This window comes from Chaetodon trifascialis, chromosome 23 (genome assembly GCF_039877785.1).
Source record: "Chaetodon trifascialis isolate fChaTrf1 chromosome 23, fChaTrf1.hap1, whole genome shotgun sequence".
NCBI classification, from domain to species: Eukaryota; Metazoa; Chordata; class Actinopteri; order Chaetodontiformes; family Chaetodontidae; genus Chaetodon; species Chaetodon trifascialis.
The window spans coordinates 5,141,727-5,283,914 of record NC_092078.1 but is presented as its reverse complement, the minus strand read 5'-3'; the positions used below and the strand labels follow the sequence as shown (position 1 = coordinate 5,283,914).

Below are 142,188 nucleotides of genomic sequence, written 5' to 3'. Positions count from 1 at the left end.
TCCTGTCTGGCTGTCGTGGATGGAGGAAGTGATTAATGAGCTTTTAGCGGAGAGGCATCATTTTCACTGAACTCCTCCGTTATGGGCGGCCTCGCAGAACTCTGCAGATGGGCTGTTCAGAGAAATTTCATGTTAAAGTCAAGAAACAGTCCCCCATGAAGCTGCAGCTTGTTGCTTTTGTACAGATTGAGCAAAAATTCTGTCATCTTTAGAGGGCTGGCAGGCGGATTTTGGACTGCTGTTTCCCCCCTGCCTCCAGTCTTTATGCTAAGCTAAGCTAACATCTCCAGACAAGAACGCAAATTTGCCAAGCTAACTTTTAACCATGCAAATATCCGTTTACTGCATCAAACAGGTATTACGACTTCAGCTAAAACTCTCCACACCTACACTTGGTAAGAAAATGGTTCCAGGTGCTTGGTCGACATGTCCTCTTCTTTGCTGTGATACTGCAGATCTGTCCAATTTTGGGCATTAAGACATTAATATTGTTATTAAAGGCAAAACTACAAGCTAATATTTCATTTGGGTCATAAGAATCTCAGTCTGTCACAGGACATTTCTTGTACCTTCTCGTGACATTTTGACCCTCCAGTTATTCATTGCTGACTGAGCACAGGTGCAGCAGTGCTTCCTGTTTCATCTGTCCACGTCCTTGTTTATAGGACTCATATATGATGGTGCTGACTTATAAAAAAAAGCTCAGCAGATCTCAGGCAGGGCTGCACATCACTGTGCTGTGCACATAAAACCGCCGTAGCGGTACCCAGGTGTGACAGCCGCGAAGCCCCTCAGACTAAGATGATTTGCCTGAGGACTCTCTGTCCTGAGAGTGTTTACGTCCTCAACACCTGCGTCTCTCCACAGTGTGTGTTTGTGTGTCAGCAGGGTCATATGTTTGTCTGATGGGAGCGAATGCACGTGTCCACATTTCACTGTTGTCAAGTGAAAACTGGAAGTGCAAACTAAAAACTGCCTGACGTCCCCATCCGAACTTTCAGGTTGAATTTCAGAGTGACAGGCCAGTGAGCTGTTAATCTTGACCACTGCATCAAGCATCAAAAGCTAAAATATCCAAAGTTTCCATTGAATGCTTGCTCAGATTCTTATTGTTGCTCACTTTCTCACAACTGTTTCGGTCCAGTCTCCCTGTTGTCATCGAGCTACAGCTGGCAGCTGTTTGTAGCGATAAACCAGCTGTGCACCACAGCACCACCACTGCTACCAGCACCAGACAGCAGACAGACAAAGTTAGCGACTAGCTGGCGAACGCCGAACTGCATTTAGCAGCTAAACAAACAGACAAATATTTTTCTCAGGAGGTGGTGGAGACCACAACAGAGCTAAAAGCAATATACTGAATTGCAGATAAATATAATAAATACAGTGTTTTGTACAAAAAATATGGTGAAAAATGTGTAATATTGCACATTTTATAGGTGATAATATGTCCAGGCTGTGTTCATAGCTTGCTGCACTTCCCCCATGTGGCCAAAATCTTAATGACTGCAGGCTTAAAAGAAGAAAAGAAGGTTTGCAGAGATGTTTTTAAATCACAGTTTGCCTTCAAAGATCATTTTTGACAGCAGGATTTCAAAGACACACTTGATGATAGATGATAATGCCGTTCTGGGTCAGACTGTAACTGAAGACGTGGCATCTGCATGACATGAAGCCCACTAAGCCCCTAACAACTGTCCTCTCTTGGTTTAAAGAAGGAAACCCCCCCCCCCCATCACCACCCTCCGAAGCTATGCAGCCTTAAACACCTCGACATCAGTGCCTTCACCCGAATGCCTCCAGTTTAACCTCCTGCCTACATTCTCAATATAGGTGACCTTAATGCTCAGTGCCCTACTTCAGCTCCCAGTATGTCTGTGTGTTTATCTCACTGTCTGGAAGCATCTCTTTGTTCAGAGCTGCAAATACCGATGGCAGCAGAGACAGCGAGAGAGAGCAAACGAAAGAGTCTGCCAGCACAAGTGTTTGCCCATTTTTTTTCCCTTTTCACTCGCTGCTGGGGCACAGAAAAGGAAAGAGCGAGAGACGGAAAGAAGAGGGACGAGGCAAAGAACGAGGAGCGATGACGAGGCGAGCGAAAAGTCAACGGCGTGACAAAAGATGGACAGAGAGAGAGACGAGGAAGAGTGCGAGAGAGAGATTAAGAGGAAGAGGGCAGATGGCGACAGAGGGAGGGAAAGTTCATCTGCTCGACAGCGGCTGCTGATATCAGCTCTGCGAACAACCATTTCCTGGTTAATTAAAGAAACACAATTTGAAGCCTTTTAGTTCTGGAGCAGGAACACGAGCGCTGGTGTCTCAAACACAACTGGCAGCAGAGGCTGTGAAGGAGGGTCAACACCATCGAGAAGCACAACTACATTATTTTTATATCATTATCTTAAATTGCAGCAAGTTCATCGCATTGATGCAAAAATCAGCTGTGAGTCAAACACGTCGTTTTGGGTATTGTGCAAGTCGGCAGCACAGATTGATTTTAGCATCCTAGGAAAGCAAAGATGTGCAAGTCAGTCACCTGCTGCACCTTAAAACAAGCTTCACACGATGCTCAAATGAGAGCGTGCTGCTGTTTAACGTTAGAATTCTGTTGGGCCGTGGGGGGTGGCTATTTCCTGGAAAGTATAAGCGCATAAGCGTTAGCAGAAAGATTCTTTCATTAATTTTGTTTAATATCACTAAATTGAATCTCGTGTAATAACTCTGTTATAAAAGCGACATCTTACTATTGCTCAATTATATTTGAAGTCATAAAAACATAAAAATACTCCAAATCCACAGCAAAAGCTTGCTGCTTGGTTAATTTCCAGATAAATAGTGTTTTTGTTGTGATTTCTGTATCATGAAGGCTTTTTTTTTTTTTTTGCCAATTTTGTCAGTTTTTTGGCAATAAGGTGTTATTTATAAGAGGTTTTCCTCATCAGTGGTCTGTTCCTGATCTGTAATTAAACATCAAAACACCATTCGCTGCAGCTCATAAACAGATAAAGTATGCTTCAGTCTTGAAAGATGAATTTTGGCTGTTATTCTGTGTGGTGTAAGGCGCAGCACTGACTCTCACTTTCAACATCCACAACCTCATCAGCAGCATGAAACCATCAGCTTGAGTCAAACGCTGGAGCATCATCATCATCATCATCACCACCATCATCATCATCGTCATCGTCCAGCAGCAGCAGCGAACCTGCAGCTCTCACTCTCACGCAGCCCAAATCAGCTTGTGGAGAGTTCAGAGTGGCCTTTGGCAGCCTGAATCCAGAGTCATGGCGTGGTGACACTGCGTCACATCAGAGGATGAAGAGAGTCAGCGTGACAGAGCAGGAGAGGAGGATGAGGAGGGAAAAGCACGAGGGGGGGAGGGAGGAAGAATGACGGGAAGGATTGACGAAAACAGACTCTGACATGTCGGAGTGAGACGTCCCGCTAACAGCGGACGGCTGGAATGCCATCGCTTGTGCGCCGTCATGAATGCGCAGAATTACTTTAGCTGGAGCGATTATCCGATGCAGGCCGATATTTGAGACGTAGAACCTGTTCGCTGCAACAGATGAGCCCAACAACTGTTGTCTGACAGCCAAAATGTGGAAGCAGCAGCAGTTTTCCTCTCAGTCTCCCTGCCTTCTTGCTCTCCGTGCAAATCTGTCTTTTTCCTTCCATCTCTACGCGCCTCTCTCCTGTAGTGACAGACGGTGCCTCCTGTGCAGTTTAACAGTGATTACACGCTTGGAAACACACCGACTCACGGAGAGGCAGAGATGGAGAAAGATGGATGGAGGGCGTTAGGCCGATTAAAACGGTGCAGCATCAGGAAACTGTGCATGTGTGCGTCAGGCTGAGAGGGCAGAGTGGAGTGGAAAGGGTGAATTACGTGGGATCAACGCTGCTTCGTGCACAAAATTTAATCATGTGACAAAAATGAGAAAAGAGTGAAAGAGTTGATTTAACTCATGAGCAAATTCAATAGTTTCCCGCCGCTATTTTCCGCTGTCGACCAGCTCATCTCGTGGTCTTCATCTGTGGCGGGAGTTTGCTCAGTTGTCATGGAAATTACCCAAACATGGAACTTTGGTCATGTGATCGGGGCGGCAACTAACGGTTACCTTCGCTGTCAATCTTCTCAATTAATCAATTTGTTATCTAAAATGGCAGAAAATGAAAAAAGTCAGGTATCAGTGTTCCCCAAAGCCAAAGATCGAAAAGATTCAGTTTACTGTCAGAAAGTGTGAAGAAACTGGAAAATATTCACATTTAAGAAGCTGGAATCAGAACATTTTGGCAGCCGCGTCGTCCGGGGCTGACTCTCCCTGTGGATGCAGCATTCAGTCCCGATAATGAAACTCTCTCTTTGGCGTCCAAAGCCTGTTGACGACATGCCGAGCAATAACATTATCTGGCTGTAAGCCAATCAATCAACAATCATGGACTCCCCATTGGCCTGTGTGTCCTCCCATTGAAAGATTAGCAAAAGTTGAGATAAGTTTTGTTTAAAGTGACTGTAATGTCAAAGATGATGCCCATCGTGACAAACCCACAGACGAACGCAGCGCCACCCAACTCTGGACTTGATTCACTGAAAAATAAAAGGATGCTGGTGAAAGTAATGGCGGCTTCCAGCGCCGCTGCTGGATCACACCATGATACTCAGAAACGCTGCAGAGATCCTGTTGCAGCAGAACTTGCCCTTCATAACATCCACATGAAGAGAGCTTTTAATACACACAGAGTATAAACACGGTTACTCTGCAGTCAAGTCAGGACACACCAGACCTGTGAAAGCAGTGCGGGAGGGGCCGCGGCACAGCAATCTACAGTATCAGAGCGCGGGCCAGCAAACAGCTGCCCGGCCAAGTGTCTTTGAGGGAGATACACCAGCTGTAGATGAGCTGTCCTGAACACAGGAATCAGGCTCACTCATAGGTCACATAGAGCGATATCAGAGCGAAGAGGAAGTGACATCAAACATTCTCACGCTGAATTTACGTTCATTTCTTCTGCAGCTCGTTTAATAACAGCCAGTGAAGTCAAGTGTTTGAGGCGTGGGTATCCGTCGCTGCGTTTGCATCGGTGTGAATGCGCGTCATGCTGAAGGCGTATTGACTGCAGCAGAGCCACCAAAGTCTTCGGCAAAGCCGCAGTCCAGAAACAGACGCGATAAGTCGCTATTTGGCCAATGAAATGTCAGGATCAGCCAAGTTCATGCTCAAGTGACTCGTTTTGTTCTGTCGCAAATTCAGTTTATTTATACTAAGAAATACCAACAAATGGTGGCAGAGTGGAACAGGGGTAACACTGTGGCCTCACAGCTAGAAGGTCCCGCGTTCGATTCCCACCTGGGGTGCTGTGGTCCATTCAGCAGACTCATCGATAGTGAAACAGCTGCAGCACTAAAAAAGATTTGATCGGCAGCAGCCTGAACAGGAAAACCTGGAGCTGCAGCAGCTTTGAGATTTGAAGTCAGTGGCGGGGGAGGCGTTTGAGTTTTATTTTGAGTGGAAAAAAAGAGAAAAGGATGGAGACCAATGAAAAATACAAGGCAGTGGGAGGGCAGGAGAGACGGAACAATGGAAGCAATGTGCGTATGTGTGCTCCGGTGACTCATCATTTCCGTTTGAGACCCGGAGAGACACGGGCCCCCCGGGGCAGCAGTTCATTTTCTGATGAGTGCACACACACACACACACACACACACACACACACACACACACACACACACACACACACACACACACACACACACATCATCTCGCCTCGCTCCCCCCGCTGATGTAATCCTCTGATGCCAAATCTGCAGATAGAAACAGTCATCGGTTCATGAGAGCATGAATCGTGCGCGTTCACACACACACACACACGAGTGAGGTCCCACATTTGAGCTTTAAATGTCAGCCGGACACAACAACAACCTGCGCTCGCTCACTTTTATTCCCTTTCCGCTGCAGAAGCTGCTGCATGACAAGTGGGATTCTCAGTGTGGCAGATTTTAGACAACAGCGCTTTGACCGGACGCGGGCTCACATCTGATGTCTCTTCTTTGTGCGTATCGCACACGACATGAATGGAAAAGGCTGAAGATGGGAAGCGACAGCATGAAGCGGCCGAGGAGTGCATGCAAAACAGGAGGAGGGAGGGTGGACGGCTGTTTTATGCGGGCCTTCTGTCTGCAGATAGAATTTGTTATGTGGGCAGAAATTTGCAGCTGCAACCTGTTACAACACAATTCAGGGCACAAGTGAAAAAAATGGCTTCACATGCAGGTAACAAAGGATGACTGTTGGTTTCATTCAGGTCGGACTGTGCGTGAAAAGTCGGAGGACATGGTTCCATGCAACCTTAAAGCTTCGGATGCTTCAAAGGGGAACTCAGGGGAGTACTGGTGCACTTGTGGAAAAAGTTGCACCAAGCTTTTTGTGGCTCCAGAGGGAGCAAAACCTGATCAAAGTTGGTTGTTTTGAAGTTTGGAAATGGGGGTGTGGAGGCAGAAAGCCCCTCGTCTCTGCTGGAGGTGAGCGGTTTGAGGCTATGTTAGCTGCTACTCGCATAGCATACCTGAATCTTCAACAGCTGGCGGAGGGTTGTGGGTATTTTGGTGTCAGATTTCTTTAGATGGATGTGAAACTGAATAACAACACAACCAATCAATGGTTATTTATGGCACAGTTAGCTTTTACTCAGCTTTTAATCTGCGATGCGCTAAACATCCGACGAGCTGAGGACTGGCACATCTGCAGGCTCCGGTTTGAATTCCCAGACCACCTCTGCGACGCCTCAGGGTGCAGGATTTAATTCCCAGCTACTCCGGTGGAAACACATAACACACAAAGGCGTCGAAAATAAGCAGCATGCTCCACTAACCCTGCTCAGATAAAGTCGTGTAATACAAAGGCCTGTTTTCCTTCGCTGCATCCTGATTAGCTGCGTGTCTGTGGAGGTCCGCCCTCCTCTCAGGTGCTTGTAGCGTTCCTGTTTCACCCGCTGTCGTCTTTCAGCGCTTTCGTTCCTCTTTCCTCACACTTTCGTCATCACACCGGCCTTCATCCATCCCTCTTCATCTTTCCTCTCTCACTTTCTGTCATACTTTACGAATAATTTATGACATACTCTGCAAACTTCTTTTTACCATCTGGCCAGGCACTGACATTCTCTTCAAGCTCTGTCTTTTTCTGTCCCACAATCCTTTTCTGCTCATCTCTGCTGGCACTAATTACTAATTAACTTTCATAATGCCCCACAGCTCAAACACAGTCCCAGAGGAAAACATACAGTATTTAATCACTTGATGTGTGTGTGTGGACGGATACACACGTGTCCGCCTGTGTGCGTGTGTGTGTGGCGCATTCTTACCTACGCCACGGGGTCAAGCATCTCGCGTCAGGATGATGGTAAAAATTAAGCGTATTCATTGTTACAGTTCAGAGAACGACAGATGTTCATGCTCTGGTCTCTCTTTCCTGTGCAGGAGGTGACACCATGACGACAGAAATGCAGGAGATCGCCATCACAGAGGACAAGCCTTTACTCACGGGTCAGGCTGACACCAAGGTCAGAGTGCCAGCCACCCCCCCACCCCCCACTCCCCCCCCCCACACAAAATATCTATCTAATATCTAAATGCAGTCCAAGCATGCAGAACCAGACATGAGCACGCATAAATACATTCATTGCATGGTTGTCAGTGTGTGATGTGCATAATCTGAAACCACTGATAAAGGGTGTGTGTGTGTGTGTGTGTGTGTGTGTGCGCGCGCGCGCGCGCGCGCCCTAGGTTGCTAAAAAACAAGGTTTGGTTTCTGTGGAAGTGTGTGTCCTTGCCGTGCATGCGCGCATGAGCGCGTGTGTGCGCCTTTGAGCCTGAGCGAAGCCTACATGTGACAACACGCGTCTCCAACACATGTGTGCATGCGTGTGTGCGTGCATGTGTGTGTCGGTGCACAGCTGCAGCGCTGGCTCAGATCTGCCGGGTTGACGTCAAAGCCCTGAGGGAGCGCGAGCAGCTCCTCTGCTCGGCTTCGCTCATGTTGCCGTGCAGATGCGGCGCTGCAGAGCAGAGCCGTGTGTGTCTCAGTGGTGACACCCGGTGGCCAAACAGGGAAATACAGCACTCAAACAATCCCTTAGACAGAAAACAGAGAGAAGACAAACGACTGTCTCTGCTGTGAACTATCAAACAGAGGCAAGAGATACTTCAACTAAAACTATTATATCACAAATTGTTAGAACACTCTGGGAAAATGAGGGGACACTGACAAACCCAAATATTGTGATCTTCTAAAAGAAATACCTCAAAATCAGTATATGACAAAAAAGGAAAGGAAAGGAAAAACTTAATTTAAAAAACTTGCAAACAAGATACTAGAAAATAGATACAAACTAGTTATTAATTAAAAATGAAGGCCAACTGTAATTTAAAAGCAGTAATTATACAGTAGTTGAAAATACACTGATAATACTCTAAATGAAAATACAGGAATGATATTGAGATAAAACTGTAACTGGATACACACCAATAATACTCAAAATGACAACACAGTAATTATACTGTAATTGAAAATATAGCAATAATACTGTAAATGGAAATTGAGATTATACTGTAATTGAATAGTACTTCAAGTAAAAACACAGTAATGATACAGTAAATGATAATTCAGTAACCTGTGGACACTAGTTCTTAATGTGATTGTAAGTATTGTTATGAATGCATTTGTTGTAAATCTTAGATCATGTACTTTTAGCCCTTCAGTGTTCAGATGTGAAAACCTTAAAACTCATTTTTTTTCTCATGTATGTAAATAAAAAATGGGAAAGAAGAAAGCTTGCGATGGTCATTACTCTCGTCTGCAGCCGCTGCCACAACATGCCCGGGGGGATGAAGGATGATTGTATCAAGATTGGACATTTCTATCTTCTATTCAAACCTCCATCGTTCACTGTCACTCTGTGACCTCCAGCCTCGACCCACATGCACTTCACATCCGTCCTCTGCCAGCAAACATATACTAAACACCACAAACTAGTGACCTTTAATCCAGCTGGGGGCCAATCACAACCTCCAGGACTCGCCTCGGTGATGACGCCCACCTCCACTTCAACCTCCCAGAGTGCTAATTTTCCTAAGAGCGTGTGATGCTGGTAATTCATTAGTGGGGTGAATGGATCCAAGGGTGCAAATGAACATCCCATTTAAGAGCTCCCACTGCCAGACTCGCTCCATACAGTCCTCAGCAGCCGTAACCACCTGCTCCTCTGAGGAGCTTCTCCGCTGCTTTATCGGCAGTGTAATGACGCCCATCGCCTGTGTGGCTGTTAATTAAGGAAGGAGGCGACTTAACATGATGACGAGAGAAGAAGAAAAGGCTGGAGTTTTCTCTCATGTGTGCTTTGTGTTTTTCATGGATATAAAGAAGAAAATAAAGAAAATTCGCAGCACAGAGTGACAAAATTGGAACAATTTCTGAAGGTTTTTACAGGTTTCGTAGCTGTTGGTTACTAATGTAACTCCTACTCCTCCTGTTATCTGTTCAGTCGTTTATTTTTCACACAATTTTTTTGTTTTCAGTCAAGATGCTGAAAATGTTGAATAAATGAATGAAGCACTTGACAACAACGGCAACATGTTTTCATCTTGATGTGCTGCTGGTTAGACAGATGCTTATGTACTCTGGGAAACTGTGATGAGCTTTTTCTGACCGAGTTGCTGTTGTTACCTGAACGCCTCGTTCTAATCACGCTTCATTCCTTCCTTTCTCGCAGGATGCTGAACTGGCTGCCAGGATACTCCTGGACCAGGGACAGGTAAGATGGTTTCCTGTCAGGTTTCAGACGCAGACACTAAAGAGGTCCTTGGTCAAACTGTTTCTCTCTCCAGGAGCACAGTATCGAGACCCCGCATGGCGTTCTGCACGTGACCCTCCACGGCACGCGAACCACCCGCAGGCCTGCCATCCTCACCTTCCACGACGTGGGTCTGGACAGTGAGTAGCTCTCTCTGCTCTCCGCCTTTCACTTCTTTGCCTGCGCCTCCCCTGTTTGATTCAGCCTCTCTCTCTGACAGGTAAGAGCTGCTTCTCCCCTCTGTTTAAGTTCGAGGAGATGCAGGAGATCGTCAAGAATTTCACCCTGATTCACATCGACGCTCCGGGGCAGGAGGAGGGGGCTGCTGCCTACCCTACAGGGTACGACAGCCGTCCTGCTTTAACCCTCTTTTTTTTTTCTCAGAAATGGAAACAATCCTCTGTGGTAGGCTTAAACCTAATCTCCTCCAAAAATACTTAACATTCCCATCTCTCACGTCTCCCTCCTTTCCGGCCTCTAATACACTCTTGTCTGCGGTTTAAAGAAAATCCGTCCTTTTCTTTTCTTTACGAGCTTCTCATTTCTTCCCCGCCACTTCTCCTCCTTGCGTGATTATTTTTGGGGGCTCAGGAGGATTTCGCAGCAGGTATTGTCACAGCATCTCCACTGTGACCCTTGACTCCTGCTGGTGATTCTGGAAATTGGAGCTTATTCTCTTTTTGATCTCTTATTAAATCCCTGTGGATGAAAGTGTGAGCCGGTGTGCTTAAGATGAAATAATAAGTAAGAGTGAACATCATTTCTGTGATTTCCAATCATTACAAACAGGTTTGGTGAGACTTCAAGGTTAGAGAAGACTCAGGGTTTTGCCCTCACTGGACGTTCGGGTCATTAGATTGAGATCATTCATGCTTTCTGTTGCAGTTACCAGTATCCCTCCATGGACACTGTAGCAGAGATGATCCCTGCCGTCCTGCAGTTTTTCAAGTAAGTTATCAGTTAATTTCCACATGAACACAACACGTACACAGAAGGTGGTTTCACTGCAGTCATATTACATATCTTCACTGCTGGTGCAGCTCTGGTTTTTAAGAATCATGCAGAATCGTCACATTTGACAGGATACTGTTTACAATAACTTAAATTTCACTCAGTTCAGGCTCATGCAGACTCCAGATTATGTAACGATGCAGTTATGTTAACTTAAAGGTGCAAGCAGCCGAACACCAGAATTCACAGCCATCAAGTCCACAGGTTTTCAGTAACACCTCCAGTAATATTTGGGGAAAACGAGCCCCTCCTCAGAGAAAAGCCAAAGTAAAACAAGCTTTTAAAGTGTGCCATATGTCCTGTTATTAAGAGTAATTCTGTCCTTCTGTCAGCTTCCGTACTGTAATCGGAGTGGGCGTGGGAGCGGGGGCGTACATCCTCTCCAAGTTCTCAGTGAGTGCACACATTGTACTACACATTGTTTTGTTGGTCAAGACGTGGTAACACCACCGCAGCACTCAAAGGCCTTCAGTCAGTCCGTGATCTCCACTGATGCCCAGGCTTCTCTTTCACACTCTAACATCTGCCTCTGCTTCCTTCCTCTCTTCAGCTTGCAAACCCAGACTCGGTGGAAGGTCTGGTTCTGGTCAACATCGACACTAATGCTCGAGGATGGATCGACTGGGCTGCTCAGAAGGTCTGTTTGTCTTCTTTCCTTCCCCTTCAGTGCTGCATTGTCTTGTTCTCAGAGACATGGTATTTGAATCTTGTTAGTCCTAATGGCGGCTCTCCATCAGCTCTGGATATGAAATTATGTGACCATAAGCATAGTAGTATCGATTGTGTCTGCGTTTATCATATTAAACTCACTAAATGATGAACAATCCTATTGATTTCTCTCTCTGTAGCTCAGCTCTGTGACCTCCTCCCTCACTGAGCAGATCCTGTCCCACCTTTTCAGCCAGGTATTGATGTGTCAATCATGTTTTTTTTAAGTGCATGTGCAATAATTTCCAAAAGACATGCTGCAAAGAAATCCTTCCTGATCACTCATTTTGCATCATTTCGTGAGTGTTTTGGGTTGCAAATAAAGTGCATTTCTGTGTCTTTCCTGTAGGAGGAGCTGTCAGCAAACACAGATCTCGTGCAGTCTCACAGAGAGCGCATCTCCAAAGCCTCCAATCTGATCAACATAGAGCTCTTCTGGAAGACTTACAACAGGTGAGCACACCTGCACACATCATGGCATGAACACGTTCACTCCCCATCAAATTACAACCAACATGCTCTTCTTCTCCATTTGCCTCCAGTCGCAGAGACTTGAATATTGACCGCAACAGCACCTTCAAGTAAATATCGTCTAAACTTCAACCTTCACACTTTCTATCTTTTAAAACTCTAAAATACCTAAACGCCAGCCTTTTTATCTCTGCCTCTGTCGACCTCAGGTGTCCAGTAATGCTGGTTGTGGGCGATCAGGCTCCGTATGAGGACGCTGCCGTAAGTCTCAGCTGATAGACCAAATGCTCATTGCTGTTTGATTGTTTGAGTGTCTCGCTGTGAGCAGAGGTTCACTGTTTTCCCTCCTGTGGCCACTAGGTGGAGTGCAACAGCAAAATGGACCCAACAACAACCTCATTCCTCAAGGTAACCAACCCTCGAGTGTGCTTTAATTTCTGGTCCTACTCTCATTTTATTATTTCATGCACACTCCTTCTCTGCCTCTTCCACAGATGGCTGATGCTGGTGGTCTTCCTCAGCTGACCCAGGTAATGACAAATGAACAGCCTCGTCCTGCCGCTTCAAACATGGATGTTAAAGCTGCAACAAGCAAGATCATTGTGCTAAAACGTGTCCTGCAAATGAGGCGTCACGAGAGGGAATTGTGCTATCAAAGCACCCCGTTTATGTGCTGAAACATAAGACTTCACCTGCTATTGAAGTTATATTTTCAGTTCCCAGGATCCACAAAACCACAGTGTTGGTTTGACTAATTTAGCAGAAATTCTGGGTGTTTTAAGTCCTTTCATCTAAAAATGGCTGTCACGTGTTACCTAGTTCAGGTAATAATGAGTGATTGTGCTGATTTCACTGTTTCTTTTGTCTGTTTGCAGCCTGCTAAACTGACTGAGGCTTTCAAGTATTTCATCCAGGGAATGGGCTACAGTAAGTTCACTTAATAGCAAGATTTCTGTGCACACGCTACATGCACAGTTAGCACATGCAGAGGATTTTATTGCATTTACTGTAATTATTGTTAACCATGTATTCACACTTTTTGTGTGCACTGATGCTCAAAACCATATTTCCTGTATCGCCAACAATACTGAATGTCAAGAAAAGACCAACAATGAATTAATCCTAAATTAATTCATTGTTGTTCAATGTTTTCTTAAATTGCACCATAGTCAACATTAAGGGAAACGCTGCAAACATTTCCATTGATTTGTAATTCGTGATTTCTTTCTATCCATTTCCTCCACAGTGGCTTCATCTTGCATGACTCGCCTGTCCCGCTCCCGCACCACCTCCCTATCCTCCTCCTACTCCATGGATGGGTCCCGCTCGCGCTCCCGCACCCTGTCCCAGGGCTCGCAGGGCGGCCAGATGCCGCCCAGCCCCTCCCAAACGATGGAGGTGTCTTGCTGAAGGGAGGGTGGGGCAGAAAAATGATAGAGAGACAGAGAGCGAGTGAGAAAGGGAAGAGGGCGAAGGCAAAAGGAAGGGAAAGATGAAGCACGACGATAATGCAGGAAAGGAGATGAATGGGTTACTTATTTGTCACTAAACAACTCCCATCATTCCCCAGCAGAGCAGAACAGAGACAGGGAGAGGGAGGGAGAAAGAGGAAGATTAAACCTCCACATTTTGCACCACATTCAAAGTCCAGTCCGTCTCCTCACATCCCCCTTCAGCTGAGAAGTGGATTGGGCTGCTCTCCAGTGAAGTATAGGCGAGAAGAGATTCATAAAAGGGGGGATGCGGGGAAAGACTGGCAACCAGTCCTCTCTCCCTCCCTCTATTGGAGCCTGTCTTAGCCAATAGAGCCCTTTAATTTAGATGAGGAGGCCTGTAGAGAGCGTACACCTCGCTTTAACCATTAGTAATAATTCTGGAAACGGTCTTGTTGTTGATGCTGATGATTATGTTGTTGATGGAGCTAATAATGATGATAATGTCATAGAAAAAAAAAAACAGTAACACTTTTCTCTTTATTACGCAATGAGTTTAAAATGACATAGATTAAAAAAAAAAAAATACTATAGCAGAGATACTTATAACAATGTGTGTCTACTACTTTTTAAGCTAGTTTTTATTGTGTTACTTTGACTTCTTTTCATCGGATTTTATTTTCTTATTTGAAACCTGCCTCAGCAAGGGGCGGGAGCTACTGATTGGTTGACCCGTCATGTGACCACAGCCAATGAGAGCCATTATAGTGACTACTTCCTCCTTGATGTTGCCAGGTTGTTTATGTCTTCCATTTGCCCGTCTACGAGTGACTGTTCTGTTTTCCCATTGGACTGGAGGAGGTGGGCGGGAAGCTTTTGGTTTCTTTCTTCTTCTTCTGGACTGTTAGGAAGTTGCATGCCTGGTGAATATTGACTGGATAATAATTTTCTTTTATATTCTGCTAATAAGTTGTGTGTGTGTGTGTGTGTGTGTGTGTGTGTGTGTGTGTCTGTGTGTGTGTGTGTGTGTGCTGTTTCGTTTGCTTGGAGTGTTCGGTGAAGGCGAGGGTTGACGGTAAGAATAGGCGTTTCTGCGTGTTAGCTAGCTATCGTTAACACTATTCGCACACTAAATAGTGCTTCCAATATTGCTGGCAGTCTCTCACTGTGTGTCCTAATATCCACGCTCGTCTGCTGCTCACCAGGGAGTGCTTCGTCACTCATAGCACGCTACTTTGGACAGTGCATTGAAGTGTGAGGCGTGGCCAGAAGGGATCACTGTGTCTATCACCTGGGTTGTAAGCTCTTAGCCTTGCCCGTGCATGGATACCTCCTAACAAACCCAGCTAGCATACTTGAGTTTCTGTGTGACGTGGGGCAAAATGAACACACGCTCCGTCTCAAGGAGAAGAGACACTTGTGTTTGCATGCGATTGTTGCGATGTGTGTCTGAGGAAGTAAATGTGAAGTGTATGGATGCGATCCTGTAAGCACAATTAACGAAGCGAGGAGGGTCCTGCGGAAGAGTTTAGAAATCAGTTTTGAGACCAGCGAAACTCCCTGTGACTTACCGATGACAATGTACCAGCCCCGTCACTGCCAACACACTCGGAAAAAGAGGTAGACAGACTTTGCCACCATGGCTGCACCTTTTGGAACAGTTAGTGTGAGTTAAGGCTGAAGATTCAGCCTTTCTTGTAGTTTTGAGAGTGAAAAATGATGAGCCAGTATCTGCACCTCAAAACAACCAATCTGCAACCAATAAGCATTCCTACTGCCAAAACTAAGACCCCCAAAGTCCGGGGTATTTTTTGTCAGAATTCTGCCATCAGCAATGCTAATACTAATAAATCTAAATTCACATACTTGTTAATATTTCAGCAGCAGATCAAAGCTTGCCACTGCCCTGTGACGCGCAGCCATTGGACTGAGCGTACTTTCAAAGGACCCGTATTTGGACCCAGTCCGAAATCCTTGGAGTGCATGTGCATTTGTAAGCGTGCCACAAGCGTGTGCACGCATTTGTGTTTCCAATTCGGCCTCGCATCTGATTTTTTTTTTATTCATAAGCAGTATCATTTTTAGGAGTCAGCTGGAGGTCGCATGATTCTTTCCTGAGCCTGTGCAATGACGATGGAGCGATGAGCTTGATGACAGTGACAGGAAGTCAGTGAAGGGTCTTGGGTTTGAGCTTTGAGTAGACTGGCTGTTTGGGAAATGTTAATGATGAATCTGGCCCCGTCACAACCAGCCTTATAACAACTGTTGCATCAAATAAGGCAATATTGACGGTTGTGATGACATCAAACCAGGATGCTGCCATGTTTTAGGCACGTGGGTCGCTGTGCAAGTGTAGAATGTAAATGTTTGGCTCGTCCCAGACTTAGATTTAAACAATCGGGAACGTCTACCAAATAAGGGATCAGGGGTGGAGCCAGGAAAAAGAAATTGCCAAATAAGGAAAACGGAGCGGTACTTCTGTGAGAGATGAGCAGGGCTGTGCGATTGTAAATGCTTGTCCATTTTGTCTTTTGTTCGTCTCTTTATTTTTACTTCGATCATATTTTTCTTTCCCCTCCTTTTGATTTTGTTTGTTTGTTTGTTTTATCTCTGTGAAGTGTTAGTTTACCGTCCCAATGTGCTCACAAGTTAGTTAACCGTGTGATAGTTCTTGTGTAACTTTTTTAGCATTAGTGCTGATAAGGGAGAATAATATAATTAACAATAAAAAAAAAAAAGATTATTGGTAAAGAGAATACAATCAAATTTACTTGTGTGGCTAATTTCTCTGTGTAAAACAATGAACATCCTAAAAAAAAGCAAACTTAAATATTAATAAAAGCTTAAGGGAAATATTCTGTCTCCTGTCTTGCCTTTTCAACAATCACAATTTCACAAAGAACAGATAAAAACTACTATATCCACAAACTTTCATCTCGGTCCACATTTTCCTCTGAACGTTCATCCGCTTCTCAACTCAAAAAAAAAGTATTAGAAGTGAATTTTAGAAATCTCCTGGTGGCTTTTAATTCTACTGGTGTCAAACTTGAATTTAAAGACCCTCTGTTGGGTTTTTAACCTTGGCCTACATCTTACAAAACTGTGTGATACAGCGCTGAATGGATGACTGTGACAAGCCTACAAAACATTACCCTAAACGATAATGCTCCTGTCATGAGAGAGCTGTGTTGTCTTGCTATGTATTTGTCACATATGTAAATGTTATGTAGTGTAGTCACAAAGAACTGAACAACCACAAGGTTTCTCTGAGGAGATCGTAACTTGCACTTTATTTTGTAGAATTAAAATGACTCAAAAATATCATTTGTGATTTAAAGTCAAAATAAAAGCCTTCAGTGAATAAATAACCTGTGAATCAGTGATTATTTTGCAATCAAGACACATTTTAGACATTATTTTCATGGTTACTCAAACCTGAAACATATCAAACACAACATTAGTAAAGTTTTTACTAATGTTTTTACTACTTTGTTATTGTCATTTGAGCACATAAAACAAAACCAATAGCAAGTAAGAAACATCAAAGGAAAAAAAAATCAGAACAAAATTAAGATCTTTGACTTCACACACTGTACCAAAATATAAAAGTACTTCCAAAAATAAAAATGAAATACATCTAGAAATACATTAAGACTTTTTTGGTTGGCAATTGTTCATTCCACGTGAAAACAATGAAAAAATATATGCACACCCTAACAACAGAAAAGGAACCTGCAATGATTAGCGTCAAAAACTGAAACTTTTTCTTTCATCTACACTTTAAAGTTATTCTTGTTTATTTTTTTTGTTTTGTTTTTCAGTGCGGTTCATTTGGTTTTCTGTAAGCTGAGAAACTCTTTCAAAAGTGATGAATCAACACAAAAATAAGGACTTAAGGATGAACTTCTGGTTCGTGAAGGTTTGTGGTTAACACAGTCACACCACTCCTTTTGCTGCACGAGTCCATGCTGCAGGTTGCTTATGCTCGAGGGCGTTACCTAAATCATTTGCAAGACCTCTCACGACTTCTAAACACCGAAGCAAATAGTCGATGCAAGCTACTGCGTATCATCCATAAATATTTACGAAAAGGGGACAATGTGTCTAAGGTGTAGACATGAGTCAGCCCCAGAGATTTCAGGAACTCTAGCTCAATGGCGATGTCAACAGTGGGATGACTGATGAGCTGGAGGTTCTTTAGAGGGTCTCGGGACAAGATATGAGTCAGTGATTTAAAAGCAAACACTGCCATGGGAAGAAAATCCTGAAGTGAAATGAGAAAGTAAACTGGCTTCTTATTTAGTTGAACAGCCCCACCAGTGGCTCTGGTCATTGTGAGCTTCTTTATGGCCTTGTTAATGTTTTCCTTGAAACACAGCAACACATCGTATCTGGTTTTCATGTGAATGTCAAATCTGCTGATGGAATCTCTGTGGGGGACTTTGATGTGTTGGTTGGAGTATCTGTGAGTGACCTCAGTTTGTTCACAGTAGAGCTCAACAGACTCGAGTGCATTTTGCAAATCTTGCAGAGCTTGACTGATGCAGTTTGGATCCTGATGCCGGTCTTGTTGGGTTAAAGATGCAAAAGCACGGTTGTAATATGCAATCGCTGCCCAACATGGGTCCTTCTGGATGGCTTTAGAGTACATCTTGATACTCTCTGCAAGATGTTCCTGTTTACGCAGCTCATTGCCAAATGCAGTGTAGTGATGCAGGTTTGATAAGGGTGATTCTCTCTGTCTGAGTTTTTGCCTGGCGGTTTTCAGGTCCTCAGTTAGTTTGTTTTTTAAGTCCTCAGTAGAATCATTTGCAGTGAGGTCGGTGAGAAGCCACATACCCCAGAATTCATTCAGTGCAGACAAATCTGAATCTGCTGGCTTGTTGTTACTTCTTTTGTACTCTTCATCCAGTACAGACAGATAATGACTGAAGAGCTCCTCTTTTTTCTTTATCTGTGGAATGTCACACTCCAAGAAGCTTGCTAGTCCTTCAACTACTGAGTCATCTCTGATCTCTTTAACTGTCTTTAATGCTGAATCAGGCATTTTAGTCAAAATATGCCTCACTGTCAGAGCCAAAGATTCAGACACTTCATCTCTGTGGTTTATGTGATACAACCGAAATTGCTTCAGAAAGACATGTTTATAAACTGGCATGAGATTACTCATATTTTCCAATAAAGATGCCACTGGGCCAATTGAAGCCAGCAATTTGAGTGATCCTGACAGATGGGTGGTGCAGACAATCAGCTGGGCAGATCCAGGAGATCCTTGTCTTGCAGTGCGGCCAAATGCCTGCGCCTCCACACGAGCATTCTTCGGCAGGAAGGTCTGCACGACAAACAAACCTCCAGCACTCTTTACTGGATCAGAAACCTGAATGTCTGTTCCACGACCTGCAAGGTTTGTTGCTATGATGACCTCTGCTGCTTCAAGCCTCTGGGCAAAGATTGCAGTGTTGTCCATGTTGTTGTTTATGTAAAATTTTTTGCTGGGGACTTTATCTCCGAGAGCATGGTGGAGAACCTTTGCTCGACCGATGGTCTCACAGATGACCAACACAGCTCTTTGATCCCTATATGAGGTAGGGATGGTTTGTGCAGTGACAACATCACAGATTTTCTTGATCCACTTTTTTTCATCATCCACAATCACTCCTTCAACTTCAAACAACTTTCTGCGTTTGAATGAAGGTATTTGACAGGTCTTGACACCCTTATAGATTTTCTGCAAGGTCTCAGTCTCTGCTTGTTGGCCAAGAGTCCCAGTGATTCCAAAGACCTGACCTCCATACTTTTGAAGCAAGCCAGCATTGGACATATAGTTTGTGATGGCTGTCATGTCACTCAGCTTGGACCCGTGTTTCATTTCAAGAAACTGCTGTAGTCCATCTGTCCATTTCATGCAGTTTTCAACAACGCCCGTGCAGCTGTAGTCAACAGGCACTATCCCATGACTCTCGAGGACGTACTCATGATCCATTGTCATGGCTTGTGCGTAGAAGGCATTTTTAATCCAAACCTTTAGTTTAGATTTGACCAGATCTGAGAGGAAGCCTGGGATGTAGCAGCTACATTTGTCTTGGCTCAGCTCACATGGTGTAAAATGCAAAGCACGATTTATTTGTGCTTCTACAGCTCTGTGTACACTGTTTTCATCAGAATACATGTACTGACAGAAGCCCCCGTTGCTTAAAAGCAGTGGAACTCTCTGTATTTCAGCCATCGCTCTTTGTGATCCTCTGTTCAGTTCCTCTATTGATCCATCATTATCCATACAGTGCAGAGCAAACTGGCAAGATGGGAATCTCTTCTCCACTGTCTTGAAGAACTTTGCCAACTGATCAGCAGTAACACTTGCAGTTTTTTCAGTTAAAAGGCTCAAGTTCTTTCTAAGGTCCTTGACCGAACCTTTTGCCAACACACCTGTGTCCTCAGCCATTTGCAGGATGGTGAACTGATCTATGTCTTTGGTTATGTTTTCAAGCACAACTTGATGAAAGGGGTGTTTCTGCCCCACAGTTGTGTGTGTGCCAATCTTTTTGTATTGATTAGCAGTGGCCCATATGAATGCCAGGAGTGGGTTAAGATGTTGCAAAGCAGGCATATCGTTACTTAAATAGACCACATGGAGACCCTTATCTAGCATCAAGGAATCCACTTCATCCACAATGGCACACTGGAATTTTCTTTGTCCAAACATGTCCACTCTATGAAAGTGGTGGCAAAGCCAGTCTCCAGCAAACTGTTCCACAGTGCCATAAACAACCTGACTCTTATAGCACTTCTTTTCTTTCCCTTGGCTGTTGGTGTTGCAGTTTACACTTATTTTCAAGATGTCATAAAATTTGCGCCATTCTTTCAAATCTCTCTCTGCAAGAACTGATGAACTGGACATAATGTCTACATTTTCTCCTCTCTTAGCTCGAAAAGCTGCAAACATTGCCACGATGCACGACTTCCCCTCTCCAGTCCCGACCTGAATTAACCTCCCCGTTTCAGAAAGAGCCATGATGCACCAGCTTACCATCTGTGTCAGTCGTGGTCTGAAGTGAGTTTTCTCTGCTGCCTTACAGAGTGTCAGCAAGTCTTTTTTCAAGCCACTCCGCTGTGATCCGTCATTGTGTGAATTAAGGTCTTCAGAAACTGATGATACAATGTCTCTCACGTCATCTAAAAGCTTTTCATCAATTTGATTTAACTGTTGTTGCCGGATTTCATCAAGAATTGCATCCAGTTGTTTTTCTGTGTCATCAGCTATACGTTCCTTTAGATTTTCATCCGTAACAGTCTTGTCTTGAACCAGTTCAATAAGTTTCATTCCTTTATATCTCCAGCTGGGATTGATGAAATTGATTTCTATACAGTGCAACATTTCCAAAATCCATGAGAGGAGGTGTGATCTGTCATTTGTTGTTGAATCAAATCGCTTCAGCAGAGCATCAAACAAGTCAGCAGCATCCGTTGGACTCCATTTGATATTGGTAACCAGTCCTCGCAGCTTGTCGAGAAGAACCTCTTCATTGTTGATACGAGTCAACAAACTGTGAGCAGTTTGTAAAGTTCTCAATATGTCAGCCATTTCTTCCAGGCTGGTATTGACATCAGATTCATCCATTTTGCAGAAAAACTGTCAAATCTGGTCAAAACAGAAATGGATTTTTTTTTATTATTATATATTTTGACATTCTTTGTTTAAAACAACATATAGTTTCTACATATTGTAGAAAGCTTTATTAATTTGAATTATATATTCAGTTGTAATGTTATTGGTGTGCTAGTCAAATATAGTCTGAAGCACACGTGTAGTAATTTACACTATATTCAACAAATTTCACAGAAAATCTATATGTAAAAGTTTTTTTTTTTAAATCATCACTCCAACATGCAAATATTCACAAACGTGCATTGAAACACAGGTACTTTAGCTATTATAGAACTTGACTGTTGTTATTATTAATGCATTAAATTTGCTGTAGTTGTAGTCTGACTCACCTGAGAGAAGTGATGTCTGTCGTCGGTGCACCGGAGATGATCTGCTGACTGTGCGCCTGACTGACTGACTAAATATTTGGTTTTTTGTTTCATTTTCACTAGGTTTGGTCAGGCAACACCCTGCGGGACTTTCCAGCCATCCTTTCGATTTAAGTTTTGGGCTCATTGTAAATAATGTTATTCACTGTACGTGCTGCAGCCTGTCCAGTTTCATAATACCACTTATGCTTGTATGTTTTGGGGGTAAAATAATCAGCCTAAAAAGGCAGAGAATCAAAGCTTTACAACCTATCTATCTGCAATAATATACTGGGTTTGGCTAAAACCTTTAACCTGTTCACTCTGTGTGGGTATGGTTGGCTGCCTCTCTATGGCAGGACAATTCTGCATGACAGCCATAAATAGAAATGGCGTGCAATAGACTGTGTGGTTAAAGTCATAACACACTCTGGCTCTTTGTTTGCACACGGAATTCCCCCACATTCACCAATGGTTCCAACATGGTTTTTCTTTCACTTCTTAACAATTATGTGACATCTTGGTAACTATCTAACAGAGCAGCAGATACATCAGTTCAAGTGCTCTTACATCACTGTCCCTGGTGCTTTGTGTGTCACGATACTAAATATATGGCAATGCAATAGATCACACTGTGTTGTTGAGCTTGAGCCTTCAACTGCTTTGCTTGTAACAGTTATCATGAGATACTGTAACCACTAATTGTAAAAGATACATTTTAAAAGTAACTTCTGAGTTTGAGATTTTCGGTCTTTAAAGAGCTTCTGTCGTCTGCTGGACAAATAATGGTACAACACCGTCTATATGCTCTGTCAGCAGGTATGAGAAACATTTAAAGACAGTCTCATGTAAAATTTTGAAAATTAAAAGAAAGAACTTAAAGAATTTAAAAATTCAAAGAAAACTTGATAAATGTTGCTGGCCTGTGGGCTAGGCTGATAATATATCAGTTCAAGATTATTTTAATTTTTGAATCTAAGTTTTGAGAAGTCACACCGACAATATTACCATATTGAATATCAGTAAAAGCCTCTTGGGACAATATAAAGTTAGAGACACAGAGGTGCCTAATGGATGAATTTGGATACAGTGTGTTTAATGGAGACATGATTTTTCTCAGCATGTTGAAAAGATGTTTAAAGAGTGAAGGCTAGTAATTAAAAAACCGCAGTTTCCTCATCTGTCAGCGCAGAACATCAACACTTCAACACACCTGGACCACACCGCCCGGTTCTGCTGGGCGAGCACAACCGGTCGGTTTGCATTGAGATGAAGGCGTTCCGTAGGGACGACAATGAAAATGCTGTCAGAAAAGGGGCCGGAAGTAGTGTTGATTTGCCTTCAAAATAATAGTGCAAAAATAAATAAATAAATAACCCAAATGGCTTCAGTGAAATGAGCCCTTTAAAGTTTGCACATCTATAATCCAAGTTCTACTCGTCCCTGGGTTTATCAAGCTCTGAATTTGACTAGTGGTGCAACTTTTGTAAATCACTACTTTGTAGATCACTTTCATATCAAATAAATTAAATAAACTGCAAATAAATGCTGATTGCATGCAAGGTTTTCTTAATGAATAAGCACAAGGTGTGGTTAATAAAAAACAATGGAGCATGACTCAAAATAGGTCTGTGTCTCAGCAGCGTCTCAATCCAGACTGAAATGGTCAGATCGAGACTGAGCATGAGCAACTGAAGCCTTTTATTTTGAAAATTATAACGATGTTCGAGTATTCCTCGCGGCTGGCTTGACACAGGTGCGTGAAACTGGGAGATAATTTGCAACGTGAGTGCCGTCGACCCTGAGACGCACTGAGGCGGTTCAATGCAGAAGAAACATTATCACCCAGAAATCTGACAGCAGGAGAAATAATCTGCTTTTCTTCATAACTTCACATTAAAGCGTCTTCACGGAGCATGAGAGGGGACACAGCTGCGGTAAGAGGACTTCTACCTCGAGTGAACAGAGCGTGATTGATGCAAACTCATTCTAATGTTTGAGAAGAGGGTTTAAACATGTCTGGAAAAGTGTTTACAACATATCAGTTGGGTTAGTTTTTCCTCATATTAACATTTATTAGGAGAACGAGGTGGAGGCGGGCGGTCATGGAGAGGGTGCAGCAACAGCAGCCGCACACACCGCATCTTTGGAAAGACGACCTGTGAGTAGCTCTGGTTTTACACCGGCTCTGTCACTGGTGGGACAGTGTGTCTCAGGCAAAGCCAGAGAGTCAGCTGTTTATGTTGGCACTGCCATGACTCTTTGTACACAACAGAAGGAATCTGGCGCATTAAGGGTTGACTTCACGTGGCAGATGTGTGTAAGATGTGCACGCTGCCACAAACAGACTTCAAGAAATTAACTTTTTTTTTTAATAGAACAACGTCAGAAGTACTAACAGGGATGATCTCTTCATGCACTGTAAGGTGGAGTAGTTTGAACTGCAACTAGTCGGTCGAAAGAAAATCAATTGGAAACTACTTTGATCAATCCTTTCAGTCATATTTTAAGTCACAATGCTGGTTCTAGTTTCTTAAATGGAGGGATTTGCTGCTTTTCATTGCAGGATTTCCCTAAAATTAAATGTACAGACTCATACAACAGTAATCTCTCTCAGTCATGATTTATGACCCAGAAGTGTGTGGTTGTGTATTAATCTGCAGAGATCTGCCCGTGTGTGTCTGTGTTTTCTTATTTTCTTATGCACTGAGCATCCAAGAGGACACTATGAAAGCGGAGGACACAGCGCCGAAAACTTTACAATTCGTACATAGTATACCTTTAAATTCATCTATGTGTAATTTAACTTTAATTAGAGCTTTGTTTAGCCTTTTCAGTGCTGTTTCAACCCAACACAGGTCTTATCCAAGCGGGCATGTTGATAATTTTGGTATCCAGCACATCCTACTGAGGTTTTGTGGATTTTAACGTATAAGTTCTGTCACTTGTCATCAGGCATAAAAACAGCCTCGATTTTATACCTGTTTTAAGAGCAAAACCTGCAGTTTGGTCAGTTTTTGACAGGTTTCTGGTGTGAATTTCATCACAATCCATAAATATGTGTACGGCTTCAACACTATGGACTGTTCTGCTTTCTTTGTGTATTTTTGTTAGAGTGTTATGAAGCTGCACAGTATGCTGAAGAAAGTTTCCCAAAGCCCTTTTCATAGTCAATACAAAGTGAGTGGCTACACACACACACACACACACACACACACACACACACACACACACACACACACACACACACACACACACACACACTCTCTCTCTCTCTTACATTATGAAATTAGAAGCTGTCACATACATCCACTTTGTTTTTACATTACACACCCTCAAAAACTCACTCAGCAACAGTCATTCGACTTCTTACCCTCCACTCGTTTGTGGATGAATACAAAAAAGGGAATATATAGTTTAGCCTCCTTCATCTTAATATAATTTATTCCTTCCTCACGTCTCTCCTCTTAGACTCTTGTTTCATCAACTTCTGACTCCAGTGGATCATCTGCCAACGAGTCTCAAAACAAACAGGTTAGAAACGGTTGATAACAGCAGCTTTCACCTCTCCACAAACGCTGAAGTGCAGGCTGGGGATCTTTGCTGAAAGCAATCCTTCACCTGTGTAGTTGTAAGACACTCCCATTTAAATCAGCTTTGTTTAAAAGCAGAGATAACAGCAAAAACATCAGCAAGTGTGGACGTGCACGCTGCATTGTTTCAACAGATGGAAGTGTCGTCCGAATTTGTGTTTACATTTCTGATGACTGACGCATGACTTGCATATCACAGTGTTTCTGAAGCATGACGCGTGACTTCCCACGCTTCCCCTCATAAATATGTCTTCACTGAGCCTCATTAACTTTTACATGGCCCACAGGATGGTGACTTCCTCAAAGATGTCTCAGCTACTGCTGCAGATGTGACAGACAGCCACCAGCCCCTCTTTGAACAGGTGAGAAGAAACATCTGCAGAGCACTCAGGAATGACATGTGGTACAACTCAGAAAGATTCACACCCAAGATTTAGCTGCATGAAATGGATCATTTATAAGCAAGAGGCTGAGACATTTTCATAAACACAGATCTCACTTGTCCTTAAAACGATCTGAAGACGGAGGATAATCATCTTCTTCCTGCTGTGGCGAAGGTTAAATCCACACCCTCTCTCTTGTTTTGTTCTCTGGAGTACTGTGCGGTCAACGTGTAGGTGTGTTTGTGTAAGCAGTCTGACGAGACTTTTTCTCCTGAGTCAGAAATTAACAAATGAGGCGCTAAAAGCAGCATCACCTGTCAGATGTGCTGGTAGCTTTTTAAAAAGTTGCTATCAGAGAGCTTTGTAATGAATTTTATGGTCCCTACAGTGCACCTACACTGTTTTGTAGCCAAATAAATCTAAATATAAAGTTGTAATCAGCATTCAGTCATCTGCAAATGTTACCATATTATGAAAAATCATTCCATTAATGATTGTAACATTTTGCCTCGAGCAGTTCTTGAGACAAAAACTCCATAAATTTCACACTTTCATGCATGTTTTGAGTAAATGTGCTGCCTCTTTGCCATAGTCATTCACCATTACATTTTTGTCGAATTCTTTCAGAATGGAGTGCAGGAACAGCTCCCTTTGAGTCCTCAGGTATGTTTTTAGATGCCAGCTTAACTCTGTTTGAGGTTGCTGTCCTGAGTCTAAGTAGTAACACCTCTTTGTCTGTTTAACAGAATGGAATTGATGGCGGTTTGGCCAGAAGTAACCCTTTTTACACGTATTACTTGGTACATACAAGGATTTCTGTTTTTAAAACAATATCAGGATACTCAATACCCTAAGTTCTATTGTTTCCCCAGTGACCTTGTGTTCTGTTGTTTCTGTTCTCAGGAATCGGGCAGCAAAGATCACGCCTCCAGGAAAACCTCAGAAATAAACCCTGATACCATTTTTGTCCCTCCTCCTGAGTTTCAGAGTTCACCTCTGGATCTTCATACTGAAATGAACACTGTGGGAAATGGAGCCAAACTTTCAAAGGACCTATTCCAGGCCCTTACCCCCAACCATACGCAGGGCCACTTCCAGGCATCAACACTGGCCCAAAATACATCTGCCAATGGCCATTTTCGTGATGGGACGCTGAAATCCTCCGACTTACTCAAGCCAGTTCCCACTCCAAGACATAACTTCTCGAAAAGCTTGCAGTCCAATAGCTCTGACCTGTTTAAAGATGGAGGGGTCAGTAATTTACCGGATATTCACCAGGCTGAACACACTAAGGAGGTGAATCTCTTTGATCAATCTCCCAGCGTTTCTGTTGACCCATTCACATTTCCTTCAAACAAGGAGGATGATCTGTTCCAGTCTCCACAGCCCAAGCTGCCAAACCCATTTGATACTCCTGCAACCGATGAAGCAGATTTGTTTAAAGCAGGACCAACTAAAAGTGGAGACCTCTTCCACATCAGGGAAAACAAACACGATCCGTCGGTGAGTGAGGACCTTTTTGGCATGTCCTGCAAGAAAGATCTGGATGTGTTTTCACCGTCATCCACAAGTACAGTCGACCCATTCCCAAGCCCAATTACGAGGGATTTGTTCCAAGACCTTTCCAGCTTGGATAACCCATTTCGTGCTACTCCCTCAAAACAATACAACCCTTTCCAAGATGTTTCAAATGGTACTCCAGACATCTTCCAGCCGCTTCCCTCAAAGACTAATGGGGGGGATATATTTGAGATAACCCCCAGTAGTGGGTCAGAAAAGTTGGACATGGTATCTTCATCAGATCTCTTCAAGGCAGCGCCACCAGAATCTCTTCCAACCATCCAAACAAGGTCCTCCGACAAGCCACATGATATTTTCTTGACGACTCCTCAGGGAACTAAACATGATATTCTTCAGCCGACTCCCTTCACTCGGGCCAGGAATCTGTGCGTGTCATCAAGCCAATCTCCAGCTGGAATGACTCATGTATGTCACAAGTTCCTATTGATATTTTATACAACCACAAACTCTGTATTTAATTATAATGCATTGCACTTGCATATCTTTCTTTTATACTTAAACTTGCAGGCGTCGACTTTCAAGCGTCCGCCAAAGCCAGTTCCACGAACCAGACCACCAAAACCAGAGAAGCCACCCACACCAGCAAACCTTGTATGCAAAGAACATAATTTAGCATCTCTGCTGGTTGAACTCACTAATTTTTGTGCCCTTGTAACCTCTGTGCTGTTAATTCACTTCTTTGTCTCTTTTTGACTCTGTTTAGATTGAAGCTGAACAAACTGTGCCCAAAACACTTCCTAAACCAGCCCTCAGACCACTCCCAAAACCAGTTATTCGTCACAAACCACAAACTCCGGTACGCAGTACACTGTTAAAATGTGACCTAATTAGCTGCCTTAATTACCTTGGGCAACGGTATGTTTGTGGAGGAACAAAGTAACAGGTCATGTGTGGATACTTTGTGTAGCTATTAGGGTACACTGAAGACAGAACATCATCTCTCTGTGGGCATGTTTGAAGTATTTCTCTTTTTTCCAGGAAAATAAACCGATTAACCCTGAGAACTACGTTGTCTTTGAGGACATCCTGCTTATTGGACAGGTGTGTTTTAATTTTGCCCAGTATTAAATACAATATGTATAAAAGAAATGTATAACAATTATTTACAAATATATTAGGGGAAAAAGACTCTAAAGCAAATGTGAAGTTTGCTTGAGAGACAATGCAGTCCAAGGATTTATCCCATTGGGTGCATGAATGTCAAACGTTATGCTTAGAAACTTTAGTGGCAATCTGAATTTGATGTATGTGTCTTACAAGAGGAAATTTGGATGGTGGCAGTTGAGGGGAAAAATGTAGGTGAGAAATGGAAATCAAGCAAAGAAGAGTCAATGTGGGTCCTTTGGAGAAAAGTTCCGGATGAATGAACAAACTAGTAAACCAACCATGAAGGCCCTGCTGCTACTGAACACTTTAGCGGAAGGAAAACTGTTTATAAAAGCATTTGCTTTATTAAAATCCCAAACCAGGAAAAGTGTGTTGAAGACTGGCCTGAGGACAGTCCTCAGCTTGACCCCGACTTCAAACCAGTAAGAAAACATTTTCACAGTTAAACTGCAGTACTTTCATTACATTCTCTCTAAACATTGAATGTTCTGTCAAAGATGTTTCAGCTAATGATTCATGCTTATTTTTTCTACAAGTCTGGAACATTGAGACTACGGCGAGAATCACTGAAAGTAAGAGACAAGTTATTTCTCTAGTTGGCACTGGTTGTTTTTAAGCAGAAATAAGATGCGAAAAAAGGCTAACGTTTCTCTTAGATGAAGGCAGACTCTGATGGAGGAAGTGGCGAGGATCAGGACGGCTCTGAGAGTCACAGCAAGGTACTAAGTGACAGTCTGTTCAACGTTCTTGGGTTTTTAAGAATATATTTTATATGTAGTTTAACATCCATTTTTTCTGTTGACAGAAAAAGGACAAAAAATTCAGAATGCCCATACTTTCCAGGAGAGGGTCAAAGGTAAATGAAGCAGTGCAGAAAGACAGTTTTGCCACTTTGACTGTGTTTTCATCTTTGTTATGGTAATGATTTTCTTTTTGTAGGACAAGTTTGCTGATGACGCAAAGGACGGGAGGAGCAGGACACTCACCTCTCATAAATCACCAAAGGTAACAATCAGGGTGTCTGGAATCAATTACAAGTCATGTAATCATGTCTCAGTAAGCCTGATCTTAACATTTCCCCTACGTATGTATAGCTGTCATTAGAAGTCAGCACATTACAGTCTTAAAGGGGATGACTGAAGCAAATGGGAGAAAGCAGTAATAATGACAACTTGCTAAAGGTGATTCATCCTGAGTGAGGAAAGTTTCTGTTTTTCAGGATTATTTTTCAGATATGCACACGTCTGCTGGAGAGAATGAAGACGGAGAGCAGAATTGGATGGACTATAAAGTATGTGTCTTTTGTCAACTATCCTGTTTCAGTGTTAATAACCCAGTGGTGCTTTAATAATGTCTTGTTTTGTCAACAGAAGAAACCTCTGAAGACCAAAGTCAACGAGCTGCTCAGAAGAGCATCCACTTCTTCCTTAGTGCCAGAGGCCAAACACATGAACGGACATCTACCTCAAGAGTCAAAGGTAAGGTCACTCAGGTACAACGGCATGGTTTCTCTGGATCCCTCTGAAAAGCTTACATCGATCCTGCTGTTCTGATGACTTTTCCTTTAAAATTCCACAACAGGATGATGACATCAGTAAGAAAAGCACTGGCAAGAAGAACTCTGTACGCCGATGGTCAGAGGTACAGTAACCTTCATTTTAAGTTCCAGAGATGAACTCAAGCATTAGCAGTTCATTGTCTTTTAGCTTTTTGACATTTCCACGTGCTGGTGAAGAAAGCTCCGGATCAGTTATTGATGCAGTGTTTCGTCGTCAGCAGGGCATAGTTCTGGATGACAGCACCGATGAGGAGGAGGAGGGAGGGGACACCCAGCACGAAGAGGTTGATAGCGATGGATTTGTATGCTTTTGTTATACTTCATTTAATTCATGACCATTCAGAATAAATGGGGGAGGGGGGGGTTGTATGAGGAACTTATCCAGAGTCAGCCCCCGTGACTAAGTCTCATACAACTACACTGAATATTCTGGCACACATTGATTTTGGTAATCTGATCTTTTCTCTCTCCAGAAGAAAAAAAAGAAGGTGAAAATCAGGTTCGTGCCTCACAGAGGATTTGCCATCACTGTAGAAAAGGTATCACACCTCGACTGAACATTTCACCTTTTTCATTGCACATTTGTTTACGGCTCAGCAAATGACTGTCACGTTGAAACATTCTCCCCCCAGACTGACGATGAGCCGAAGGGAGCACACGGGTACACCCCCCGCAAAGGCTCAAAGGTAATGTGAATGCAGCTGCATGTGTGTGCTTTGCTCCTATGTTGTATTTGTGGTATGAGGACGGTCTGGGTGGTGTCACATGTTTGGAATTTGGCTTTTCCCTCAGGAGAAATCACAAGATGAAGTTTTGGGTGCACATGGCTACACGCCGCGGTCCAAGTCCAAGGTGACGCTCGCCTTCAGTTTACATTTAAACTCACTACACCTCACCATGACCAATTCATCCTCTCTTCATCTTATATGAGTGGTTTCACTGTTGGTTTATTTGTTTTTAAGTTTGGCTTCTTTCAGTTTAAACAGTATTTCTCCCTTCACTCAGGATGATGCTGAGTATGTAGAGGAGATAAGAGGCCAGAGTCTCCAGTCAACTAGAAAGGTACTATTTCTCTTTATTTACCATTATATGAAGTTGTTTGACATGGCAAACATTTGCATTTGTTGTGGTGTTTTTTGTGAGTATCCTGAAGTTATTTGAACAGTTCTTCTGAATGTTTTCATTAGGCTGCTTTCATGGATGACGAGCACTTTGGGAAAACATCTGCTGGACTGAATGGAGATGAAGATCTGTATGGAATGGAAGACTGCAAACCTGTAACTCTCTTGTCTCTTAATTCTCAGTTTCTCGTTGAATGTTTTGTTGCCTGTTTTCACTTAAAGGCTGCTTTTTTTCCCTTCATCAATAGAAGAAACCAGCAAAGATGAAGCTGCTGCATGTGAGCCGTCGGAGATCTAAGGTAAATATGCTTCAGTGAAATGTTTGGCTCTTAATTAATTTTCGTGAATGTGTCTGAATGTTTTTTGTTTTTTTAACTAGGAGGACATGCTGGAGTACAACAGTCCTCAGAAGAAGAGCAGCTGCTCAGAGGAGCTAAACGATGATGAACTAACCGGGATGGAGGACTTCAAACTGGTATATGTTTAGATCTGAAAGCAGCGATACCAGTAACAGCAGCAGCAGTAGAAGCACACTGTATAACTGCTTTGTAGAAACATCATGTGTAATGCAATGAAAAGAGCAATCCGGGCATTGACTGTTTTGACAGACCCGGTTCACAACAATACAGAAAACTATCGGAAGTGCTTATGCTGTCAAATGCATCATTGTGCTAAATGTCTCCCCATGAATAGAAGTTAAAGCCTTCATTGAAAGCTTACATCAGACTGTTGAAGAGGATGAGAGTGAGACACTCTGCACCAGTGATTGATTGTTGTCACTTTGGATTTTATGAGGAGAGACAGACGAGCTGTGTTTCCATCTATTGTCAAGCGAACTTCAAGTGACATTTTGAAATGATGCATTTCCATAAACACAAAGTGTAGAATAAGCTACATGAAGCACGGCCGTAATTAATCAGAAACAACACGGCTCGAGAGGATTCTCTTCCTGCTTTTCAGTTTATCCCACCTGACAGCATATGAGCTCTCAAGCTTTACTTAACATGATATTTTCTGTTTCTCCTGTCAGAAGAAACCCAAACATAAAGGCTCCGTCTCTGCCCAACGCAAATTTAAGACCGCCAACGGGCCGAGTGCAGCGATTGGATTCAGCCACTACACGCCTCAGCAAGCATCCAGTGTATGTTTCATGTTGCTTTAATGCACAACACAAGCATGGGATGTTAATGGAGTCTCAGTTTAATTGTTTTCTGTGGTGTTTCTGATGCATCTGTTTGCAGGATGCCTTCGCTGAGGACGACATCGCTCGAACAGGAAACGGTTTCCTGACTCCTGGCGAGATGTGTGACTTTGAGCACGATGAAACCTGCAAACCGGTATTTTTGTCACTCTCATGTTTAATTTCACTGCTTTGCTTTTCGGTTTTTAAATATATGGCTCTCAAACATCTTTTTCTTTTTAACAGAAGAAGCTATCTAAGCTGAAAGGCCTGAAAAAACGCCACGCTAAGGTAAATCACGTGAGAAAAGCAGGATTTTGCTCTTGTTGCTGTCAGATCTTTGAGAACAAGAGCTCACTTTGCATCTCTTTGTCATACAAGGACAAAGCCATGACTCTGGAAGATCCACCAGGAGCTACGTCGAGTGACTACCTGTCAGAGGCCGCTAAGGTAAGTTTAGAAAACCCTGCAGTAAATGTAAGTGTGGCTTACTTAGCAAACAGTTGGCATCAAACTGAGATTGTTTTGACAGCATCAAACTGGTATGTGGATATGTCTTTACTCCGTAGATAACTCTCAAACCGGTTAGCACGACTGTCTTCATGAGTGACCCAGTTCTCAGTGTGTATTTCAAGTACAGCTTTCCTCCGTTCATGTGACTGAAACTCGTGATGGAGCAACACCCTGTTAAAGCTGATCGAGTCGACTTGGCTGGCTTTGACAACACGTTCTGTTTTGGTCTGGAGTTTTCCAGAAAGTCACACCTGACTGTGGAAAATCACCTCTTTGATCAGATTTACAGAATAATGTAGTATTCATTCACTGTCCAGCTCTGATGTCTGTGTGAATGTTGCAGGTTTTCTTAGATAATGCTGAGCTGAAAACCTAGTTCACTATTGCACACTGATGACTCGATTAGACGCTTATTGTATTCCTCATGATTAAGGGCTTACTGACTTAATCACGATAGCACTTTTCCGACAGAGCCTTGCTGTTTGCTTTTTAATCCTGTCAAACAGGATTAAATCAAACAAATCTTTTCTGAAGACCATCTGGATTCCTGCACACAAGATGCTCTTTGTTTACTTCAGCTGACAGTTGAAAACTGTTATGAAATGCTGTTGTTTTCCACTATTGGTTTAGTTATCTCATCTCTCCTCCTGATGGGAAACATTCCTTTGAAATGTGGTTGCGCCAGTTGAGCGACATAGCACGCATACCGGCCGCCACACCGGCTTGTGTGCAGTGAAGTCTCAGTATACGTATGGCGTTGGTTAAATAAAGGGTTTGGATGACTAATCTGTGTGAACATGGGAAAGTATGCAGTGTAGACCTGCTGACGTATTGGCGTTTTACCTCAATCAGGCGGAGTGGCGTGCTGCTCAGATGGATGAGCGAGCCATGGCGGATCTGGAGGATGAGGAAGAGGAAGGGGTCAGTTCCTCTTAAAACCGGCTAAACAGCCATATTCCACTTCACCATGCATGTCCTGTGTGTGAACCACCGTGATTTTGCTTTTTCTTTTCGCAGGACACTGACAGTTTGATGGAGTGGTGGTACACTGTGGAACGTGAGTCACAGTCAGACTTATTTTAAGCGACAGATTCAGACAGCTGAACTTTTCGCTTCATTAACGCCCGCTGCTTGATTGAATTTCAGAATGGGACGAGGTGCCATCAGACGATGAGGACAAAGTCAGACAAGAGAATGAGTCCAAGTACGTCTGTTTTTATGAGCATGGCTGAAGTAACAGTGGACCTATGTGGCCGAGTGGAGACCGTGTGTTTCCAGTAGTTATGGGTGCTGTGGATCAGATATTATAATCTGATATTTTATAGACACTCTGTAGATGAACTGGTCTTATCAAAGTGTGACGTCAGTGAATGGATAGACTTTTTTGCTTTTATTTGTTTGTGTCATGAAGACCATGTTAGGGTGCTGCTTCCTTACTTCTGTGCTGTAAATCAAACCCAGGTCATTCACCATCTTGGCGGACAAGGTTCATCGCGGCCTTCGCGTCTTCAACAAGGTCTTCACGGAGCGAGCTGAGGTCCTCTGGCAGTACATCATCATGCTCCACGCCATCGCCGATGACATCAGCGATTTCCATCAAAAGGCCAAGATCGCCGGGATCACTGGTGGCACCACCACAGCTGTGGGTGGTGTGACCGCCATCGCCGGTTTGGCTTTGGCACCTTTTACCTTTGGTGCCTCTCTCGTAATTACCGCTGTTGGTGTAGGCGTGGCAACAGCTGGCGGAATCACGTCAGCCTCTGCGGCCATCTCTGATAACGTCAACAACATGCACGACAGGAAGAAGGTAACCTGCAGTTTTACAATGAACGCAATGTCTCCAACAGCTGTGTATGTTCACTGGTATCAAAGAACGACCTTCAGCCCTCTTCCGCTTGCTGAAACATTGATTTTATGAGCTGAAATGAATGCATCAGAGCTGTGAGTGGGCAGCTTTCCCATTGTGTTTTTCATATCTGCCTTCCTTTGAAACACTTGTATGGTTAAAAACAAACAGCATGGCGATGTGGTTGTCACATTTTTAGTCTTTAACAAAGGACTGTGTCTGTCCTTCTCATTCCATAGGTGGAGACTGTGCTAGAGGAGTATGAGGGTCACCTGCTGGACATTGGGAAGATCCTCCACTTTGTCAATCAGGGCTTGTACAAACTTCGCGGCCATCCTTTCCTCAGGTCCGGCACCCAACACTACTCGAAGGACTGGGAGATCCGCAGGGCCGTCCAGATGATCAGCTTAGTGGACTCGCCGGTGATGCGAGCGGTGGACATAACGGACACGGCGGTGGCGTCAGTCCAAGGACTCTTCAAAGGCATGAACAAGTACTTCATCAAGGACTCCCGGGAGCTGAGGAAAGGCTGCAAGAAGGAGGTGGTGGCTCAGATAAAGGAGGTGGCAAATGTGCTCAATGATCTGGTAGTTGGGCTCAATACCATCAGAGAAGAACTGCAGGACGCGACTGGAGGCATGTGAGCAACATCCTGCATGATGACTGTCAAAGATCACCAGCCCCCTCTCCTGGTACAACGAGGGAACTGTTTGTTTAAAGGGGCTCCAGTTCGTTATGGTCATTACTTTGTGACTTACACACAGGGACTGTAGATTACTCTTGTATTTATGTTGGGAGATGTTTACTGTATACACAGGGACGGGTCAGAATAACAGGAAAACAGACACCTTACTGCACTGTGTGTATTATGTGGGTGAAAGGTTTAAAGATAAGGTGTATCAGAATGTAACTTAGTGATCACAGATGGCTTAATTTCAACATTTGAATTGATTTTCACTTTAATTCATCCACCCGCTGTACAAATGATAAACAGGAGCACCTCAGAATATAATCCAACACAGCTTTAGCACAAAGCCATGATTGAGCTCGGTGACACCTCTGACACAGTTTCAGTAAAAGCTTTATATAAATTCACAAACTAAGCATTTTATGTTGGGCTATTGTTTGTACTGTCAGCAGTTCCTGTTATTTTGTGCATTCCCTGTGGCACAGTTGAACCAAACAAACGTTCTGTCCACAAAACGAGATAACTGCAGATAAAAAGGGACATTTGCAAGGACTGAGTTCGATTCAGACGTGTTGTTGAAATTGGCACGCTGATGGTTTAAGTTTAGCTTATTAAGTTTACCGACTGGTCTGTTTGTAAATATTTTTCTGTTGGTGTCATATCAGGATATTCTTTAAGTGTTTTGTCTTTAAAGAGAAAATGTGACAATGCTCCATAATCCCAGTAAAATGAATGTTGTATAGAAAATAATTTATTTTTAATATATCACTATCACATTTCTCCAAAAGCCAAATTCACAACACATCTAAATAATGAGTCCATCAATCCATGTTTTTGTTCAACATAAAAGCTGGAGACCCTTTTGGTTTTACTTTGTGGCATCCATGTAAATGTATTTGTGCAGATGTTTAGATACTGTTCTGATATGCCTAAATGATTTTAACCTCTATAATATTCTATTTAACTGTCAAAGTCGAACTATTCATACGCTGATATATTGTGAATACCCAAAGATTTGTTTCTGTATGTTTTAACACTGCCTTTATTTTGCTGCTGCTCCACACGGTCAGTGCATCTTCCTGCATTACTTCAGCTGAACAGAATGTAAAGGTCTTCAAATATTCCACTTTAATGTATTCAGATCTTTTAATGGAACACTATCTGTGAATAAAGCCTGTTTGCCATTGTGTCCTGTCATCTAGCTTTGGCTTTAGCTGATGCTCTCAGCCCTCCTGCCTGCATGTGAAACCTTGTATTACAGAGCTATCAGTCGGCCTGTTCATGTAGTTTGAATTATATATGCATGCATGGATAAGCTCCTGTGTGCTGCTTTTAAGTAATCAACCTTTAAAAACTGCAGCTGCACCCACAAGCCCCATTTTTTAAGTCCCAGAGGAAAGTGGCCACACCCCTGACAGGTAACACAGGTGATCAAAATGAGGACACTCGCTCTTTTCTCAAAGCATGCACAGCTTTGAGGGTGTGTGGATCACGGGTTCATTGATATCTGAACCGGCTTTTTGTTCGCCTGCTGAGCAAAAAGTTTGGCCTGAAATCAGAGCAGGTGAGAGTCAAAGTGTTGGGCCGTAATCCAACGCCTCGCTGTCCGAGTTGTCGCTAAACCTGTTTTTCTTCTCTCCGTGATAAAGGCGAAGTGACGGACCGAGTTGTGGAACTTTGAAAACTGTTTTAATCTCGCGTGTTGTTGCTCTGTAACCCAGCGTTTCTGCTTTTTGTTCGGCTTTGTGTTGCTTCGGTCGCCACACTGAGGTAGGCACCCCGCTCGTTTCATTGTGTTGTTGCTGGCGTTTTGTGTTGCCAAACATTCCTTTGGTGGCGGCAGACACAATGCACTGCGCTGTTAGGAAGTCTACGCCAAACTCTGTTCAGGTTTCCTCCAATTCAAAGCTTTGTTGAGTGTTTGCTAATTTACACGTCGCAGAAAGCGACTTCAAGATTTAGTACCACGTAGTTGGACTCGTGTTTCAATTCGGCTGAATCCTGTTTACCAAAGCACCACCTGTGTCAGCTCATCGGGACTTTTACTGTTAGCTTGCTCTGACTTCACCCCCAGGCCTTTTCAGCTTGTGGCTCGGTACTAGCGGGTGATGTGGCCTAATTAAAGTAAACATTACTAAACACGCGCTGTATGATGAATCTAATACACACCGATTTGTCGGCAAACCTTACGTTTTCACAAAAGAACTTGAATCGTACTTAACGACCGTTCAAAGTTTACTACTTATACGAAGTCCCTTAAATTGTCAAATATTTGAATGGAATTTGGTGCGTGGGCATGTCCAAAGCAACAGGGCAGCGGTGACCTTGGCAGCTGATGACAGCTTGGCTATCGGTTTGTTTTTATTTAGAGGCATTTCTTCTTGCTTCATCATGTCTTTGTGTATTTTTCAGCATGAATATGTTCAGAAGAGACAAAACGTCAACAGCCCCGACCCCCGTGGTCCCACCTCGACCCAGCAAGGAGGTACATGGGGTGTGAGGGGGAGTGGTGGACTCCACCAGGTGGAGGTTACCTTGTTTGCTTACATGAGTGTTCTGTTAACTGACGCCATCATTATCTCCAGGATCTAGAACACCCCATCACACACAGCAGGAACAGAGAGGATGCAGGATTGGCTGCAGCCTCACAGGTGAAGGTTCAACCCTGCGCACGCACGCACACACACACACACACACACACACACACACACACACACACACACACACACACACACACAGAGAGTTGTTTTTTAATGAATTAAGCATTCCCAACAGTAGCTTATATTTAGTCATAATCAATCTGTGTGTTCTGTACAAACATCAGAGGACTGGAGTGATGGGAGTTATGCAGAAGGTCAACCCATTCAAGTCTACGTCTCAGGTAAAACATGACAACATGGGCAGTAATTGTCAGAGTTTTGAAGATTTCATTTGAAGTCATATGATTAAACCTTCGTTCTATATCCAGACCCCCTCTGCGGTCAACAAAGCTCCTTCATCAGAGTCACTGGAACAGGGAACAGACTCCACACAGGTGAGAGGCCCTGACTCATCTGTATAAAACATTAAATGTCAATATTGTGTACTGAGTTATGTCCTTGTTATTTAACTATGCAAGATGGCCTGGATAAAGGCAAGACTGGTCTGTAAGAGCTTTGAATTACAGCTGATCAAGGTTGGGTTGATGTGCTCCTGCTCTGCACTGTGGTGTACCATCCACCTGAAGCAAGCAGGGACTTCCTACAGCACCTCTTTCTTAGTTTGACTGTGCCCACATGGGATAGGGTTTAATTTTGGGGGGATTTCAGTATGATGACAGGCTTTTAGTGATGGAATTCAACAGTTAAGCTGAAGCTTTTGATTTGCAAATAAGTAATAGGTGTATTTCTAATTGTGTGCCCTCCTCATATAGCCACTTATTCCGCCCCGGGTCCTGAAGAGGGACTTGACACCGGAGGATTCTCCATTCTGTTTATTATAAATGGCTCTCTTATTTCCAGTCAAGTGCCATCATTTTTTAAACATGCAATCATGCAGCCACTCATCACAAACCCTGACCTTGACTGTACAGGTCCAAATAATTATAGAATTTAGGCTGACATATGGAGCAATTTCACAGCTTTCTTTCCTTTCCAAGATACTTAAAATGGTTGTCTTTCACCAACTTTGGGTTTTTTTAATAAACAAACCCACATTTTTGATATTTTTCAATCTGGTTTCCATGACCTGCTGCAGGACAGGTGTTGCTAAAAATGAAAGTTTGTGGCCTAGGACAACTCTCTGGTTATGTCAAAGTCTCTACACTAAAAATATTTTTAGTTTTAGGCATTTTCTTTGACTGCTGTTAAGTGGTCTTTTTTACCGTTTAAGACTTTTAAAGGTTGAGCATGTTTCTCCTCTAGAGATTTTGAGGCAACAGTTGATGCTTTATTTCTTCTCACCTGGATTATTGCAATGCACTTATTTCCATCAGACTGCTCTGTCACAGCTTAGGATGATGCAACATGTTGGCCCTCATTTTTATTTCTTGTAGGAAAACAGCAGTGACGTCACAAGTGAGCTTAACCCAAAGACCAAGGTGAGAACAAGTCGCACGTCTGGCACACTTGAACGAATCAGAGTGCATTTCCAACAGTAGCTGATATTTTTTCATAATGTGTGTTTTGTACAAACATCAGAGGACTGGAGTGATGGGAGTTATGCAGAAGGTCAACCCATTCAAGTCTACCTCGCAGGTAAAACATGACAACATGAAGCAGTAATTGTTAGAATTTTGAGGATTTAATGGAAAATCATATGATTAATCCTCGGCTCTGTATCCAGACCCCCTCTGCCGTCAACAAAGCTCCTTCTTCAGAATCACTGGAACAGGGAACAGACTCCACACAGGTGAGATAGCACTTGTGGGTAACCAGCAGTGTTTTTCACCATACTGATATCAGGGGTATAATTGGTTTATTTCTTAATTAAAAGCAGCTCTCTAGACAGCATTTGTGGTACTCAACACAACATTAAACTCTGACCCGACTCATTTTTATAAAACAAATGTCTTGGTATGTCATTGTGTGTTTTGTCTTCGTCTTTTTTACTTTGTAAGAGCACTTTGGTCAACCGCTGGTTGCTTTCAAACTGATATATAAATCAAGTGACTTGACTTTTTGTTCACTTTTCTTTTATTCTGACAAAGCTGAGACAATGGAAGATATAGTAGAATTAAGATGTTACTGTTGACGCAATTGTTTTGTGTAGAATTGACAACATTTTCAGTATTTTTTATTTTATTTTTTCCAGTTTTCTTGAATTACAAAACAGTAACTGGAGCTCCGTGGTGTGTTTTTCTATGTGTGATTCTTTGGTTTCATCTAAAAAGCAGCTGTCGATTTAAAAAAAAAAAAAAAAAAAAAAAAAAAAAAAGTAAAATAAAAATAATAATAATAATAAAAATGCTCAAGTTAAGGTGGTGCCAAAAGAAAAAAACCACCATAAGAAAAACAACTTTAACACAATAGCAGTTTAGCTAGCATTAGCTAACAACTACTACTACAGCATCTGGCTAGAATGCATGTGAAACCAACCCTGGATGTGGTTTGGGCCAACAGATTAGTCTTGAATGCTCCTTGGATGAATTTACACTGCATGACGTAACTAATGTTTGTCTTGCTTGTTCAGAAATATGATTCATGTGCAGTTGTTAGCTAACATTAGCTAAACTGTTCCCGTAGTGACTGAAGAGGTTGTTCTTTTCCCGCTTTTGGCAGCCACCAGACCGCTTCAGGTGTATTACCATCTCCGTCTGGACTGGCAACGTTTATTGTGAGAAGTGATTTTATTCATGTGTGAGACACTAGAAATGACAAAGTGTAAATGAGGCATTAATTGTTCCAACCAAGCCACAGAATGGATGTTTTTTTCTTTTTATTGTCATGCTAGATGATTAGCTACCCTCAGTCAGGGTCCCAGCTGAAGTGGGGTACATGAAATGTTTGAAATGTATTTCAGAACCCTGGCATGCTGAAAGGGGTCATGCAGAAAGTCAACCCTTTCAAGTCTACCTCCCAGGTAACCACAGCATTGTCTGCATGTCACAGTGGTAATGGTAACAATGGTAATGGATGATCTGTGTCAGACAATAAGGCGTCCACTCAGCTGTGTTTCTCATGCAGGTCTCAAAAGCTCCATCGTCAGAGTCACTGGAACAGGCAAAGGTTTCAGACTCTAATCAGGTGGGTGGCCGATGATTTCCTGTATCTAGAGGCCAGTTTCTTTATCCATGGCCAGTTATTCGTTTTGCAACTTGAATTTGTGTGGCTGTTTCAGAATCCTGGTGTGTTGAAGGGGATGATGCAGAAGGTCAACCCGTTCAAGCCTTCCACACAGGTACCGTCTCTGAACCTTCAACATGAAATGAGCAGTGACCCAAAGATCATTTTAAGAGGCAAAGTATCCGCAATCACAGAATTAAAGACGCAGCTGTAGAGCTGATGTTTTGATCAGCATTAACTAACTTAAACAGAATGTTTAAACAGGGACTCAAAGAGGTAGAAATGTGTGTGGGGGGTTTCACCTCCTGACGACGTTCTCTCTGCTTTAGGTGCCAAAGAGCGATCCTCAAAACGATTCTGCTGATCCACCGGATGCAGAAAAGGAACTTCAAGGCGAACAGGTAGCCACGGTTTGCTTTGAAGTTTCAGCTGACTTGTATGGCACTGGGATTAGTTCATTTTCTTATGCTTAGACTTCCAATGTCCAATTAATGCATTTATTATTTAGAATCCAGGGATGATTGCAGGGATGATGCAGAAAGTCAACCCATTCAAATCCTCACACCCAAAGGTACCAGCTGTTATACTGATGATGACACTCATGAAATGAAGAATTCTTGGACTACGCTGCCATTTTTCTCTGCCTCTGGTCTTTCCAGGATGCCCAGCCTCTGCATGGTGACCTCTCCTCCAGCGATGGGAGCTTGGCCGACAATAACAACTTGCCAGAGAAGCAGGTGGTTCTGTGCGGTTCAGCACTTTATCAAAAAGCAGACCCCAACCTTAGCTTGGATCAGCTTCACGCAGTCATGTTTGGATCAGCCAAATTGGAATAATTTCCTAAATTAACCAGTGATTTGGTTACTGTTGCACTGGAGAAAGTAGCAGCTTGCAGTGTCATCTACTCATGTTATTCTTGTTACTACCACCAGGTGGCACCAAAGAAAATAAGTTCAGCCTGTAGAGTGATCCCAACTTGAGTTAGTCCTGAATACCCACAGAAAGCTTTCAAACATCGTCTCCTGTGTTACAGATAACAGAAAGTGATGAATTAATTAACCTTTTTTTTTTTTTTTTTTTTGCCTTTTTTCTGTATTTGTTTCAGAACCGTGGGATGTTCAAAGGGATGATGCAGAAAGTAAACCCCTTTAGGTCTTACACACAGGTAATGTACAGGAGTTTAACCTCTTGACTCTCCCAACTTAAGATGCTGTAATTGCATGTTTGACTAGAAAAACCTGACTTAAGAGTGACAGTTGATTACCAGATTTGGGAGGTCATTTTTCATGGGCCAGTGTTAAAACACCAACATGGCTAACAAAATGTTGTCCTTGGTGGACTTAACAATATTTTTTAAAGACAAACACCAGCTGAATTGTTATGTTTCACAACTGTTTCACAGATGCCAGATGACGAATGCGAGACCGACTCTGTGGTTTCCAGTACAGGTCCCTCATTCAAGCCACAGGTACGGGTTCAGGTTATGGTGACTGTCTTTGGAAGGAATTGTAAATGTCTGCTCCAGTTTTAAATAAGTTGAAAGGTTTCCCGAGATGCACGGTGGTGCTGCATTTATCATAGACCATGTTGATGAAAGTTCTTAAACCCATTTTTGATGCGTCACGTTTGACTGTCACCTGCTCTCGTGTTCATAATCGTGACTACTTAACTCATTTCTCACTCTTTCTCATCAGGAAAACAAAATTATTCAAAGAGAACACTCCAGCAGCTCTGAAAGCTTGGACGACAGCACCATAGAGAGACACGTAAGACAATTATTTACCCCCCCCCCCCCGCCAATTTCGTAAATTAATCCAGATGAAAGTGTTGTTATTTAAATCTAACCTAGTGACGGCTATTAATGGTGGTTAAGTCTCCATCGCTGTGCTGTCGATTGCACTGCTGTACAAAGAAGATAATCACGCCCATCAGTAACAATGATAGCCTGCGGTCTACACAGAAAAATGCCGAGCATCTGTCATAGAAGCACACAAAGTACAACCTTACCAGCCAAACACAATAGCTGTTCAATCTAATGACAGCAGTTCATCAGTCTCTGACATGAGGTTGACAGTTCTAGAATCATTTAGATCTCATCCGACGCCGCTTTATGCGAGGCATTTTTGAAAGCATGCACATAATCATATAGACCCCTAAATCAAAATAAAATAATGTCTTAACCTCTCCACAGTCTATCTGGTATACTGACGCTGACACCGGCTGTGAGCTGAAAAGCCAGCCAAAGGAAGCATCGAACAAAAGAACTATGGTATGTAAAGTGCTAAAACCTATTGTGCAGTACTCTCTGACTGCTTGCACTTGTCCAGGTAAATCCTTACAGTGTATTATCACTGATCCAGGAGCTGTACAGATGTGAGGGTAACGTTCACGTTCACTTCTTGTCCAGACTTTCAGAATGAGGAGGATTTTGCCCGGTGCACTGTTCGGGTCAGGAACAAAGGTACCACTAAATATGTCAGTCCACTCCAAAATGCAAAATTTTCTTTCCGTTACATTGAGGTATTAAATTTCATACACTGAATTTTTTTTTAAAAATATTTCTTACATTAATTTATTTTTTGCTCCACAGGACTCTGCAACAGCACCACCTGACACGCCCCAGGTGAGTAGACAAGGCAGCTTCATGTGTAAATAAATAAAACCAACAACAAACAGTGGACTCAGAGTTTCAGAGCTGTAACACATGGATCAAATTTATTACGAAAAACTAAGTGCTGTACAGAAAAGGAACCTGAGCTGCAGTACAGCTGTTTTTCCCACATTGCAAACTACAGTTGGCGCTTGTTGAACAAACATGTACTCACAGGCAAATGATTTTACGGTGGCATAATGAAACTATGCAAATAAAACCACACACCATGCAACATGGCTGCTTCAATAAACCAGTCAGGGTTAATATTTTCATTTAGGGTGTGTGGTGGGAGGATAGCCTTGTATTTTCTTTTCCTGTTGTTGTAATATATTTTGACTGTAGAAGCCTGTGGTTTTTCAGTGGAATTGTACTGTTTTTCCATCCCTCCCTTTCATTTCTTGTAGTGCATCCCTTTATCACATGGCAGCTCTTAAACGACAGGCCAGCCTACCTAATCCTGTTTTTCTTTAAAAATAGAAACTGTAATATGTGTGTTTTGGGTGTCTCTTACACCCAATGGAAAAAAAACAAAAAAAATAGAAACATACTTTAATCATTTAAACTTCTGGGGGAAACAATGTAGAGCGTATGACGTGGCCATAACGTGACTTGCCCAAAAGTGATATAGGAAGATGTATGATTCTAAATTACAGCTGGCTATTCTCCAGGTCTTTCATTGCAGGTAATAAAAGGCAGTAAACAAAAAGACTGACCGTGTGTGGTAGATCACAAGAAATCCAACACCTCACAATAAGTTCCATGTGATACCAATTAGGATTAGTATTACGTATGAACAAGCCACATTTAATGTCTGCTATTGAAAATACATGAATGGTTGTTGGTTTGAGGCATTGTACGTCTTTAACCACATGATGCCTGTGGCTTCTCCACCAGCAGCCTTTTCACTGGAACTAGATTTTTATGTCGCCCATGAATGTAGACATATTTTCTCTTTAATATTCTGTAATTTGATCGTTCAGTTATCACTAGCCAATCATTATAATTATAGTAAAACAAAGACAACTGGGAACGCACTTTCTTTATTCTTTGCAGTGAATAGAAAGTCATTTCTGGAAGGAGTTTTCTATTTTATTTTATTTTTTTTATCGGTTTATTTGACAGGGACAGAGCACATTAATACACTGCTGTAAATGCCAACAATTTAGATCCATCATAAGCATGCAGAAAAATAATAAAAAAAGAACTGATTTTACTTAAAAACATTCAGAATGTCCACGTACTACACTGTCAGGTACCACATGCAACACACATTATCAGCCACATAATACTAGACATGCAAAACAATGAATTGAAATGAATGTCAATAGCAATGTCATAACAGGCACAAAGCTTGTTTAGTGTGCTGCATTTTTCGGTTACAGGAAACAGTTGAAGTTCAGACGCTAGAGATGGCTGAAGTTCCAGTGCCCAGTGAAGGAACCGTCGTGGACCCTCTCGACGTAAACTTGTTTTTATGCCTTAAATATTACCTCACTTGATGCTTGTTTTGTGTGTAATATAATTTACAGATTTACTCCGATATGTTTAAATCGTTTACTTTCAGGATGAGGAAGGCCTTTTAGCGTGGTGGAGGACAGTCGATGGTATGTTGGATCTTGACAGCGTTTTGTTGATTGTTATTTATTGGTGATCCTGTTCATTGCAGTTGAAACTTCATTTTTCTGTGTGTTAGGCTGGGATGAGTGGAATGAGGCCAGTCAGAACGATGACGCTGAAGAGTAAGTCGTGCTTACTGAATTTATTCATTTGCATTTTGAATTGAGTGTTTTCTAAGGCTTTACAGCAGTGGTTCTCAACCGATCTGGCTTCGGGACCTCCAGCACTCTGCTGCATTAAAAAAAAATCCCCTTCAAAATAAAAGCAAAGGCCCACGACCCACGAGTTGAGCATCACTGCTTTACAGTAGCACTAGCCAATACCCAGATGTGATCTGGTATCACAACATGCTAATTATATTGAGGGTCAGTGTAGAGAATCCATTCAACTTTCAAAATAGAAGACCCTGTGCAGATTCCTGATCATATAACTATGTAGCCTACTTATTCATGGAGGAAGCTCAAAAATCAAGGAAAAAATAAACCAAATAAACAAAATCAGTGTAATCAAAGATGTTTCTTCTCCTTAACAAGTCAGGTTAACATGTTACCACTCTGCATTACAATCCAATGTTGCTCCCATAACATACTTTCCATGTTTCTTTGTCTCAGAGTGGTGGAAGGCGCAGCTGATCGCGTCTTCATGGCGGCTCGTCTTTTTGTTCGCTTTTTCAACCAACGTGGCGCCTCACTGCAGCAGCGTATACTGGAGCTGCTTGCTTTGGCTGACTCAGCAGACGTTTTCCATAAGAAAACGGTGACGGCAAGTGTCGGCGGCGGGGTGGCCAGCGTTGCAGGGTCGATCACTACCATCACCGGGCTCATTCTGGCACCCTTCACGGCAGGAACATCGCTCATCGTCACCGCCGTTGGGATTGGTGTAGCTACAGCAGGCGGGGTGACGTCCGCCTCAGCCAACATCACAGACACAGTCCATTCAAAGACGGATCGCAAGAAGGTGGAGAAGATGATCCAAGACTACCAGGAGGAGATAAAGGACATCAAGGAGTGCCTTGAGTTTTTGCAGGTAAGAAGATAGGACAGGTTTTTCTGCTAGTTTGTAATCAACATTTGCAAGGCACTAATCTTATTTTGGATTTTCCTTTTAAACTGCACTTGTATTGTCTATCTGCAGTTTTAGATTTTAATCTTAATGTAAAATCTCTTACCTGTTACCTGCCTGACAGCAAGGGATGGAGACACTGGAAGAGTGGAACTTCGAGCAGTACGCCGAGAGCATCTCAAAGAAGCACCTCAACCAAAACGTCAAACATGTAATGAAGGAGGGCGGCCGGGCCGGCAAGGCTTTACTGATCAACACCGAGAGCCTGATCAGTACCGTTCAGGTCCTCAGTGTCGCAGGAGGCGCTGCTAAAGCTGCCCAGGTGATGAGCGTTACCACTGGGGTCATGTCAGGTCTCTTCTTGGCCCTCGATGTGTTTTTCCTGGCCAAGGACTCCATGGAGCTCAAAAAGGGTGCAAAGACAGAATTTGCAACTAAGATCCGCGAAGTTTGTAAGGACCTGCAGGACGGGCTGCTGGAGCTGAACCGCATCAAGGAAGAGCTGCAGAAAACCATGGATGGGATCGAAGTGGAGGTAGAGGAGGAGGAGGAAGATGAAGAGCTGTTGAAGTCTGAACTGAAGAAGCTTGAAGAATGAAGGACAGGAGTTAGAAAACCAAACCAAAGCCACCCTGTCTTAATACTAACACTGCGAAAACTAGCTTAGTTTTAGCTGAAATGGTACTGTTGGTACTTTTTACAATCACTGAGTTATAAATGTAAGTGTTCCTTCCAAGAGCTATTTTGTCATAATATTTTAAATATTTATTAAATTAAAATTAAATTTTAATTTTAGCATGTACTATAACAAAAGTTGCTGTATTATTATTTGTTGAAATAATGCCAGTTTCTTCAATAAAAGTGGTTTCCTTCTTATGATGTTCTACATTTCTCAGTTATGAAAAGTACGAACTTGACATCCAGCTGATCGGCAGAGGGAGGAGAATGTCTAAGCAGGGGATTCAGGAGGTGGATGACGCATGATCATCTTGTGTTGAGAGACTAAGTGAATAATTCACACAAGACGGAAACAAAATGTTGACAACCCTGCCTGTCCGGCTTTCAGAGTTCCCGCAAATGAATTCCTCTGTGTCAATCACATCTCAGACAACATATTATCAACGAGTAAATTATATACCTAGTGTGAGCTACAACCACGACACCCGTGGCAGGTAGCCAAAAAAGGCATCGGGTACCTTTAACGAGAAGGCAATGGAATTGAAACACTTATTGATGTTGATGTTGGGGCTGAATCGTTTGAGGTTGTTACTGTAATTTGTTACTGTAACTGACGATACCCTAATGTTCACACTAAGCCCCTTTTAGTCTATATTAAATCAGTGATTGTATTACATGTTTACGAGGCAACGTTGGTCATACTACAGAGTGATTTATTGCTTGTGTATAGTAAATAAGACAAACTAATTATAAAAAAGAATTGCATACAGAATCCCAATATTGGTATATATTAAAAAAAAAAAAGTAGAAAAAAAAATCACAATTACATCATTTCCCGTATTGTTCAGTCCTCTTTACCATCTATGTTTATGTGTTTCATGAGGAAGTATCCAAAAAGAACTCTGTGAGATCATCCCACTAAAATGCAGGCTGACACGTAAGGAGCACGTGTTTTCCACTTGTTCACCAAAAAGAGGAACTCGAAGTAATGGGCTGGTGGCTGCTAGCTTACCCTCCAGCCCGGGCTAGGGCTTTAGCTAAAGGCATCGGGGTGGACTTTCTACTGCCCCTTTAACTTTAGGACTGATTCATGTACAGAGTGAGGACTGTAGATTTTGTTCTCTTAACAAGAGGATCCCTTTGCAGCCAGTGTGGACAGGAAAAACAACCAATTAACCTTTAATGTAGACCTGCGTCTGCAAGTACTGTATAAAGATATAGTTGAAAAAAGATGAAACTAAAAAATAAGCAGGAATTGTTTATACTTTCAGCATGAATTTGCCTTCATGCTTCAACCATATAGGACTCTGACTCACAAAAATACATTAGTATTAGAGTATGGAATAAGTAAGATGAAACATACTTCTGAAATTGTGTGTGTGTTACCTGCAATAGCTGGAAGAAAACAGTTTCCGTATTGCACCCAGTTGTATCTCTGGCCATCTACAGAATAAGAAGAGTGTAAATTAATGAAATTAATTAAATCTATAAGCTCTTTCACATCACACAGGCTCATTTGATCCACTGCTAATATCTGAAATATAATGATGCATTTTTAACATTTAACACACAAATACACCAATTCATCACAGCTCATTACAAAATGCAAAGGATCAGAGTCATGTGATCTGCCAGTGGCTACTCTGTGTCTACAACTGTGTTTCCTGATTCTGCATAAACAACACATCACAATGCATGAGCTACATAAATGTAAAAATCCACCCTAAAACATAATTTAGTCTTTTACGTCTGACTTAAAAAACAATTGAGAATCTTTTCAGAGTTCCTCTGTTAAAGTTTTACTTGTTAAAGTAAAATTAAGCTCATAATAATATCGAGATAGACAGGAGACACTGCGGACTGTACAACTGCTTCACCTGCCACAGCTTCAGGTTTGACAAATCCATCACATCTATGGCATTTTTGCCAAATGGAAAGAATAAGGTTGTGAATGTAAAGGGCTTAATTAGTTACATTATTTGACCTCTTCCGTTCAGTAAATGTCAAACATCACTCAAAGCTGCACTGTAATTTAAAACTAACGAGCGTACTTCTGCAATGACTTGCGCACGCTTTCATTGTGTAACTACATAATTGCAGTATGTAGAAAATGTGGATTTTTTAAAAATACTTTCCAGCTGTCTGTTGCACAGCCTGCAGCCCCAGAATTTCTAGGGATTTACTCTAATGTGACGCAGCATATGCTCCAATCGTCTGAATTCAACTAAAATATCTTAAACCACTTGTATTTATACACTTCTATTTTTTTAAATTTTCTATCTTTTAGTCATTTTAAACTCATTTGACATCACTGTAAAAGACGGCCCACCCCCAGTGATTCTTTGTACAAAGCGTGTCTCATAATAGTAGCGCTAGGAACGCAGCTACGGTGAATCTTTGGAAAATCTTCATCTTGATCGTCACTACTGACAGGCTGAATGAGTTACCCACCAGGAATGTAAGTGTTCGTGAAGGAGGAGTAAATAGTTTGAGCATTATGGAACTTTACCATCATGGGTTACATCTGTCATCGTAAAAGGTTATCCTTCATTCTAATTTCACAGCACAGAATCATCTGCTCCAGCTTGTTGGAAGCGCTGCCAAAACAGGCTTCATCAAACATCTGACAATTTCCTCCATCAGAGCAGCCTTTGTTCAGTGAGCAAACAAAGGTGTCTTCTTAAAAAACACGCTTTATGAAGGCATATCTTGTTTTGCCTTGATTTACCCATCTATATGGATAGGGTGCTTTTTATTTTTGTTAATTTACCTTTTACCTAAATTACCCTATTTGGTTTGTTATCGTGGTTTTCAATCTGTCGTTTTATGTCTACCATTCATGGAAACTACAGTGCATTAATGATGAAAGAAAGAAGCACAGCTAGACAGGACGCAAACAGACTTAACATAAAGAGAAGCTGTGAGGCCACGCTGGGACCCTTGTGGATGGAAGAACAAACAGGAAACTACAAGATCAGTGCTCTCACATGAACTGAAACAAAAGAGCCCGTCCAACCTCGAGCTCAGGTAGACGGTTTATTTGCCTGTCTAGGATGCAGATGTAGCCTGGTCTGTCTGTCTCTCTCTGTCTCTCTGGATGGTGACAGCTCAACCTTTACTCAGCCACGCTGTGCATAAGTAAACACCTCTCTTTTCCGTGGTGACACGGATGTGGTGAAATCATTTCTTTGCTTGTCACAAAAGTCAACAAGTGTCGTGTAACATGGGCTTTAGAAATTAATTTTCTATAGCATCGGTCTACAACGCGCACGTGCATATGCAGATTCATGGAAGTATGATTTAAGATAAGATAAGATAAGATAAGATAAGATAAGATAAGATATACCTTTATTAGTGGGGAAATTTCAGGTATTACAGCAGCAAGAGTGGAAAGCAAACATAGAGGGCATCAGTAAAGACATTAAATATCAAACCAAACAATATAAACAAGGAATAATGAAATATGAACAATCAGTACTGATATTGCACATTGAATGATAGTACTCCTGACTGGAGTAATGATAGTGAATAGGTTCCTGTATTGCACATAGGAATTGATATATTGCACCTTAAGTTGAAATTCACCTGAGCAAATATTTTCACAGTATGAATGAACACAGTTAATGTATATTATAGTGCAGTCATATTGAAAGTATTGTGAGCGTATGGTCTACTGGGAGCACTGCTGGTTGTAAAGTCTGACAGCTGCAGGAAGGAAGGACCTGCGATAGCGTTCCTTCACACACTTTGGGTGAAGCAGTCTGTCGCGGTGGGAGTCGTTCTCAATCATGGATGACAGCTTAGCCATCCTCCTCCTCTCTCCTACCACCTCCACTTACGTCTGCCTGGACGAACTTTTATTCAACGGTAGACTCTAAAGACCTTTTTTTCTGGCGGTGGTTCATTACTGGTTTATGTCAGTGCAATCTGAATTCCATTCAAATATGTCAGCCTGGTTCTGCGAATGCCAGTTAAATTAGCCTGTCAGAATTAATAGATGTTGACAGGTGACAGATCGTAAATGAGAGCAGGACTGAGACAAGAGACCAGAGTTAAAGAGAAACAATAGGGGTTGCAGATAAGCTGGCTGCATGAAGAAACTCAACCCATTGTGGCAGAGATGCAGATGAACTAGCAGGGCTAGATTTTTGTGGATTCATTATTCTCGAAACTGTGACTGGACAACCCCGGCCTCAGATTTCACATTTCAACAGCATCAAAAGCATGCTGTTGCAAAGCATCCTGTTACAGATCACAAATCCTGAGCTGAGTATTACCTTGCCTGTACTCAGCCACCTGCGTGGCACAAATTCACTTCAATACACTGACGCTGACAACCAGCAGTTGATTATATACAGCGTCTATGAGGAGCAATTTAAATTTACGAGGCTAAAATGTGAAGTTAAATGAGGTCAACGATGTTTGACTGATCAACTTTTCACACGGGTTTGCACATTCCTCGACCATTCTGCCTCATCATGAAAGCGTTCATTCAATCGTTCACAACATGATGTGTTTTATGATGATGTGTTTATTATGTCGTTGGCGGCAAAAAAAGCGGTCTGAACATTAAAGACAAATAAGGTGGCAGAGAGAATAACTACAGATAATTCAAGGTTTTATATTGTCGGCTAAACTAGACTGATTGATTGTAAACGCGGTCAAGTGTTTTCTTCTTTTGCCTCTGAATCAACTCATAGAAAGTTAGAAATGCTTTAAAGGACAGCTACAATTAAAGTTTCCAGCTGCAGCCAATATAATTATTTAACGCTTTGCAAACATGTTTGGGAACATAAGCTGAAAATGTGCAAAGCATCCACACCTCATCACACGAAATCTGTTGTTAAATCTGAAATTTGTACAAATAAGTGCAGGTAACAGGCAGACTGCCACGTTATTATCTCGCCTCACAAATATCACCGTTTGTTTTGAAAAAGATGACTATGACCTGATAAACAAAATTCCAAAGTAAACTTGTTTTTTGTAAGTCGTATTTCATGAGAGATCAATTAAAAGCACCTGTTAAATCAAAAAGGATTACTACACAGACCTGGCAGCACTCCTTATCACTAAACCTGTTCCAATACATTATAGCCAACCCTTTAATGGAATGCACATGAAGTCATTCAACCACAAATTACAATGAACCCACAACCTTATTATCTATAGACTGTTTCACACTGCTGTGTTCTTGATTTAGGTGTATGAGAGTTGCACCTGTTTCAGTTCAATTGTCAATAAAAATACTATCTATCATGTGTCCATAGTCTAACCTTTATGTCAGTTGTAATTTTGGCCAGGACTTTCTCGTAAAACGGAGACTTCCTGGATAAATAAAGATCAACAGCATATAAAAATAAGAGTGTCACTAAATTTAGGTAACACTTTAAAATACGGGACACAAAATCATGAGTAGTTACTGAGGAATGAGAAACAACCTGATGATTAATGAATCGTTAATGAGTATTTCTGAGTAACTGAATCGAGGACTGTATGCTGTACTGTAGTAGGTGATCAGTTACTAGAGAACGGACTTGGAGGCGCTATTTGATGAATCATGAGGCCATAATTAGTTCATGATTATGCGTGAATCAAAATAATGACCACAGTCACAGGAACTATCTTTGTCCCTGAGCAACTCTGCTCAGTGGCTGAATAGTCTAATCCAGGGTGGACGGCACTGCACGACAGACAGGAGTCACAAAACCGGGGTCATGTAATAACAAGGTTGTTTTTTTGTTTTTTTTAACCAGGAAAATCTGACATGTTTAAATTTCTCCAATGACAATGTCTGGCGAAAATAATCCCTGTTAGCGGCGATTGCTGGAGCAGTGAAAGACGAATCAAGCAGGCTTTGGTGAGTTTTGTTTTGTCTCTGTCAAGTTTGAACAAACTGTGTTTTACCAAAAGTCTCTTCAAAGGAAAGGTCTGTCTCTGGATAGTTTCCATGATGTTGCCAGATGTTCAGATTAACAACCAGAGCCTGTCAACGGCAAACAGAAACACTGCCAAACGCCCTGAGGGATTACACTGTAGCCTGTTTGGCAGCTGCCGGCTGCAGTGTTCTCACTCAATACCGAATCAATTTCAATAATTGTTATTGGCAAGCTTTGACAAGAAATTGACTGTTTGTACAGAAACAGAGCTAATTTTCCTATGCTGAGTACAGTGGATAACTGAGGCCGTCTCCCAGGTTCAGGTTATCACTTAACTTAGATTCAAGACTGGTGACAGCTATGCATCATTGCATCTTGTACGAAAAGGCTGGCTGGGCATCTCGAACAGTCATTCATTCATTCTGATGTCATTTACACTTTGCATTAACGTGTTTTCAGGAAAACTGAGTGTGTAACATACCATTAAATCTGTTAAACAAATGGAAAAATATTTGGATTTATTAACCAACTGTGCGGCACAATGATAAGTGGGCCAACAATATAAAAAACCCTATGCTCTGCTATTTGCTGCTATTTCTCTTTCTGTCACTTCGGCATATATACCAGGCTAAAACCATATCTGATTCAATGCTAACTTCCTTCAATCACATGCTGTGCTGTACTGCTTGGATATTTACACAGGAAAAGGGAGGAGCAGGTAAATATTTGGTTTCTGATATTTGCATACAGTTTTAGCACAGTGTAAGCATACAGCTATTCTTAAGGCTGAGTGCTCCAATATACTAATCTCCCTCAGAGGAAATGGATTTCCCATGATAAAGCTCCGCTATGCTCCTACTGAAAAATGCAGACAGACTAGTTGAGGATAGTTACTTAGAGGCAGCAGGAGGAGAGAAATGGGGCCCTACACACAGTGCTTTATAGGAAGAGATGAATTCTGATTTTCAATGACAAATCTAATCCTTCAGCTGATGCAGGACATGCACACGCTGTGCCACACAAGTCTGAGTCTAAAGCAACCTCTGAGGCCGATGTCCATCCAGGAGGTACCTTGTTGTTATGAAGAGCACTCAGATTCGACCGTGAGAGAAAAACCGATCGCAAATGTGAAATATGGTCACAATCTCCCAGAAAAGCGGTTTACAGAACATAATGATGTCACTGACCTTTGACCTTCTGGATATAAAAATGGTTTCACTTCATTATTTTATCCTCAGATATTTGTGTAAAATTCTGTCATAATTAGTGTACGAATTCTCGAGTTGTTATGTCTTCACAGTGACCTTTGCCCTTTGACCACCAAGACCTAATCAGCTCATCCTCGAGTCCAAGTGAACGTCTGTGCCAAATTTGAAGAAATTCCCTCACGGCGTTCCTGAGATATCGTGCTCACGAGAATGGGACAGACGGACAACCCAAAAACGTAACATCTGTGGCCACAGCTGTCGCCGGCACGGAGGCAAAACAACAGGCCTCACAGACAATCCACTGGAAATAAATCAGTCTTTTCAAGTGTTCTCTTTTTCTTATCGTCACCCAAAGCAGAAAAAACCCTCGGTATCCATTCATCCACTCATACTTTCCTCATGACGTCTTTATCTTGTCATGTGACCGCAGTGACATACCTCATGTAGTATTTCTGGCACGGCATGCTGCGTAAGTATCCAATTGTTAATCAAATATTTTAGTCAGTGTATTAACGTACTTATGCCTGATTCACCAAATGAATATGCGCTGAAACGACACAGTTTCGCATGAACCGGAATCCATCTCTGCCATGACAACCAAACAGGTGTAACACAGCAGGGCCGTTACGGAGACAGATTATGACTCACGGTTCGCGCCCTTGCTTATTCTCTTTGCATCATTTGCCATTCTTTTTGTTCTGTTTACTACATACTATTTACTATTTACCCATTTACATCGGTCTATTTTGTAATTATATTGCAATATCCATATTGTCATTGTCAATGTGTTACAAACGAAACGGGAGGTTTTCCAAAGTGGATGGTTGGACAATTTCCTGATCCAATGAGAAAGGTAAAGAAACACAAAAAAAATCCAATTTGAGGTATGAGTTCATCAACGATACGGCATGATGTTAAATTTAAAGGTAAGCACTTAGGCAGCAGAACTGTTTTCCTGCTTTCCAAAAAATCCTTTATCCAATCATGTGTTCACAAAGCGGTGAACCTCGCTCCATCCTTGCTTGTGAACGACTGAGCCTTTCCAGGATGCCCCTTTCAGTCGACATCTGTCAACTACACAGATCCTACACTGGAACAGACTCCAATTCTTTATTGTTGCAGTATATATCCAACACCTACTTAAGCCAGTAGAGATGAATCGATGTGTAGAGCATATAATTTCCCAATACATAACACTTCTGGACATTTACAGTAATGCTTCCCTGCATGCTCATGATGTCCACTTGCAGGGAGTGTGTGGCGTGTACTTTTCTTCCTTAGTTCTTTGATAAAACACTGCATTTCAAAAGTCCCCTCCTGTGATCACCCTTATGTAATGTGCAGAACTGAAGAATCACCACTGACAGACAGACTGACAGTTCAGAGCTGTCTGGACTTGCCTGCTTGATGGTTAGGGAGGGTTGTTTTTAAGAAACTGCTCAACACAATGGTGATACTGAGGCGTATACACGAGCCTGCACTGCCACTGACAAACCAGTTCTTAGCATTGTGTTGGCAGTCTCATATTTCATACACCAAGCTGTGCTACCTCCAACATGCATGTGCACACACACACAGTTACGTTGCCTTAGTTTCGAACATTGTGAGCTTTTAAGACAAGAAGATGTCTCAAGAAGTCATTTGCACTGGTGGAGGTATGCGTGCAGAGAGCTCATTTAAAGGGATGGAATTTGCAAGTCGTAGGCACAAATGCAGATGTTTTGCACTTTGATTTTAAACAAGCAATATATGCTTGTTTTTTGTATATATTCTTAGCAGAGCATCAGAGCATTTCACTTGTTTCAAGCTTTTCTGTCCTTAATGATCTTAAGAAACTTTTTACTGAGATTTAATAACTTGTTCTCAGTAACTTAATGCTTGAAAATACAATTGTCAGAATTCAAAAGCTGTTTGATCAACACAGACCTCTTGAAGTCTAACTACTTTTAAAATAACTCTGGGTTCTATGAGAGTAGATTTTTATTTTTTGATATGGAGCCATAGTTAGTAATATTTCCCCCATTTTACTGCTTTTTTCTTGTTTGTCAAAGCTTGTTTTTTCCAGAATTGGCCCTGAAAGAGGATTTGCACTTTACAAATCACCATGTTACAAATCACTACTTCCTATGTCTGGATTACCTCCAAAATCGAATAAGTTAATCAGACTAGATTGATCTGTCCACTCAAATTTCTGGAGATTCATGAAGCATACCTAAAGCTTAAAACCCTTAGTATTATATGTTGTATTTTTATATTTTAGAGTAATTTCATTAAAAACTAAGAAGACACTAGACAGTTGTTGAAAGTTGTTTCCTTGTCTTCATCGTGTGAGGTCTCAAGGAAGTTATGCATTTAGAAAATAAACTCTAGCACAAAGAGGGTACAGTGTGCAGTGACATGGCAAAATCCATGAGTGCTTCCCATCACACGCCCTAAAGATCATGTTCTCCACCCCACCCAGTAGAAGCATCATCCAGGATGTCAGAGAAGGGTTTTTTTTTTTTTTTTGGACTCTGATGTCATGATCCCTTGGTTTAAATAGCGAGTGAACAGGTGTCACATCATTACCTGGGACCTCATTAAGATCATCAGACCTGCCAGCAGTTCACCTATAAGCCACAACTAAGAGTAAAACTACACAGGATCTTCATTTCAAGGAACTGCACCGCTTTTTGCTTCTTAAACCCAGTTCACCCTTCACTGGAACTAAAGAAAACACCTACTGGTAGGCTAAAACAGCATATATGCCAGACATAAATTTCTTTATGTTTGGTCAATACTTGTTCTCAAAGGTTTTCTGACATTACATCAGATTTTCAAAACTGTAATTATCAATAGCAGTTAATAATCATAATATGATTAAGTAAATAAATGACTGCTATGAGTATTCCAGCAATTTTATATTATATTCTAAATTCTAATTTGATTATAAAATACATTCATGAATTCAATATTACTAAGTTACTGATTTCCATATTGATTCATTTTTGTATTCCAATACATATTCACCTTAATGATATATTAATGGTTCATAATTTCAATTTGAAAATTAAGTTTTGGTTTTCAAAGGGTATGGTATTTATACTCTAATGCAAATGTAATTAAAGGCACTATCATGAAATATGGCTCCTCTTTAGTAGCATCTACTGTATGTTCTGCTCCACAATGTCCAACAAGAGTAGCTTGCCACTAGACCTTGGTGATATGCTCATGTAACTTATAGATAAGTTTTAATGGTATTATGTTTACTAAAATATTTCACCTTTAAATGTTTTCTCATACCTCACCTGATACAATCTCTGCTACCAAATAACTAAGTGTAGAAGTGTCCCATAATGTCTTTTAACAGAACAATCTTACCCTACTTACTCTAGGTATGGACAATAGACTATTCCTTGCCGTCCTGTTTGGGACACTGTCCTGGATATCTGTGGCTGGGGCCAACAATGCAACAACTACGCCAGCTGCGACAATGACAACACAAATGACATCAGCAGGCAACAACATGACAAGTGCGCCAACTGCGACACAAATGACATCGGCAGGCAACAATATGACAAGTGCGCCAACTGCGACACAAATGACATCGGCGGGCAACAATATGACAAGTGCGCCAACTGCGACACAAATGACATCAGCGGGCAACAATATGACAAGTTCGCCAACACAAATGACACCAGCGGGCAACAATATGACAAGTGCGCCCACGGCAACACAAATGACACCAGCGGGCAACAATATGACAAGTGCGCCAATGTCAACACAAATGACAACAGCAGGCAACAACACAACAGCAGCACCCACCACGGCCAAAACAGCAGCTCCCCCACTAGAGACCAACACCACAGTGGAAACTCTTGAGGTGTGTGATGCCAAACAACTAATAGAGAAGCACAGTGGAATATTGTCGAACAGAACAAAATCGAGCAAAGTTACTTTTATTGATAGTTTTGAACTTCACCAAATGAACATTTACCACCCACTTAAGTGTTTCTTATCTCCCTTGCAGACAACTATTTCTAACACAGGATGTGGGACCGAACAGCTCTGTGCAGCTGAGCCTTCTTCATGTGACCCTTCCAGCCCAGGATCATGTTTCTTTCTTGCTGCTAAGCAGCAAAGCGGTCAAAACTTTGAGTTTGGGCTCGCAGGAGAGTCAGACGGCTACCTGGCTGCCTCCCTCTCACCTGATGGCACACTGGTATGTCAAGTACTGTCACCCACCCACAGATGAAAGTACCACAAACTCTAACTCAGAGCCAATTGTGTAGTTTGTTTGAAGTCAAATGTGTAAACAGGTTTCATTTACCATTTCTGGCCTTGCAATGCAGGGAGGTAACGACACAACCTACATCTGTGCAAACAACAACGGTGCTGTCAAGTTCATTGGTGCCCTTCTCAACAATGGCAAGCTGACTGAGAAAGAGGTGAGTTCTACTTGCTTGCTAAAACTGATATGAACAGTGAAAGCTGATCTGGTGCGTCTATGAATCTAAGTTCCGTATTTAAACTCCAATTTTGTTCTCCACATCAAATACTGAACAGTCAGTCAGGCTGCAAGGAATGCCACACCTTGCCTTTTCAAACCTGCTCCTCAAGCAATACCAAGGCAAACATTAATACAAATCATCACCATCTGCATGATATCTAAATATTTGTGATATCAATACACTCATTGTCTTCTTTGTCATCTGTCTTTGCTCTTCAGCTGAATGTGAACTCTGTAAAGGGCAAGGTCGATGGAAAAACAATCCAGTGCACATTTGCTGCCACAGTACCAGATGCAGTGGCTAGAACAACAGGTTTCTCACTCGCAATCTCCACTGGACCTTACGACAGCAGTAAGTTAACATATTAGAGATACACACTTACACACACATAATATCATTTCAATGGGTCAACCAAGACTCACTGTCATAAACACTCTCATGGCTAATATGTTCATATTTTCCTGTGCTAATACAACCTATCAGTGATCTTGTTTCTTTTGCTTGCACTTTCAGATACAGGTAATCTGGGAGCCCCGAGCACCCAATTAAAGAGTCCTGTTGTTGACCTGGGAAATCCTAGTGCCACCGTGACCAATGAGATTGCCGCCAACACCACCGCATCCCCGAATACCACGGCCTCTGGCTACTCTTTTACACTAAAGCAACCAATGACGCAAAGTAAGCATGAGAGATGGGAATGTTTTCCAAAAAGTGTCAGGAATTGCATGCGTTTGTAGAATGCCTAATAAATGTCTGTTCTTCCACCTTCCCTTATAGCTCTGCTGATCTCTGCGGGTGTGCTGGGTCTGGCCATGCTATAAGGAAATGGAAACCCCCATCAGAAAACCCTAACTTCCCTATTCATATTACACATGTGCTACTGAATATAAACTGTTAAATATCTGACAGGAGGTTTAGGATACACAATGCAGCCCAGATTATTAGGATCATGCTTAAGTTGATGTCAACTCACTGCAGGTGGACGTAGGAGTGGCGGAGGGTAGTCACTCTTCTACCGCCTTTTGCAGACTGCTTTCACATCTGAAGAAACAAACAAATTCATTAATTTTGAGTTGAGTTTTTCATTTAATGTTCAATGTAATACATTTTTGTTTGTGTTGTAACCATAGGACTACTGGATTTCTGTCCTAAAATTTACTTAATTGAAGGAAAATACATCAACTCTGTCCCATGTGTGAATCAATCTTTGAATGGGATACAAATGAGATGCACTATTAAAGTTTGAACCATTAAGATTAATCAAATATCAAATCCAAATAATTTAACCAGTACATGGCTTTCACCAGTAGGTGTCATGCTTTAGACAAATTTGGGGTTTGGGGTCTGGTTACCTTTTAAGCCCACATCACTACAGTCAGGCAAAAACCTCATGACTTGGGGACCCCAGCTAACTGAGATGCTACTGTTGGAAAAAATCTTCTGGTAAATTTCAACGGAGGATAAATGGAATTTTTTTTGCAAAAAAGTTGAGGCACTAAAGAAGACATTTTTGTTAACCTTATTATTGTTTTGCTATCAGTGCCTTTATGAGTGGAAATAATGTTTTGCTTGTTTTATCAATACACATTTGCATGAATGTCTTACGTTTCTCATGACCACACCAGACAAGAGGAGAGACGATGGTTTTCTTGCCACTCATAATGAGGCCAGCAAATGGTAGACATGTGTGTGTTATTTTGTTATTCTTTTTGGTATGAATGTACAATGTTTTTACAATGAAGCCTTCACTGGCTGATGTATGTATGAGCAAATGCACGTGCAAAAGAGGAGCTGCATACAAGGAATGCTTGTTATGATACCAAATATTGATGAAACTGGTTTTGCACATTAATTACAGAATGTAGGACTTTTTATTACCTATTTTTGAAATAAATATTTTACCCAAACTGATCGTCTCAGTGACATTAATAAACTGTCAGATACTTGAAAACAATAAACTGTATCACCAACAGGAATATGAACCTTATCAAAGCCAGTATCAATTTTTGGTGTTCTGTAACTTTATTAATTTAAACTGCCCTGAAATTAGCAGCAACAGTACAGTTCATTGTAATGTGCTAATAGGAAGCCAATGAATGACCAACAATCATACAGTGTTATATATTAAGTGGCAGAGATACAACCAAGATGTAAAACTATAATAAAAGCATCAATGCTACTAGGAACTCAAATACTGTATTTAAGTTCCAATAAATATTAGTGTCAACACATTTTGCATGTCCAAATTTAAACCTTTACTGTTATGGCACTTCTGGTCAGATATTTATTTGGTGCAGACACTCACTTGAGTTTTCCACAGGCTCACCTGGCTTGGAAGAACTGCTTAAAAAGGCTGAAATATGGCTCCATACCCACAAATTTAATAACCACCAGTATAAAATTAGTTCACTGTCTTTGCTGTCAAATGTAAAAAAAAGTGGTATAAAATTTAGTGATTTAGTAGTAAATGAGATAGTCAGTGCTAATTTGTTCTGGGCTCAAATAAGACTCCCTAATTAAACCCTCAAAAGATTCAGTTATCCATTAGTGAGTGTATTATTTTAGTTTAATAACTGGCCTGGTATTAAACTCAGGAAGACACAGCTAAGCCTAGCAGCTGCCCTATCGTAGTCTAGCTAACACTGGCTAATCAAAAGCATAACGTTAGGTGGCTAGTTAAACTACTTTAGCCAACTCAGTTACCCAGGCTGCAAACAAGCCAAGTCCAAAAAAACGAGTGAATTTGCCTGAAGAACAAAACTTTGACACGTTAACGTCGCACATTTCAGTTACCTAACCGCTGGAGCTAGGACCGGTTACAGAAGTTACATTGCGGCTAACGTTACATTAGCTCGGGGGTTCGTTAATCCGAGGTCGTGCCTTTTACCGCTTTTAGATATGAGACTTCTTCATCTGTGAAGCACAGCAGTTTGAAGGCCACATAAATACAAACCAAACAGGTTATATGACGGCGCTTACCACTGTTTTCAGCATTTCCAGGATGCCTACATGACTATGTACACAAACAAAGATGGTCGCCGGAAGTTACATATGTCGTTCTTCTTCTATGGTGTGTCGCGTTCAGTCCTTGTTCTGTTCATGTTATAATTTCTCATAGAAAATAATGAGGAATGAGCTAAATGTTCTTCATATGTGCAATATAGTGAAATCTACATCACCATTATTATTATTATTATTATTATTATTATCCATCCATCCATCCATTATCTATACCGCCTATCCCTTTCGGGGTTGCGGGGGACTGGAGCCTATCCCAGCTACAATGGGCGAGAGGCGGGGTACACCCTGAACCGGTCGCCAGCCGATTGCAGGGCCACATACAAGGACAAACAAACATTCACACTCGCACTCACACCTACGGACAATTTAGAGTCACCAATTAACCTAATGAGCATGTTTTTGGTCTGTGGGAGGAAGCCGGAGTACCCGGAGAGAACCCACGCATGCACGGGAAGAACATGCAAACTTCACACAGAAAGGCCCCGCCTGACCCGGGGATCGAACCGGCAACCTTCTTGCTGTGAGGCACGCGCACTACCTGCTGCGCCACCGTGCAGCCTATTATTATTATTATTATTATTATTATTATTATTATTATTATTATTAGTAGTAGTAGTAGTAGTAGTAGTAGTAGTAGTAGTAGTAGTAGTAGTAGTAGTATAAAAAAATGCTTTGTTAATAATGTACCAGTGGTTCTATTTCATGGTGCTAGGTGGGTTCTGTCCTGGACAGATGTGAATGGATGTGGATGGGCTACATTTTCTATTTATATTATTTTCTTTCTTTCTTTCTTTCTTTCTTTCTTTCTTTCTTTCTTTCTTTCTTTCTTTCTTTCTTTCTTTCTTTCTTTCTTTCTCTCTTTTTTTTTTGATCTCTCGATAAACTCTTCCAATAGGTGGCAAAGATTTAGGAGGCCACAGGGGAAATTTACTAACAAAAAATGTTGCGTGTCTTTCAAATTTCCTTTGGCAAAAAAATACTGTCAACACTGTGTCATGAATCAAACCAGTGTACCTACTATTTTAATAAGACTGCATGTCACTTCTTTCAAGGAACAATATTTGCAGATTTTTACAACCAGTGCAAAAGGTAAAATCATTTTTTGTTCTCAATCCATTCTGCTGTTCTCGTTTAATAATTATTTTGTTTGCCAAAAAGGTAATTGTGTGTGTTGCTATAATGATGAAATGACAGACCACCTACAAGAAACAATAAATCTAACGCTCTTTCTATTTTTGTGTTAAACATACCCTTTACCCGATGTGACACTGAACATTGTGATTTGCAGCTGCCTTCAAAGCCGTTGATGGGAGACGGAGCTCATTTTACAGCCGTGGGATCTGCAGCCATACTGCTGAGAAAGAGACCTGGTGGAGTGTGGGCCTGCAAGGAACATATTTGGCCACATCTATCAAAGTATCTTGGGATAGATGGCATGTTTGTACAGACATTCCAGTATTACATCAGATAAAATGATAGTATAATAGCTTATTAGGGCGTGGGTTGTTTGCACTGACTCTTTGGATACAAAGCCAAGTGTAGACTTTCTGGTTTTCAATATTCACTTAAGACAAGCCTGTTTCAAATTAAAACCTGAGGCCAACAGAAACCTAACAACATTTTTCTCACTTGCGCAGGAAGTTGGCCCTTCTTTTCCTCCTTTGCTCCACCTGACTCACCCTCCTCCTCCTCCTCTTCCTCCCACTGCGATAATGCTGCTGAGTGACAGGTCTGTGACAGCAGTGGGAGAGTGGCTCTGCTGGTCTGATGCTCTGTCAGCAACAGGACCTGTTTCGCCTTCACAGACAGGAAGTGCAGAGCGAGGCAGAGCAGCTGCTGAGCCGCAGTCCTTTCCCCCCGCAGACTATTGACATTTCAGAGATGCACTGATTCAGGGCATGAATGAGCAGGTGGGTGCTCAGAGTCTCACTCAAGCACAGCCCGACATGATGTAATTCAAGTTAAATGGTGAATGCCTGCGTCATGGCAAAGGTTGTGATGAAAGCAGGTGCCCTGTCCTGTTTTGTTAAGGACTTTGCAAATGTATATATACTCAAAAGACAGGTCTTTGAGTCAAATGTCATTACACTCACTCATTTGGATGCTTTGCTAACAACTCTTACTGAAGCCCCATCCTGTCTCAAACCTACTGCAACATTAGAGCTGAAAGCAGGAGTCAATCAGTTAATTTGTTGATTGAAAGAAACATAATTGGCAGCTTTGCTAACACGTTGTTGTAGCTGCTCAGCTGAGCAAAAACCTTTGCTGGTTCATTTCAAGTGTGAGGTTTTGCTGCTTTTCTTTGTTTTAAATCATTTAAAACTAAACACAGGAGAAATTTGTTTTGGGCATGCGAGAGAACACAGTCAATAAGGAAATAAAGCTGTAAACGAGAGAGAACACAGATGAGCACAGACGACAGAGCACAGACTGGTTTTAGAACAAAGTGTTTGGAGCTGTCGCCTTGAGCTTTATGAACATTTTCAGTTCACTTATCACAAGTATGAATAAGTAAATTTATTGTTAGTTGCAGCCCTACATAAGACAATAAAGATAAGGCTGGATTTATTTTTACTGGGTCCATTTGAGGCTCAGCTTTCAAAATGTTCAAAATGTTAAAGTATTTCTGCTTTTGAACCTAATACCTGTTGCTGCAGTGTGATAACAATGCAGCCAGAAACCACTGTACAGTACATAAACAGCAATGTTCTGTTTTATCCGTTAATAAATCTGGCTGAGTGAGGCATAATGTGAGGTGTGTCGTTCTGCATGTTTTCGCCAAATGGCCATGAGATTCTGCCCTTTATCGTTACTCTTTGTACAGCTGTTACACCTGAATTTTCCCTCAAAGGGATCAATAAAGGATTAACTTATTATAAATAGTAATTAAACGATAGTGTGAACTTGCATCCCTGCACATATTCCTCAATAGATTGTATATGTTTTATCTCTCAGTAAGATGTACAGTATAGTGCAGTAGTTCCTTAATATGCCTTAATATTTCATCACCTCAGTTGTTTTTTTGTAATGTTTGGAAAACCTCAGAGATGTGAAATGCAGAACTATCAATAGCAATGTTGGCTACATCAAAAGGTGTTTCATTTGCATTAAAACAACAGAAAATGCGATGCTTCTGCATGTTTATTTGGCAATTGTCTGATTAACCTTGAGGTAGGACGGAATTAATCAATTTCCATGTTGTGCTAGCATGTCATAATATGCTAAAAAATGCAAGTAGTCTCTTTGTAGGCGCAGTACAGTATAACTGTTGCATTCAGTTGAATTATTAAACTGAAAAATAGAATAAATAAAACAACACCTTCACACAGAGGAAACATGAGCACAGCCAAGACACACATCTCCAAATTATATGGTGGCTTGCGTGAGGTGTGGCACATTCCTGTGAATAAATGCCAAGTTTGAATAATGAGTCTAATCACGGCAGCCTTAATGAATGTGCCACATGAACTGATCTATAAGTGACAAACGCCCAGAAACAGGGCAGGACAGGGACTTGTTCTTCTTGTCCTTTTTGCCAGGTGCATGCGTGTGAATGTGTGTGTGTGCTGAATCACTTCCTTCATCCAGCGATGAAGCGATACTCCTCTATCACATTGTGCAACGCTTTCTGAGCACTTCAGTTCCACCTCCAGTTAAATTTGATCAAATGATTTTTGAGGCTGTTTGTCACTTTGCTTTTAAGATATTACACTCGATCATACACACCTTTTTTCCACCAGTTTTCGATGAGCTGGAAACAATCAGTTAAAAATACATATGTCATATAATCCTGACACGCAGTAAAAATCACCTCTGTTGGACTTCAAGCAAGAGGCAAGTGTCAATATATCTATTTATCTATTCACCTCATAAAGTTCACAAAATGAACAAGCCACCCCATAAAGAGGTCTCCTAACAGAAGTTCACCTCTGGCTACTGCAAGCGCCTGTTCCTCCTCTGCTTCCCCATTATTGCACTATCACTCAATAAGCACAGGGAGGCGCTGTTGAACTACTGTAGTGGATGATTAACTGACTCCATTCCTCCACTCAGTGCAGCGGTCTAAACACAAACCATACAGGTTAAATTTAGCAGTGGCGTGGCAACCAGTTTGGCACCAATGTGGGGCAATAAAGCAATAAAAGTAGAAGAGAGAGTGAGCGATGGCAGCTTAAGCCTAAAGTCTGACTTTACGCTTAATCTCCCTCACCATGATATGAACATTTGTCTGCAGGTCTGCTGGGTGACATTAACACATGGCTTACATGCAGAACAGTGGACAGTAAATTGGAAACTTTACTGACAAAATCACAAAATCACAGATGGCAGCTCCAAGTGAGTGATTGTATTGTTTGTTACAGAACACCTGAGCTCAAAAAATGGAATCATAGATGGCCTAATTATTCCATTTATTCCAATAAATGAGATGCAATAAATAATGATAATAGTATATTTTTACTTTATTTGTTCATCAATTTTAATTTTTTGGTGTGTGGGAAGCACTCTGTGACTGTGTTTCAAGTGCCCGACAAATAAAGTTTTACATAGTTACTTAATATCACATCTAGTGGGTCATAAGTGATGATTGAGAAGGATTACTTTTGTATGAGTCTGTACATTGCTTTTTTTTAAATCCTACACAGTATGTATACCCATAAAGATTTAAAAACGACTTTCAGTATATTTGTCACAAGGAGTTCTTCTGAAATAAAAAGAAGAGGTTTCATTTCCCGTAAATAACGTAGGATCCAGTGATTTTGGTGATTCACCCACCCATTACCTCTTTTTTGACTGTTATTTTTAAAACACGTCTCTTGCATGTCTCCCAACATTGTGCAATATTAAAGTGCTGGACTTGCCCTTTAACCCTTCTTTAATATCAGATGGGTGGCGAAAGGGCAATTACAGTGACTCAGGAAGGAAATTTACTTCACTGTTCTGGTGGAGTAAAATCCTCTCTGCTAAAAATAAACCATGTGCAAATGTAATCTGGTGCTTTGCTCCCTGTCATGTAAAAATGGTAACAGATCTGTCTTTATGAGAGACTTTGGAGCATATATACACAAAGCACGTGCAGAAATAGACCCATTTCAGCTGTAATCATTTGAGTATTTTCAATAATTGCTCCAACCCTTTTCATCAAATTAAGCTTAATTACAAATTTACAGAATTATCTCCCACTGAGAATAAAGATCGTGCAATTTCACCAATAGCAGAACAATAAAACATCAGAGGGGTTTTCTTTTTCTGTGCGCCTGGGTGGGGTAACGGCTTTTCATTGTCTATTCATTTAAGTTACTCTGGGGGGGGAAATGGAAAGTTTGAGTGGAGAGGGACTGTAGTGCTCTTGTTAGGTGAGAGGAGAGGAGAGGGAGGGAGGGAGGGATGTCAGGGGAGGGGAGGGAGGTGGGAGTGTGTGGGACAGCCGGGCAGACAGAGGGGAGGGGAAAAAAAATGCAGCTTGGACTTTCCCAGGCAGGGAAATATACCGGAGAGTGAGAGGGGAAGAGAACAGGACTGTTCACGCTCTGAAATCTAACACAGAAAGTTTTGAAGGGGGAAAAAACACAAAAAGGAGGCTAATGGAGGCTGTTTGGTAATCACTGAGAGGAAAAAGTTTTCACGCAGAATGCAGAGAGGAAGCAAAAGCAGGAAAAGAGCTGAGGACTATGTAGGAATTCCTGACTGAAGTCATGGTAAGTCCCCCTTTCTTTAACTATGGAGAACTCAAGTTTGTCTGGAAAATGGCATGTACTGTATCACAGAACATTTCCAAACTCCCTCATGGAGTCTAAGTGCTTCTGTCCTCAGCTCTGTTTTCATTTTTTGATTCATGTGAGAGGCTGAAAACACAGGCTTTTCTGTCTTTGACCTGTGGCAATGTAACATTTTGTTTTTTTCTACCTTAAATTTACTTGAAAGTATATTTCAGGATGTGCATATTTGTCATCCAGATGCTCTTACTTGCACACGTGCTTCAAAAACTCAAAACAGCATCACTTATGTATATATATTTGAATATAATCATCAACTTCTCCTTAAAGCGTGCATTTGTTTTAGTCAGCATTTATAACTCTGAGTTTACAGCTTGCAAAGTTGTCAAATCCCAGTGGTAATTTTTGTGGTTGACTTGCAAGGGGAATCAGGGGCTTCGCAAAAGAGCCCTCTGTTGCATCTCGAGGGAATTTGTTTACCATCTCCACCCACACATGGTCTGATCAGTGACATACAGAGGCAGAGAGAGAGAGAGATGAGTCAGGCAGACACATGCACACACACGAGAAGATAAATTAAATCAAGGAGGACAAAAAAATTAAAGATTTCGATCATATTCACGCTTCTGTGTGTTGAGCAGGGTGGAGCAGTTTGGCAGAGAGAGGAAGAGGGAAAGCAGAGAGAAAGGGAGAGCTGTAGTGGGAAAGAGCGGAATAAAAGAGGAGGGTAGGGTTACTTTTTATTTTAGGAGACTTGGACGGCAGCATCGGTGGTTTCGGTGATGCCGCATTTTCCACATTGGACCTGGGAGAAAAGGGGAGAGAGAGAAAAAGAGGGAAAAAGGAGAGAGAGAAAGGGGGAACAAGGGATGGCATGGACTTCAAGGAAGGAAGAACATGTGCAGTACAGTTTTATCTTCCTCAGTAACCAGTCGGGAAAGTGTAGGGTGGAAAACAGTAACAGATGTTGCACAAGAACACGTCCAGTCACAGCAAAGTCGCAAGTGTATATAGAACTTTTCCTTGGCTCCAAACAGTGGATTTAAGACTGTAACAGAGCAGTGTAAGCTGTATGAGCAAACAAACAACCCTGCAAACAACACGAGGAATGAATGCATGCATACGCACTCAGGGACAAATATGGCGGCTAACACATGCACATAGATGTTAAAATGCATCAAGAAAAAGTTGTGCACACAGCTCCTTTGCTAAGAATATGTGGCAGAGGGTATTTCCATTCTCTCCGTCTGGTGAGCTCTGATTTTGAAACACTAATGTACCAGTCCCTCTGCACTAATCCATCCAGACTGGGCCTGCGATGTTGCCAATCAGAAGAGTCTTTCTTTGACTGAGTTTCCTGTGATTATCTCTGACATATGTAGTGCATACAGACCAATGCAGAAATTAGCTGCTTATGGCTGCTTCATTGGTGTTTTTCATCATCATCATCATCATCATCATCATCATCATCATCATCATCATCATCATCATCATCTTATTTGGCCATGTAAACCAGAATACAGCTGTAAACATAAACTTGAAATCATCAGATCTTGAGTCAAAGCTGCTAATCAATTTTATTATGACAGGTGTCGCTCATAGTGACAAACCCACAGAGGAATATCTCCTGACTCCTTCCCATCAGCTCCATTTTAGCATCTTTCAGCCAACTTTTTCAGTTCTGTGGCCCGGAGCGTTGCTGTTTGTTTTAGTCTCTGATTGGTGAATTAGATAGAATCAGAGCTACAGGAAAAGTCAGTATCACATTTGCCAGTTGGCCATTAACATGACTCCAAATGAATCCTAATGTTGCTCTGTGCTTGCTAGCCAGTGTGCTGTGCTTAGCAAGCTAACATTCTGCCTGGCCGAGCAAAGGCTAAGATAAGTTACCTCAGGAAATGTCACACAATAACACCGCAAGGGAACGTGACGACATCAACAGCAAGTCGGCCATTTTTGGAGGACGCCACCCATTTAGCTAGGTAGTCTCAACCCGTACAGGTCGGTTAAACTTCAGTTTCAACATGGTCAGTAAACGCTGTTGTATATTAGGCTGTTTCAAAACACAAAATGTCAAAGTTCGTGGTCAGACACAAAGGTCGGCTAATGTTAGCCAGCGTTTTGTTAGCACTCAGTTAGCATAACATTAGCTAATCCTAACCTTATCGTTCTTTAACTGCAGTTTTGTAACATGTTGCTCGTTTGTCACAACCCTCTGTTTCTCTGGCTTTTGTCTCTCGTGCATGCTTTCGACTTTTCTGATGACAAATGATTGACGTTGACAAATGATGGGTAATGACAGCTAGCATGCTATCCTCCAAAAATGGTGGCGTTGGCCCAGAATGCTCTGTGATTCCTATTCCCTATACAAGTGACAAAAAGCCATGTTCAACTTATGGACCAGCTTGTATACTATTCAAATCATATCACTGAATGGAAGCCAAGCGCAGTGTAAAACTTCATTTGATGTGAAAGTTGCCTTTTCTCTATTCAGCAACAGATTGCAGCACTTAAGATGTCTAAAACAATCGGTTAAAAGTCCCTGCGAGCTGTTTGACCTACTGTAGGTCAGGTTAGATTATACAGGAAGATTTAGGAAAGGAAATCAGTCTCAGGCGTCTCTGCTTTCTTCCTCTTCTTTATCCCTTCCTTTTGTCTGTCTGCCTCATTCTTTTTCCTGTGTCCTCTCTTCTTTTCTCTTCTCCCTGTCAGCATCTTTCTAATCCCCCCCCCCCAATCATGTCATCTTCTATCACCCCACCCCACCTTCTGTCCTCCCCCTCTCTCTCCGTCCTTGGTGTACTGTAGGGGTCTACATCTGGTTTCTATCATGGTTGCTGCTGCTCTTGTTTCCCATCGATCTCTCCCACCGGTCAGCCTCCTCCTCTTTCTTTTCTCTTTTCCTTTTTCTGTCTGAACCCTCGGTCCCTGTAGGCCTGTCTGGTCCTCTCAAAGTCTCTGTTTCTCAGTTCACTCTCACTTCAATGAGCTGGCATGATGGACAGCTCCACTGCCTTATATCTTCCAAAACCACTTGAGTTCCCACTTTATTGCCGTATCCTTGTCTTCTCAGTGTTATTACCCTGTTCTCTGTCGTCTTTTTGTAGACATTCCTCTTTCTGTCCGCTCTGTTTTTTCCCCTCTGTGCCCAGCATCCGTTTGGAAGACGACCGCTGCCTCTTCCGTTTCAGTCTACGTACAAGAGAGAAAGACAGGAAATCTGATGCAAGAATGACATACCCTGATTCCGCACAGGAGGACACACTCATTGGACACAGTGACTGTCCTCCATGCACCATATGAACACGCACACTTTTCCAGCCTCCAGTGGACAAAGTGACACAGTGACCGATAGTTTCAGACAGTGATTCCCAACCTTTTTCCTTAAGGGACTACTTTTCTATCACTGAGTAACCTGACAACATATTTTATGGATATTTGATATTGTGCTCAATGCATAACAGTAACAGCAAAGAACACCTGATCAACAGAACAATTAATACAAATAGTGAAGGCAATAACTGCAAGAAGTTTGTGTAAAATGAGTGATTTGGATGAATTTTCAGCAGATTATTTGCATGAATGTTGCATCAGAGATGAGTTGTTTTGATATATATATATTTTTTTCACAATCATACAATCTCATCATAACTCAGTTGTAATCACACGATCTCATTAAGGACCTTTGGCGATGGGTTTTTAAATGGTTCATTTCCCTTCAGAAAGAGAACAATTTTCCCAGCCCTTAAAGGACCGCCTTAATCCTTCAGTTTTCTGAAACACTCAAAAGCGACATGCAAATATTTACAGATGCATCCTGGATGATGTATTTGACTCTGACATGACTCTGCATAGAAGTTAAGATGTAATTGGAGAATTTAACCTCCAATTTTGAATTGCTATGCATTTATCAATCAGACTTTCATAGCTCTTTGACCAACAATTTGACTCTAAACAGTGTTGAGAGTGAGTGTGATGAGATGCACTTGTGTTAATTAAAAACAATTGGAAAAACTTCTTTCACAGATCAGAATACTCGCCTTTTTGAGCACGCCTTAAATGAATTGTCACGTTTTTCCGTCAAGGTCCTGATTCAGATCTGTTCTTCATCATCGTTCTAGTTTGGTTTTATTTGGTGATAATGTGCCTACAGCTAGTTATCCAAAGGACTCTGGAGATTGTGCCAGTAGCATTTGCTGGAAAATCTGCAGTATGTGAAAACAAAGGCGGTGTTCTACATTCATTGCATTAATTTCTATTGCATAAGTACAGATTTGACCTACAGAGCGCGTTAAATATAAAAAGAGCAACTGATCTACTATAATCCCTTAAAGTGGAGGCATCACGTTTACATGAGAGTCTCCTTCTGTGTTGGAGTCTGAAAGGAAATCTACTTTACGCATTTCATCAGGGCTGCTTTGGAGTGACTAATTACATTAGATGCACTGGTACTGTAAGGTATGCAGGAATGTATACATGCATCAACTTGACGCTTGACAAAACACACATCTTAGCTGCACTGCGAAAAACATTACCAGGATTACACTGGAAAATTAGCAACAGTCACATTTTAGAAGAAGTTTAGGGTTTGTTGGGAAAGCAGCATTACTCATTTCCTCGCTCTATTACCCATCATTCCTAGTGTATTTGAGTGATTGTGCTTCCAGACTGAAATTCCATTCTTTGGATTTTAGCAGTGGTATATCCTGTTGAAAGTTGTGCATACAGGCACGCAAACACAGAGTCAATGCCGAGGAAATAAAAATGGGGGGGTGGTGGCATACAGTCACACATCCAAGCCAAATATTGTTGCAGGCTAGCTAGCTTGTCACAAAAATAAGCTACACTGAGTTTAGCTAATGAACAAAAATGTCGGCAAAACTGTAGAAATAATATAATGTGACACTAATAAAAATGGTTTGAGGACAGTTCTCCAAACCTGAGTGGCCTGTTTGTAGCAACACTGAAGTAATAAAGCTCTACGAGTGGTACAGAGTTGTGTTCTCTGGCACAAGCCGCATATATAATCCTGAGGGGATCTGCTGAGCGAGCTGGGCTCAGATTGCACAGTTGTTCCCATTCAACTTGCGTCTGTGAGACAGTGTTGAAAGCACAGAAGCTTTTCACACACTCATATTGGCATTAACAGTCAGTGTGATGATACCTAGAGAGTTGTGTCTTTGAGAAAAAAGAGCAAAAGACATTAAAGGGATATCAGAGGGTTGTTTTAGTTTTGCTTTAATTTAGTGTTGTGTTGAATTAACCAAAGTCTTGTGGGACACTTTTAAAGGGCTTTACTCTAAGAGGAAGTTCCTGCTGGCCTGCCTTGCAATCCCCCTGAACCCCCTGCAGTGCTTTTACTAGACTCAATATGTTCTGTCACTGAGCCAGAAGGCTCTTTTACAACCGCCTATTACAACATGCTCCCTGGCAGACTGTTGTTAACCATATAGTCCACACACTGAGACATCTCCTCCCCAGTACTTGAGGTAAACCTCTTTACACAAACTTGAATATGACTGACTGAAAATCTTTTTTGAAATTAAGCGTGATTTATATTCTGTTGAAGAGTATCAAGTGTCTAGTTTAATTAGTTTAATTAATTAATGTGTAAAACATCTTCAACGCAACATCATAAGGTAGCTTATGGTCAACTGAGAGGGTCCAGCCGAATGGTTGCTTCCAGTGATGGCAGCGGTTGAAAACATGTACAGAACACACACTACACCTGTCCTGAACTAAACGCCTTTCATTTCACTTCAGTCACATTTAAACACATACTCATCGGTTTTTAATATGTACGCTAAACAGCTAGCTGCTCTGCTAATCTATATTTTTCTCAAAAGAATAGTACCTGTAAGAAAGGCGAATGCTTCTTAACACAAAACGGACCAGATGAAAATATATTGTACATTCAATTCAAGAGCTCGGTTCATGTTTCAACAGCTGCTGTCACTGTCACGAACCACCGGCTACCTCCACGCAACCGCACACACAATTGGCCGAAAGTCACTGATTAACACCGTCACTCATTAAACCGAAACACTGACAGTGCGGTTGCGACCTGGTCTTACGAAGGTTGGAACAAGCTTTTAAATTTGGCCTCGTAGATTTCATTTTATGAACAATGACTCATGTTCAAACCCCATTGGCTCATAGAACTAGGGGACAGTTGGACCCTTCTCATCTTAAAAATGTCCACTATACAGTACAGTTAGTGTTGATCTTAAAGTTGTCGCTAAAGTTGAAGAAATCAAGTATCTTTCAGTGCAGTGATATATAAGTTGCCTTTTTCTGCTTTAATTGTTTCAACGTAATTACTCTTAAAAGGTTAATTACTTGGAAACTTGTATGACATGCCAACCATCTGGCAAGTTTTTCCACTTGTTTTCAGAAGAAGAAGAATGATTTTAACATTTACTCTTTTGAAAAGGGCATTTTTCATGGGGCTTCCAGGAAAAACCCTCTTGAGGACTTACTGGCTTTGTTTACTAAAAAGCCAGGGGACAAACGTGACCTTAGAGCCGCTCTGCTTCTGGAAAACTGAGCTGTGTTCAGCAACATTTACGTGAGTTTAGTCGTTTAGCTGTGTAGCTCTCGCCCCAAATTCTCTGATACTATGGAAAAATAAAGCTGCATCAATTTGAGCCCGCTCTGTTGCTGGTGCTGCCATACGGGCTGAAGTCACAGCTGAAAAATCCACTTTGCAGCCAAGCGAACGGAGAGGAAACAGAACATCTCCCGTGAGTGACCCTGAGCAACCTCAGCAGGGCAGGTCTCCGATCAGACTCGTACTGTCGCTCTGATGTGACTTACAACTGTATGTTTCTGTGCCTACATTCCCAATTTCTCCCTCTCTTTTCAAATAAGTCTCAGTATTTGTTTCAACCTCAGTTTGAATACTTGATTTGTTGAGTTCATTTGTCAGTGTAAAGACGCAGAAAAACTACAGTTCTTCTCAAATACTTTATTGTTGTTAATACTCATTTTACCCTCCTCTGCGGCTAACCCCAAACCCTCTCTGTATACAAAAAAACCCCCCCAAAAAACTCTGAAACGCTCTTGAACCTCTTCTTCCATAAGCCCACGCACCACCACCTCATTCCCTCCTGGCCCCTCTCTCGCTAGCCACTCTTTTCTTTTTCCGTACACTCTGTTCTCCCATTCTGGGTTTTCTCCCATGTCTTTCTATCCATCCCCTCTCGCTGCTGCTATTCGGCACAATATGCCGTCTGTTGAAGAGGATCCCAATGTAATCGTTGTCAGATGACATTCAGAGAGTCGGATGGAGGTGAAGCAAAGAAAGCTGGGTCAAAAAAAAGGAGGAGATGAGGGAAAAGGACAGCGGGGACGGGGGGGGGGGGTGAAACTGAGGAAAAAAGAGGGAGAGAAGCAGATGGGGAGGTTTGGGAGGAAGTGTGAAGGGAGGGAAAGAGAAAGAGAAGTTGGAAAGGAGAGAGAAAAAAGTTGCGGGTTGCCATGCCAACGTCCCATGCAGAAAAATAAACAGCGTGTGTGTTGCATGCCCCGCTCGGTCGCCCTCCACCTCACAGGCCGGCCTCGTGCTATGACGTGGGTGTGAATGCGCATGCAACTGCGTGCATAAGGGAGTTAACATGCTGCAGTGGTTTGACTCTTTTGTTCGGGGGGGGACCCTTGGAGGAAATGTTTGACACTCCCCAGACCGTACAACAGGAAGTCCAAAGTAGAATATGTTTGTCTGTGTGTGTGCGAGAGAACCCGGCTGTTAAACACAAACACAGACATCAGAGTTGAGTCAGTGTCCGGTTTAACCGTCTCTCACCATGTTCGTCTTTCCTAGGGTTCGGAGGCAATGGAGGATTGTGTGCAGGGGGCGCTCTCATCTCTTTATCCTCCCTTTGAGAGCACGGCGCCACCCCTCCTCTCCCAGGTAGATCTCACAAGCTTTCCCACACACGCATCTTCATTGCAGTCCAAATCTTTGCAGCAATAAACAGGAGAATATATATAATGAAGATTCAATTAAATGATAAGGCGATGTTGGAGTATTTGGGGAAGGCGATGTTATGTGCAGATAACTCGGCTTTCCCCAGATAAAAAACTGCTGCTGGAAGCCAACACAAACAAAATCCAGCCAGCTGGTCAATTTATAGCCAAACCCTCTTCCTCCACACAGAGCTTGACGTGACATGTTGGACCAAAAACTGCACACTATTTCTGCTTTTGAGCCATAACATTTAAGAGCAGCCAGCTGCTCTCTTGCATCTTGGGAACTTTTTATAGGTGCTGATATCTCCAGCTCCAAGCAGCACCAAAGTGACACCAGTGCTTTTAGCTTTGTTTCCCTTTCCAAACTCCATTCTCTGTTGGCGTTTATACAGATTTGATAATTCTTTTGTTCCAAGTGGCCGCGTAGCGTCCAATCAAATTTTTTTTTTTTGCTGTGGAAAAAGCTTCTTGGTAAAATAATATGGATAAAATGAAGCAGCCTTTCTTGTTTTAATTGCTGATTACATGCTGTCTGGGTTGAGGAAATTCTTCCACTCTTGAACAAATCAAAAACCCCTTCAAAATCCATTGGATGCACTCAAAAATGCACAGAGGTGTAGCTGAAACAAAGGCTGCTCTTCGTTCATGGGAAGCTGATATTCTGCAGATTAAAGTTTTTCCCCAGACAGCAATGGCATGCAAAGACTTTGGCATTTTGTTGTATGCATCCAATCATGTAACGCAGTGTACACAGCTGCATTCGCTCAAGTGCCCCCTTTTTTCTATTTGTCCAGGTCTTTTCAGTCCTGGAGTCGACCTATCAACACGACAGTCTCCGCTACCTCCTGGACTACTTCGTTCCTGCCAAGCACCTCCTGCATAAACTCCAGCAGCACGCCTGTGTGAGCTCCAAATTGCAAACACTGTGGACGAGAACACACACATAGCTGGATAATCAGAAGCAGAATCAGCTGTCAAATGCAGAACGTATAGTGCGAGAAATCTGCCAGTTGTTTTGATTGCTTTGGTGAAAACGGTCATCCGGTCATTGTTATGACTGTATGTGTGTTGGCAGGGCTGTTTTTAAGTCTACGGGGAAACGAGTCCAAGTCAAGTCTCGAAGCATAAAATCTGTCCGAAGTCACAAGTCTTCATAAGGCTTTACATGTTTAAGTCTTTTGGGGCAAGCGCATATCAAATCTTGTTAAAACAAGTCTCAAGTCAGGTGTCAAGTCAATTGAGACAAGTTTAAATCAAGTCACTAGTTTCTGTTAGGCTTTACTTATTTCTAAGTATTTTAAAGCAAGTCCAAGTCAGTTGAGCCGAGTCTTATGTCGAGCCCCAAGTTCTAAAGGGAAAGCCCAAGTGAGGGTTTTAGTCTTTGTCATTGCTTCGCTTGTTTTCATGTATTTTGGAGAAAGTCTTCGTCAGCTGTGGCAAGTCCAAGTCAAGTCTCAAGTCTTGTCACATCATCTCTCAAGTCAATTCTGAAGTCCTAAAGGACACCTTCATGTCAGTCTTCATAAGGCATCAATCAACCAAGTCCAAATAGTCTCAAGTCCTGAAGAACATGTCCAAGTATTCATAAGGCCTTACATTGTTACATTGTTAGTGTTATCAAGTCCAAGTCAAGTTTCCAGGTCTCAGCAATGAGAGTCTCCAGTCAAGACTCATGTCCTGAAGGGCGTGACCGAGTTAGGCCATAAGTGTTCATAAAACATCTCTTGCTTTTAAGTTTTTTGGAGATAAACTCAAGTCAGCTGAGACAAGTCCAAGTCAATTGTCAAGTCTTGTGCCAGCTACTCAAGCTCTAAAGGGCAAGACTGAGTGTCACAAGCCTTTTTGTGTGTGTGTTTTTGTGCCTTGAAGTGTCAATTCTTCAGTCAAGCTTCACAATACCAACGACATGGAGACACCAGTGCAAAGGAAGGTTCAAGGCATTTCTAATTTGACACATGTGTTACATTAGGTACCTACCTACCTACCTACCTACCAGATGGCTGGTAAAATTAGTGAAAGTGGCTGGTGAAATTTGAGATTTATCAGCCACTCTGACCTGAAGACAAAAGAGATGGTGTCCCACCTTGGAAGCTCCACTGAACTGACAGAGATAAAAGAAATAAAGCGAAAAGAAGCAGAAATAAAGAGGTCTGGATGTAATTTTCAGACTCTCATACACAAAGCGAATGCATGGAAATAGTACGATATAAGATACATTATGCAAACACTGCGCAAATGTGCGACTTCAGCTTTGTGTCCTCACATCACTTTCATGCACTTTCTGCCTCACACAGTCAAAACAAGACAAACATATGAGCTGCAGCATGTACTTAACTCAAAGCTCTGAGGTTTATACTGAACAAGATTCCTTTTATTTTACTTTCCAACACACACACACACACACGCACACACACACACACACACACACACACACACACACACATAGAGGTGCACACGCAGATAAACACACTGTTTACCACAAGCTGGAAGGCAAAGAACTGTCTCATATTTCCCTGTACAGTTTTCCTAGACTTACACACACATGCACAGGCATTGTGAGCAAACTGTGTTTTCATTGTCGCTCAGTGGAGCTGCCTGGGATGGGAGTTAGACTGTGAGTCATGACAATAATTCCTTCCATATGTGAGCGTGTTACTGCTGTGAGAGAAAGAGAGAGTGAGAAACAGAGAAACGGTGGGAGTCGAAGGAGAGAATGAACATGGCTTTCATTCACCATGGCTGCGTGCACGCGTGCACGTCTTAAAAAAAGAGAAGATGCTTAGACGTTGCAGACTATAGTAGACTGATTGAGGAATTTTTGAGAAATGTTTGGTGTGGAAGAGGGAGCAAACACTGGGGTACATTGAGGGAGAAGTAGGAGGAGGGAGGAGGCCCAGAGGACACAGAGAGTTACAGAATGTGGACTGCCTCAAAACAGGCAAACTTTTTAAGAGGGCAGAAGTCACACATGCTTTTCAATGCAAATATCCAGCCTGACATAACATCAGACTTGTGCAAACTTAACTGAGAACTGTCAAGAAAAGAGACAAGAAAGGGAGAAGCTTGAAAGGGAAGGAATTGAATAAGGGGCAGAGAGGTATAAACGGGAAGCCGGAGGAGAGTAAGGAATATAATTTGATCACGTCTCGTGAGTCTGGAGGGCACGGAGGGGGGAGGGAGCAGCTCCGTGTCAGTCGGTTAACAGCAGAGAGAGGTTCTGGATGAGTTTTATACCTCAGTCTGCAGGAGTGAGGATATAGATCCAACACAGGATTGATTAAGGTGGGAATAGCATTTGGAATTGGATGTTTTTTTTCTAAACAGATCAGTTGATTGATAGTGCAGGGGATCACACTAGGGGCCTTCTCTCCTTCACAGAGTTTTTGAGTAATTGCTTCATTGTGGGATTTTCTATATTTAGACCCGTGTTGTTTAGTGTGCTTGATTCAGATTGATTTTCTCGGTCTCACAGAGCTTCTTGATGTGTTTTCCGCTTGTGGAACAGTGGACCGATTTAACAATGGCGGGCTGTTGTGAAGAGCTAGTCATCTGCATGTTTCTGTCTGACTCGCACTGACTCTCTGCAACTATCCAGAGCCTTCTCCCTGCGTCATGCCAGCTAAGCAGTTTTACACTTTAGAAAACACTGTATGAGTCACATGTCTGACATTTGTATGTGGCACTGGCCGTTGGCCAGTTGAGCTAGTGAATTCTGTTGACTGGTGTGGTATCACTTCTAGAAATTTGACTAAATGAATAACTAAGCAGAACAAAACCATACAGGCTCGTTCCAATTGGCTCACGCAGGCTGTAGTTTGTGTATGGGAGTGCAAGATTGTACATAAGTGTTAAATTGGGTAATTTTCGCGGGATTTCTAAAGGGCAGTGAGTGTACTACTTCACCTAATAAGATAGCAAGAGAAGGGTTGGCACACAAGATTTAATTTCATGTAGATGAAGATTTGATTTTTTATTTATACAGTCAACAAACTCTCTCCCTCTGATTTTCTTCTCCTTCTTGTCATCACAGTCTCAGTACCTGGGCTGCTTGTTCCTTCACTCCGGCTGGCCTCTGTGTCTAGGCGAGAAAGTGGTCGTGCAGCTCTCCACCCTGGACTGGAGGCTCCTGCGCAGTAATGACTTCTATCTGCAGGTGGTGCCCTTCTCTACACGCTGCCCCCGGCTGGCCCTAAAATGTTTGGCCCCCGGGGGGCGCACTGTTCAGGAAGTCTTGGTGCCCGAGTCACAGCACCCCCTTGTGTTCACCACTGAGTGGCTGCACAGCGTCAACAAGGAACGGGGCCACAAGAGAGAAGGTAAGGAAAGGATGCTTTACTAACGATTTCTAATCTTAGCTGAAGTAAGGCAGCAAAGGTTTAAGTGCAGTGACTCTTTTTTCCTAATGCAAGCTCTCAATAAGCATATGGACTTGACTTAGTCCTCTCTCATCTTTGCACAGTTGGAGGAGGACTTGACACCTGCCTGGTTAGTACATGTGATGGTGTAGTTCGACTTCCGTGGAAGGAGGTTGTCTACCCAAAATTCATCCACGATCCCTCTGAGGAGCTGGGCCTGATGTCCAACCACGAGGACCCCACATCCAACCGCCTGCCCAGCGAGGGGGGCAGCAGCCTTGGGGGCTGGGGTGGCTCATCCTCCGGAGAGCCGGACTCCTGGTCGTGGGATGAGGAGGAAGATGATGGTTTACCTCCAAATGGCTTGGACTCTGCACCTGCACTTCCCCGGCGAAGGCGTAGTGAAGATGGGCTTGGGCGGACAGCAAGGCACCCTCAGCTGGACGGGGACTATGTGGAGCTGTTGGAGCCCAGAGTGGGTCCTGATGGAGGGGTTGACACAAGGCAGAGATACCTGGAGATGCATGGAATTTGTAAGACCAAGACTTTGCCCCTGTGCAGGAGAGGTAAAGCCATTAAACTCCGGAAGGGCAAAGCTTGGGGATACGGGAGACTGGAAGGATCAGGAAGCTTTCGAGCTGTCCTTGGTGCCAAAAGAGATGTAGTAATGCCAAAAGGGGACATATTGCCATCTCGGCCTCCACCAGGAGTCGCTGAACCTGGCAGAGGGAGGCGGTCTTACTCTTCTTCTGTCCATGACTCTGATGATGGGGATAAAACAAGCAGAGACTCTGAGGGCCTGGATAGCCACCGGCTTTATTTTGATGGTCCGTTCAAGGAGAGGCGGCCCGGCGTGGGCAAGGAGAGAGACAGCAATGGCCTCACGCAGCCATGCAGAGACGACCACAGAGGTAAAGACTCAGAGAGTGGCGACAGTTTGGTCACAAATGAAATCCATGACTTGACGAACCACAAAGTTGGGCATGTTATAGAGGGCCACTCAGATCATGGATCTCATTCAGACTCTGTTTTTGAGGATACAGATAAACCACTGAGCGGAGACAGTGATGCCACCACCCCAGCATCAGATGCACCAGAGAAGTCATTCATTGGAGTTTTAGAAAGTGGAGAGATCACCAACAGTGGATCTAAAATGAAGACTTTGTCTAACCCAAAGGCGACAGAAGAAATTGATGAAGGAAAGTCAGAGGACAGAGTGTGTCCCAGAGGAAAGGAAGTTAAAACCGCAGGATTCAGAGCGCCAAGGTACAGATCTATTTCTTATGGGGCACTGAACTCCTTCTTCTTATTTGCTTTCATTTTCACACTTCCATATGAAAGTTGAGATCTGTAACACTTTGGTGCAAACTCTCTGCACAAGGTACAGGTTGTCCGAACTTACACACACATATGGGACTGAATCCAATGGTACAAATGGACACCATCTAAAAACATTCTGGAGGACATTATGTCCAAACATAATTTCTAATGTGATAGAACTTTCTGTTGTACGGCATTAGTACCTCCCTGTGCTTTGTCTTTAGGAAGAAAAGGAGAGGAAAGGGGGCCAAAGGGAGGGCTAGGTCTGGTGGCCGTGCACACCAGAAGGGATCAAAACAGCAGGGTAAAGCTTCTCAACCAAGCACCCCCACTTGCTCTGCTTTGCCAAAGCTGCCAATCACCGAGGACAACCCATCGGAGCAACAGGGACAGGCAGACGAACCTGATGGCGTGCCACCTCCAACTAAGGAGGGAACAGAGGACACAAGGAAAAGTAGTCCAGGTCTGAAGACAGTTTAATGTCAATGCATCAACATTAGTCCCTAAAAGTTGTAAAATACATTTTGTGTCTCTCAACAGAGAATGAAGCTGAACCATTGCCTGTCTGCAATGGCCAGCCGGGCACATCCTTATTTAACCACTCTAATGAGGAGGCTGGGACAGGAGAGACAAGCCCTGACCAGCTAAATGGTGTTCTATCTAAAGAGCCTCCCCTGCTGAGGGAACTGGACACAGAGCTTCTCCAGTCAGGGAAGCTGAAGTTAACAGGTCAGTTTCTTTCAGGCCACTATATTTTTATTATGATGTTTGCTCAACCACCTTACTGAAACTATTGGCAATGTGATATCTTTACATAACCCAAAAGCTGACGATGTCCAAATCTTTCATGAAGTTCAAAAGTAGGTGTTTTCCTCCTTTCTAGAAATGAAGGCTTTTCTTTTGTGCATGCATCCCTGCCCTGGCCTTGGAGAAGCAGCTTACAGAGCTGACCATAAACAATTGTGGTTAAAGCCTCAACTGAGATGCATATTCCAAATGAGCTGCATACATGTCCAAAGAATGCTTCTAAAACCCGAATAATATCAGCATATCCCTCATTTCTAGAAAATGCTACATTTGCAATAAGGCCTAATTTGGGAAATCTAACCAAAGTTTGCTGTTCACATGACCTGTGTCAAAATTGCAATATTGTCATATTTGGAATAATAGTGGAACATTAGTGTGCATTGTGACTTACACTCACAGTGGATATCAACACCTCTGATGTTGGTCGCAGATAAACAATATAAAAGTCTGATAATTGTCACATTTGGAAGTTTTTTTAAACAGAAGTGTAAGACACTGACAAGCTTACAGCATATAAAACAAAAAAACCAATACAGCAGACTGATTGCAATCTCAGCATGTTAGAGCATTCTTTTGGTCTCATCACTTGTTGTTTATCCTGATGCATGCAGGTACAGTGGACAGGCTGGGACGTGCACTGATTATCACGGAGACAGATGCATCAGAGGAGAGTTTCAGTGAGGAGGAGATGGCCCGGGTCCTGGCCTGCTACCACAGAATCACTCGGTAAGACAACAGTCAATTGGAAAATAAGCCTGGAGGTGCATTTCAGCGGTTTCTTTACAATAAGTTTCAAGCAGGGCGTTAAGACTTAGCAGACCTTACAGTGGACATTATCCCCTTTCATACCACATGTTCTCCTATTGTCTCTGATTGACCCTCTGCTCAAGCTCTGCTTTTCTCATGTCTGTACTTGTATAGCATGAAATCTATGATTAGCTTGCGCTCTGATGTTTGTATTTGGGGTTGTGTGTCTTGTTACACTGGTCATTAACAAACATGTTGAGCCAAAAATGCCTCATAATATATTTGACTCAACATGTGCGGCATGGTGGCGCAGCAGGTAGTGCGCGTGCCTCACAGCAAGAAGGTTGCCATTTCGATCCCCGGATGGGGCCCTTCTGTGTGAAGTTTGCATGTTCTTCCCGTGCATGCGTGGGTTCTCTCCAGGCACTCCGGCTTCCTCCCACAGACCAAAAACATGCTCATTAGGTTAATTGGTGACTCTAAAATTGGCCCTAGGTGTGACTGTGAGTATAAATGGTTGTTTGTCTTGTGTGTTGCCCTGCGATCGACTGGCGACTGGTCCAGGGTGTACCCTGTCTCTCGCCCGTCGACAGCTGGGTTAGGCTCCAGCCCCCCCTGGGCTGGGCGGTATAGAAAATGGATGGATGTTTTTGATGACAAATATAGCAAAAGGTGGGGCTAAGAAAATGCAGTGTGTACCAGAAAGTCAAGAAAACCGTAACAGAGTCAATTTAACACCCTCGAGCTTTACCTGGCACAATCACCACCACAATGCAAAAAATAAAAAATCTATAATGTTTAATATCTGTATAATAAACATTTCACCCTAACTGTCCTGTAAGAAGCATTATACTTGATTTAAAGTAGTGTTCATCATTAATCTTAGTCTCATTTACCAAATCTTTTCTAACTGCTCCTACATTGCCTCTCCATCATCCTCTCCTCATCAGGCCTGCAGCCAAAGAAAAAGGTCTCACGGTGTTAATGGACAGCAGACGCTCTCCACCCTCCACTCTCTGCCTCTCTGCGCTTAAATCGTTCCAGGTGAGACAGAAAAAAAGGGTTTTTATGCAAACGTGCTAAATGTTTGCTTGCATGCTCTAATTTGCCTGCAGATGTGACGAAGCAGCTCAAGCAGATGTGTGTTTGGTTTTTTTTGCATGTTCCAGGTGTTGGTTCCTGGCGGTCTTGGATCTGTTCTGGTTTTGGTGGAGGATCAGCAGGAGTCCCTTTCTCATAACCTGGAAGGAGCAGAGGTGACCTCATACAAATCACATGTTTACAGTTTAGGATCGAGCACACAGAGCGCAGCATTGTTCCATTTAGTTCAGTTAGTTTTATTTCTTTTATTTGCAGTGTTTAAAATGTTTAAGCGCAGGTAGAACACCCACAATGAACTTGGAAAAACATGCCAGAACCACTAGTGTGCAGGAAAACTAGCAAAATGAAAGTTTGTCATCATAACAACATGGAAAACTGCTCAAAATGCACAAGAGGAAATAACATTTCACGAGCCACGCTTTGTCTCTGTTTCTCGCTGAAATTTGATGAATGTCAGATGCTCTTATCTGGAGCGCACATTCACATTGTGCCTGAATCTAAATGAGCCTTATTTCCATGCATTTGGCACATCTGGAGATTGCAAATAACTCCCAGTTTTTGTAACTGAGCTCACTGCTTTGCATCGATCACCGCGCGAGACATTTTTTCTTGTCATGTGGCTTGTATTTCACCCTGGCAGCGCTGAAAAGTTGCAAATTAAAGGGAAATCCTGCCCAGAAGATGTTAAACGCACAGTGTGTGACTTCTGCCGCTGCAGGGGTCTTTAATCAAAACAATAAGAAAGAGTTTGATGATGCTGTGAAGTGACATGGGGTCATGGGAGATGTCTTCATTGTTGAACAACAAGCCAATTCCAATAAAGATGAATATAGTAGACAACAGAGTGACTCTGACGTATCATCTGCCATTTACCTGGAAGTTTTAGCAGCTAGAGGGGAGATGACCAAAAGGATCAAATGAAACACGCTGATGGATTTTTCTGAGGAAACATTTGAGATGATCTTATTACACAACCCAACAAAATATCTAATATAGGTCGAGTCATTTTTTTTGGCATTTTAATGCAGAAATGTTACACAATCTGCCTTTAATGCTGTTAGAAAAAACAGCTGCAGCACACATTTTGTTGTTCGGAAATAACTGTTTTTATTCCTGCTGATAAATGAACGAATGGAGGTGATTTAAGTTTAATAGGAGAAAATGTTTTTGCAGCTCTTTCTTTTTAAGAAAGCTGAAAAAATGTGTCTGGTCCTCAGAATCGAGGAGGAAGAGTCTTCATTTGTAGAATTCAGTGCAAAATATTATTTTTTTTTTGCAAAATTATTTGGTGATTACTGTCTTTCTCTATTGTCCATTATCTTGTTCCATTTCCTGCCCTTCATTTTCATGCTTTCCAGGTCCACATGGTAAGGGGAACCGGGGTCCTTCAGCAATATGTAGACAAGCAGCAGCTGCCCAAAGAGATGGACGGAGACTTCACCCACTGTCACTCAGACTGGCTGGTCTTCAGACTGGTTAGAATAACAAACACATTTTCCTCTTTTTCCACAAATTTCTACACTTTCTATAGATTTTTTTTCTGTTTTTCACGGTAGATCCAATAAGCTGAGGCAGCCACATTTACTGACCTGAGCGAGCAGCAGAGTGGCCGTGAGGAAATTGAGCAGGAAATGATCACTCCAGGCACTTGAGATTGACTGATATCCATGCTGGTGCAAAATTATTCCCATTTATTTTATTAAATATGAAGCCGCTCACACAATGGTTGTTGCAGCCGAGCAGTCAGAGTCTTATATACTGTGTATAAAGAGGAGCTTTAAGCATATATTCAGCTTTCAGAATGTATACAGAATCATAGCTGGAGGCTTAATACCAGTGTCAGCTGTAGTGTAAAAATTTGCCAGCTGTTTGAGTTATTAGTGATTTTTTCTTTTGTGTACCTCAAGTTTAAAATACAACCACGCAACATTGAGGGATTTGAGTGGGAGAAAGCAAAGTTTGGAGAGGAAGGACAGATAAGAGGATGTTGGCAGTTGTGTTGGTGGTCGATTCATGATAAACTGGGTGTGGAGGATAAATCAGGGGAAAAAAAGGTCTAAGAAGGGGAATCTTAATGGCTTTTTCCCAGACAGTTTATGTTGCTTTATCCAAACAGATGAAAGCATTTTCCTGTCCTCTCTGCTGTCTCTGACCTCTCTTGTGGACTCGTGGAAAAGAAAGACGGGACTTCATGCAGCTTCATGGACTAACCTGTGTCTGCGTTAACCGGCTGTTTGTGCTTTGAGTTAATTTAAAGGAATAATGAAACTCTCTTCTTTCCCTTCAGAGCCTGGAGAGTCTGACAGAGCGTTGTGAGAGCGCCCTCTCTCTCCTAGCAGAAGCGCTGCAGTCGATGGAGGCTGAGCCGATGCCAGACAACATCAAGGTACAGGTGTGACATCAGCGTTACTGTCAGACAGAAGCCATAAACGCCCCAAAAACATCTCTAAGCATGCCGTTCTTCTTCAGGACGTTCCGATGAGCATCGACAAACACAGACAGCTCATGGTGAGCGTACTGGCCGACCAACGGGTAACAGAGCTGCAGCAAAGAGGCGGGGCCTGGCTCGCAGGACTGACCAATAGCGCTTCGGGACTGGCACAGAAGTCACCAGACTGCAGGTATCAGTAGCCTGATTACAGTACCTTACTGGAATTTTGGTGCTTTTGAGGGAGGAAAATTGAGGAAAAATGAATCTTTCCTCGCTTTCAAGATAAGAGAGAAGAGAGACTTTATCATTCATCTGGATACAGTTCAGTACAGGACATAAAAGGGGCGTCAGTGCTCCAAATTCACAATTCAATTAGATTCCCCGTCATGATTAGAAAGTCATCTTGAAATCTGTAAAGATGAACAGATCATTGATTTTTGCAATAGATCACACCGTTCCTTCCCTTTAAGGAAGGTGGCCTTGTGGGTCACATGGACACCTAACGAGTGATGTGGACACCGCTGCAGTCACAGACAGGTGCTGCTTTAATTTTGAGGTACTTCAGCAGCCGTAACATGGCTGGATAAGCACATGAAAGTGAAAGGCCGGGTGTTGCGTTCACTGTCATAGAAGAGAAATTAAACGTTCCACCTGCATTCTTTACTGCAAATTTGTGTGATAAATGTTAACACAAGAAACACTGACAGCGAGGGTCAGTTACAGAACAGGTTATGTCTCTCGACACGCGATGGATGTGCACTAGTGGAGAGAAAAAAGCATACAGGGAGAATTGACAACCGTCGTAACTGCTTGTTGCGATGGATTTTTGATTTAGAAATAAACTGTGTGTCCACCTGGTCCACGGTGCAGGACGGTGAATGCATCTCCAAACAAGGAACTGATCAATATTATGAAAAGAATTGAAAGAAATTGCCAAATAATATTCAGAACATGGACTTATTACATTAAAAGACAGATTGAGAAGTCTACCCTCGTTATTTACATTAACAGTGTGTGCTTCTGCATACGCTCGGGTGATAAGAGGCTTCTTATTTTTACGATGCTAATGAGACTGCATACGGCTGGAACATACTTGAGATACGGACCTATTGAAGTCGGACTGTTTTGAATATAAAGACGTCATGACAATCATCAACAATTCTAATTGGGCAAATACTCAGACATGCAGAAACCCCCTTACACAAGCAGCTCAGTCCCGAGGGGCTGGAAAAGGGATCTGCATGTTCTTTTTACTCACAGTTCTTCTGTATGATTGAGGGATTTTTGTTTTGTAAAGATGAGTTATAGGTTAAAAATACTCCTCATCGTGAAAACAAAGTTGTTTGTCTCCAGCCAAAATATGGAAACCAGCTGAAGGAGAAAAGGAATGCGAACGTAACATCAAAGCGAGGACAGAGCGACGCAGCTTGTTTGTTTGTGCCCCACTGCAGCTTAAAGATGATCTAAAGACTGTTGTATTGCAGCTCTTCATCTTATCCAGTAATGAGTTTTGGCTCAGTCTGTACAAGAACGAGGCCAAATACAAGTATAGGCCGATAGCTGATTTGATTCCTTTTTGCCTGACAGTTAGTCTGCGAGGCTTCTTGTTTTTCATAATTACATCATTTCTACCTGCCAAAATCTTTGGCCATAACAAGTTCTCACTGCTGTTAGAATAAAAAAAAAAAAGTTGAGACGCTGTGTGAAATGTTGTGAAGTTATAAGGAGCCAAGCTTGATTTTACAGCCATTAGTGGTTATTAAGTGTGAACATGAGAGTCCATGTAGTAAAAATCCTTCATCCAATCATTGTTCACAAAGCGGCGAACCTCGCTTCATCCTTGCTTGCGAACGACTGAGCCTTCCCAGGATGCCCCTTTCATACCCAATCATGATGCTATCGCCTGTTACCAATGAGCCTGTTCACCTGTGGAATGATCCAAACAGGTGTTTTTGGACTCTTTACTTGCTCCTGTCCCAACGCGTCGCTGCATCAAATTCAGAAAAAGCAGATATTTACAATAACTGATGAAGCTGATGAGGTCAAATATTAAATATATTGTCTTTGCACTGTTTTCAATGGAGTATATGTCAGAAAGGATGAGCAAATGATCACGTTACTGTGATATTTACATTTCACGCAGTGTCCCATCTTTTTTGGAATTGGGGTTGCTGGGAAAAATAACCTCTCCTTCCTGTTTGTCAGTGGCTTTCTGGTCATTTTGGACTTTTGTCCCCTCAGGGCTGCTCTCGCTTCGACCTCTAAACTCTACGACAGCGTGGACGACGCCCTCCATCGGCTCGTCCGAGTGTCCAACCAAAGAGGTCGCGACCTGGAGGCTCTGGGACGACTCGCGGGGCTGGTGGACAAACTGGAAAAGGTGTGTGAGGGAGGGAGAGGATGAGGTTTTCTTCTCGTTTTATGAACAAGTGTTGTAGGATAATAGATGAAAAGTACAGGAAGTACTCGCCCAAACAGGCTCAGTGCTGTTCATTTACCAGCTGTTATTGTCATCCAGCATTTAAAATCGGAGTTTTTCGCAGCTTTTCAGTGTCCAGCATTGAACTAAACCCGTCCTCACTCCCCTCCATGGCTCCCCTCCACAGGGACTGGATGGAAACTCCCTAATTTGCTGGTGTTTAGTGATGACCATGTGTTTTCTCTAAAATGCTCTTCTTCCCACTCCACTCCCTCGTATTACTCACACACAGCACAAGAAGGAAGCTACTTGAGTCCAATGCAACACAATAAACTGGATGAAAAAGATAATGAGAGGATTTCTTTCTGATTTATGCTAGTTTCTCCACCCGTCTGCCACGTTTCACTTCCCTCATCTCCCTCTTTGTCTCTTTGTACAGCTAATGTCTTATGTCCTCCTCTCACCCCTAACCGTCTCATCCCCCAGTGTGATAAGGAGATTGAGCAAGTCCAGTCCCAGCTGGAGGACTACAAGGACCCTCCACTGTCCCTCAGCAGACTCTCGCTCAAACAGCAGAAGTTCAAGACGTTCAGAGAAACAGCCAATGTGAGTCATCCACGCTTGTTATTTCTCATTTCTTGGTGCAGCATTTGTTAAAACTCCTGCACGGTCAAACGTGTGCATCATTTTTGCATTAGAGTACACAATTTCAATGAACTTGGCTCACAATCGTAGCATGATTCTTAGGATGAAAGCCAGTTTCTGCAGGATTTAAAGATTCTTTACTTTGGCGCCACTCTGTGGTAGAATGAAGAATGACATGCAAACGTTTAAGCTGCGCCAAATTATATAATAACACAAGACTCCTGCACATGGTTGGTTTAAAACTCATTATTTGAAAGAGGAATAAATGTTTTCTTCTTACCAATAAAAAGTTGTATTCGCAAGCAATAACATATGTTGTTGATCAGTTCATTCTGTTTTGCTCCTACAGCCTTATTTCTGGTATGACCAGTAGCTTGTCGCCACTAAACTTAGCTAATACAAACAAATTTTGGATAAATATTGGTTTGTTCTGGACACTCCTGAATCACTTTACTGACTTGATGACTTGCCTCTCATTGCATTAGCCAACTGTTACTCATCTGACCCTCAAAGGTCTCGGGCTTGTGAGAAACGGGGTTTGCGAAACTGGAGTGAATCACACAACATGCTACGCTTCAGACGTCTGTGTGATTTTGAAGTTTTGCTTTCACTTCGGCTCCTCATATGGAGGCACTCTAATGTCCTCCACCAACACAATATGACTGTCAGTGTCAATTCTTTCGATGCTAACTCAATGATTGTGAATCCTATTAGGATCCTAATCCTATTAAGCTACATATGTTGCATGTCTGAAGACTTGAGGAGTCAATAACTAAAGATTTAAAAAATGAACAGATGTGTTTTGGGCGCACTTTGGTGCCGTGTCTCGCTCTTGTGGTTGCAGGCTAATTCAGACGTTTTGTTCACTTATTCCCAGTAGAGGAAATTACCATTATCCCGTATACCATTAATCCAAGTGTATGTTGTCAGCCCTCTACAGTCAACACTTCAGGGTTTTCCAGGCCTCACTGTGGATCTTCCTGAATCTTCTAGGAGCTGCACAGCGAGACTCTGTCAGTGCTAAGTGATTTGGAGGGCTGGTGCGAGTTGGACTGGGCAGGCCTCAGCGACATCCAGATCCGACTTCCCCCGGTCAGGGAGAAGCTGAGAGACATGTCCCACTGTCTGTCTGACTGCTGGACCACCTTGGACAACACACAGAGGCTGCTGTCCACGCTGACCGAGGTAACGCAGCACGGGAAGCCATCTGTCATGCACACAGGAAGTTATGATTGCACATTAATGGTTTCAGAACAGCAATTTTTCCTTTCCCGTCTCCTGTGCAGGCCACCCAGTGGTGCGATGCAGTCTCCTCCACCTCCTCCTCCCCTTCTACCTCTTCTTCCACCTGCCCTCTTGCCTCCCTCCCTCCAATCCCCCCGTCCCGTTTCCAGGATGCCCGTTCCTTGGCCTTAGAGCTTGGCGGTGGGGCGCTGCTTGATCTCTGGACACAGACTGTAGAGCGCTACCAGCGGACCGTAGCGCAGGTTAAACCCAGGTTCCTCCAGTCAGACAGGACCCAGAATCAGGGCCAGGGGAAGCCAAAGACGCCCTCCGCCAGCAGCCTGTGGGACCTGATGGGTCCTGAGGGAGAGGGTGACTGGGGATTGGGGGCTGGAGGAGGCGAGGGGGGGCTGCAGTCCTGGGGATCCCTGGCATCGCTGTTCAGACCGCAAACCTGCTCCACGCTGAAGATAGGGGAGGAGAAAGGGAACAAAAAAGAGGGAGCAGGGGGAGGGAATGGAGGAGGAGCTGGCGGAGCTGGAGGAGGGAAGTTCCTGCAGAACCTTTTGAATCCTGCAAAGAAGAATGTGAGTCTGTAATTCTAAGTCTTTTTTGGCCATTGGCTTCCAGGTCAACTTTTGAGTTTTAGACATCAGAAACTGACACTTTCTATTTGCATGCAGCCCACTTTCAAATGTCCTTGCTCATATCTGCATTACCATATAATTACCACGTAACAGCTACAGAAAAAAATCAGATTTTGCGATACTTTGTGAGGAGCTTGCTATCCCTAAAACATTCCTAGGTGTGTTCAGCCATTGTGGGCAATGCTGCATTTCAATGAGTGGAAATACTTTATGATTGCAACAATGTTAAGAAGTACCTTCAATTGTCAAGATCGTTGACCTTACCAAGGCGATGATATGTCAGTGTTGTTCTGTTGCTAATATCATGTCCCACCATGCAGCCCACAGATGCCCCGCTCCCTCCCAAGCCCCCCAGAAAGCGCCACCCAAGCTTTGACCTCCAGGCTCTTCTGGCTCCCCGCAGAGGCACGGCCACCCCCAAACCCGTCGAGTCCCCGGTGGGCGGGTCGAGCCGTAACTCCCCCATGTCCTGGCTGGGAAGGAGGGCGCTAGCTGATCCGGTTATTGCCACTAGCATGGCTGCAGCCATCCCTGGATGGGGCGGTGGAGGAGGAGGTGGAGGAGGAGGAGGAGGAGGAGGAGTGTTAATTCGAGGGGTGGAAGTCAGCAGCAAGGAGGTGGTGGACCACACGGGGTCGCCACGGCAACACGTGCTGCTTGGGAGGACGGAGAGGGACACAGGGACAGACAGGGCCGGTTCAACTGCACAGAGGTGTGTTTGTTTTCGCTTCTTTTTCCTCTTTTCTAAATTTTTCATTAAAGCTCCTTCTTGTGTGTGAGACGATAAGGCCTGAAATGAGACCAACATTATGGAGGAGGCCAGGCTGAGATCAAAGAGTGAAGTGATTTATCCGCTCTGGGATCGTTTAAGTAAAACTGAAGTCTGTTTCAGAGCGATTTTATCAGTCCGCATGGGATCTCAGATCATTTTAGTATTACTAACTGTTTGATCTCCTCGCTGCTCTCTTCTCTCCCACTTCTCTTTCTCCCATGCTTGTTTCTCTCTTGCAAATGTTTCCTGATCACCTCCTTGTTTCTCCCCGTCTGCCCTGCAGTAAGCTGTACCTCCTCTGGTGCAGGATGCTGAGTTCAGAGAGGCAGTATGTGGCTGTCCTGAAGGGGGTTGAGGAGACTTACCTCCCCTTACTGGAGCTCTCAGACACTCCGGCCTCCATCAGGGGGAAGGCAGACACCCTCTTCCCCAACTGGGCCAGCCTCAGCAGCTTCCACTCGCAGAACCTACTCCCTGCCATGGAGGGCGCTCTTGTGCAGAGCTTGTTGCAACAGGACTGCTTCAGTAAATATGTAAGTGATGGAATTATCTGTAGTAGTTTAAACACTTCTTTTATTCAAGTTAGAGTAGAAATACCACAGTGGAGGAATACTCTGTTACAAGTTCAAATCCTGCATTATAAATTTCAGTAAAATTACAAAAGTATTTGCATGAAAATATGAAGTACCAAAAGTAAAAGTACTCATTTTGCTGAATGGCCGAATTGATGCAAACATCACTTTTATACTGCAGCTGGTAAACGTGGGCCTAATTATTTATTATTTATATCTTGTATATATTACTTTATATACTACAGGGCGGCTTACAGCTTGTACATTTCCCCTGGGGATCAATAAAGTCTTATTGATAATAAAAACTGATTACTTTTACTGTTAACACTTTGAGTACATTTTCCAGATGATGCAGTACTTTTACTTGCAGTGTTTTTACAATGTGGTATTAGTACTTCCTCCACCTTTGAAAATGGAAATACTCCAGTATAAGTACACACATCTTAGAGCTCTACTGAAGAGCAGTACTTGAGTAAATGTACTTAGTTACTTTCCACCACTGCAGAGAAGCAGTGCTCATAATTTGCTTTAAATGAGGGTTTTTTGTTTGTTTAGCTCATTGATTTTGTGATTGATCACTTTAAGGTCGTTCCAAAACACAGACTTGCCCTTCGTTCTGTCATTTCTGCCTCTTCCTCACGTGCAGCGGGAGCAGTTCCTGCAGTATTCCCACTACATCAGGACCAAACCAGAACTGGACTCTCCGCTGGTCACACAGGCTGCCGACTTCTTTAAGGTTGGATTCAACGCGTTGCTGCTGTCCAGATAAACCCCTTTAATCTCCAACATTTCAGCTGAAGGGTTTCAATCTTTTAACCACTTTTTCCTAATGCGTCTCCCTGCTTTTCTAGTGTCAACTCATTACAGTAAACACACTTTCAATTAAAGAAATGCACCCAGTTTTCTCCCTGATGATCACACATTCTTTAATCTGTACACATAATAAGGGTGTCAGGGTCATAGAATTCTTATTTGGTTATTTTCCTTTTAGAAAATCTGTTAAATCACAATGTGAGAACATCATTATGAGTAATTTTGGAGCACATCACAAGCACAAACCAATTAAAGTTGTTTTATTCAACAGTGGCTGCAATTAAAAATGAGCTGTATACAGTAAAGCTAATTACATGTTTAATGTACACGAGAAAAGCCAATTAAAGGCGGATTAGGGAGAAAGTAATTTGAGCTTGCGAGCTACAATTAACTAAAACTAATACATCGACAGCATCATGAGATTACTAAGAGACTTTACAAGGAGAGATCACAGCGCTTAAGATCTCCGAGGCTACAATCAAGTTGTTAAGGTTTTCATAAAGGAGCAGTTCTAAACAGGCACCACCGGGGGGCGGTGTGAGCTCACATCCCGTCCTGCAGCAGCTTTAAAACAGCTTGAACACATTGAGGATTATGGCTGCAGGAGGTTTTATGGTTATCGTGATGGTGATGGACGTGAAACTGGCACTCAGGCTGAATGACGACGGCGATCGTTTCGGGGATGGCGGTGATGATTGTTATGATGATGAAGGCGGAAGCAGCACATGTGGCTACTTCTCTCACAAAGACTGATTAAAATGTACTTATGTTTGTGCAACCCAAATTCCAAAAAAGATGGGACACCCTGTTAAACATAAACAGAATGTGATCATTTGCTTTAATCCCTTTGGACACACAGTCAAGTGAAAACCTCATCAGTTGAATGTGGACTCCTCCAAAAACACCTGTTTGGAACACAAGTGAGGATGGAGCGAGGTTCACCTCTTTGTGAACACATGAGTGTATGAATTATATCACTACATGGGCTCTGTTTGCAAATGACTGCATTCTGCTTTTATTTATGTTTTATGCAGCATCCTAACTGTTTTGCAATCAGATCTGTACCATATTTGTATTTGTTTGACCACTAATGACTGTAAAATCAAGCTTTTCCCCTTACGGCTTCAAGATTTAATGACCAAAACAACAATTATCCTGATTACACACATCTCAAGTGGTAACTGTGGCAGAGCAAAAGAGCTCTTCACCGAAAATAGATTAAAAAAAAAACACGTAAACATAGATTGGTCACCGATTCTCGTCATCGAATTCAACCTAAACAATCATTCAGTAAAAGTTGTACAAGAGTCTCTGAAGGCCACAGGCAGCTTATCCCAAAAAGTCACAAGGAGCTTATTTTTCAGATTAAACTGTTGTTTTAGTGGCATTTGTTCAACAGTTAGAAAAAAGAAGGTAAATTTATTAATTTATTAAATTTCTTATATAAGGCTCTGCACAGTGAAAGGTAAATGACTTCTGTGACTTTTTTTTTATCTCTGCAAATATATGTCATAATATTATTGTAAATATTCCCTCAATATACACTATAAAATGTTAAACACACAGGATAATGTACTAAACAGTAAATAGTGAATTCATCTGGATTCTGATTTCCTTTTCCTGCGTCTCCCCTCTTCTCCCACAGTCCAAGCTCCCCCCAGCCTCCCCCCTCTCCCCTCTGTCCTTCCCTCACTGCCTACAGGCCCCCACTCAGAGACTGGAGCAGTACTGCGAGGCCCTGGAGGAGCTGGGAGGGATAAACCCCGCCTCTGACTCCGCCCTCTCCATCCTGAGACACGCCCAGCGTCACGGCGAGGACCTCAGGGCCAGTGACCTCATCGTCGGATGTCCGGTGAGAACGCCTGTCCCAGTTTATGACTCTGCAACTGTGAATCAAGTCCCACTTTTCTTTTCTTAGAAGGCGAGAAACTAACTCATCTCCATGAGGTCAGGCAGCTGGACGGCTTGAATTGTTTTTGTATCTTCTATCAAGAGTTTTCACTGTTTGTCCATTAAGAAAGGACAAATTTGTGTTGATTTTAAATAGGAGCAGGTTCAAATTCCCTTTAAAACAACCGTGTTTAAACTGCGAGTGCATTGCCAGAAGCTCATTTGCAGTTTCTCCAAATTTTCCTGACACTGTCAGACATTATGAGGTTTGCTCATCACTGTACACGACAGCGATCTTCATCTTCTCGCATATGGAAAAACAGCAACACGAGAGTGTGAGGGTGCGAAATCCAGGTGAAAACACTGCGAGTGTAAACCGTTATGCTCCGTCGAATCCAGCTTTTTTTCACAGAAAATCTGAACTTCTGTCTTTGATCTTGCTCAGAGCACAAAGAAAGAAGAAGCAAGTGGGAGGAAAGATGGTGTCACTATGCGACCACTTCCCAACACCTCTTTAATTTAAAAACAGCGTTATCAAAAACCCAGAAAACACCACATCCACTTGCCCTGCATTGTGCTCCTCTGACACAGCAGTATCATTCAGAGCTCGTCGTGACAAATGTTTGACTTCCACACACACACACCTATCCTCTCCTCCCCTTTCGAGCGAGGGGAGAGATTACGGCGGCACAAACACTCCCATTGAGCTGCTTCAAATCGCGCTGCAAAAGCTCTCCAAGTAAAACCGTAAGTGCAGGTGTGTGTGCATGTATGAGTGGGTGTGCATGTGGGTGTTCAAAATGTGTGTGAAGCATCACTTATATCATGACCCACGCTTCTCTAGAGGTTTAAAAATAAAAGCTCTGTGTGACAGGTTGCTTGTAAATTACCAGTCCTTTAAATTATATTGGCAGTTGAGAAAATGTCAGCCTGATGTTTGCTCATGTCTAATCTGGTCGAGTCTTTAAGGAGCATTACGTAAAATCTGGCTTTTATCAACCTCCGTCTGCCTCTGGTGGGAGTCACCCTGTAATTGACATGAACAATGAAGTCACATTTTTACAAAGAGACATGAGTCAGTCGGCCAATCAGAGCAAAGATCCAACAGAAGGAAAGCATCCTCGTGAAGAGGGAATGCAGCATGTCATCATGCACGCCACTGTAATAGTCATACCGCTTTGTCCTTTTCTTTATTGACTCAAGGCTTTTCAGTCTTTGTTGCTGAAAAGTCCAAATCGAAAATTTGAGTGGGTGAAGGGATGAGATTTGAGAAAACAAGCCAGAAAATAAGTATTAAAAACCCCAATTGAGCTCCTTTTATGCAATAAAGGTGGAGATGCTCAGATTTCACACGGTTAGCAGCTTTTTTGTCCTCACTGGCCCTTTAAAATGTCCCAAAGAGCCTGAGATTATTTCACTTTACAGTAATCTGCCTTTTTACAATATTTCTGTACTTGTATCAAGACAATTAAGTGAAACTGGATTAGAAAAAGAGGTGAAATAATTCAGCCCTCTGGCAAAGAAAACATGATTTTAAAACTCAATTCAATGCTAAAGATAGAAATTAAGATGGTATCTTTTACAGATAAAGGCCCTGAGCCTGGGCCTCAGGCCACGATAAGTGAATCCTAACGTGTATGTGTGTTTTGTGTGAATTCAGATCCCCGTGGCGGAGCGCGGCGAGCTGGTGCGGCAGGGCGAGCTGACGGTGTGTGGGGGAGCTCGGAGGAAGCGGGCGGGCGTGAGGAACATTTTCCTCTACCAGCACATCATCATCTTCACCAAGCAGAAGAGCCCCAGCCCGGGACGCATCGCCTACAGCTACAAACAGAGCATCAAGGTACACACACACACACACACACACACACACACACACACACACACACACACACACACACACACACACACACACACACACACACACCATTGCTGTCACACACTCACATCATCTTTTTCTTCTGTTTTCATTATCTGCTTCTTCTTCTTCTTCTTCTGCTGCTTCCATCCTTTCTACCTTTTTCCGGTCCGTCTCTCGGTCCCTCCCGCAGACGGGTGAGATGGGTCTGACTCAGAGCGTGGGTGAGGAAGGGGTCAAGTTCGAAGTATGGGTCCGGCATGCCCCTCGAACCCGAGACTGCATCACGCTGCAGGCAAAGGACAGGGAACACAGGGTGGCGTGGACTCACGATATCGCACATCTGCTGTGGACGCACGCCATCAACAACACGGGTACAGTCTGACCTTTTGACTCCAAGGTCCTCAGCTGAGGACTCCCTCATGACACTTTAAGAAATCCCTCATCAACTTCTAATCCAAGTAGTTTAACATAAGAATTCCAGCTGCATTGTGGGTAATCAATTAAAATAAATGGCATCATCTTGATTATGATCCTTTAAGTAACTAAGTTGTGGAGTCCGTTGCAGCAAAAGTAACGATAATTGACTTTGCAGTGTTTCTGGCTCTTGTGTCTTTTTCCTGGGCACAATCCCAGCATGCACTGGGTGTAAAGCAGGAAAACACCTTGAGCAAGCGGCCGGTTGGCTGCAGGATTAAAGGGCGATTTCCCACTTTTCTTCCTGATTTCACACTCTGATGTGAACAAGAATACTCAAGTTATGGTTGAAAACATTGTGTAGGGGGATTTTCAGTTCGTGGTTTAGCTGCAGAAGTTTGAAAATATTTGCTAAAAAGGGTGAAGTCACATGGACTCACGTACCCTCGGGCGATGTCAAAAATAAATCTGATTCCTCGCTGTCTAACTTTATCTCGGATGGTAATTGTCTTTCTTCTGAATAGAAAACACACAAAAAATAACAGCACCAGTCCAGTCTGCAGTTTGATTGCTCATGCGTCGCTGGCTATCACATGTCACATCCACCTCCTTGTATCCATAAAGCTTGCATCTTGATTCCTGTAGTTGGTTCGATTACAGGATCGCACTGGATAAGATGCACTGCAGCTGGCATAAAAAAGGGACTGTTACTAAGTTTTCAAACTGCATTGTTCCTATGTACCCAAGCATGTACCTTACCCAGTTATACCTGTCATTTCCCTTAAAAAGTCATTAGAATGCAATATGATACGCAAAAGCACTTGTGTATGTTACGTTTTCTGTTATTGTATTATTTTTTTTTATGACGTCTCCTCTATGCTTTTCCCAGAGTTGTGTCTGAAGGAGTCACTCTGCATGGGAATTTCCAGTAAACTGCTGCTGGACGCGGCGGGAACTCAAAGCTCCGAGCTGGACTCCATCTCCAGTCTCAGTGACAGAGGTAGGCCCAAAAAGAAACACATCTGTGACGGGATGCTGCAGGTACTAGAAGAGGAGGAATAAAAGCGTTTGCATCAAAGATTCAAATTGTTAAAAAAGGGTTTTTCAATTTGTGATGTGATTGTGATCAATGTTTGGTGGAAAACTGAGGAAATCCTGCAGTTTTTCCTTTAACCTTCCGGATCAGGAACATCTAAGATCAAGTCCGGTTTCAGGAGGTCCAGTCAGTTTTATGTGACCAGATAGGATTTGGATTGTTCAAGTCTGAGCTGAGAGCGATGTGGTTCTCAGATTACAGACAGGAAACAAAACGAGTCTTGGGTGTATCTCCCCATGTGACAAAGTAATAACGTGGTACATGTTCTTTCTTTCAATCTCGTGCCCCCGGGCTGCTCTATGAATTTTTGATATTTGTCTCACACTGAGAAATTTTGAGGAGCTGTGACATGCCTGCAGAGAATATGTAGTGCAGTCAAAAACACTGTAGAAACAGATTTTACTTCTGCGATGATCAAATCCCGTCACAACCTTCAGTCCTGTGTCTCCCTTAAACTCTGTCTTTGTCCTCTTTTGTTTAATCCATAAATGATGAATGTCAAATGAAACATCCATCCTAGAATGCTGATCCACTGTTTACAGACAGTTTCACTTGTGTTTCCTGTATGTTTCTTTTCTGTAGGGCTCAGTGATAATTAAAACATGACTGTTAACTGACTTTCAGAAAGAAAATATCATGATAATATTACCTTATCATGTCACTGTGCCATAAATTTCACTTAATGACCTATCAAGATGTAGTTAAAGCTGACAAAACTGATTGCTGAGTTTGGTCTCAGTGAACGCATAACATGGTGGAACACAGTCCGTTGCTTTGAACTTCAGTTTCGCTATCTAATAAGTGATTTTGCCTGCAGTCACCACGTGATTCCATATCTAAACAGTGGAAAATATCTATGAAACGGTATGAATCGATTTTTCAGGCTGTGAGGGAGCAACAAAACAAGCTGTAAACTCTCCAGTCACTTATTTTTGGCTGTGGTTAACGTGTTACCCTGTTAGCGAACAGTCATGTATCCACACGTCCAGTAGACATCGCGGCATTAGCTTTTATTTAAAGTTGTGTTTGCGTCCACCTATTGAATGTTAAGTGTCAGATATTCACTCTCCTTTTAGCTCTGTTTGGGACTCAACCAACTCCCAACATTTGGCTACTTAGCTGCTAAATGTTGCGCTATGTTTGCTAGCTAGTTGCTAACTTAATCTGGCATTTTAATAGTTTGCTAAATGCTTCACTATCTTCACCACTAACTTTTTCCGTCTGTAGTTTGATGCTGTAGGTAACATTTAGTAGGGTTTCAGAGCTATTTCTCTGTGTTAGAGTTAGCTAATGTTAGCTAACTCCCGAGGGAAACATCTGGCTCTTCAGCAGCTCAAAGCAGCTGCTGTGGCTATAACTGGTGCTAATGAGAGCAGACAGAACCAAAACATTAAAAGCTAGAAAACCAAAACAATGAGCTGAAAGATGCTACAATGAGGGGAAATGCAAAGCTGAGTCATAATTGTCCTAATGAGTGACCACATTCATATCAACATAGTCAACTGATCCAAATCTAATTATGAATTATTTTATATTATATTCAATCCATAACAATACAATACAATACAATTAATGGAAATAGTAAATGCAATAACTGCAGGAAGTTTGTCTTAAATGAGTGATTTGGATGAATGTTAAAAATCAATAAGGCCTTGTGACACCTGCAAAGCTTTGGTCAGGACCTCATGTTGAGAACCAGCTCTGTAGATAACTGGCCAAATATTGAGAAGCTACAACGCATTTTGATCCCGTTCAGCAAACTTAATCTTCAGTGTAAATATCTGTTCAATGTTCAGGCCACATTATGATTAAGAGGATTCTGCTAATTCTATGAAAGCCCATAAAAAAAACAAAAACAGGCAAACAGTGAGTCACACTGAGAAAAACATTATCTTGCACTTACTTTTATAGTTAATACTATCAGCAACATCACCGCCCTCTCCACCCACGCATAATCAGCAGCAGGTTGCCTGCTGAGGGCACTGAGCATAGTCAGAAACCCACCTGAAAAATGAGGAAATAACCAACTGAGATAGAAACATAATAACTAGGCTGAAGGAGTGTCGCAGTACGATCATCGTCAAAAAATAGAGACAGGTGACAAATTACAGAAAAACCAACATCAAGCGTCTCAGTAAGGTGATGGGCCACCGCGTGCTGCCAGAACAGCTTCAGTCTGCCTTGGCATTGATTCTGCACGTCTCTGGAAGTCTGTCCAAAAGATATTCCCTCATGTGGTGTTTTGATGGTCCAAAATCTCTCATTTCTGTCTCTGTTCCTGTTGAACCCCTTCTTGCCATATACATATAATAAAATATGAAATCAAAACCAATTGGGCCTGCTCAGCACTTTAATACCTGCCACAGAGCACGATTGGATGTTAATTACTTAATTATACCATGCAGCGTGCCTGTGTGGAAGCATCTGCATTCGTTATGTTCCTCCACTCATTTACTCTGGTTTTACCTTTAATTTGTCACCCGTCTGCTCCTCCTGGAGCACACGTCACTGGTGCTATGTAATCGTATTGCAACATCCGAGGATGGAGTTCCCCTTTAAGAAACAAGGTCCGTCCACGGGGTTAAAGCATAAAAAATTTAAATACAAACACACAATCTGAAATATAATTCTTCAGATTCCAGACCCGCCATCCAGTCTCTAAAGGCCGCTGTTGCCCTGGAGCCAAAGTGATTTCCCATTCATAGCTCGGTGTAATGCACATACTGCTCACCAGGTGTCTCATTGAGTGCAGCAGCTCAGGATTTCAATGCATGAATTGTCCTCCGGGACAGAACACAGTGTTAGAAATTCATTGAACAGGATGAGAAAAATGTCTCCTCTCTTTGTCTGTCCCCACTTTTCATCGCAAGAAAACATTGTGATACAATCATTTCTGACATTATAGAAGTGCATACACACAATGCTAATGTAACGGCAGCCAATCCGTGAATGCAAAGCATGCCTGAACTCAGGATTTGACCGGTTTTAAGTGCGTCTACCACCTGCATTTACTGTGTTTTAATGTTAAGCTATAACCAGCTCTCTCTCTCACACACTTTCTCGGCCTCTCAGTCCACAGTAGCTGCTCAGACTCCTCCTCTGTCGGCAGCCAGAAGGAGGGGGGATCCCCGGCGTCTGGGAGGGACCCCAGGAGAAGCTCCGGATCAACAAGTTTCTCACAGGTGGGGTCACGCTGTGTCCACTAACACAGCATCCAGTGATTCCACAGTCGATGAAAACAGCGTTTGCTCAGTAGCTAAATATAGCTTTGAAATGTGAGGAATGTGAGGTGATGAGGTCAAGTTAGGGTTTTTATCTTCCCCGCTGGAACTGCAGGCTCTTTTTCAATGCAAGAAAGTTTTCTAGGAATCAATTTCAGGAACTTTACCTGTATTTCCCAAAAAGGCCCTGATAGGACTGTTTGACGGCTCAGGAGCTTTCAGAGTGGAGTCTGCAACGCTGAACATGGCCGAAAACAAGCCCTGAGACTGCTAATGAGTGCAGCATTCGTTCAAACCAGGCGCTGTTGTCACGAGTATCAGTTCAGTCAGCAAATTCGCACAGAAAGGATCATTATAAGGCTCAGGCGCAGCACCCAAGCTGGTTTCGGGCAGCGCCACCTGAGTCGAAGGAATGTAAAATAAATGTGTAGAGCTTCAAAACTACATGACTTTTCCCAGATCTGATGGTTGCAGCTGGTCCCCAGTGGACATCTTTAGTAAGTTTTGTCTCCTTACACAAAAAATAACTTTTACTTTCAACCTGACTCAACTGTAACTTTCAGTCAGTAATGGAGCAGAGACACAGCAGTCTGTGCTGTTCTAATGGTTTGCAGCAGGCCATGACTACTTTTAGTGATTTTATTCTGTGACATGCATCAGTTTTACGCAAAACACTTTGTTCTATGCTGTTTACAGTTTACATTGTGTTCTGCGTAAAAGACTGTAATAGAGGGCGTCCCTGTGGGTTCAGGGGTGAAGATGCGACCATGGCTTCAGCATTTCCATTTTGTTTCCGCTTAGCAGATCGTCCCCCTCTGCAAGTATTTTGTTTTGTGCCTCTTTTGGACAGCGAAGGCACAAGGAATGAGGGGAGGGAAAGCAGTGATGGCATGCAACAAAGGTTCCCAGCTGGACCCAAACTGGAGATGTTGCAATCACATGGTCAGCGTCTCAAACCCCAGATGCCTGAAATGTGTCATCTTCTAATCTGTTTGCAGTAGTTTGTCTGATTGTTCGTCATGTTTCTATTCAAAGCCCATTTGTTTTTTACAATTTTTTCAGCACTATCAATTGGTCTCTTTTTCATGCATTATATATCAAACATAAGGAAAGACTTGCTGTGTTATTATTTGTGCAAAAGAGGAAACGGATCTTAAATTCTCCTGCATGTAACCTACTATATGTCTGGATCCTCCAAACAGCAGAAGCATTTCTATGTGTTAGCAAAGTGAAGACAGTGTGTTTGCATCTTCTTAGCTGGAAGGAAACAGCAATACCTGCCTGCCGTCTCCATGGTTTAAATGAATTTGCTCTGTGCACACACACACACACACGCACACACGCACACACATTCTCTCAATCTCCTTATCTAGCAAACAGAATATGACAGATTGGCAAACAGACTGCGCTGGGAACAGATTGACAGACAGACGGACACACGCAGCCCAAACAGATAGGGCAAACACACAGACAGCGATATGCACATATTCTGCAACAGAGGGAGGATTGCCGCGTGTGCCCACGTACATGCACACACACGCACGCACGCACACACACACACACACACACACACACACACACACACACACACACACACACTTTAGCGCAGAATTAAAAATGTGACTGTTTCTGTTTTTTTTTCTTTTTCTCAGACTCAGTCTCCCTCTACAGCGGTGTAGCTGTCATCTCAATAGCAGTAAGTCAGTGTTATCATCTTTTTTTGTTGCTCTCTTTCCATTTGCTGCTTATCCCTCACTTTTACTGCTTCCTTACTTCTGCTGAAGGAAAGACTTAGATTTATGTGAAAGAGACGTAATATTTGGTTCCTTTTTGTCTCCAGAAACTGGACCCTGGACTTTTTGAAGATTTAGACATCTCTAATCCACCTCTGGACAAGCCAAACTGGACTTCGAGGAACAAGAGGACAAAAGAGAGACCCTCAGACTCTTTTTCAACTTCTCCCACATGCCCCTTTTCCCCCTCGCCTCCTCAAAACAAACAAAATGCCGGCAGATGAACCGGCGCCGCGCTGCACTGCTTTCCCTCCCATGTTAAACCTCCCAGCTCTGATATGAGCCCCTGAAGAAAAGCTGCCTCCAGAAAAAAAAAGGATCAAAACTGCCCTGTTTAAAGCATGACAAGCACCAGCAGGGCTCTCTGCGCTCCGCCATTTTGGATCTGCCAGTCTCAGTTGCTGGCAGAGTCATTGACACCAAAGGCACTTCAGCCACACAGAGCGGCCATTGTCTGCCCCGCGGCTCCCCACTAGGCCAAACCACTTGGTCTGAACCACTGACTGCCTGGCTGGCTGACTGTACGCGTCACATGCTCCAGCATCTGATAATAAACAGGAAGTGATATGTGGGGCGTAAATCCACCGTAGGATTGCAGATTTAGAATGTATTAAGTACTTTGTCATTTTCATAGTGCTGAATGGAGTACTGTAGGCTTGTTTTTCCTCCTGCCTGTGTAGAAATGCGTGGCATAGGCTAGGTGTGATTGCATCTATGCAAATGAGGCAGGGGTGGTGTGAGCATGCACACACACAAATACACACACAGCATCCCTCAACGCATGCAGTCATTCTTATTGTTATAAGACAGTGGAGCACTATTCACATGCTCACGCACACACTCACTGAGGCCATTTTAGAGCCTGGTACAGTGGCCAAATCAGCGTCAGGCAAGGTTACATCTGGACACACACAGTGAGCGCTGCCTCAGTGAAGAACGGGAAGGTCTGACAGCATCGTATCCGACTGCTATACATTCTGTGTTTAAGCTAATGATGTCGCATTAACAGTGGCAAGGATTTAAGGACGAAATGGTATTTAGTCTTCTTTAAAGTGTCAGCAACATGAGCTTCTTGGTGCCTTAAAAAGTACTGATTATGAATTTATGCCTTTTAATATAAGATGCCATATTCTGTATGCCAAAGGTATAAAATGGGTGTCTGTGCAATGTTGATTTGTATACAAAGAGGTATTGTAGTTACATTTAGTCTGAACTTTGTTCAGTGTGCCACATTCTGGTTTTACTGGTTTCGTGCTTGCAGCCAGGGGACATGATCTACGCCTGATTATTCTTAAAAAGAGCTAAGTTACTCAAATCTGGTGCTCAGAGGAAGACGGTGTCTTAGGATGCTCCAGAATGCTGGTGAATTTTGAGTTTCATGATGACAGTTTGAAGACGTCTTCGTGATGCCTTCGAAGCCCGGCGCCTAACATGTTTGTGCTGCTGTGACGTCGGAGGATTTTCTTAAATTTTAACTGAAAATGTTGCCATTTTAGGAAAAAAAAAAAACTACTTGCTTTCTTGCTGGGGGTTACATCAGAAAATCAATACCACTCTGAGGTCTGTAAACTAAATATGAAGCTACTGCCTGCAGCTGGTTAGCTTAGCTTAGCATAAAAATTGTACATAGGGGGAAACAGCCAGCCTGGCTCTGTCTAAATGTGAGTCTACCGGCACCTCTGACACTCATTAAATAACATGTTATGTCTTGTTGTTAAATTTTGGTGTAATGGGAGATTATGTGCCAGACTATTTCCTGGTCGGGCACAGTAGCTTCCTGGAGAGGAGTGTTGCGTGCCCTGTGTAAAAGTTTTTACTTTGTGTTTCATGGATTAAACAAATGAGATATAAAGTGTTATCTAAGGACTTTAAGAGGTAATGATAGGAAGATTTTGTTGCCGATTCAGGCTAGCTGTTTCCCCTTGCTTCCAGTCTTTGTGCTAAACTAAGCTAAGCTAAGATAAACTAAGCTAAGCGACTGCTGGTGGAAGCTACATTTTAACCCTACATGAGACAGTGGTATCAGTCTGCCCATCTAACTTGTAAAAAGCAGATAGTAAGAAGTAATGGATCAACAGCTTCAACTTTGCAGAGCAGCAGTAAAACCTCTGCTACTCCTCCACACCCAGTTGTGGGTCCATTACTAGACATAAATGTTACACTGCACAGTTTTGATAGTCCAGCCCAGAACAAAAGGTTTCAACACTTCACATGATGACGTAGTTCATATTTCATGACTGCAAGCATGCAGTCGGTAAAACCAACCACCATCCACTGCACGCGTGTGTCACGATCAAACAGTGTCATGCTTATGGTACAACATGAACCCATCAGGTAGTGAAAGCCGGCAGCAGCGGGAGGTTAAGCTCGTGTCTGCAGACAGCGGCAGCGGTTTGTCGCTTGTTGTCAGACTTAGCACGTTTCATATCTGCATTCAAATTCAACAACTTGCAAATGGCTATTGAGCCGTTTCTCAATCAATATGTAATTTGTTGGCTTGGAGAAGCCTTGTACACTTCATAGCCTTTAGCTGTTTGGTACATTGCGTTGTATTGGAAGCAATGTAATGAACACCATCTTTCATTCTTACTGCAGTATAGATTGTCATATGCAGAATTCCTCATTTGTGTACGCCACGGCAAGGCAGTATTAATGTATAGAAACTTTCCTCTTGCTCTGTTGCTCTGACACACCCTGCCTGATGTTTACATTTTTTTTTTGGAAAGAATGTTGAAAATGCATGTTATGCTTACTTGATAATTGTACTTTTTTCTGTGTCGAATTAAAACTGGATGCAAGTTCCAAACCTCTCAGAGGGGATTTGAGAGGAGCGGCGGTGTGTGTGTTAGAGGTTGTGCTTGAACCTTTTTAGCAGGTCTAACCTCAAAATGAGGCCTACAACCTCATAACCTCAAACTTGCTGTAATGAGCGGGGTCCCTCCTCTGAAAGCCAGCTGTGCAGCTGCCTCCACCAGGCCTCACAAAACCCAGAATGATTAGATAACTACAGTGCAGCGCCATATCAAATAGTTCCAGGGATCAAATTCTCCAAAGGAGGGAGGGCAGTGGTGAGAGCGTGAGTGTGTGTGTCCATCTGTGCATGTGAGGGACATAGAGCGAGAGAGGGAGAGAGAGGGAGGAATGAGAGATAAAGGGTGGGCAAAGAGGGAGGAGGGGGGACAGGAAGGGGCAGAACTGAGGGAGAGAGAAAGGGAGCGACAGAGGAGAAGGACAGGAGACAGTAGGTGGGAATGATGGGAAATGAGCGAGGGCGAAGGGGCAGACAGACAGAGAGGCACAGTCAAGGGGAGAGCAGGAGCGCGAGGGGGAGAGGAGGCAGGGAGGTGGGGGGAAGGAGAGGAAGAATAGAGAGGGGGGGCTTATAGAAAGAGGGAGACACAAAGTAGAGTTAGAACTTTTTTTTTTTTCTAATGGAGAGAACTAAGAGAGGGCCGAGAGAGCTGCAGAATGGATGAAGGAGAGAGAGCGAGCGGGGTAAAAGGGGGGATGTTGACAAAGCAGCGAGACTGTGGCGAACAAAGAGAACGTGAAGAGAATGAGTCGGGGGAAACATCAAAGGGATTTTTCAGGCCCGGTTACCGGGACAACAGACATTTGCATGCGATTAGCTTTTTACATCATATTAAGAAGGGTTAGGGTGAGGGAGGGGGGAGGGAGGAGGGGGGGAGGCAGGGAACTATAGATCATACACACACACACACACACACACACACACACACACACACACACACACACACACACTGTATGAGATAGTGAGAGGGAAAAAAAAGAGAAAGAAAGAGAGGGACGTTGGTCATCTCACGCGGATAAACTGACTTATAGGCAGCCAGCCAAGCGTTTCTTTTGTAAATGAGAGAGCATGTTGAGGGGAGATACAGTAATACGCCGGCGCAGACATTTTGGAGGGAGGTCAAAGCAGGCAGTGTGTGTGTTTTTTTTTTAATTTTATGTTTCTCTGCTTTGACTTCAAGTTTGACACCAATGATTTGAAGCACAGAGGAACAATCCGCCACTGAAATGAGCTCTTGAACGCACCCCTGAGCGCTGGTTTCAGCCTTTCAGCTTGATTTGTGCTGTCATTCATCAATATGCTTTCCACTTTATTTGATCAGAAAAATGCTTGGCAGCGTCACCGGAACTTAAAGTATAAAAGAGTGAAGAAATTAGAAAGAGGGAAATGATGGATGTAAAACCGACAAAACACCATTTTAATGAGTTTAAAAGCTGTCCAAAGAAAACCTTGTATCTCCAGATTTTTGCAGATAAACTGAAGGATGACATGTTTTTTTATGGGTTGGGCAAATTCTGCCTCTTAAGTTAAGCAAACCTTAAAAAATCACCTACTGGACGAGCAGAAAGATGCACCATCACAGTGCTGAGAAGAGGGCTGACATTTTGGAGATACATGGTTTTCACAGGACAGCGACCACATCCTGTAGATTTATTAACATTCTTGAAAATAGCTGCATAAAATGAAAGAAAACACCGATTATTAACACCGAAACCTGAAGCCCCAGCTGACTGCATCACACGTGCGAGCTTGCACACGCGTGTGCACATTCATACACAGTGTCTAGACACAGGTAGTGTAAGTGTGAGCATCCAACATGGATCCACGTCACGCCATAAACACCTTGTTGTTTGCACACATGCAGTGCATACATCACTCTGTCAAAAAAAAAAACACCTCACACAACCTTTCTGCAATCATAAAAGCCATTAAACATGTTTCTATGGGCACACACCCTCCAGCGTTTTACACATGTAATATTATCCCGCCATATCTCTCCTCCACCTCCCTCCATCCTTCCTTCCTTCCATCCTTCCTTCCTTCCCTTGCTCCTGTCTCTCCATCAATCTCCTCCTTCTTTCCTCTCCATCACCATCTTTCTCTCTCTGCCCCCCTTTGCATCCGTCCATCCTCCCTCCCTCTTAATCTCCACCTCTCCCTCCTTATATTTCTCCACCCCTTTCTCCCCCCCCCTTCTCTCTGGCCTGCTCTGCTCTCTCTCTCTCTCTGAGTGTGTGTGTGTGTGTGTGTATGTGTGTGTGTGTGATGCTTCAGTGCCCTCTGTATTGTGGCTGCATTGTGCCAGTAGGCGTCGCCGCGACAGCCGTTGTCACGGCAGCATTGTGATGGGGGGTGGAGGGGGGGTGATGGTGTGTCTGTGTGGGGTGGGGGGGTGTGTGGGGGGTGGAGTGTATTACAGTATCAATACCCTGACACTGCGACAAAAAGGACAGCAGCCGTAGCCACATATCACTCCACCTCTGCACTCCTCCTCCTTCGTCTCCTTCCTCCCTCCTCCCCCCCTCCTCCCTGTGCCCCCCACACCTCCTCCTCCTCCTCCCCCCCGAATCAATTCCTCCTCCCCTCCTCTCAATTGATTTCCCACCATATCTGACTGAATATGTACATATTGATCCTCTCCTCCTCCTCCTCCTCCTTGGCCTCATCCCTCCTTTCTTCTTCTCCTTCTCTTGTTTTTAGCCAAACATCTATCAGATTTCATCCCCCTCCATCTACGCCTGTCTCCCCTCCACCCTTATCTTACTCCATCTCTCTCTCTCTCTCACACACACACACACACACACACACACACACACACACACACACACACACGCACACACATACTTTCCTCATCTTTCATTTCATCTCCCCAATTCTTTCCCTCTTTCTGTGCCATCTCTTCTGCCCCCCTCACTCCTCTCTCCATCACACCTCCCTCCCTGGCTCCCTCCCTCACGGCTGTTTTTTTTTTGTTGTGTTTTTTTTTGTTGTGTGTGTGTGTGTGTGTGTGTGTGCGTGCATGTGCATGCGTCTGTCTCACTCACTCTCTGAATATTAATTGGTGCATTTCTGCTGCGGCGGAGAAAACAATCAAAGCGTCAGGGGCGGGTGATGATGCCATTGTGGCAGCCGCAAACACGTACACATATGTACCGTGAGCGTACACACAAACACAAATAGAGTGCGCGGGGAGACGCGCACACACAAGGCCGACACACACTCACACACAGCACAGTTGCAGGGACACATCAGCAGAGAGATGCATACGTACACTTGTATACAGATATATATGCTGCTGACATGCAAAATGTCTTCACGCACACACACTCATGCACACATTGATTTACTGTGTACACACACTGAGACAAGCATGCACCACACATATGCCACAGACTTAGTCAGTCACTCTCAGATACACAATAGCAGGCTTACAATGGCTGATCCAGGAGATATGTTCTGCGTCAGCAAAGACATTTGAATTTCCCAGCCAACATTTACCTTCACACAGTGCTTGAGCACATCACATTTAAATGCTAAAACCAAGGCCTTCAGCTGAGAAACATTCAGACTTACAATTAAGTGATATTTCTTCCATATGTGGGGGGGGGGGGGGGGGGGGGCAAACACACAAAGGCCGAGGTTACATCTAAATACTGTTTAGACTGAAGCCCACATTATCGAAAAGAATAAAATCATTTATGAGCGAGAGAGTCGAGTGACGAAATGTAAAGTGAAGATCATGCTAACAGGCTGGCTTTTTGTTGCTCAGTACGTTCCACTCTTTAACTCTTTGATAAAGCCTGAGAGGTGGTGGAAGAGGTGCGTGGGCTTCGCCACTCTGTGCACATCCTGGCCCACGTACTGTAGATTTGACTCTGCCCGCTGTCGTCGTTCGCCCTTGTACGGTGGAGCCCGCCGGCTCGTTCAACCCGCTTACAATTAGAGAATAAGTCGGCCTGAAAACAAAGTCTGCGATGAATTCAGCTCTTGAGGCTTTAAAATGCTGAAGTGTTAAAGGTCTAATGAAAATATTTGAGTTGAAACAAGACTTCCAGGTCGACTACGGTGGGACGCACCTTCAAGTGCAACTTAGTATGACTGTGTGTCCCAAATCAAGATGTTCTGTGCAGATATGCATTCAACCAGATTCCAGTGGAATCAGATCTAAAGTTGGTGTATGAGACACACACATGTAGGTCTGCAGATCCTGAAACCTGATGAAAACTCCTCTTTCAGAGGTGAAAAGGAAACTTTTAACTCCAGGTTCAGTCTACAGTTAGTAGCACAATGTCCCTCCAACGGCAGTCCTCACATCAAAGGTCCATTCTTCACAGCTGAGCTTTTCACACCACCACACGGGTGGAAATGTGGAGGAAAGCTGCTGAACACCACTTGCAGACTGCGTCTTAAAGTAAACTTAAAGCTGCATTGATCAGTATTTTACACAATGTACATAAAAACCATTCCCAAACAAACTGTGCTGACTGACAGTAGTTTTACAAAGAGTTCCCGAGTCCACGTAGTAAAATCCGTTATCCAGTCATGTGTTCACAAAGTGGTGAACCTCGCTCCATCCTTGCTTGTGAACGGCTGAGCCTTTCCATCACTTGTTACCAAACAACCTGTTTACCTGTGGAATGATCCAAACAGGTGTTTTTGGAGCATTCCACAACTTTCCCAGTCTGTAGTCGCTCCTGTCCAACTTGTTGCTGAATCAAATTGAGAAAAAGCAGATATTTACATAAAATCAATGAAGCTGATGAGGTCAGACATTAAATATATTGTCTTGTTTTCAACCGAGTATTTGTCAAAAAAAGATTAACAAATGGTCGCATTGTGTTTTCTTAATGTTTTGGACAGCATCCCAATATTTTTGGAACCAACACTGAATCTATAACTAATGTGAGAGGGGCCACTCATGGTGATGGACCCGCAGAGCATCATCATCCAGCTCTGCAACTCTTTGAGCCCGTTGTTCCAGTTTTAAAGGGCCCTCCATTCAAAAACATGTGTTGACCTTCTTGTTACTTCACTTGGATGTTTGACGCATGTTTGACACTGAAAGACTGTTTTCCTCGCTGAAGAGGGAAAGTTTCCCCGTGCTCGTTTTGAAAGTTTAACAGCGCATTCGCATGATGTCGGAATAATTGGAAAAAGTAATTCTGGGCTGAGCAAAATGCTCCCTCCCTACACAACATGTCCACTCTGATGTCATCTACACAGAAACATGGCAGACAAAAGTAAATGTTTGGTTTACGGAAAGAAGCTTTTTATTAACTCACATGTTAGTTGCTAGTCATCTAGAGTGAACTAGATAAGCTAGCAAAGTTAAAATACAGGACATTTTCTTTTTAGCAGTGAGCTAAAGCATAGCTAGCTGCTAACGAAGCAGACATTCCCATCAGGTGCTGGTGGAGACCAAAACAGAGCTAAAAGACAGATATTTTTCTTATAGGATGGTCGACTAAAGAGCTAAAAGGAGAGAAAATAACTAATTCGTCAGGTGTTCACAGATATTTTAAAGGGATGATGATGTTGCTGCATGGCTGACTACATGCTAACTAACACATTAGCAATAGCAATGCTTTTAAGGTGATACTTTGTAAAGGCTCTGAGCCTGTCAGTTAGTTTTAGAGCCGCCTTTAAAAGAGCGTTGGCTGCTGAACTGGACAGAAGTGAAGACAATTTTTAAGAAGAAAGGCTCATGTTTCAAATACATCATCAGCGGAGTCTTGTGACTGGCTAGCACGGCGTACATAAAGAGCGTCTTTTGTCCCATGAGGTAACCGTTTATATGCTTTTCCCTGAAATATTCTATGGTCTTGAGGTGGGAGACTGGCGGTACAGATTTCCCTGAATATCGACCCCTGCGCTCATTCCCAGGAGTCATGCAGAAAAATGTTGCTGAACATTTCTGGCATGGACTGCATGTATGAAAGTGGTTTCACTCAGCGAAATGTTCAACTTTTGCCACAATCAAACCAACTGAAAAAGTCAGGGAAGCCCAAACGTGAAAGGACAATGTGACATAATGCACTGTGTGATAATACTTTTACTTTTAATGCTTTTCTAAAATTTGCTATACATACTTTGCCTGACCTGCACACTTTAACCCAAGTCCAAATTTGAGTGTTTCCCCAAACTGATACTGCAGTGCTGCTATTTTTGCTCAGACCCCTTGGAAACCCCCCCAGGGACTCCCGGTGGTCCCCGGACCTCACGTTGGGAACCCTACATCCAAATACGTGCACTTTGTGTTCCTCCCATCCTGGAAGTGGCCATGTGCTTCCGGGGTGGCTCACCACAACATTTAGGCTGCCTCTTGTCTCTGTCACCATCACTTTTAACACACTTCAATTGGTGTGAAACTTTTTTTAAAATTTTTATTTTTAAAAACCTCTTTTTATTTTCCTTCCTCAAAAAAAAAAAAAAAAAAAAAGAGGAAAAAGTCTCTCCAAACTGTCAGCCACCCGCCACCCGAGATGCCATATTTAGGATACAAATGTGAAGAGATGACAGCGTTGTAAAATGGTGCCCGTGCTGAGATTATAATTAACATTTCCAACCTACATCACTCTCCCTCCCACTTCTCCTCTGCTTCTCCCTATTCACTCACTCCTGTACAATAAATGGGGAAAAAACGCAAGAAGAAAGGAGAGAAAGGGAGAAGGAAAAGAAAGGGAGATGGAGGAGGACAAGGAGGAGGAGGAGGAGAGAGAGAGAGAGAGAGAGAGAGAGAGAGAGAGAGAGAGAGAGAGAAGAGGGTGACCAAACGGAGGGAGGAGGGAGGGGGAAACGGCGTATGCTTGTATACAACCCTGATTTCCATTTTTTTCCCAACTCGTAATGTATTTAATTCAAGTGAAACGTAATCATGACGTGTCGTGTCATTAATCTCCTCGCCGCCTCTCCCGTAAGTACACTGAGTCTTTACTTTCAACATATATCCTATATCTTCATTTATCTAGTTCATTTTTTAGCCGCCACTCTGTTTACATATCCACTTTTATGCATGGTGGCGTGAAACACCGGTGATGAAACATTTCCAAAATTGAATTTATTGCGACTGTTGTTGCCTTTTTTCCTCCACGGGCAACACACGGGATAATGGCCAATATAGTTGTTGTTGTGTTTTATTCCTTTTTTTTAATTTATTTTTTATTTTGCAGTTTGGATGTGTGTGCGTGCGTGCGTGTGTGCGCGTGTGCGCGCGTGCCACCGATCGGCTCGGAGCATGTATGTGAGTCTATGTATGTTAACCGCGCGCTCCGGACCACTTTACGTGTGTGTCATGTATGTAAACCGGCGTATGTGCGCGCGTGGCCGACATGCATGTAGCCCGCGAGCCCTCGTATAGCCCGTGACATGACCGAAAAGCAGAAAAAATGCACCGCTTCGCTTCTTATTCAGAAAACAGTCGGCGGAACATTTTAAACAAGTCGATTCGACGACTCGAGGCGAAATTAAACGCGACTTTAAAATGGTTGCAAGTGCACGAAAAGTCACTCGGAGTGGTTTAAGATGTATTAAAAAAAAAAAAAAAAAAAAACTTTAACCAAGTTCTGTTCGCTTGGACTTATTCCTACTCGCGCGAGGACGCCAGGTTTGAAATTAGGCAGCGTTATGACCTCTTCTTCTTTATCCATATTTAACCTCTGTGAAAAAACGACGTTTGGCCACACAAAAAAAGTAGCTTTTACGACGAGAGGCACAAGTTCTCGGTGCGTAACGGAGGATTTCGATAAGCCGCAGACATATTGTCCAGGCGTTAAAGTGGATTTTTGCATGTTAGCAACTTGATTTGCAAAGCGTAATTTGGGGCTGGATGCGATTAGCTGGACTAATTCTTTTGTTGGACACACATTAGGCACTGTGTAGGGCATTGTTTTCGAGATAAGCACCGCCACTTTCATCCGGGATGTGCGCAAAAACGCATCGGCGGGCTGTAATGGTGTTTTATAAACGTTCCACTTACCCCACCGTTTACTACAATGTTTACTACAAGCCGTTTAGTTGTCCTAACATCACCTCCAGTGTCTACAAGCTCAGAAAGTAGCATAGCAAGTGTGGAAGGCAACGCTGTGGTCGTGTGTGTGTGTGTGTGTGTGTGTGTGTGTGTGTGTGTGTGTGCGAAACGCGTGTTGCCAAATTGTATTCCGCCAAGAGAAGTTACCGGTTTTACAGCCCCGCTTTTAAAATGTGCGTTTTTGGACACGATGTCGCTTTTTGGGACTGATGTCGGTTCGGGAGATTGGCAGAGGATTCAAGATGAAATCCATGATGGCACTTTTTTTTCCTCCTCTCTCCTCCCGTCCTCTCCCTGCTCGCTCACTCGTCTTTTCCCCTCCCTTAATCTTTTGTATAGAAAATTTAAGAACAAAATGGAGCAGGGGAGAGAGCGATAGATAGGCTGACATGACACACACACGCCACCCCCGACTTCCAAAAAACTACGTGCCCACTGTTCGTGATTTTTAATCGCGTTTTTTGGACGCGGGATTGTGCGCGGACACCATCTGCGAGCAGGGTTCATCGCGTTTTTGGAGGGGGGTGTTTATTAGTGCATTGTTTGTTGATGGTTATTTATTTCATTAATGTGCCTCTAATTGAGATGGCCGCGAGAGAGAAGAGGGGAAAGAGCGACTGAAAATGGTTGCACGTTATTGACGCACATCACAGGGGCGAGGAGGAAATTCCTCATGAGATAAGGCGCAGACGTGTCATCTGGGTTGACCAAAGACACTCCTGTCGCCTTTTCTATGTCCAATGGAATATGTTTAGGGATCCTGAAATGCCCTATTTTTATATCCAGCCGAAATGTCACACTTTTGAGAGCGTGTGCATTCTGGAAGTAGGTTGGCATTGCTGGCTTGTCCTATAAACAGACATGTTGAAGTAAACTCTGTCTACTTCTTCTTTCTATTTGGTTTTTTAAGCATTTTTACACACAGTCTCTTAATCAAATGCCCCTAAACTGCATGTTATCTGAATGGATTGAAAGCAGATGTGATGAATGAAAGAAATAATTCTGCAAAGCGCACACACTCGTGTTGAAATGAGTGTTTTTCTTTTGATTTTTGCCCTCTGCAGCGACCTTTTACAATCACTCAAAGTCTTACTGATGTCCAGCCTTTACTTGAAACTATAAGACGAGCATCTGCACATAATGTAAAAACTCAAACATGAAAAGAATCAGGTCTCCCCCCTCCACCCCTTACAGGTTGTCTACTTTTCGTCACAGGATGATTTCACGTTGCGAATGCTCATCAGGAACCTACTGTACTAATGAATGCGAAACGCTGGCCCCGTGTTAAAAAGCGCCTAATGGCTCTGCCTCATTCAGACCCCTCTCGGCTTGTTGTGCTCAAGTAGTATCCTCCTCCGCCACCATCAATGCCGCCTCCTCCCCATCTTTGTACATACTGTACTGTACTTGAGGGGGCACATACACCCCATCCAGGTGGCTCTTGGGGGAGAGACTGCATGTGAGGGAGAAAGAGACGGAGAGACAGGGAGAGAGTAAAAGGGAGAGGAGTGTAGCACCAATCAAGGCTTCTGATTGATATAATTGGGTCATTAGTGCGCTGCGGGAGAGGCACCTGCTTGCCCTCAGTTAGGGAGAATCTACTGCATTGTGACATTTTGAGACTGTTGAGAGTTCTGCTGGCTGCTCGGGATTAGCGTGTATTTAGAGCATTAGGGTCTTACTTAAATAGTACGCCACTTGTGCCACTTGCATCGAGTTTGCAGGCCGGTTTCAGACTGATTCTCGCAATAGAGGTGGACAGGTAGATGGTTCGCTTTTCCCCTCCACCCCGTGTGTGCGTTTGACCGGCCGACATCGAATCGCAATTTTTGGGAGCGAGGCGAGCTAAAGGAGGTCACAGCGCAGGCAGAAGGGGCCCACTGCGGTTTGAAACAGCAGGTCAAGGAAAAGATAGAGCCGCGTGGGTCCGATCATCAAGAGATGGGGAGCAGAGGAAGCCTAAAGGTTAGTCAGGAGGTATTAAGGCATCGGTATTCTCTAATCAGCCTCCACTGCAGCAGCTCTCTGAAACAGATGATCCGACGTGCGTGCCCACTTCCTGCAGCCATTTTCCACGTCTGTGGAGGTGAGAGAGCAAAGTAGTTTCAAACTTACCTCAAACTCTCTTTTATTTATGGCTTTCCAGGAGAGTCAGTCTGAAAGTGTGAGCCGTTATCTCCATATTTAAACAATTATTGTTTAAATGACACTTTCGCCGACCTCACAGACCAGTCCTTGATGCTACGCGCACCTTTAGGCTCAGATCCCCTGAAGTTACTTCCCAGCCTCTTATCCATGCTCTCAAGGTGCCCTTGAGCAAGGTGCTTCACCCTTAATTGGACCAAGAAGTGTCCATTTAAGTATTAAAACTTGCACATACATATGTACATACATATAACAGAAGAAGTGCAATGGAGAGAGCATGGAGCGAGGTGTCACTAAGAACGAGAGGACATGTTCTTTAAATTTCCCCAGGGTGAATAAAGAATCAGCCGTTTCTATTTTTTTCTATAGGTGCTCACATGTCTGATGCACATATTCCACAAGGAGGTCACAGCGTAGGGTCAGCTTCCCAGGGGCTTGTGGATAGCATCTTGCTGAAGGACATCTCAGAGGGGAGGGTGGCTATTGCTGATGAGGGGGTTTGGACATTTTTGATGCAATTTGAATCAGAGTGTTTGTCGTTGGACAGGTGAAAGTGAAAACATCACGTGGGCGTTTGTTTGGGTGCGTTTGCTCCCACCTTTGCGTCGTCTCTCTGAACCCCTGGAGGTGATCTTCAGTGTGCACCCTTAAGCCTTTCCAGCGATTTGCTTATGACATTTGCGCGCTCCAAACCAGTTCTTCTGTTAAGGCCCCGGTCTTGTAATCCTGAATCAGTCGAATCTGTCAGCACCTCCGCTCACACGGCCCGCACGACTCGAAGCGAGAGTCTCGCCTCTGTGCCGAGACGCTGTGATGTTTCCAACATTCAGATTCCCTCGCTCAGATCTGGCACCGCCGCATCGTTCCCGGTGCCGAGGAATCGTCGGCTCGTGTTCCCTGCTGGAGGAGGAATGATTCAGAAAGAGCAGGAGCAGCAGCTTGAGAGGAGACGGAGGGTCGAGGAGAAGAAATTAAGTGGTAGGGTGAGACAGGAAGAAGGAAGGAGTAGGATGGTGTTAAACGTAGAGGAGTAGGACATGAGGAAGTGGCGCATACTTTCGTTTTTTCACTACATGTTGCTGTTGGCCTGCGACAACTGAGCAAAGGCTGAGGACAGATAGAGAGTCCGGGGCCGAATCTATCATTTTCACATCATCATTTTCTTCATCTTCATCATCTAAAAGGTCGACCGCATGTCCATTTGAAGGACATCTTCTCCCAACAGCACCACGAGTGCCTCGAGGCAAACGCAAGCCCTCTGACAGAAGTACCGCTTCCACTCTCAGGACAAAATGACAGAGAAAAGTTTGCATTTCCTGCACCAGGAGTCCACCCGCCACATCTTTCGTGGTGGAGACTTTCCTCCTTATCGCTGCCGGAGCTGGAGATGAGGGGAGGGCAGAGCCAGACAAAGTTGGAGCGAAGCAGGGAGTGAAGCAAAGGGGTTCAGGGAAAGGTGAAGTTAAGGAAATGAATACCGTCTGTGGGGAAGTTCGCCACGTGACCACGCGATAAAAACCACAGGGCCAAATTATACTGTACCGCACAGAGAGCGGCCTCCCCTCTCTGCCTCCCTCGGTCGCTCATCCTCTCCTCCACACACATTTTTTTTTTTCGTGGTCAGTCTCTCATACACCCACTTATCCCCATAGGACACCTCGCTGAGCACATCACATGACAGCTCAAGCAGTACAGCTGGAAGAAAGATACACTTGTAGGAATTCACACACTCGGCCTGCAGATACACATTTTACCTCACGCCCTGAGGCCCAGACTTGAGACCTTGGAGGCGCCTATTTTTAGGTGCATGTGCAACAAACACACACACACACACTTGCAGGCACAGATAAGAACAACACAAAGGTAGCAGTTGCAAAGCCTTTTCGCTCTTCAGTGTCACTGCAGGTCAGGGGGTCCCAACCTGAAGCTCGGGCCTCCCAAGGGGTCAAAAAATAAATCATAGGGGGTCGTTAGATAATTAAGAGCTTGGAAAGAAGACAAAAACAGCTACAGGTTTGATGAATCTTTTTGCTTTTGAAAGACAGCAGGCATCCTTAAACTATAAAACCAGTTAAAACTGTTCTGAGCTCACACTCAATTAAGCAAACTGCGACGAGGGGTTGCTACAAAGGCTAACAAGCCAGAGAGGTTTGAAACCAGTGCTACAGGCGACGGACGCTCTTAATATACAGCCTATAACACGCATTTACACTCCTATCATTAATGCAAGGCTGAGCAGATGTAATACTTCCTGCCCACACACACACACTGTTAAAAACACTAAGTGAAAGGTGTTCACACCCTCACATTTACAATTATGATGTGTAGCGCTGTGGCATGTACAAACCTGCACTCACTGCCTTCACAATAAAACTCTATCACTCAGTGGATATTTACACAATGACATCAAAACCCCCCAAAAATAAACTTGTCTGAACATATTGTGCTTCTGCTCCCTTGGCAACTCTTTATCACGGATGCTATGAATGACTCAGCGACCCCCCCTTCCCCCCCTTCCCCCTCTTTTTTTCTCCACACCCACCTTGTGACACAAGTGCAGGAGGAGTTATCAGTACTTAAACCATGCATCCATGCTTTTTCAGTTAGCATATTGACCTCTGACATAAAAACCAACTTCCAGTGAAGGTAAAGTCAGTTATCTCGGTGCCCACAAAGTTACACTGCAATTACTGTAATGACAACATCATGGCAATGCTTAACACAACAACGATATGCTTTTAAGCAGTCATTACCATGTGAATTGCTATGTTGTTACACCGCTGCACGTACACTGCAAATTCCAGAGTCAGAGAAAAAGCAGGAGGAAAAAAAAAACAAGTGAATCCAGTTTAATATGTTGTTTTTTCCCCTCTGCCTCACGTCAGGACCCATTGTGCGATTTTATGTGCCTCACATTTGCACCTGACATTGAAAATGCATTTGCATGGTGTACTTTTAAAAGTGTTCCTCCCTTTGCACAACGGCTGCATGCGTTTCTCCTTCACAGCCCTTTCAACAGAACAGCAGTTTACAGCTTGTTGAGTACCTGCACGATCCATTTGCGTGGATTTTTTTTGGTGCACAAAGGGGACTTAAATTTGCAGACTGCCAACGAACTGATTTTGTCGGCCATGCGTTCAGGGCCGTGTCCGAAGGTGGTTTAGGCGGCTGGGTTTCTTGGTTCATTCACACCTGGGTTTTATGTGCTTCTGCTCCACCTGATTCCAATCTGATATCTGTCCTTCAGTCACCCCAACCCCCTTCCCTGCATCCTTTGCTGCACCCTATCTCCTCTCCATCTATCCAAATTGTCTTTATTGGCATGACAGGGCCGGTGGTTGGCGACAGCCAGCGTCACGGTAGAACAATGCATTGTGATGGTGATATTCATATGATAATGCCATCAGACTTAACGCTGCTGCAGATACATTTCTTTCTCCTTCTTTCTGCATCTCTGTCTGTCTGCCTGGATGTATCTGACTATGTGTTGACTTTTCAAATGATTTTTAAATCTGTTGTTCTCTCTTCATGTTATGCCCCAGCCTGCCACTCCACCACTCTAATTTCCCTCTTCGTCTCTGTTCCAGCATGTCTGTCTCTTTACCCTATTTTTCTCCCCCCTTCTCCCCTCAACACCATGCTGGCAATCACATTAAATCATTTTCATTCACATGGCTTCTGACAATGTTTTTTTATGCTGCCCAGTTTGTAACTGCACTGTATGTTTCTCGCTGTCTCTCTCTTTCTTTCTCTCTGTCTGCCTCCTTTCTCATTTTTGCTCTTCGCCATGTTGGCAGGGCCCAATCTACCAGCTGATATCAGCATTCCCTGGCACTCTGCCAACTGGCAACACTGCAGGAGAGAAAGAAAGAGAGAGGGAGAGAATGAAAGAAAATTAGTGAATAATAGACGGAGGGAGGGAGCGAGAGAATGAGAGGGGGATGGGAAGAGTATGAATCAGGGAGAGAAAGAAAGACAGAAGGGAAAGGAAGACGGGGAGAGAAAGAACAATAATGGTGGATTAAGAAAGGACTCTGTGTGAGTGTGTGTCTGTGGCTGTGTGTGTGTGTTTATGTGATTGATATGGTGTGATATCCCTGTGAGTCATAGCTGAGCTAAAATGTCAACTGGCTACATGAGAATCTCTTTGTCATGCAGGCTCAGTGACACACACACACACACACATACACAAATCCAACAGATCATATAAACACATATGTGGCCATACCGCCGCATGAACGCAAATATGGGCGACACACCTGCGAACACAGATGTTCCATTGTTTTGCCACAATGATTGATGACCTTTTGTTTTGTTGTGGGCGCCTCTGCTGCTTCTCAACTCCAAATGATGGACAAAAACAGCCGATGTGCATAAATCCAGTCGAACTGATGCAAACTGCTGTGCACTCAAAATATTTGGGTGTGTGAGCGTGTTTGCCAAAGTGCTTGTGTGTTCAATATGCTGTATATCACACTTTACATTTTAGCTGACTATGTTATCTGGGGTGATGGTTGCAGTACAGCCAACACAACAGAAGAATAAGCTTACATTTGTGCATTACTTAAACAAGTAACCATGACTAAGCAGTGTATGGGTCAAAGCCACCACACCCTGGCGGTAGATTTTACAAATATTGCTTGCATAAGTGCAAGCGTACTGTACTTGAGTGTGTGTGGGTGTGAGTATGTGTGTATAGAGTCCTGATTTAAGCAAGAAGCTGCTACTGTATGAGTGTACAGGAAGGGTGTGTAGGGAAGTCAAAACATCGCGCGCCCATCCTGTTTGGGACAGTCCATGTCCTGTGGTGGTGCCCTTAACTCCTAAACACACACACAGACAGAGTACACACCGGTGTGCGTTGACACACCAGCTAATCATCCCATATGTGCTAACAGTATGCTGGAGTGCATCGCGCAGACATGCAGGAGGCAGAACAGGTGCACACCTGTTACACATTCAAGCGCATGCATACACCTACACAAACTGAGTAGTAAATGAACATCAAATAAAGATTTGCTTTGTACTTAACATTTACATGCATCGAAACATTCAAAAACGATGCTGTTAATGAGTATGCATTTTATCCTCTGCTATTAGCATTTATGATGGAATACAATCAAAGAGTCTCGGTGCAAATTGGTTTTTATCCTGTTTGAGAAAAATCTGCTACCTGCAGTTCATCGCTCAATATTTCAAAAGCATGTACGCCTACATTGACACTGATATTGCTAATTTACCTAAAGTCTTGATTTAGATAAGAGCTGAAGTGTTGAAATGTGTGTCTTTATGGGCAACAACATAATTTCAAGTGCAATAATTGTGCGGTTTTTGATTGCAAATAACCTATATTACTAATATTATTTAAGTGAAGTTCACTAATCATCAGGGTTTGTTTTTTTTGTCCTCAGAAAATTAAAGGAGGAGGCTGCCACAGAAGTGTGTCCCCCATCAGCCGAGACACTGAAGAATGGCATAACATCACACACATTGCTGGTAATTCTCTATTGTTCTCACACATGCAGACTTATGAACCTGTTTGGTAAACAGTTTGATTATATGTATTATTTTTTTGGCTTTTTTACAGAACTGGTCAAGATCATACTACAGTTAAAGATCATACACAACATGCAAATTTTCTCTTTTCTCTTGCTTTTAAAAGCTGTAACTCTTCCGAAGTCATCCGTCCCGCTCACTATCTGCCTCTCTCTTTCTCTCTGTGTTTTGTACTGATAGAGGATGGATTCTCCGCCAGAATGTGTGTTGTCTCTTTCTTGTGAGCAGCCCCAGTCGCCCCCCACACTGCCATCCCTGGACCACAGCCCCCAGGCCTCCTCTCCTCACACCCTGCTCTCTCTACCTGACAGCCCTGTTGTCCTGCCAATTCACAGCCCCGAACCCTCCCCTCAGAGCCTGGACACTACGCCTTATTTCCCCCTCTCTCCCTTCCCCCTCCACGAGGAAAATAACAATCACCACGATATTGAGGAAGAAGATGATGAGGAAGGACTGGATGGAGTTCCTCCGTCCCCAACTCCGGCCGTGGCTCTGTTCCCAGGAGGAGGGGGACAAGAGGCTGGATGCAGCCCTTGTTTGGACTCCTCTCCACCGACCACGCCATCAGCGCCAGTCCTCGGGTTTGGAGCGCTGGAGCTGGCCCTCTCATCAGGGCAGAGTGGAAACTGCAATGACGAGCTAGACCTCCAGCTGTTCCAGAAGGATACTGTTACCAGGGCGATACCTGGAGTGGGAGGGGCCTTGCCAGGGCCTGCGCTCAGGTTTCCCTGTCATGTATGTGGGAAGAGATTCCGATTCCAAAGCATTTTGTCTCTTCATGCCCGAGCTCACAGTCTGGACCGAGACCGCCGAGCCTCAGCCCTGTACCGGACTGGACTCCCGTCAGCACCCGTAAAGCAGCACCTCAAAATCCAACAGAATCACAAAGACTTAACTCAGAATCACAGAAGTCACCCGAATCAGCGTATACTGCCAGGGACACTCATTCGACATCTCACAGAAGAAGAGGATGTTGATGGTGAGGTCAAAGGTCTAGATGACGGCCTACAGACAGACCAGAACCCAAGCTTTTTACTGGATGACAGCACACCACTGACCCCTCCACTTACAGAGGACCCTGTGTCTGTGACCTCTCCGTATTCTTCTACCATTGTGGAGGGTGCATCTACTCCCATAGCGCCTACGTTTCGCTGCCATGCCTGCAAAGGAAAATTCCGCACGGCTTTGGAGTTGGCGCGCCACGTCCGCATTCTCCACAACCCATATAAATGCACTCTTTGTCCTTTCTCTGCCAGCCAAGAAGAGAGCCTGGCATCTCACTTGCAGGAGTGCCATCCTTCCCCTGAGGTACCTGCTCTGCCACAGGCCTTCAATTCCAGGCCAGTCATTGCAACCCCTGACACTCCCGTGCCCACACCAACCCACACCCCAGCTCCGACCCCAAGTACCCCACAGTTGACATCAGCCTCTGCAGTGGCTGCATCTCCCTCACTGCCAGCATTTCGCTGCGATACTTGTGGACAGCGCTTTACCCAGTCTTGGTTCCTGAAGGGACACATGCGAAAGCACAAGGACTCCTTGGACCACAAGTGCCAGGTATGCGGCCGTGGCTTCAAGGAACCTTGGTTCCTGAAAAACCACATGAAAGTACATCTCAACAAGCTTGGGTTGAAGGCCGGGCTGGGAGCCCTTGGGGGACCAGGTGCTGAGCAGCAGGCCAAAGGCTCCTCTAGTAATCAATCTCTCAATGCTCTCTACTCAAGCCTTCTTCTGGCCCAGCGAGGAGGAGGCAGAGGTGGACAAGGAAGATCAGAGAGGGAAACTGGTAGCAGAATTGGAATGGGCTCCAGCAAGTCAGCCATCTTGGGCTATCTGGGATTACCCAGTGATGGCAGTGGGGCCAGCTGCATGGAGAGACTTCAAGCAGTGGCTCAGGTAGCAGAGATGGGAAACAATGGTGGTGGCAGCATTGGTGGCTCAGGAGGAGGGGGAGCAACTAGAGGAGGTGGCGCAGGTGAAACTACAGCATCAGTTTCAGAGGGAGGAGACCAGGCAACATGGTGGCAGCTGGTGGCTCGCAGCCTGGCAGTAGCTCAGCAGCAGCAACAGCAGAGGCCCCACCAGCGAGGCCAGCAGCAAGGCCAGCGAGGCCTAGGTCGGAGCTCGGTGATCACAGAGGCCGATCAAGTCAGAGCCTACCTTGGAGGTCTTGATCCAAGAGAAGATTCTGGAGGAGCAGGAGGGCCATGGGAATGCCCAGACTGTGGAAAGCTGTTCCGCAGTCTGCAGCAGGTGGTGGTTCATGCTCGCGTTCACACTCAGAGGCCCCAGAAAGGAGGTGGCGAAGACGAGGGGAGCTCTAGTCGTAGAGGAGTGGGGCTAGGAAGAGGAGGCAACGGTGAAGTGAGACAGGAATCTCAGCTACACAGTGGTGGATCCCAACAAGCAGGAGAAGTGAGACAGGAGTCAAAACTGCACAGTGGTGGATCACAACAAGCAGGAGCAGGGTTTCACTCTGTCATCTCAAGCTTCAAAGGTACAATCACATCCTCTTTTTTGTGTTTCTCTTTTGGGTTTTGTTTGCTCACATGCAATGGTGTTGTTATCACAAGAATATATTATTTTCATACCGCTTCTCTGTTGTAAATAGAGGCTCTCGGGGGGCCCTTCAAACCAGCTGGTATCCTTACATTTATTCCACCTTTTTCTCCACTCACAGGAGAAAATGGCTTGACAGCAGTCCCCTCCATACCTTCAGTTCCCACCAGGGAGCGAGTGCGTGGTAGAGGGATAAAAGACTGCCCCTACTGTGGTAAAGCCTTCCGCTCTTCACACCATCTCAAAGTACACCTGAGAGTTCACACAGGTGAGGACTGCTGTGAGTTTAACACATTTACTTTTTAAACCTTGTTAAATCCCTGGAAAGGTTTCATTGTGCATCCGATCTTTAGCGGCAGTCCTTTTTTCTTTTTTACACATTCGCCCCAGAGAGCTGGCCAGCGCTAATCATAGCCCTCCACTGCAGGCAACTGAGCAGCTCCACTGGAGCAACTCCTGGTTAAGTGCCTTGCTCGAGGGTATGTTAACAGTAGTTTTTGAGGAAAATGAAACCTCTCCAGGGATGAAAACTTCACTTAAATTACTGACCATGTAAAGTAAAACGCTCATTTCTCTCACAAGTCTGTAGCCTTATTCCCAAGAAAGGTACAAAAACATTTTACTTTTCCCCAGTAATTAAACAGTACTTCTCTAAATAGTGCAACATGAAATTTTTTTGGCATAGGCTTTTTGAGATAAAATATAATGATTTTTATGTAAATATCATGACATGGAGTACATGCTCACAGATTTCTCCATGCACTTTGTTGCCTTTAATCTTTCTGATAATCACATTCTCTGACCTTGTCTTCGAAGCAAGCCAATCTGTAATTGTCCTGCTTAAATTTTCCTTAAATAATTTGCAAATGGTTCTGACTGTAGAGCAGAGACCCGAGACACTCCAACAACAGACTCTAACAGGCTTTAAAAACACAACACTAAAATTAAAAAAAAAAAACAAAACACCTCATACTGAATGGTGAGAAGTGAGTTGGGCTCATATGGAAATTGGGAACTCTCACATCACTCACACTCCATATGATATGATGTATTCATAATCGGCATGAGTCATTGCCATTTTCTTTTTTTTTTATTATTTGTCTTTGCTCAATGCATTTGATCAAAATTAAGACTCTTCTTCCATTTCTGAGATGCCACCATTCTCAACTGGTAAACTGGAGCATATCCAAGTCTTTCCAGTAAGACAGTGCCCAGAATGCATTCAATGAGATCTATTTAGTATTTCCATTATGAATGCTCATCTATGGTTGACAGGACCTATCACATCACAGCTATATTATTCATGATAGCATACAGATCTTTTTTCTCATACACTACTGCTTCTCTGTTCCCTTCGAGTTATTACCACATGGTCAGTAATTTAAGTGAATGCATCAAATTATAATAATACTCTCTTGATATTACTGTCCTATTGAGATTATTGCCCCTCAAGACTTTTATCCCATTATTCCTTTTTATTTTTTTGCTCCAGCAACAAAATTTAATCGTTCATACATTTGAATGTACATTTGCATTCAACAATTGAGCTGTGCTCTTCTTGTGTTCAGTTTTTTTTGTTCTTGTGAATAAGATCATTTACGCTTTTCATATGTAATACGTTTCCTGCTGTTGATGTGCCTCCAGCTAGATGCCTCCTCCTCTTTATTTTTCCCAGCAGTGTCATTTTAATCATTAATGGAATACTGCCATCTACCTTTAAAATGTGTAACTACATCTCACCAGTGGTTAAAGGACCATACCAGTTATTTAGCAAATTACTGCTCACTATTATTTCACATATGCTGTAGTATATCCTATTTTTTTTATGCATTTTTTTTCATACATCTTTCCAGGCAGACACTGCTTTCTGTTCATTTCACCATAAAACCAAGCAGATTCTTGAAACATTTGCACTGTTGCTATCTTTTGAAACTTCAATGCCATAACCCCTGTCTTATTTTCTGATCTTATCCTCTCTAGGTGAGAGACCCTACAAATGTCCGCACTGTGACTATGCAGGAACCCAGTCAGGCTCGCTGAAGTACCACCTCCAGAGGCACCACAGGGAGCAACGCAATGCCTTGGCAGCCTCCTCCAACTCCTCCTCCACTGGTCTCACCTCCACTATCAACAGTCTGACCTCTGGAACCTCTGGGCTGGGCAAGCAGCGCCGATCCCAGCACAACCACTGCCCAGTCAACCGAGGACAAAGTGACAGCCCCACCTCTCGGCCCAGCCAGCAATCCTGGCTCCTGGGGCTTCCAGATCAGCGGGAGCATCGGAAGGCCTTGGCAGCTCTAAGGGATGTCGACTTGGAGACCCAGTACAGGTATCTGTCTGGTGTGATGGGGGCACTTTACCAAGGTGGAATGGAAGGGGGCTGGATCAGAGAGTCTCCTCCACTGAAGGCCCCTAAAGTGTCCCGTCGTAAGCCCCTTACTACAAGCCGAATGGTTCAGCTGTCAAGGGACAAGGAAGGGTCTGTGCCTTCAACTCAAGAGGGTGGGTTTGAACCCCTGGATCTGTCCCGTCGCCCCTCACCAGGTCTTGGAGGGATGGATGAGGATGGGAGCATGAGCGTAGGGGAAGGAGGAGGTGCCAGTGGTGTGGATGGCGGAGGGGATAGTTCAACTGGGGTCAAACTGAGCCAGTGTTTGTTCTGCCCTTTCCGTACATCGTCAGCAGAACTGATGGCGATGCATCTCCAGGTCAACCACACCAGTAAGTCCAGGCGCAAAAGAGGCTCTTCCACTCTCTTGGATGATGATGGAGCCCCAAAGGCCGCCAAGCCCCAGACGGATCACTCTGACCTCGACTCTCTGACAATATGGAGGCAAGTGAGTGAGACAGAGTCCCAGGCACCCCTGGGGGAATGGTCCTCAACTCAGACCAAGATCCTGAATGGGCTCTCTGAGGATACAGCAGAACATCTGGACAACATCCTTAACCACCCAGACAACGTGGCCTCAGTATCCAACCATGTAAGAGACGGTCTGGCACTCAAGGGAAAGATGGAGGGGGATGAGGAAGAGCAAGAGGAAGAGTTAGAAGAGAATTTGGAGAACAGCAGTCTGGAGGATTCACCGGACCAGGATCTGAGGATGTCCCTCGCTCTTTCGCCAGCCCTGAGCTCCAACCACATGCTGGGAGAGGAGGAAAGAGTCTTAACAGATTAACATGCTTTTGGATGACACCATTTAAGTTGGAGAGCTTGGTTTGATGTTTTCAGCTACACTTAACACATAACTGAAGAAGGGGCCGGTAGCTTTGCAGGGCAAGAAACTGGGCATACGGTCAAATTAATATTTGCCCCTTTATATTTTTATTTCTGGACAAAGGATCCTTGACTGCTGAGGTTTTGAAACGACGGAGAGAAAAATCACTGCTGTTACGTTCCCTCCGACATTATTCGTCTACTTCAGTTCTGACAGTGTGGTCGTCCACAAAATAAACTTCCTGCATTAAAGAGCATGAATGCATCTTTGCAGGATTTTGTTGGCCACTTTTTCTTTTTTTTTCTTTCAAGCTTCACACCACAATGGATGATTTTTAAGATGACCTCCTGTTTAATAACACATATAAGATCTTGGGCAGACCCGCATCATTCCACAAGCATTTATTCCACACTAATAAAGGACTGTATATCCCAGACTGCTATACTGGCCAAGTTGAAGCCAGCTGTGAAGAGATGCTCTCCTGACTGACCAGTGAACAGTTTGAAACCTCAAACTCGAAGTTCCTCCTCAGCCGACGCAGATACGTAGGAAAGTTTAAGTCTCGAAGAGTTTCCAGCTGCGAACCTCAGCTAAGCTATTCTGTATTAATTTAAGGCATGAGGTAACTGTTGCAGGCTGCTGCAGGTGCTTTCCCTCAACTATATATCACTGCCTTGTTTGTCTGAAAAGTGTTTCTAGACGATTGTCCAAAAGAAAAACAGAAAGAAAAGTTTGTAACATTTTTCTCTTTTTCAGTTAGTGCCTGTTCATGTATGTTGTCAAGAGAGTCTCTGGTATTCCTTTTGCATCGAGGCTCTTATAGGTCATTCATTTTATCTGAATATACAGTTTAAAACAATTTAAGTACAGTATATTTGTTAAAAGTGGTTCTAGGGTGTTGTGAATAGTTGTAAAAGAAATGCTACATTGCAGCGTGATGTCCTTGACGGCAGCCGTTCGCAGCTCAGCTTGAAACAAAAACAAAAGCAAACAAAAAAAAAAAGGCTGATATAAATAATGTATAATGCGACGAAAGAGGTCAAAGGCTGGGCGATGAAAAGGGGTCACAGTTCAAAATTCAGTGTTTACAATGGCGCCGGATGCGAGTTCGGTTGCCAAGGCAGTGTAGATGCGTGGAAAAAAAAAAAAAACAGAGCGGGAGCCTGTTTGAGGGCTGCAGGGACGTCGCTCGAGCCCCCGAACACAATCAACCGACACCTTTTTGAAGAGGCAGAGACTTAGCAACTGTGTCAAAAAAGCAATTTCATTTTCTTTGTCCGTAAGAAAGAAGGTAGAGAACGCGGAAGAAAGCAGTATCCCTGCCAAACACGACTTAATCTGAGAAACAAACTGTACTCTCGGGGTACGGTGTCTTTTAGATGAGTAGATTCCCTCTCTTCTTCTTTTTTTATAAGAAAAGAAAAGACAATGGTAGGAGTAATTATTAAAACACTAACAAATGCATAGACATCCCAGTAGAATATGTGTAGCTTTTGTAAAGACGAGGAAAAAAAAAAAAGCAGACTTTTGTTTATTTTCATTTCAAGATGCTTACAGAAAAAGGTTATCAATATAGGTAATATTGATTATAATGTTTGTGAGCTAAGACTAGTTGGAATGTCTATACAGAGCACTGTGCAAGGTTTGAGTTCCCAAAGTAGTTGTTTTTCCGTTGACTTTATCGATAGACCAAACGTTTTTCAATGGAAGTCGTCACTTTCTGTTGTCGTTTTAAACGTGTAAAGCTGTGGTTTCGATAGATTTACCCCATCGATTAGCGAAATCAGTTGATAATATCCAGCTGGTTGTGAAAGAAAGTTTCAAATTCAGAGTGCACCCTTCTCATGTAAACGTCACGGAGCAGCACATCTGTGGCTACGAATGGAAAACGATCAGCCTCTTCTCGTGAATTCATGTGTTTAGGAAAATGAATAAGAGCGCGATGCAGCAATATCGCCTTGCGCTTCTTAACAACCACTATTTATCTCCTTTTTGATGGGGTATTCTATGATTGCAACCGCACCTTAATGTGCATTAATGTGTTTAAGTTCTTTTTTTAGAGCACCTTATGAGTTTTGTAGTGAAAGTCCCTTAGTGGTGTCTCCTTAACAACTACTGTCAATGCCATCGTGCCTTCTGTTTCAAGCACTTCCTGGTGTATTTTGTAAAACTCACCAAAAGCACTTAGCCTATATCTACACACTCTCTTTATCCCTCTCTGTCCTCCCACGTCCCTGCTTCCTCCTCCTCCTCCTCCTCCATCACCTCAGCCCATTTACCTAATCTCTTTCTCGTGTCTTTCCCTCCTGACCCCTCTCTTCTGGGGGAAGCTGTTGTCATACCAGATTTCTCTCCTGCTCCTCAGGCCTGCTCGGCCTTAAACAAGGCCACTAGGCCATATTACTATCTAGCGTAGCTAGACTCTTGAAAGAATGGACTACCTAACCTTTAGACGAGTAAAAATCCTTATAGATGTAGGGTTAGACTACTTTTGGTCTAAATACTAACCCTTGGTAAACCAAAGCCCAGGTTGAAGTCTAATGAATATTATATTTAATCTTAAAAGGTGCCAAAACATGTCCGAGGTGACACTAAATATCAACTTGAGAAAGCTAAATAATTCAAGTCCTCTCTCCTTTCTCATCCTTTCTTTCTTCACCCCCTCCCTCTCTCTCTCTGTCACGCTTGCTCTTCCTCCATCTCCCCCCTCTCGTCCGTAAACTGTCTATCTCTAGCACCACTTGAAGGTGACGTGTACTATCTGGTATTGAGGCCTTTATTAGATTTTTATTTCAGTTCGTGTGGTGTTTGTTCAATGCCGTTGAGATGGAAAAATGCTCTTCTTATAATGATAATTATTATTGTTTTGGCATTATGGTTAAAAAAAAACAACAAAAAAAGAGAAATGTGTTGTTGAATGTTGTACAGATAGCACTAGAGATGTTGTGTTTCTTAAAGAGAGCACAAACCTGAGCGATGGTCCCTTCTACTCCTCCCACCGGCAGATGGGAATAAAACAGCCTGCCAGTCAGTCTGCACGTCTATTGACAGAATCTTCCTCGCTGATGACAGATTTTCAAAATTAACTGTTGTCTAAGTTCTTTCGTGGAGATTTGAATGTAAAAAAAAAAAAAAAAGAAAAAGAAAAAGAAGAAGAAGAAGCAGTCTTTGACTTAGAGTCCATTTCTAAATTTATTGCACATAAGAAAATCCTGACTAAAAGCAGCACTTGAGCCAACATCTGTACTCTTTTGGAGGTTTAGTTTGATTTCAGGGAGACTTGCCTGTTTACTAAGAGTTAGACAAACACAGAGGGGCCTTTTTATGTTTCCACAAGCAGTTTGAACATATGTTTAACACTAAATTAAGTCCATTTGAGCTCAGTTATATGAAAACGGGATGTTCAACTTTTCTGAAAACTGGCAAAATTGATGCTTGGATGCTTTCCTATTTAAATCATCTGCTGCATGGAAATGGATTAATGCAACTGCTGATTTAATTTAAACTAGTGAGGTTATATCCACCTTGACTCCTGGGTTAAAGGTGAATTTCCACATGTTTCATTAATTGTGCAAAGCAAGGCTGAGCTCATATTCAAAACTACCTTCAAAGTTGACAAAAAGACATAAAAAGCCTCCCTGAGTTTGTCTGACAGAGGTAAAATTCTCCACAAAACAAAGCATTTCTTTCCTTTTGCACGTGTTTTCAACTGAATACAATGTGGCTCCCTTTTCAAACGTATGTGAAAACTGCACCTTATTATCTCCTGATTGTGAATCAGATCGTTTCGCCAAAAGGACGACTCTCTAATTGAGTGTGTATCATGTGGGCTGATCCTGCAGATACGGTATCTATATGTATGATCGTGTTGAAGTTGATGTCTCTTATGAAAGGACAAATCTTCTGTGAGGTGAGGGGGCCATGCTGGGTTTGGGCTCTTGTGTAGTTTACTGCCATTGCAGTGAGGGAAAACTGATCTAACATAGTAGTGACTAATATGACTTTGTGGACAGATAAAAAAAGAATAAAAATAAAACGCATTAGAAATAAATAAACACCATGAAAATAAGCCAGTCTCTCTCTTTCATGCCTTTCTGCACCAGATTCCATTTCTCTTTTAATACACAGCCTATGATTACATGAACAGACTTCTGACAATCGAACAGCCTAAATATTTATTCATTTCTTTTGAAGCTTGTTTATGTGAAGACTTTTAGGATGCTTCTCCAACAAATCACAGCCTGAATAAAGCTGCAGCCTCCCAGAGCAAACAAATAACTTTTAGAAAAGGGCCCTCTTGTGGCTTCGAGTAGAATTGCAGGAAGTAGAGATAACTTCGAGGGAACACCAGCTTTGCTTTTACACTGAGGTCACAGAAATGGCAAAGACTCAGTTTAAACATACTTATAATAAAGACAGAGCAGAGAAGAAAGTCTTCATACACACAATAGTTAGTGAAGATATTTGGTCAGATGTGATGTCCTTGCAGTTTGAAAACGTTTTTGAGCTCTGAAGACGTGAAATCATCCAGTAATTCACAGAGAGAAAGACAGAAGTTCACAAAACGAACCACAGTTCTACAGTTTGAACCAGTTTGTTTACTGACTCTCAGGGTTTATGTTTGGAAATGTGAAGTGGTCAATGTCAGAAGGAAGGTTGTTTTTTCTGGAGACGTGTGGTCAGAAAAACAAGTAAACAACCCCGATTCCAAAACAGTCAGGAGGCTTGTAAGACAACAGTTTCGTGAAATGTTCCTGCGCTCATATGTTCACAAAGTGGCGAACCTCGCTCCATCCTCGCTTGTGAACAGCTGAACCTTCCCAGGATGCCCCTTTCAAATGCGATCATGACACTATCACCTGTTACCATTCGACCTGTTTACCTGTGGAATGATCCAAACAGGTGTTTTTGGAGCATTCCACATCTTTCCCAGTCTTTAGCTGCTCCTGACCCAACTTGTTTGACACATGTTGTTGCATCAAATTCAGAATAAGCAGATAAAGCAGATCATCACATTCTGTTTTATTTAGGTTTTACACAGCTCCTGTCTTTTTTTATCAGGGTTGTAAAAGCTTGAGATAAGATGCTGCCACTTCATGATGTTTCTTCAGGTTATGGTGTTTCAATGTTTTTCTTATTTTTTCAGCAGCTTTTTGCACTTTAAAGATAACTTAGGAGCTACAGAGGCTTGAGGGTCTGACCCAGCTATTGTTAAGAGACAGGGGGTCTATGGCTAAAGGGCCCTGAGCTGTCTGCATTTGTGCCTGATGGGCCTCTTTGGTCACCCATCCATGTCCAACTACTCTTCTTAACTGCAGCAGAAATGATGTCAGCTGTATCGAGCGCTGTGGCTCTGCCAGTGTCTTCAGGCTTCAGCTAATTAATTATTTCCTAATTATCTGTACCTGGAGAGAGTTTACAGAAGCCCTGAGATCCCTGACCAGGAGCAGTTTGGGATTTTCTCTATCTGATGATGCAACGGCACCCTCCAGTGGAGACACTTGTGACAAGGTTGAAGCCATCAACTCCATCTCTGGATTCTAACTATGAGTGAAACTAATAAGAGTTAATTGCATTAATTAAACAACACAACTATTAATTGTTTACGTCAAGACACATTTTTGATTCTCAAGAGATGCAGTGCAAGAGAGTAAAGTCAGCAGAAAGTTTGGCACAAAACCGGAAGTCAATGATTCTCCTTTCAGAATACAATTGATATCAGTATAGTTTTAAAATGAGCAAAGTTGTAGATGTATAAATGTGCAATGAGCAGTGCTAATGTAACATGAAAATCAGTTTATACACACACCGTGTTCAAAATATTCATAATGTCTGCGCTTGGGCTTTAGTAAACTGCATTTATTTTGAAATTCTTGAAAGGAAGTCGCACATTATTTTGCGCTAGCTTTACTCAAGTGAGTCGTGGAAAATAAAATCAGTCTGCTGTAATGGAAAAAAAAAAACATCAGAGCTGTTGCAGGTGGTTTAGGAGAAGGTGCAAAATCCACCTGAGAGGCAGCAGACCTCCACACACACACACACACACACACACACACACACACACACACACACACACACACACACTTGTCTCTTTGTGAGATTATAGACTACACGGAGTCCCTGCAAGTCCTCTCAGCATATAATCAAATGACAGCAATAAATAAAGAATTATCAAACATCAATTAACACTATTCCGTGAGAGGCAGAGTTAAATGCTCCAGGGTCAACCTTCTTATTATGCACCTATTAGCCTACATCCCTGTACTAGGGCAATAGTCTGGTCCCCGGTGACTGAGTGGGCGAGAGAGAGAGAGAGAGAGAGAGAGAGAGAGAGAGAGAGAGAGAGAGAAATCCTGTTGCCCATAAACCGCACCGTTACAGGCACTAAAGCTTCCTTCCATCATTTCCACCGGAGGAGAACTGGCCGTCTCTGCGCTTCGCCAGCCCGCCGCTCGACTCTCAGGCATCCAGACCGTCTCGTCCCCCTCTCCGTGGCTCGTCCGGCGCACACTGCAGCACCCCTCCGCGGCTCTCGGCTCCGCTCGTGACAGAGGCTGAACTCGGACAGAAGACTGTGAAGTCCACTCCTGCTGCAGAACTCCCTCCGCGCACCTTTCCAACATGAGCGAGGTGAGTGCGCGCCCGTGCCTAACGCGTAAATCATGCCTGCTGCTCACAGCAGTTTTTGAAGTGGTGGTGCAGGCCACAAGTGCCGCTCTTCGTAGTCAGCGGGCGCTCATTTTCCCTCCATCATATCACACCTCATCATCATCGCGCACCTGTATGGAATCAACCGAGTCATATAGCTCCGGCAATTAAGCCTCCGTCCCAAACCTCACTGCTCGCACCCTCCACACCATCACCCACCCACCCCCAAAAAATACCCGCAACCAAGGTGCGGTAAAGCATCAGGACAGAATGTTTTAGCGCAGCGCTCTCCGCTCCTGCTTGGCTTTGGTCCCAAGTCTGACAGAGGCACTGCAATGAGAGGCGAGCAGCAGCAGTGACACCAGCTCACATCGCCAGTGGGCACGATCAACATCTGCTGGAGCATGAGGGTTTCCCCAAAGTAGGGTCCGGGAACCTTGTGGGGGTTCCAGATGGTCCACAAAAATGAGATTTTTTTATTTATTTTTTTAATTTATTAAATTTAAAACATTATTAGTCATGTACTGCTCTTGCATGCAGGGGAGGGCTGTGCAGTGCAGTTTCAGGGCTTGTGTGCATCCATGGAAAATGATTCCGTAGAGACCTGCTTCCCCTGCAGAGTGAGTCAAAGAAAGCTCACTTTACACAGATCACGCAGCAGCACATATAAAGTAATTTATGTCCTGCAGAACCACCGCATGGATCCTCCCCAAACTGGCGGCATGTGCATCATTTCTATCCTGGCATTAAAAGAGAAGCTTTTCTCTGATGATGTGGGGTTTGATGCTGCAGGCGTCGGTGCTAACAGAGGAAGACTTGGGGAGTGTGATCATGTATGACTGAAGTAGACTGTAGCAGGTTGATATGTTGCTGCAGAAAGGACAAAAAATGCTTTTCAGTCTTTATGTTATCTTAATCACGTCCGCTCTGTTGGTCAGCATCACACTGAGTTTAAACGTTGAGGAGCTTCACAGTTCTTTACAATGGAGAGCAGAGCTGGGCACAGCCTCTTGGTCTTCTCAAGACGATGCTGGAAACTGAAAATTAGTTTGAATACGAGCAGAGTCTGACTTGCAGGATTAATTTAGATGTCTGCTGAAGCTCTCTGTCCATGCTTTAATACTTCTGGGATATAATCCCTAAGCTTTAACCTGCGAGTTGACCCGGTTGTATCTCCACAGTGGAAAAGAAAGAAGTGATGTTGCAGCAGCCTATGATGTTCGTGTTTAGAGCCCTTAGAGAGAATCGAGGCGGCATCTTTGAGGTGTTTCTTCACATTGGCTGCAGACTGACAATGAAAATCAGGCAGATAAAGACATAGTTGTGTTATGCAACCTACTAACTCACACAGGAGAGCGTGTCATGTCAGGAGGAGCAGCGACGGCCGCTCAGTCGATCAGTTCCACGTCGATAAGAATAATGTCACGGGGGTCCCGGTGGAGGGATTATTCCCACCTCTCCATCATGTAGGCAGAGCCTTGCTCCTGTGGGACTCTTCTTTCTGTACATGTGCTGGATTTCTGTCATCCTCGCCGTTCAGTCCTCAGCCCTGGTGCAGATGGGAAGTGTTGGCGTCTTTCGATATGTAGCAGATGATGCCGCTGCTGCCGCTCATGGGAGATCTGAAACGTAAACACACAAAACGAACATCTGCCGGTCACTTCTTACCCTGCGAGGCAGCTGGATGTGTGAGATCATGTGACGTGAGAATGCATCTTGCCGGGCTTCAAGTCACGCACTTGCGGTCGAACCACAGTGGTTCGGACCAATCGGCGTCCTGTGAGAAACTACTGGTGGTATTTTAGATGTGACGGTTGGTTCGAAAACAACAATGGCGGCTCCTGAAAAGGTTAGATGTTACTATAGCACCAGCTCCATTAAGGCTGAAGAGTATCTGTTCACTGAAAGAAGAGCAAAGGTCAGCACTGAAGGCCATGGCAACGACGTGTTGACTCTGCTCAGGACTCATTTCAGCTAGAGCTTCACTTTCCTACTACAGTTCACTGATCTGATTGGTCAAAGTAAGCCCAACGGTGATAGATACATAGTTCATCCAATTACATGACAGCATTAAGTCACTTTGCTGTTTCCAACTTCTTATGTCCTCTAATTATGATAATTCTCTAAATTTGAGCTGAAACCATCAGATAATGAATCGATTACCAGCAGCTGATTCACAGAAAGTTATTGGGAAACTCTATTAATAATCATTTAATTGTGTTAAGTCATTTTTCAAGGAAAAAAAAAGTTATTTATTGTTTTTTTTCTTTGTTATATGATAGTAAATCAATATTTATTTATTTATGCACTGATTTGGGCTTTAGGAAGCTGTAAAATGCATTTTTCACTATTTTCTGACATTTTATAGACTGAATGATTGATTGAGAAGAGAATTAGTACTTTAATTGAGAAGGAACTTGACTTGAGATGGCTGAAAAAAAGCGAGTTTTATGGTACTTATTAGCGTCTTTCTGTCTAAAAAATGACATTTCAAAGGCGAGCTGAGCCCACGTCATCCTTCTCAAAGCGTCTGCGTTTGGCCTTAAATGTTAAATCTGTCAAACCATCTGAAAGCAGCTGACTCGGGGACCTACGGGGAACATAGCGGTCCCTCTCACCAGCCCGTAATCTCTGGCGGCCATCCATGCCATCTTACTTCCAACGCACGCCATTTGGACGGATGCGAGTTGAACCCGTGACCTCATGCATTAGGCTGCAGCCATGCCACAATCCCAATGGATGAGGCGCTAAGTGGAGTGTAAAAAGCATTTCTTGTTTGAGTTTTAAACCCGCTTCCTCTGACCACTGGACCTTACAAACACACATGTGCATGTACAAATTTACAGAAGTGCTTACAGAGACACGGACGTCCACTGTGGGTCAAACAGGATGTGATGAGGCGCGTTAACTCACACACGATATGTGTCTGACAATCAATAACAACATTTAATAGCTGATTTATGACAACAAGCACACGCCGCTGTAGATCATCTTCACATGCACTTCCTCTTCTTTTAATTTGAAGAGGAAGACGAGGGTGTGTGTCATAACTCCAGTGAATCTGTGAGCTACACGCAGCCTCATTGAAGTAATGGCGATGAGCTATCTCACTGCACCTTCCCACCGCTTTGACAGACTGTCTCCTCCAGCTGAAATCTTGTCACCCACTGCCTCATTTCCTCCTCTTTCTCTTCACGAGCTTCTATTCATCCCCCCCAACCCCCCGCTCTGCTTTTTTTTCTCTCTCTCTCTAAAGGCTCGACTGTATTCTCCTTAGCAACAGCGAGAGAGGACTCAGGCAGGGTATTAACACTTGCATGCGCACATCCGGGAGCTAACATCTGCACAGCGTGAAGCGCAGGAGAAGTCAAAAAGAGAAGGGGGGAGGAAGAGGGAGGGGTGGACACTTTTAATTTGTAGGAATATGAATGGAATATGGAGGGAATGAAATGAGTTTGGGGGCTGTTATGTAATCCATGTTTGGCAGTGGTTCCACTTTTGACAGCTGTTTGGTGGATTTTCCTTTTATCCCTGCTCCTCGCTCCCAAAAGCAGGACGGCGTTAGGAAGAAAAATAAGAAGTCAGTTTTAATACTTTCAAAATGAGGCCAGTAACCCAGAAGAAGCTGCGTGAACGGCGGAGCGTGCACAAAGTGAGAAAAAGGTGGCTTTCTCATTATGCTGGTAATTATCACTTAGCAGGCTTACCCCTCACAAAAAGCCACCCTATTCCGAGCAAGCTGGCAGGGGATAATTACAAGGGTCTAATGTGGCTCGGAGGCCAATCTGAAGCGAGCGAAGGAAAACTGAGAAAGCGCCAGTCCTTGTTTCTCTTTGTCAATCTGTCTCTCTCCATCTGTCAGTCCCTTCCACTTTCTCCCTCCTCTTCCTCCTTCTCTGCATCTTCCCTCCCACCCCCGCCTTCCCTCCATCTGAGATTGCACTGCATCTGGCATGTCTGGAAATCACTGGCTTTCCCCTTACTCCTTCATGGAGGTATAATCCTTTTATTTCTGTCTATAAATACATTTCTGCTGAGCTTTTAGAGGCTTCCTGCCTCTTTTTTCCTTCCCCCCCTCTGACAGCGAGTGCAGCACTAAGCCCTGTGTGTGTGTATGGCTTAAGAAATGTACTGTATGTGTGTTTTCAAAGAAGACGCCGTGGAGAGTTGAGCAGAGACAAGCACAAGCTGACAAAAGGGACCAGTAGAGGAGGTGTTTTCTGTTAAAGGAAGCCTAAATGTGTGCCCGGCTGTTGCTCTGGCCTTTTTAGCCGCTGGTTTTCTGTCCCACCATCAGTCGTCTCGTCCCCTGCTTTGGTCTTTTATCCAATCACCTGCCTCCGTTTCCCAAAGGGGCGAAGCCGCGAGTGTTTATCCGATATCAAACACTGAAATGTGAACCGGTGAATGTTTGATGATGGGGATGCGTGCTTTGAATATTGTTTGCAAATTAGCTTGAGCATGTCAAAGCCACCGCTGAATTTTCCCTTCTCACCAGCAGCACCAGCTCATGGATGGATGCTCAGCCTCTCAGGTACAAACATTAACCCATTTTCTGTAAACTCGGATCTTGAGAATAAGTTAAAAATGAGGCCCGCCATCTTTCAATTAATTGGTTCCTTTGCAAAATGTCACAAAATAATGAAAAATGCCCATCACAAGTCTGCAGAGCCCAAAGAGACATCTTCAAATGGCTTGTTTTGTCTCACCAAACAGTCCAAGCTGGAATAATAATCCTCGGGTTTGAGAAGCATGTCGGCCGTGTGTCGGTCAGTAAAGACTTTGGTCCAGACTGAATATCTCATGTCCATGAAACTTTGTACAGACATTCATGGTCCCCAGAGGATGAATCCTCATGATGCCACCAGCAGGTCAAAATGGGTTGGCGCCATTTAAAAAAAAAAAAAAGAGGATTCATCCTGCTAACTTTGGCGACCCCCTGACTTTTCCTCTAGCACTACCATGAAGTCAGAATGTTAGCATGCTAACGCGCTAAACTGAGATTGTTGGAGAACATTTCATGTTTTTAATAAATAATATTTTTTGGTGCAAGCAGCATAAAAAACTTGTGACTGATACAAAGTGTTATTTAAAAGTCAAACACTAAAACAAATGATATACTGTGGGTCCTCTCTCACACAACACCAGCCATTATCCCCACCTACCCCCAGGAATCGTAACTATTTCCGAATCGCTCTCTCACTACACGGACCCACGCCCACTGACTTATATAAAGCCATTAACTGGCATTGTGCTATTTTTAGTGGGCAGGTACAGTGTGTTTCAGCATGAGGAGATTGTTACGGCTCGAGAACAGAGGCTGAGGGGCGCTGAACTGCAGAATTTAACAGATGGAGGAATGGGCTCCGCTTTTTAAAAGTGCTCGCAAAGTCACAGGAAACACATGGGTGGGTGGTGTGAGGGCTAAATGCACCACATCCATGGCTCTTCTTATATATGCATAATTTTTTTGAATTGCTGAGGATTACATCTGGACATTACAGCCGGCCATAATGTTGATCATGTTCACTGCATACTGGGGTGCAGATGTTGATTTTGAGACAGATTAAATGGACCTACAGTGCAGGTTAAGCTCTTAAGTTGGAGGTCGTCAAGCTTTGGAGCCTAAAGCACATTTAATGATACAGTACGTGCATGATAAGAACATAATCTTCCGAGCCGTTATAGCTCTGTAATGTCTGACACTGAGACTGAATCTTTACTGCTCAATGTCCAGCTCTAACTCTAATTACATCAGAACATTATGTTCATTAGAACCTACAGCCAATCAGAGCTCATTAGTATCTGTAATTAAGATCTAAAAGCAGTGTTTTAAATGAACAGAACTCCTGGCTGCACTGAGCATCCAGAGAGCTTAACAGCTTGGTCCACTTAATGTACAGTAAGAGCAGCTTTGAGCAGATGTTCAGCTCATACAGTAGCGCGCACTTGCACATCTGGCCGCCCGGCCAAACACAGACCGTTAGCCGAGTGTCCTCAGAGGAGGGATGGAGGCAGGAGGTGGAGGAGGAGGGCAGCGAGGGGGAATACAGCGCAGATGAGATGGAAACAACAACTGGGTGGGTGTAAAATTGAAGGGTTGAGTGCAGAAGAGGACAGAAGAGCAGATGAAAAGAGAGGAGAGCATGAGTCCGCCCAGGCTAAAAACATAAGCACTTGTGGAAACTATAAGGTGGATAAAACACCCCCTTCGCATGGCATACGTTATGTAAGGTGATAAAGGAGGCAGGGATACCAGAGATGGATCGTTGTAGACCGAAAAAGCCCCAGCTAAAGCCTGCTTCCCTTTCTCCAGCACATACACCAAAGAAAAGCCGTAACGATGTCGCCTCCTACGAATGATGCATCCTCCCTCTGGACCAATCGGTAATGAATCCACCACGTCATCCTGTTTTGACAGCAATTATTGCATCCCCTCTGGGCTAGTTAGCACTTCTCCGGTACTCATTTATCTTTTAGGTTAGTTTCCCAAGACAGGGTTTTAATTTGATCATTACGTAGAGACAGGAATATTGTTTTTTCCGTGCATGGACCGAACGATCTCATAGTCTCTTTATTGTCCCGCTGATGTTGCAGAAGAGTCTAGTTGGAGTCTTCTTCCGCTTGCGTTCACCATGAAAGCAAACTCAATAATGACTGACTAAAGTATTAATTATTCAGCTGGGTGGTTTGGAATTAAATGAAATAAAGGAAATCTGATTTTCCTCTTTTTGTCAACTTTTTTTAAACACTACAAAACCGTTGTTGGACATATTGCAGCGTCTGAGCCTCAAACCTCGGGGTAGGCGTTTTGTCCTGGCAATGCCTGACTGACATCCGAGGCGGCTACTGTCAACTTCAGTAGTGGAGCGTGTAATTAATGTTTAGAAGATGAACGCTGATACAAGGCGTTTTCCCCCTTTTATAACAAGCCCATAGCATTGGCTATCATCCATTAGAAACTTAAGCCACGTCCATTCACAGCAGTCACCATTTAGACCCATTGCACTGTTAGCCAGTTAGCTTAGCTTGCTAGTATTGATTTTCACCGTTGCTCTTATAGGCACAGCTGCTTATAAGCTCAATCAGATGAGTAGTGGTCGTCACTACAGTAGAGGAAAATCGATTAACAAGTTAATTCCTGATAAAACAGTTAATCGATCAGTCAGAAAAGCAGTTTTTTAAGCAAAGTACCCAAAGATTCTTGGTTCCAGGTCCTTAACTGTGGATATTTACTTGATTTCTAAGTTTTCTATGATAATAAACATCAGAAATATCTTTTGGTTTTGTTTTTGTTTGTTCATTTTTAACTTAACTTTTATAGACCAAAAGATGAATCAGTTAATCAGGAAAATAATTTGATTCCCCCCCAAAAAACAAAACAACTCCTCCACGAATACGTTTGGCTTCTACAACAGACAGGAACAGTGCGCTGGGCTTCTGAGTTTAATCATCTCTGACAATTGCAGGCAGCTCTCTAGGACCTTATATAACTAATCTAATATTTATTACGTTTATTCCATGTAGACTTGGCTTTGAGATGAGGCGGTGGGAGGTGGGGTGGGGGGTGGTGGAAAAGGGCCAGCTAGGAACGAATAAAGAAATGTGACAGAAGTGTGAGGAAAACAGCTCGGAGAGGTGTATCCCCCAGAGGAAAACCTCGCTGTAAATGAAGTGCATGGCGTCGTGTGAGAGGAGGAGAGGGTCTGCAGGAGGAGGGAGGAGGAGGTGCATGCGCTTCTTTCTTCTTTATGTGTGTGTACAGTACGTGTGCGTCCATCTGGACTCCATTTATGCCAGCGAGTCTTTTCTGAATAGAGCGTGTACCTTCCAATCTTTCTCACTGGGCCAGTGTGCAAGCTTTTTTTTTTATCACCCTCTTGCTACAATGCATGTCTCTTTCTCTCTATCTTGCCTCCCTCTTCCTCCATATGTGTCTTTCTCTCTCTCTATCACCTTCAGCAGCTCCCCAGGGCAGGCTGTTAAATGCTGCAATCT

The 142,188-nt window shown here is 43.2% G+C and overlaps 6 protein-coding genes across 8 annotated transcripts in view; all 6 read left to right on the top strand.

Moving 5' to 3' along the window:
* Window positions 1-16,324, top strand: part of ndrg2 (NDRG family member 2) — a 29,046-nt gene extending 12,722 nt beyond the window's left edge. Inside the window, exons 2-16 of the mRNA XM_070993239.1 lie at window positions 7,475-7,557; window positions 9,766-9,807; window positions 9,881-9,986; window positions 10,067-10,187; window positions 10,732-10,794; window positions 11,190-11,250; window positions 11,408-11,494; window positions 11,706-11,762; window positions 11,915-12,018; window positions 12,108-12,146; window positions 12,246-12,297; window positions 12,397-12,444; window positions 12,531-12,566; window positions 12,912-12,963; window positions 13,283-16,324. Of these exons, the coding sequence (XP_070849340.1) occupies window positions 7,486-7,557; window positions 9,766-9,807; window positions 9,881-9,986; window positions 10,067-10,187; window positions 10,732-10,794; window positions 11,190-11,250; window positions 11,408-11,494; window positions 11,706-11,762; window positions 11,915-12,018; window positions 12,108-12,146; window positions 12,246-12,297; window positions 12,397-12,444; window positions 12,531-12,566; window positions 12,912-12,963; window positions 13,283-13,446 (1,104 nt within the window). The 5' untranslated portion in view covers window positions 7,475-7,485 and the 3' untranslated portion in view covers window positions 13,447-16,324. The remainder of the gene's footprint in view (window positions 1-7,474; window positions 7,558-9,765; window positions 9,808-9,880; window positions 9,987-10,066; window positions 10,188-10,731; window positions 10,795-11,189; window positions 11,251-11,407; window positions 11,495-11,705; window positions 11,763-11,914; window positions 12,019-12,107; window positions 12,147-12,245; window positions 12,298-12,396; window positions 12,445-12,530; window positions 12,567-12,911; window positions 12,964-13,282) is intronic.
* Window positions 16,325-23,240: 6,916 nt separating this feature from the next.
* Window positions 23,241-36,219, top strand: LOC139351354 (uncharacterized). 2 transcript variants are annotated; one of them, XM_070993202.1, is made up of 35 exons: window positions 23,241-23,419; window positions 23,563-23,643; window positions 24,597-24,662; window positions 24,954-25,016; window positions 25,363-25,437; window positions 26,205-26,258; window positions 26,362-27,444; window positions 27,547-27,630; window positions 27,743-27,835; window positions 28,018-28,080; window positions 28,509-28,568; window positions 28,683-28,718; window positions 28,803-28,865; window positions 28,952-29,002; window positions 29,086-29,151; window positions 29,366-29,437; window positions 29,517-29,624; window positions 29,728-29,787; window positions 29,926-29,988; window positions 30,178-30,243; window positions 30,337-30,390; window positions 30,497-30,556; window positions 30,710-30,766; window positions 30,892-30,981; window positions 31,074-31,124; window positions 31,205-31,300; window positions 31,856-31,966; window positions 32,067-32,162; window positions 32,252-32,296; window positions 32,387-32,455; window positions 33,371-33,439; window positions 33,536-33,575; window positions 33,665-33,722; window positions 33,980-34,325; window positions 34,604-36,219. In XM_070993202.1, the coding sequence occupies exons 1-35, from the start codon at window positions 23,399-23,401 to the stop codon at window positions 35,006-35,008; spliced, it is 3,975 nt and encodes a 1,324-aa protein (XP_070849303.1). In that variant the 5' UTR covers window positions 23,241-23,398; the 3' UTR covers window positions 35,009-36,219. The 2 variants fall into 2 exon arrangements, with proteins under 2 accessions (XP_070849303.1, XP_070849304.1); XM_070993203.1 differs by lacking the exons at window positions 23,241-23,419; window positions 23,563-23,643; window positions 24,597-24,662; window positions 24,954-25,016; window positions 25,363-25,437 and adding an exon at window positions 25,960-26,121 and having other exon boundaries at window positions 29,923-29,988.
* Window positions 36,220-36,714: 495 nt separating this feature from the next.
* Window positions 36,715-46,827, top strand: LOC139351766 (uncharacterized). The gene is made up of 25 exons (XM_070993772.1): window positions 36,715-36,822; window positions 37,465-37,537; window positions 37,638-37,703; window positions 37,877-37,933; window positions 38,021-38,086; window positions 39,086-39,130; window positions 39,231-39,287; window positions 39,376-39,441; window positions 40,552-40,611; window positions 40,716-40,775; window positions 40,870-40,929; window positions 41,144-41,215; window positions 41,323-41,385; window positions 41,474-41,551; window positions 41,920-41,979; window positions 42,217-42,282; window positions 42,509-42,580; window positions 43,006-43,083; window positions 43,222-43,275; window positions 43,405-43,437; window positions 44,850-44,927; window positions 45,032-45,071; window positions 45,161-45,206; window positions 45,696-46,110; window positions 46,271-46,827. The coding sequence occupies exons 2-25, from the start codon at window positions 37,466-37,468 to the stop codon at window positions 46,742-46,744; spliced, it is 2,238 nt and encodes a 745-aa protein (XP_070849873.1). The 5' UTR covers window positions 36,715-36,822; window position 37,465; the 3' UTR covers window positions 46,745-46,827.
* Window positions 46,828-57,502: 10,675 nt separating this feature from the next.
* LOC139351385 (putative ferric-chelate reductase 1) lies at window positions 57,503-59,430 on the top strand. 2 transcript variants are annotated; one of them, XM_070993260.1, is made up of 7 exons: window positions 57,503-57,516; window positions 57,727-57,770; window positions 57,918-58,109; window positions 58,240-58,335; window positions 58,617-58,749; window positions 58,912-59,076; window positions 59,176-59,430. In XM_070993260.1, the coding sequence occupies exons 1-7, from the start codon at window positions 57,510-57,512 to the stop codon at window positions 59,217-59,219; spliced, it is 681 nt and encodes a 226-aa protein (XP_070849361.1). In that variant the 5' UTR covers window positions 57,503-57,509; the 3' UTR covers window positions 59,220-59,430. The 2 variants fall into 2 exon arrangements, with proteins under 2 accessions (XP_070849361.1, XP_070849362.1); XM_070993261.1 differs by lacking the exon at window positions 57,503-57,516 and adding an exon at window positions 57,639-57,654.
* Window positions 59,431-66,932: 7,502 nt separating this feature from the next.
* arhgef40 (Rho guanine nucleotide exchange factor (GEF) 40) lies at window positions 66,933-103,481 on the top strand. Its single transcript, XM_070993200.1, has 27 exons — window positions 66,933-67,115; window positions 74,956-75,045; window positions 75,899-76,006; window positions 79,135-79,420; window positions 79,564-80,725; window positions 81,004-81,242; window positions 81,320-81,508; window positions 82,198-82,312; window positions 83,284-83,377; window positions 83,503-83,589; window positions 84,793-84,909; window positions 85,722-85,820; window positions 85,904-86,055; window positions 88,107-88,245; window positions 88,771-88,890; window positions 89,923-90,114; window positions 90,216-90,740; window positions 91,121-91,512; window positions 91,856-92,105; window positions 92,791-92,880; window positions 94,603-94,809; window positions 96,508-96,687; window positions 96,896-97,076; window positions 98,009-98,119; window positions 101,288-101,397; window positions 103,089-103,132; window positions 103,277-103,481. The coding sequence occupies exons 1-26, from the start codon at window positions 67,113-67,115 to the stop codon at window positions 103,113-103,115; spliced, it is 5,265 nt and encodes a 1,754-aa protein (XP_070849301.1). The 5' UTR covers window positions 66,933-67,112; the 3' UTR covers window positions 103,116-103,132; window positions 103,277-103,481.
* A 9,330-nt stretch (window positions 103,482-112,811) lies between these two features.
* znf219 (zinc finger protein 219) lies at window positions 112,812-131,611 on the top strand. The gene is made up of 5 exons (XM_070993204.1): window positions 112,812-112,954; window positions 121,624-121,708; window positions 121,949-124,265; window positions 124,449-124,595; window positions 126,308-131,611. Exons 3-5 carry the CDS (start codon window positions 121,952-121,954, stop codon window positions 127,501-127,503), a joined length of 3,657 nt encoding a protein of 1,218 aa, XP_070849305.1. The 5' UTR covers window positions 112,812-112,954; window positions 121,624-121,708; window positions 121,949-121,951; the 3' UTR covers window positions 127,504-131,611.
* The last annotated feature ends 10,577 nt before the right edge of the window (window positions 131,612-142,188 follow it).

What these genes read in the sequence shown, in the direction of transcription:
- LOC139351354 (XM_070993202.1), top strand. Translation starts at nt 23,399, where the DNA reads ATGAGAGGGGACACAGCTGCG. An exon ending in ACGAGTCTCAAAACAAACAG is followed by an intron (nt 25,017 to 25,362) that starts GTTAGAAACGGT and finishes CATGGCCCACAG; the next exon opens with GATGGTGACTTCCTCAAAGA. An exon ending in GTCACAAACCACAAACTCCG is followed by an intron (nt 27,836 to 28,017) that starts GTACGCAGTACA and finishes TCTTTTTTCCAG; the next exon opens with GAAAATAAACCGATTAACCC.
- LOC139351766 (XM_070993772.1), top strand. Translation starts at nt 37,466, where the DNA reads ATGAATATGTTCAGAAGAGACAAAACGTCAACAGCCCCGACCCCCGTG. An exon ending in CACCTCGACCCAGCAAGGAG is followed by an intron (nt 37,538 to 37,637) that starts GTACATGGGGTG and finishes CATTATCTCCAG; the next exon opens with GATCTAGAACACCCCATCAC. An exon ending in CATCGAACAAAAGAACTATG is followed by an intron (nt 43,084 to 43,221) that starts GTATGTAAAGTG and finishes CTTCTTGTCCAG; the next exon opens with ACTTTCAGAATGAGGAGGAT.
- LOC139351385 (XM_070993260.1), top strand. An exon ending in CCACAGTGGAAACTCTTGAG is followed by an intron (nt 57,771 to 57,917) that starts GTGTGTGATGCC and finishes TCTCCCTTGCAG; the next exon opens with ACAACTATTTCTAACACAGG. An exon ending in AAAGCAACCAATGACGCAAA is followed by an intron (nt 59,077 to 59,175) that starts GTAAGCATGAGA and finishes CTTCCCTTATAG; the next exon opens with CTCTGCTGATCTCTGCGGGT.
- arhgef40 (XM_070993200.1), top strand. An exon ending in TGGTGGACAAACTGGAAAAG is followed by an intron (nt 88,246 to 88,770) that starts GTGTGTGAGGGA and finishes CTCATCCCCCAG; the next exon opens with TGTGATAAGGAGATTGAGCA. An exon ending in GCTACAAACAGAGCATCAAG is followed by an intron (nt 96,688 to 96,895) that starts GTACACACACAC and finishes TCCCTCCCGCAG; the next exon opens with ACGGGTGAGATGGGTCTGAC.
- znf219 (XM_070993204.1), top strand. Translation starts at nt 121,952, where the DNA reads ATGGATTCTCCGCCAGAATGTGTGTTGTCTCTTTCTTGTGAGCAGCCC. An exon ending in TGTCATCTCAAGCTTCAAAG is followed by an intron (nt 124,266 to 124,448) that starts GTACAATCACAT and finishes CTCCACTCACAG; the next exon opens with GAGAAAATGGCTTGACAGCA. An exon ending in ACACCTGAGAGTTCACACAG is followed by an intron (nt 124,596 to 126,307) that starts GTGAGGACTGCT and finishes TATCCTCTCTAG; the next exon opens with GTGAGAGACCCTACAAATGT.